This window comes from Musca autumnalis, unplaced genomic scaffold (genome assembly GCF_047663935.1).
Source record: "Musca autumnalis isolate F117 unplaced genomic scaffold, ASM4766393v1 scaffold_1, whole genome shotgun sequence".
NCBI classification, from domain to species: Eukaryota; Metazoa; Arthropoda; class Insecta; order Diptera; family Muscidae; genus Musca; species Musca autumnalis.
The window spans coordinates 108,425,635-108,557,000 of NW_027411644.1; the positions used below are offsets into that span (position 1 = coordinate 108,425,635).

Sequence of the window (131,366 nt, forward strand, 5' to 3'; positions counted from 1 at the left end):
TAGCCCCCATACAGCGGTACCTCCCTATTTTAGGTATTTTGTGGGTTTCATCTACATTTATTGATCGGACGACCTGTTATCTAACATTTGAGAATTCCTGTGGTCACAAAACTTCTCCAAAAATTGTCGGTATAGGTCCATGTATTGGTATAGCCGCCTTGTAATGTTGCCTCCCGATTTTAGGTATTTTGAAGATTTTAGCTAAATTTGTTAACTAAACTACCTTTATTTGACATTTGAGGTTCCCTGCAATGTCGAAATTTCTCCACAATGGTTGAGAAACGTCTCCACATAAAATTGTGGACAGGAAAGGAAACTACTTTTTCCATTTTAATCCAGAATATTTAATGGGAAATGGTATAAAACGTTCGGACCGCCCGAACTAAACCCTATTTTACATGTTTTTTTTTCCTACTAATTTAGCTACTTTGTCTCCGATTGTTATTGTCTTAATCATTTATTTTGTTATTTCAATCACGACAGTCCAAATATAAGAACATGTTTTCCAATAAACGCCTCCTCCAATCAGTAAAAATTATTGGTTATCTTTAGACATTTCTAAGTACTTTTCAAATTGTTTATCGTGCATTTGTGATCGGAAAAAGGTGATACTTATGCGAAAATTGATAATGACTAAAATATTACGAATGAACAAGTATCTAAATAAGTGCATATTGATATTTATGTATGTATGTTATGTCGAGGCATATCACATAACGCGTATTTATTTAGAACAATTCCAATTCACATGACCTAGAATTTCTTTATTTAGTTGACACTTTAAACAAAACACCAAAATATTTACACGTAAAATTTCTTTAAAATATTTAATGGACATTCAACCCACTTTTTAAACGCTTCATCTGCCTTCATGTTGCTTGCAAAAATAATAAAAAACCGGAATTTATTTCCAAAGCAAAGATTTTTGTGTGTAACACCGACTCAACACTTGTCGTTATTTCCCGCTTAAAAATTCTGTTACCTCCTTACGCCGTAAGACCACAACACAAACTGAGTATGCGGCGTTTGTCTGCTGCAGTGCACTTGTGAAGAGAATTGCAAAGGAACGTTGTTATAAACTTGTTGTGTGACCATTACCATCATCGTCATCAATAGAATTTGGTATCTTTTATTGGCCTGAGGTAAATCTAAGAAATCCGCAATGTCTAGGTGCAACCAAACTCTCTCTCAATGCTGTTGTTATTGTATTACCAGAATTTCTTGATTTACGTTGTGTTGGTGGAAATGTGCGTTTTATGATATTCAATAGATATGATCTTACAGTTAGGACACTAGCGTAGCTAGTCTTTTTATCTAGAGATAACTAACCTATGGGGGTGTCCATTTTGTAAACCTGCCGATTATTTTGTTGTGATGTTTTCTGGCATGAAAATCGTACTCGAGCCTATATATATGCCTTAGATTATAAAAAAAAAAAAACAATAATATGTCGGAGAAATTCCAGAGACATCATCACTGCTGCTGTGATACATAATGGAAGAATTTATAGACCCGATAGAATGCAGCCCTGAGAACTGCAAAAGATCTCGCCGGTATGTCGTCGCAACAAAATGTTGTCATCATTTTGTGAATAGTACGTGCCGCTAATGCCAGTCGGGATAGATCTTCATAACCTAGAGAGAGAGAGGAAAAATCCAAGGAGAACTCCTAAATCAGCATTTATATTGAGCAGGTTTGAATAGTATTCAAACGTTATAAGATCAAAGCCTATGAATATCATCTTTGGTCTAGGCCAGCGTCGCCCAACAGAATCCCATCAAACTGAAGCAAGTGTTTATGTATAGGTGAAAAAACAACAACACATACACTCTGAATGAGGGAGAATGGCAAAAGCAAAACAACTCAGTGGGCGCCCGGAGTATACAGATGCGCGACCCTGGTCTAGACCAAATCCATAATTTGTATGATTAACATTTTTGATTGTAACAAAATGTTTATACCACTTACATTTTTATTAAAAACTAGCACTACGCGGACCCAGGCGCGTAGCTGACCCGTCATATTGCGTTTTAATGACAACTTTTTATGGCGTTTATGCCTTACAATTCAAAAATATGTAATTTTTACCTCATTTCTTCGGGTCCATTGTCAAACCGAGTTATTCATTGAAGATTTTAAATTTATCAACTGGCTTTGTCGGATTTTTTCGTCCATTGATGTTGCTTAGGATTTATTATCGTCCTAAAGCGCTCTAATAAAAATAAATGTAAAAAAATGGTTAAGTCAAATTCTCCCGCTTATTGAGATATATATGTTTTTAGTTTTTCATGGCTGATGGACCGTTGAACTTCACCATATATGGAAATTTGTAAATATATCTTTATTCTTAATAGGGAGAAATGTGCCACCGTCAAAATGTATGCCTGCTTGTACCACGGCCAGTGTTGCCGACAGTTTTTCATCGGGAATCGTCAAAAAATTGGATAATCGTCAAAACGTCAATAAAATTTGGATAATCGTCAAAAATCGTCAACGTAGTCCAAAATTGGGTTTGTTATGATAGTGAGATGATATAGTTATGATAATGAGACTGACTACATAGGATATACAACCCATAGCAGTAAAGGTAAATTAATCTCACTCAAATACTACCATAAAAAGCTTTCCTCAGATGAGAGTTTTCCCTCTGGTTATCAAGTTTGCAAAAATGTACAGCCAGTTTTGAATGACAGCTTCGCTCAAATATCGCCATATTGACTGTGTGACCATCCACGTATTTCGGTCATGACTGACTAACTGCCGTCCTAAAGAGAGCAGAAAGCTGGACATGTTTCAAAACGGGATAGACGATGATCATTCATTAACAATCCTAAACGAAAATTCTCTACTGATATACATAATTCGAATGTGAGGCAAAAGGCTTAAACTCCCTGTATTCCAGATATGTACCTATATATACCCAATATGACTGGAAATTGCTAAGGACATTGAAAAAGCTCATAAAATTGTGTTTGAAACATTGTTTTCCTTAAATTCTTTCGTTAAATTTTGGTTAAAATATAGTTATCCTGTTTTATTTCACGGAATTTTAGATTACATGAAAAATCTCAAATCGTCATCTTCCAATTTTGGGCCAAAAAATCATCAAAATGACGATAAATCGTCAAATTCGGCAACACTGGCCACTGTTCATTCCATAAAATTTCGTGAAAATCGGTTCGCTAGTTTTCGAGATATAGCATACTTAAAAAGTGGCCGTGGTCGGGACTTCGGGCATCAAGAAAGAACATTTGATCGGGGTCGCAACCACCGTTATCTCGAAAATTAACTTGCAAACCGATGCATTCATAAGTTTAGCAAATATAGCGATTATAAAACAAGAGGCCCACGAAATTCATCAACAAATATAAGCATTTTGTACCACGGGTCATTCCTGAACATTTTCTGAAAATGTCATGTAATTGTGTTTAATAGTTTAAAAAAAAATATTGAAAAGAGTGGGTGTGGTCAACAGTTTTTCAACACATAAAATATTAAAAAAGTGGTCCGGTATTTTGGCTTCAAATAAGTACCTAAGATCGGAGACACAACCCCATTGTCTCCCAAAATTAATATTGAATCCGCTATAATCATAAGTTTGGCATATACATATAGCGTTTGAAAGAAATGCGTGGGAAGATACCCAACCTCCTCTGAAATTCATAAAGTACACATTGCAACGACAGACCTTGAGCATTTCCTGCAAATTTCATGGAAATCGGTTCAGTATTTTGAAGATATAACATATTTAAAAAAGTAGACGTGGTCAGGTCTTTAGGCCCAAAAGAATAACCTAGATTCTAGATTAATTCGTACATTTTCCAAACCGATACATTCGTAATTATTGTAAATATAGCGTTTTTTTAATATCAAACACATCCTTGAACATTTCAGTAAAATCGGTACGGTAGTTTTTTAGATGCAACATTTTTTAAAAAGTGGGCGTTGTCAAGTCTTTTGGTCTCAAGTAAGTACTTAAGGTTAGAGACACAACCACTATTGTCTCGTAAATTAATTTCCAAACCGATACCATCGTAATTCTTGTAAATATAACATTTTTTAAAAAATATAGGGTTTAGGGGAATTTCCCGTCCCTTCCGAAATTCATCAAAATACGTAGCCTTTTATCACCGGGGGCCACCCCTGTACATTCGATGACAATTTCAGGAAAATCAGTAAATTTGTAAAAAAGATTAAAATTGAAAAAAGTGGGCGTAAAACTGAGCGTGGTCAAATTTTCTTTGCATAAAAACCTAAGATGGATTTTGACGAACATTAAAAAAAAAATAATTATCCAAATAGGTCCAGCCGTTCTAAACTGATGCCATTACCAACGAACGACATTCGATTTTTATTTATATAGATATAGCGTTTTCAAATAAATAGGGTATAGGGGAAGTACCCCAACCCTTCCGAAATTCAACAAAATATGTAGCCCATTTTAACCGGGGGCAATCGCTGCACATTCCCTGACAATTTCAGGAAAATCAGTTCGTAATTATTGTAAATATAGCATTTTTTAAAAAAAAATATAGGGTATAGAGGAAGTTCCCGCCCCTTCCGAAATTCAAAAATACATATGTAGCCTATTATCACCGGGGGCCACCCCTGTACATTCAATGGGAATTTCAGGAAAATCAGTTCAGTAGTTTTTGTAAAAAATAATAAAATTGAAAATTAATAAAAGTGGGCGTAAAACTGGGCGTGGTCAAATTTTATTTGCATAAAAACCTAAGTTGGGTTATAACGAACATTTTAAAAAAGAGAATTATCCAAATCGGTCCAGCCGTTCTCAACTGATGTCATTACCAACGAACGACATTCGTATAATGTAAAAATCTGAACACTATTCATAAATTGAATGAATTTCTTTTTTCTGTGTAGTCATTTATATGCAAATAATATCGGCTCAGGAACTCAGTCAGGTAAGTTGTTATTGTAGGGTAACCATAATTAATCTAAAAGCCGCAGGTAATAGTTTAGGTCAAGGATGTAGAAAAGTTAATGCCAATGGCAATACTAAAATTTGTATAATATTTTTAGATTCACTGCTTTCTGCAGAATGGTTTGGTATAAAAGATTTACACGAAAAATCAATTATAAAAGATAACAGAAATAAATAGATAACAAAAGCGGAATGCATTCGTTGAGTCAACTTTTGCCACTATAGATAAAATTGACACCACATCTCTTGACATATTTCATGCCCTTCACGACGGTATGGCGATCTTTTTGATATTCGCGAAAATTGCAAAAAAACGTATAACCCTTAAGTATAAAATTGTGTTAACTCCTGAAAGGGAGTAATCAAATTGGTCCAAACTTGTCACATCATATTATTCCTTCCAAATATAGTCCGTGTTCGAATATGTCCTTTGGGTACCTCCCACACAAAATTTGGGAAAAGTGTAGTTTGAAGACTCGTCTTGGATCTGTTTGAAAATGTCCTTCTGATGTTATTTCCATGCATAAATGCTTCCAGACATCAGAATAATCTTTTCCACCATTTAAAATACTGGGACATTTTATTTTTATCGTTAATGCTGTGGACTGTAATAAATACATATGTATGTTGACACATTGAACGGTTTTTATAAGAACATTTTTCATAATTTGTAGAAGACTAATCCGGAAAAAAAACATAATTTTTTCAAACTTGCGTAGCATAAGTATACTAAGTGGTACACAATTTGTTGTTGGGTGAAATTATTTAGCTGGAATCTGTATTTTGTGCCAGTTAAGGCCTCGGCACATACGGTACGTTGTGAGTCGCGTCACGCGTAAGAAACAACAACCACATGAAACAAGTGTGACGCCAAGTTTGTTCTTGAAGGTTTCAAAAGTATTGAATATTGTACCATTGGTACCACATTGTGTAGGTGTGCGATACGGCCGATTTACTTTTTTTGGAAATACGAACCAGAGGGGTACGAACAGTACTTACATAAAATTAAATATCAATTAAAATATATATTAATACAACAATATAAAATATTAATTTTTTATTCTCTTTCAGCATAGCGGGCACTTTGCTAGTATTAGTATAAAATTGAATCAACTGTATACTGATTGACCAAACTTAAATAAAATATTGAAAAACAAGGAATTAAATTAAATTTTATGCAGGTTTGTGTTTGTTGAATTTTTCGAAATATTGAAAAAAGTCTTTGTTTCCGTAATTTCCTACTAGAACTAAATTTTATGTAAATATTTAGTTATGTTCCCCCTAACCAAATGTTTTTATTCTATTCAAAATATTGTCGGTTTTTTGCCTTTTCAAAGATGTTGCCAAAATACTAAGGATATCTTAGTGCCAACTTGGTCCATTTCGAATTAATAAAATATCAGACCTTCAAAATTCCTAACATTTCATTCTATGTGGGCCCTATCAAAACGTGGACAAATCCTGAAAATTTTCAGCAAGAAGCTTTTCTAATAGCCTAGACAGACGGCAGCCTTAATTTGCATTAAGAGCCTTAATTCAAATTAATTTGTACATTATCCCCATTTTTATTGTTGTTAACGCTCAAAATCAAACTGAATTTAGATATTTCAATATGGCAATGCTGTTAAAAATCAATAGGCTGTTGTCAAATATTCATGTTCATGAAAATAAATAACAATAAACAAGTAAGAACGGGGTTAGCTTTTTATACCCTTCACCACCATTGTATTGAAGACAATATGAACAATTAGTAACTACTACCTATGTTAAGTATAACTCCTTGGAAGAGAATAATATCTTAACTTAAGATAATTACGTTATTTTCGATTGCTTGAGTGGAGTATTCCCCCATTGGCTCAACTTCATTTATTACCCTCTGTTACAGAGAGTAATGTTTTTCAAAACGAACTGACAGTGTTGCAAAATTTTACTGAACGCTACTAATGTCATGATTTCATCCCGGCGAAGGGAATTATCAATTGGCTTCTCAGTTTTTGAAATGATGCCTTTTTTAGTGAAAAACCGAACTCTTTGAGTGTCTAGTATTCCCAAATGAATGAGAATCACACTCACTTTTCGGCTTTTCCAAAGAAACACCAAAATCAAAATATTCTGCAACATGTCAGCACGTATCAACTAAGAATTCTTCGAATTCTGTGAGTTGAAAATAACATCACCACAGTTGCCTGTGAGGTTGTTATTGGAATTTTGTTTTTAACAAAGCTCCATTCGCCCGTGCCTCGGCTGTTTTTTGTTTGTTTTGTTTATTGTTGAAGATTCAATCTCATTTTCGATTGCTTGAGTGGAGTATTCCCCCATTGGCCCAACTTCATTTATTACCCTCTATTTTTCAAAACGAACTGACTATTTTGATTTTGGTGTTTCTTTGGAAAAGCCGAAAATTGAGTGTGATTCTCATTCATTTGGGAATACTAGACACTTAAAGAGTTCGGTTTTTCACTAAAAAAGGCATCATTTCAAAAACTGAGAAGCCAATTGATAATTCCCTTCGCCGGGATGAAATCATGATATTGGTAGCGATCAGTAAAATTTTGCAACACTGTCAGTTCGTGTTGAAAAATATTACTCTCTGTAATAGAGGGTAATAAATGAAGTTGAGCCAATGGGGGAATACTCCACTCAAGCAATCGAAAATTAGATTGAATCTTCAACAATAAACAAAACAAACATAATTACGTTATACTTATAATTTCCTGTGTGGAGATTTTCTGCCCATTGATATTCCAAAATCCCACTTTACATGCACTTCAGAAGGCAAATGTTGCAACACTCTTTAGAAGAGCTCATCGTTGTTCTTTCTATCCTCTGACTAAACAGAATACCACATTACAGCAATCTCGGTCGAAAATTTGATTAAAAAACCCATTCGAAATACAAAAAATTGGCTACACCGGTCCATGTCCGATGGATAGTTTTTTTGCGAGTAAATTTTCTATCTTCTGGGAATAAAAAAATTCCAGTTAATAACTAGTTCGGAAGAAAAATGTGACTAAAATCTTTAAAAAATCTTAAATTGGGCGGTACATTTACATGGGACCAATATATGGACGTATTCTGTCTGATATTTTGCACGGAATGTTTTGTACCTGTTATAATGTTTTTTACCCCTGGCTAAAACTTTCAAAATATCGAAAATCCGTGAGTGCCGTTCTATGGGGGCTATATAAGGCCTATACCGACAAATTTCTGGTGGAAAGTTTTATATACCCAAAAAAATTCCAAAATTCAGCCATTTCAGCGGGATTTTTAGGCCACAATCTTCAAAATATCGAAAATCGGGAAGTACTGCTCTATTGGGACTATATGAAGACGTGAACCTATGACAACACATTTTGGGATGAAAGTGTTATACCCCCAAAGAAAACTATGTACCAAATTTAAGCCATATTGGGGGGATATTGAGGCCACAACCTTCAAAATAGCGAAAATCGGGAGGTACTGCTCTATGGGGACTATATGAAGACATGAAACTATGCCGACACATTTTGGTATGAAGTGTTATACCCCCTAAGAAGACTAGATATCAAATTTCAGCCATATCGGGGGGATATTGAGGACACAAAATTCAAAATACCGAAAATCGGGATATACCGCTCTATGGGGGCTATATCAAGACGTAGATCAATATCGACAAAATTCAGGTGGAAAGTTTCATACCCCCAAAATGTCTGCCATTTCAGCGGTATAATAACAGTTATTTTGTTACGATAATACATATAAAACTTTCACAATACTGAAAATCGGGAGGTACCGTCCTATGGGGGCCATATCCAAACGTGGACGTGTATAAACATTTTTTGGTACAAATGTTTTTAGCCTCTGGAAACACGAAATAACGTCGACTCGTAACGCGTTACATTGTATGGGGGCTATACCAAAACGTGGTCTTATATAGCCCGTTTTCAATACCAAAACGTTATCCATCTGCTTCAATCCGTTCGAACGCTAGAATGTGTTCCACATTGGGACAGACGGACGGACATCTCTATGTTGATGTAGATTTGCCAGCGCTCTGATCAGGAATATATATACTTTGTGGCGTCTAAAATGATTATTTCGAGAAGTTACGGACGGAATGACAAAATTAATATACCCTCCATAGCATGGTGGAAGGTATAAAAATGAAATTTCCTGATATTGTTATGTGATGGGAGGAACGAAATCGTGAGAAAGTCCGTGAAAGAGATATCCAGGATAAATTAGTTGAGGTCAAAAAGGAAGTATGTGGCCTGAAGAAACAAGTGGATGAGCTTACAGTCGAATTGGACAAGGAGCGGATGGAACACAATGCCGCGGTAGCAGCTATGAAATCATAAAAATGGAAGACGCCATGATAGCATAAAAAGAGAAAGAAGATGTCTCAAAACTTACCATGAAACTAAGAGAACAGCTCAATAATGATCTGCGTGATGCTAAAGAAACTAGGTCAGCCTATAAAGAAATACTTACTACCAACCAAGAAACGGAGCGAGAGGTCTAGACTTTGACAAAGTGAAGCTTAAGGAGTTCGGAGAAGGTCGGCCTTTTGGCTGAAACCGAACGAGATGAGATGGCGGCAGAAATATCGGCTAATACAAAAAGCAGTGTATCCAGATGACAAATGTTGCACAAATGTCGACCAAATGCAAATATCATAATATGGAGAATGTCAGAGCCTTATTGTAAATGTGGAAGAAGGATATCCTTGTGAGGCTGATTGCAATGAAAGGTAAGGAACCGAAGACACATAGAATGACAACTTTCATCGACCTGGGAAGGCGGCAGGTGGTGCCGGCAAAAGTGACTATTTAGTGTTGTCTTTTTTGTCAACAGAAGAAGCTGCCATTATAAAACGAGTCAATGAGACATCGATGGTAGAGGAATCAAAAGTCAATCAATTAATCTAAGTTCGACTTGTGTATCCTTACAGCAAAGATAACAAAATGGCAGCACCAACCGAGGTGACTGCCAAATTAAAATATGTTTGCTTACGATCGCGGTGCAGGTATAATTGTTCCACAAACATCCCAGATGGGGCAAGGGAGACTTTTCTCATATCAATGGGTGCACCCCGATTCATATTAGCTCAATGATATGCGACCTACAGTTTATCGCCGAGTCCGAACGGCGTGTCTTAAATCACCACTTGTAGAGAAGTTTTACATGGCTGAAATACTCAGGAAATGTCGCCAACATTACTGAGGGGTATTTTACCACCGTTGAAAATTGTTTGATGTTGCTTGGCCGGGGAATCGAACCCACGACCTTCAGCGTGCAAGGCGGGTGTGCATACCATTGCACCACGGTGGCAACCAGTCTTGCACCGTTAATTATTTCAAAACAATCTTCAAATTGCTGTCATTAATATGACTTATTCTGATGGAAGGCTAAGGTAATGGTAGAAAGTCATATGAGAAAAATGATAACGTCCGATGAGATGGGCGGATATGGTAGCAGTTTTGAAAGGTGTCGGCAATAGAGGATTAAAGAACACCCGCACAAAAACTAATTTGAATCTGCTTTGCGAAGAATATACACTTTCAGTGATACCTTCAACAACTCTTGGAATGTTTGAGCCATTTACAGTTGTTAATAGTTTGGCAAGGTCGTACATTGACTTATTCTGCACCTATTTTGAGCTAAACCATCTATAAGTTCTTATGAACATCCCACTGTTGACGCTTTCATAGCTTTCGTCGGCGGAATACGAGTTTCCCCAACAACAACACACGCAGCATCTAACACCACATGTTGTTGTTTGGCGCTCCGGAAATGCATCATTCCTGCAATTCAATTGCAATGTAAATGCAGAAACTATCGTCTGTCGGGTTGAAAAATTAATTAAAATTAAGGAATTTTTAATGCAAATTAACTCTGCCGTCTGTTTAGGGTATAAAACTAGAGAAGACCAACTGCCAAATTTCATTGAGTGATTATGGTCATGACCCTCATAATATCAGAAATCAGGGGGTACCGTTCTATGAGGGCTGTACCTAAAGTTGGGCCTATGTTAAATTAGCAAATTTAGCCTTTGATAGAAGCTGAAAAATTTCATCGAAAATATGTGTGTTTATAAACATTAAATGGTAAAATGTTGCGTAATGGACAATAAATGCGGCCTGTAGATCGATCAGGGGGTACGTGTTAACGTTAACCGAACATCATTAAATTCCATATTTAAGGTTTTTGGATCAAATGAAAAAAGTTTTGATGGTATGCATTTCAATAAAAAATTGAGTTTTATTGGGATAGTGTAGTGTCCATATACTTCTCTGAACGAGCTTCTCAATAAAAACACAACCCCTTGAATTTTCAAAATCAAGTATGAGAACACATGTTATTGCACTTGTAATCAATACACATTTTGTTGAATAACACTTGAAATAGGTATTTATCGAGGGTGAATTGTATGCACAAAATTGGACTCACATTCACTCGTAAAATTCAAGTAAATTGACACTGAGATAAAAAAGCTACACCTGTCAAGCTATAATTAATTCTTTTAGTATAATGCATACAAATGCATACTAAATCCGGATGATGTCGAATCGATCCTAATTTGAGATATTTCGACAATTTCCGATCAAATAAGCTGAATAAATGGTTTGAAAACTTTTCCACAAAGAATTTTGGACTGACATAGATGTAGATTTGATGACATTTGTTGTGGGCCTACGACGGTATTCCATTTTGGCATTAGGGGTTTTGCCATAAATTAAAATCGGTTGTTAATACGTGTTATCGAAATTGAAGGTAAATTGCCACTTAGTATAAAGCCTTACGACAAATTTTCAAAACTTTCGTGATGGTTTTATATACCTAGACTCGAACGAATTTAACGCATTTTGTACTTGTTTTAAGCTAACATCTTTTAAGCCATTACACTATGGTCTCAATCAGGAACTTTTTGGACAAAACTATTTTTTGAAGGTAAACAAATTTTACTTTTTCCGCGCAATATAATAAAACCACTTCAATTCAACAGGAAATAATTAGTGTTTGTTAATACCGATAGATATCGTTAGCTTCTGACTTGTCAATGTTGGCACTTTTTGCATAAAAATAAACAAGATTTTGTGTTGTAGAATATACTATTTTTTCTTGTGTTGTCTTCTTGCATAAATATACAGAAGTGAGACAAAAATGTATTATGAATTGGGAAGCTGTTGGTGAGTATTTTCATAATATTTAAAAAAGAACGAAGATAGTGGTAAAATTAGTGTAGTAAAATCAATGCTTTTATGTACAGTATAGTCTCGATAATCCGGACACCGCCAAAACATGTACCGAGTAGTTACGAAAAACAGATATTTTTGTGTTTAAATTATAAATCATGTTAATATGTATTCAATAAAACTTTTTAACATAAACGAATTAATACATAAATTAAATGCATACACGCAGACAAATAAATGCAGCAAACAAATAATAAGTTTGGGTGCAAACAAATAATATGTTTGGATCCAAACATACTTCTTGAGCAAACAGCCCAAAGAGTGTAAAAACCCCCTATGGCACCATATGTAGTGGCTGGAGATCCACTTCCATAACGGTCAATGTCGATCCATTCCTTTTAGTATCTCCTCCGCAAAACTTTTGATCTTTAATCCTAATCAACATTTTTGTCTGTTAAAACGCCCAAAATTTTTAAAACCCCCTAAATACATACGTATTTTGGGAAAAAATTGTTTCAATATACACAGGCTGAGGGTATATCTCTGTCGGCAAAGCCGACTGATACTTTTTTACTTGTCTTAAAAGACATGCATTTTCGGTTGAGGTGAAAAACACTCACTACCAAAAAGTTAAATTACGATATAATAAATGGTTCAAGCTCAATGAAATTTTACACAGAGTTAGCTGACAATATTGTTAAAACATTTTTAACATCATTTTCATATTTTGTTGTTGTAATTATGAGTTATTTGAATTCAAATACGTAAGGTGCCGACTACTGGTACATGCCGGAGATAGGAGCACTTACCCTACCTAATTTTCGAATGATTTTAAACGACAAGATTTGTTATCAAATATCATTTTTTTTTAAATTTTGGCGGTTTTTCGCATTTTTTTTATTTATTCTTTTTATTTGCAATCTATTTACAAGAAACATTCAGCAAATTTAATAATTACTACAATATAACAGAATTGTTAAACCCAATGGATTTAACAATAAATACATATTACAATTTTAATTTCAGATTACATATTTTATGAAACTCATTAAATAAATGGGTGGTCTAAAACATGTCTTCGTTTTAGTCTTCTAATTTCATCTGTGTCATCTAATAGATTAATTGCTAACACATTCGAATGGTTACTTAATCTGTTAAGATACGTAGTACTAATTTTTGTTTAATTTCATCTGTAATTTTATTTATGTTTAAATCTCTATGAATCGCGTTATTATTTAGAAACCAAGGAGCACCTGTAATCAATCTAAGCGTCTTTGATTGATATCGTTGAAGTATCTCAATAATAGAATTGCTGGCTGTTCCCCATAGTTGTACACCATATGTCCAAATAGGCTTAAGAATGGTCTTATACAGTAGTAATTTGTTATTCAGGTTCAGTTTTGATTTTGGACCAAGAAGCCAGAACATTCTTTTAGTCTTCAGATCTAGTTGCTGTCTCTTATGTGTTATATGATTTTTCCAGTTAAGTTTGCAGACCGAGATATTTAACACAATCTGGAGAAGGAATTGTAAGTCCATTCTATTTTGGAGAAGGACAGTTTCCTTTCCTTAAGGAAAATGTAACATGCACAGATTTTTCAGTATTGAATCCAATATTCCAGTTATTAAATCATTTCTCGATATCATTCAGATGTGTCTGGAGTAAGTCAGTAGCTGAAGAAGGATCATCGTTTATAGAAAGAACGGCAGTATCATCTGCATAAGTAGCAATCATAGTCTCATTTCTTACGGGCATATCTGCTGTATAAAGCGTATATAAAACAGGACCTAAAACACTACCTTGTGGCACACCAGCTTTAATGACGCCAAAATTAGATTCTTTATCATTGATGTGTACATAAAATGTTCTTCCATTCAGATATGAATTTAATAATAAATAAAAAGGAGCAGGTAATAACATTTTTAGTTTATATAACAAGCTTTGGTGCCAAACCCTATCAAACCCTGTCAAACATCCAGAAAGGCTGCAGAACAGAACTGCTTACATTCCAAACAATCTCTTATAACCTTCACCAGTCTATGACACTGCTCAGGTGTTCCGTGATTTTCTCTGAATCCAAACTGATGATATGGCATAACATTTGTATTATTTAAAATCGGAAAGTCGCTTTCGAAATAATTTTTCGAACAGTTTAGAAAATATGGACAATAAACTTATAGGCCTACGATGATAACAGGTTTTCAGATTTTCCAGGTTTTGGTATCATAATTATGTTAGCACATTTCCATAGCACTGGAAAATGGGACAGCCTCATAATAGAATTATAAATTGTTGTTAGGAACACTAAACCCTTCTTTGGAAGCATTCTTATGACTTTGTGATCAACTAAGTCTGACCCTGGTGTTTTTTTCTTTCGAATTTTAATTTCCTTACAAACTTTACTAAATGTAAAATGTTTAATAGGGCGGCTCATTTGGCATGGAACATCCAAAAAATCGGAAATTAATTTATTTTGTTGGGGACTACATAAATCAAAAGGTGTAAAGGAATTCTCCAAGTGGTCTTTAAACGCCTCAGCTTTGTCCTTGTTTGATCTACACCAATTTCCATTTGAATGTTTTATAGGCACATTTCTCTTTTGAGGTCTCTTAAGATATTTTGTTGCTCTCCATAAACTGTGCTCGTTACTTTCATCTGGGCTTAAATTACTTAAGAAGCTTCCAATTGATTGGTTTTTGTAGTCACTTAGAAGGGTTTTAAGCCGATTTGAAGCTCTGTTTAAATTTGTTTTGTCCATTGGGTGTCTCGAATTTTGCCAAATTCTGCGCAATCGTCTCTTTCCTCTTATCATTGATCGTATTTCAGCCCTAACATAAAAGTTTGTGGAATTTAGATCAATTTTATCGGGAGTATATAGATTTGTAGCATTGTGTATGACTTGTATTAAATGTTCTACAGCATATTCCAATTCCTTACCGGATTTAATCGGGATATTTAAATTTAGGTGTTGTTCAATGTGATGTTGTTGTACCATAGGTATGTTGGTTTTTGATTTAATTAATGTTTTATGTTTATGTTTATGAACATTTATTGTACTAAAGTTAAGAATAATTGGACTGTGATCTGAGTCTAAGTCATAACATGCATTTATACTTAGCATTGACTGGCATATTCCTGAGTAGATGAACAAATCTATGAGATCGGGAATTTTATTTGGGTCTGCAGGCCAATATGTAGGACTACCAGTTGACAAAACTTCGTAATGGTTTAAAGCGATGCATTTATACAGTTCTCTTCCTTTGGGGTTTGATAGGCGAGATCCCCTCCAAGTATGTTTGGCATTGAAATCGCCACCGACGATGAATTTGTTTCCAAGATTTTTGAAGAAATTTTCATATTGTATACATTTTAAATTAAATCGAGGAGGAATATAAACGGAGTAAATAGATACTTTTGAATTTTCGCATATTATATTAACACCAGCTGCCTGCATAAAAGATTCTAAGATTGGCTCCGCTTCTTCGTATATAATTTTAGATTTAATAATTATAGCTGCACCTCCATGGGCTCGGTTATTTGGATGATTCGCTGTTATAATGTCATAATCTTTTATTCTGAAGTATGATTTGCTTGTAAAATGAGTTTCAGAAATAAGTAGAATATCTATGAAATTTTTATGAAGAAGTAATTCTATTTCATTTCTATGATTTGAAATGCCATTGGCATTCCACTCAGCAATGATCAAATCTACTTGCATAATTTTGACATTAGCAATGTCATCATATTCATTAAAGAATTTGTCATTTCTATTTGTTTTGTTAGCAAAGATTCTATCTTGCTTAACAAATTTATTTCTCCCGTGCTTTGACCTTTTACGGCTTGGGCATATGACACAAAGTTATCTGAAGTCTGGTTGGGCATGGTGTTATCTTCATAAGCAATTTCGTTACGTTTAGAATACACGGGAGCAGACTTCTTTTGAACCAGTTTTTGGTAAATCGGGCATCCTTTGTAACTAGCTGTATGGGTGTTCAAGCAGTGCAAACATTTAGGTGCGGTATTTTCTGGTTTGTTACATTCTAATGTGGGATGACCTAAACCACATTTAACACACATAAAAGGTTTACGGCAGTATGATTTTGTGTGTCCAAATTCTTGACATCTAAAATATTGCACTAAGTCGTCAAATTTTCTTGGGGGTTCAATAGTAACAATGTTATTGAATATACCAGATCTTTATTGTTACTTTTGGGGTCCAAATCAACGAAGAACATGGGTAAAGGCTCCTTGGTTTTTCTGCTAATTATGTTACGTACGCTCCTTACATCGTGACCCTTGCTCATTAAAAAGGCTTTTATATCCGAAACATCGGTGGTGTAATGTAAATTTTTAATTACTACCCTGTAAGCTCTTTCCGTTTTCAGTTGATAAGTATGATATATATTGTTACTATCAAAGTGCTTAATTACTTTTCGGTACGAATCAACGTTTTTTATCATTAGACGAACCTTTTAGAAGAGATTTAAAATTAAAATCTTCAAATGAATAATTTTATTTATGCTATCCAACATTTTAGTAACATTCTTGACGTCCGGAATAAAAATTGGTGGCGGTTTTGGTACAGCTTGATTTGGTTCTGGTTGATTCGGTTCAGCTTGATCTGCTTCATCGATGTTGATTTCATTTTCCATAGTTGATTTTTTCGCAATTTTGACCGATAACTCGCAATAAATAGTGTTTTTTATGCATATATTATAAATAATAATTAATTTCAATACAAAATGGCCGTTGAAATAGTTTTGGCAGGAACATTTGGATTTGAGACCATAGTGCATTAACACGTGCGTCAATCAAAAAAAAAAAAAAACATTTTAATTCTACACAAACTTTTAGCGAATATTAATTACCCAATTATAGCATCTTTATCAGTAGGCCATTCGGTAAAAATTATCACCATACGTGGGGTTAAATGGTAATGCAAATAAAGCGGCACATTAAAGCTGCATTAAACGTTTAAACGAACTTAACACAAACAAATCAAGTTCAATTAACACATTATGAACAAGACGGATTTTAATGACATAATTAAACAAAGTCGATTAGGCTTCAATGGAACGGATGATAAATGCAGAGTCAAACTCTTAATATTAAGTCTAGATAGAGTCTAGCTTATACTTAATAGAAATTTCTGATGTCTTCATGCTAGTAACAAGTTAAAAGGTACGATATGTGTGTGTCAAATTTTGTCTAGATTGTTAATTAAGAGTAACAATAGGAAATTTAACAAGTAAACAAGGCGTTAGGTTTGGTCCAAAACATACCTTCAATAGTGAAATCTTTAAAGTTTGCTTTCAACCTACGAAAGTTCTCCGAATCGAAATAATGCACTTAATCGTCGTATAAATATATAATCATCTAAACCAAGCTTAGGGTGATGATGCTGTGATACTGTTACAACAACATAATTACACTGCACATTAACAATATATGTGACACACCAAGTACGTATATTGTTCATGTAAAGCGTAAGTATGTTGTTGTAACAGTACACAATTTTATTAATGGGGCGCTACGATGGGCAGTAACCACAGAGCTACGGGAGTTAGTTGAGTAGGTTTGGCGTGCGGGCCTGTACCGCATGCTGGCCAGATGTTTTGACCGTATAATCGATCCTTGCCCTATAGGAATTTAGACGGTTGCACAACTACTCTGGTTTGTCATGGCACATGACGCTCCTCAGCTGCGATAGATGGGGGATGTTCCCCGCTTTCATAGGATAGTTTTTTTACATCTGCGACTGCATCCGTGTGTATGCTATTAAAATCTGCTTTATATGCTTGTTGATCTAGGGGTTCTCTCTTGTAACGTTGGACCACTCTTTCTAGATCGTGAAGAAGGGATCTCTTTCTTGATCATGAAGGGACATGCCTGGGTGGGGTGTCCTATCCACTATATTGTGATTAGGGTGACTCTCACGGTGACACCGAGCAACTACTGCAACGAAAGCATGCCATTGTATTGCTGTACTCGAAGAATCTTTGTCACCTCATTTATATGGTCCACTGAAGATCCACTGTTGCAGATCCAAGGGTGACATTCTGACAGGTATGTATATTTTTCCGACGCGTTGCACTTATATTCGCGAACCGTATTGCCGCCGCATAGCTTACCATAGATCGACCTATCGCGTTGTATGTGGTCAACAAGGTTTCTTTATCTGCGCCCCAAGTGCTGCGGGCTAGGGACTTGAGGACCTTGTTCCCACATCTCAGCTTCTAGCAGATTTATATAGCTATTATATAGCAGATTATATAGTCGAATGTGACCCCTAGAATTTAAGGGTAGTTTGTGGACGGAATTATGCTACCATCGACCTTAAAATTAAACTCAGTTCTCACCTCTGCCGTCCACATGGCGAGCAGAGTGGTCGTAGATTTTGTAGCGCATAGTTGCATACTCCTCGCGTGGAAAATGTGTTAAGACCATTAATATAGGAGTATAGCCTTTTACAAATTACAGCAGGGTAGGTACCTGACGCTAAGATCGTCCGTATACGTTACGATTTCAATGGCGGAATACAGGAAAGGTAGGGGTTAAACAGTTCCGGAGATATCACCCCACCTTGGAGAACTCCCTGTTTTATACCCCAGACAGACGGCAGAGTTAATTTGCATTAAAAATGTCCTAATTTGAATTAATTTTTCACCCTGACAGACGATAGTATCTGCATTTATGAAACAGCTGTTTTTGTTGTTTGTTTGTACCCAGCAGACCATTTCATAAAGCTTTACAAAAGTTCGCCAAAATATGCGAAACAAATACACTTTCTACCTTTGATCTTTTCACCACGATGAAGCAAAAATAAATTTAATTTATTCGCGATATTTTTGAGTCTTTTTAATATTATTAAAATATTGCAAAACTTTAAAAAACATTTGAGGAAGATATAATTTTCGATAGAATTGGTATGGTGGGTAATGAAATTTTTTGTGAAAATAAAAATTTGAAAAAGAGATTTGTTAGAAGGCGTGAAAAACGATTCGCTGCTATTCTACTCGCGAAAGACAACTACTTATTTTGAAGAAACGCGAAAATTGCTGATTTGCTTTCCCTTTTTATTTTCTTAAACATGGAAATTTGACAAAAGACAATTAATTTTAAACAGCATTGCCATATTGAAATTGCTAAATTCAGTTTAAATTTCCTTTGATTTTGTGCATTAAGAATGTGGATAATGCACGAATTAATTTGAATTAAGACAGTTAATGCAAATTAACGCTGCCGTCTGTCTAGGGTATTACTTTACGGGGCTTGGACTTATTGTTCCTTAGTTCCACATACGACATATAATTCATTACCCATAGTTTCAAACTTGGCCGGAGGGTAGTCTGCAGTCCTCAAACAGCGTGGAGAGGTTGACAGTATCAAAGGCTTTTGATATGTCAAGCGCCAATATCACACGGCTTGCTCTGGTTGAGTCCTCGATTAATATGAGTGGAGATGGCGTGCAGCCATGTTGTGGTGCTGTGCTGCTTACGGAACCCATGATGAAGACCGAAAAACTGGATAGCTATTTCCTGCGCTGTGGACCACTAAAGCCTCAAGGTTCTTTACTATGGACGACAAATGCGAAATCGGTCTCTAAGATTCACTTTTGCTGGCATCCTTGCTTGGCTTCAGTAGCGGGAGCTCCCTGCCTATTTTCCTGACTTCGGGTCGATGTGGGTGGCTAGCGATAAGTTGAGAACTTTAGTGAGATACTCGACTCCCGGCACATCCATCTGTTTCAACATTACCATGGAGAAGAGATCTAATGCGACGTAGTACTCTTCTCTTCGACCTGTCACTCCCGGGGTGCTCGACAAACTGTCGATTGAAATAACTTACGCACCTCTTCGGATCAGTCAGCTTAACATCGCCAAATGTGACAGAGGTCCAATCTTCCTTATTTCCAGGGTTCGAGAGGTATCTAACCATTGCCCACAATTCACTCAACCTCATTCTGCTACCTATACATCAGAAGGATTGGGCAGATCTCTGGAGCAGTGATTAGTGAACTCCCTAAAACTAGGCCAATTAGCTTTCTCATGATTAATAAAAGTGTGGAAAGATGGTCTGATCCAAGAGAAACGGTGGGTTGTCTGGTAACGTCAATCGTCAGACCAGGGCCCTATTCCACGAAACAACTTATAGCTTTTCGCTGTGCACCTATCAAAAAGTAATTATTTTGAAAAGTGATTTTCTTTTTGTTCCACAAAATTACTTTTCAGTTTCTCTTTGTACTTAGCAAATTTTACTATCACTGTTCTTTTTCGCAAAGTTGTTGTGCTCTCTTGCTTCATCTTGACAAGTCTCTCCGTTATCTTGCAAAGTGTGGGTGCTATTTGTTCCACAGAACATTTGATCATTTTCGCATTATTTTCAACTTGGCAATGTATAATGATGGGGTGGTTCGGGGGTCGGAAGTTCGGAATGGGTTTGTTCGCAGGCTAGAAGGTCAGAAGGGTATGGTTCGCAGGGTGGAAGTTCTGAGGGCGATGATTCTTAGGGTGGAAGTTAGGAGAGGGGAGGTTCAGAGGGGGAGGTTCGGAGGGTGGAATTTCGGAAAAATTAATTCGATCCTAATAATTTCTTATCTTTATCGTGTTTTCAATTATTCCGAACAAAATCTGCCGTCGTTACATTTTAAAAACTTTACTTTTTTAACAATGTACATTGGCATAGAAGACGTTTACGCAAATTTTAGGCAAACATCAATATTTGGTCTGCAAAAAAAAAATGCTAAGTTTTCCGTGGAACAACACGCAGAGAAAAAAATATGTTTGATCCAACAATATTCCAAGAGCAAAATATGTATTGTTAACATATTGTTGGATTCCTTATGTAGTATTGTGAATCCAACAATTGTTTTTGTTAATTCCAAAAATAGTTTGTGTCAACTGAACAATATTTCTCTCTCTTCTACAAAATTTTTTTCTCTTCTCTCGCTATTCGATGCCGTGTTGAAAAAACAATTTTGGTGAGTTGTGGTGTTTGTATGACATGCTGCCTTTATCTTTGTTTTTGTGTGTATGTATACCAACAATGAGACTCTTGTTTTTATTTGTTTCTGTTTTATTTCATTCTTCTTCTTTATTTCATTCTTCTTTCCTTTTCATGTTTGTTATGGTGTTTAATTATTCCTTATGTTGTGCTGGATGCTTGTGGCTTTTTGTTTGTCTTTGTTGTCAGCTAAAGTAGCAAACCATGTATTGTGTTCATCAATGCTCGTAATATTATACGCGATATTTATATCAAAGTTGTGTGAAAAGTGTATATGAGAAGTATATACACTCAAATCAAAAAATTTAGTATCTGGTTTTCAGGGCTGACAATATGTTTTGTAAAAAATTTAGATTATGATTGTTCCTACAATCGGTGTTGTTAACAATTTTTACAATATTTCGGAAATTCGAAAGTTGTGTTTGTTTTCTATGTTCGGAACAAAAGATGGTATTTTTGGATTTGTATTACAATGTTTGTACAAAACAAACACATTTTTGGAACCAAAATAGATATTTTTGTTCCAACAAAACCGAAAAATATTTTTTCTCTGCGTCAAAAGAGCACAAATTTTTGCACAATCTTAGCAAAATAAACTTTGCAGTTACAACTTTTCACTTAGCAGAAGAGGACGTTTTGGAACAGAAATCAAAAAGAGAGCAACAATTTTTTGAAAACTTTAGCAACTTATCACTTATCAAAAATATTGCTAAGTGGAAAATGAAAAGTTCATAAGTTGTTTCGAGGAATTGGGCCCAGGTGACACGGTAGTTATGTCTTGGAAACTGTGACACTCTCCACTAATTCTGGTAGGTGCCCGTGCAAAACGTAGATCAAACAATCCGCTCAGCCAGCAGCTCTATTGGAGCGATTGGTTCTTACAGTGTACTGTTGCCACAAGTGGCAATATACTATCATTGAGCAAAAATATATAATGTGACTGTGCTCTTTAATGTGTTGAGAAGTGTTTCCTGTGTTTTAATATTTGGACCACAAACGTTCTCACTTTGACCATGGTACGTTGTCAATTCTCGAGACCGTTGACACCATCTCGTTGTCAAATTGACAACGGCGTGCTCATTTCGACCACAAACGGCGTAGATACACTATCAACAACGCATGCGGTCAGTTTGACCACGTATTGTGTTATTTTTTCTCTAGGTGTAGGCTTACATAAAACAAAAAAATCATCCACATTCGCAACATTTTTTTAATTAATTTATTTATTAAAATTCAACAAAATTAAATGCATTTACAAAAAAATGATATTGTCAATTTCTCTGCGTGCCGTTAAAACACATTCGAGAATTTCATATAAAATTATAATATTTTTTTAATTGATTGACTTTTAAGTAAAAATGAGACACACTTTTATTTTAACTTAATAAATAGTTATGTGTATGTTTTGTATGTATGTGTGTTTGTTTCTTGATCTAAGCTATTTTTGATTCTCTTACAAAAACAACAAAATTTACTTTTATTACTCGGTAATAGAAGACAAAAACAGATTACAAAATAAATTCTATATTTGGTGTTTTTTTAAGATTTAACATTCGCTTAAATGATATAACTTATTTGAAGAAGAAAAAATTGTATCATATGGCAACACTATTCTCAACGGAATAGCACTAAGAAATCGTCCTAATGATGATTATTCTGGTGATGACTGATGGTTGACTTATGACAATGGAACTTCTTCATAAGTGCGCAATTTGCTGTTGACTTCTTCTTTGACTTCACGTCTGAACACAATCTTGTAACCGAAGGCAGCAATTACGGCGGCGGGCATGGGACCCAACCAGTATACCCAGTGGTTGGCGAAGTTGTTGTGCCACAAGGCAGGGCCGAAGGAACGGGCAGGATTCATACTGGCACCGGTGAAGGGACCCTGTTAGAAGGTAAGAGACGGGGTAAATATGTGTCAAAGTAAATGTGTTTGTTGTTTTTTATACTTACAGCTGTAATGGCCAAACAGGCAATAGCCAAACCAAAACGAATTGGCACGGAATCATGGAACTTGGAGTTACGTGGATCCCAGACACCACAGCATACCAAAATCAAAATAGCAGTGATGATGAATTCAATGGTGCAACCTTGCAAGGGAGAAATTTCAGGATGGGGCAATGTTACACACAAACCGGTCGATGGTGTGTTGATGACGCTGTCGGGCAATACAACCTTCAACAAACCGTAGCCAATGAAACCACCCAACATTTGACCACAGAAATAGACAATAGCCATGGGTGCAGAAATCATTTCGTAGATATAGGCAGCCACAGTGACGGTGGGATTCAAATGGGAACCGGATACACAACCGAAACATTGAATAACAACCATGACAACCAAACCGAAATTCAAACACAATTGCAAGTGATTGTTGTGGAAGACGTCGGTGCTGACACAGCCCATGCAACCCAAGAACACCAACATGGCTGTACCCAAAAGTTCAGCCAAGAAAATACAGATTTTATCCAAAGTATCAGTCTTCATTTTGAGTTTTGCACCTAACTTATAGCAACTGGAAAGAGAGAAGAAAAAAACAGAAAATTAGCAAAAATGAGAAAAAATTAGAAAGGAGTTTTGAATCCTAAAAAGTTTTGCTGATATTGTATGACCTAAGATAAATTATTATCGAAATAATTAAGAGGGGTAATTGTGTTAGTTAGTAAGGCATTGACTCAATAGTGACTCATAGCATAATATATTGGTGACTAATAGAAAACTTCTGGCTAAGACCGGAGAGACTAAGAGGAAAAGTTGGGTCCTAGTTGTAATGATTGAATGCTCTATTTTTTGCATCCGAGTATGTTTTCGCCATAGGCAGGTAAATTCGAAGTTGGGCCACATCGGCCCACGTTTTGGACTACGGACCTACCCATAATTTGACACTTGAGGTTCCCAGTGGTCTCCACCCAAAATTGTCAACACAGGTCCATATTTTGGTGTAGCCTCTATAAGGTTTTAGCCACGTTTTTTTGACGGAACTCACCCTAATTGGATACTTGAGGTTCCCAGTAGTCACGAACATTTTTTACCATAAATTGTCAACATATGTCCATGTTTTGGTATAGCCTCCATATAACGGTATCTCCCGATTTTCCATATTTTGAGGGTTTTAGCTAAATTTGTTGTTGGACCTACCCGTAATTTGACACTTGAGATTTCTAGTAGTCATACTTCCCATACTTCTCCACGCAAAATTGTCAACACAGGTCCATGTTTTGGTATAGCTTACATATAAGGCTACCTTCCGATTTTCAGTATTTTAAGGGTTTCAGCTACATTCTTTGACTGAAATATCCATAAATTGGCACTTGAGGTTCCCGCAAGTCACAAAACTTCTCCACCAAAAATTGTCAACATAGGTTCCTATTTTGGTATAGTCTCCATATAACTGTACCTTCCGATTTTCGGTACTTTGAAGGTTTTTGCTACATTTTTTAACTGAATTATCCGAAATTTGACATTTAAGTTTCTCTGCAGTCGTGAAACTTATCCAACAAAAAATTTATATATAGGATAATGTTTTGGTATAGCACCCATATAACGGTACCGATTTTCGGTATTTTGAGGGTTTTAAGTACTTTTTGACTGAAATACTCGTTATTTGACATTTGCGGTTCTCAGTCATCGAAAAACGTCTCCGCCAAAAATTCAAAACACCGGTCCATTTTTTGGTATAGCCTCCATATAACGGCACATCCCGATTTTTGGTATATTCAGGGTTTTAGCTACAGTTTCTGACTGAACAACCCATAATTTGAGGTTCCCAGTGGTCACGAAACTACTCCACCAAAAATTCTCAACAAAGGTCCAACCTTGTCTACAGCCCCGCATAGAGCTACCGCACGATAGAAGACATTTTTAGATATGTATATTTTCTGGGCTAAATTAAACCTAATTTATGGTATACTTTGTCAAAAAACTTTTCCGACTAAAATTGTGAACAAGTTTAGTTAAAAACATTTCATGGTGGTAGGTATAAAAAGTTCGGCCAGGCGATTTGTTACTTCTCCTATTTGGCAAAGGTGAATGAGGCTCTCATACTCTCAAACAATTTTGTTTCGATCTCTTTGATGTATGACGATCATATATATAAACAAATCCAAACTCCACTATCGCATATCAATCTTTACGGCCACTATCACCCACACGCAGAGAAAAAAATATGTTTGATCCAACAATATTCCAAGAGCAAAATATGTATTGTTAACATATTGTTGGATTCCTCATGTAGTATTGTAAATCCAAAAATAGTTTGTGTCAACTGAACAATATTTCTCTCTTTTCTTCGAAAATTTGTTTCTCTTCTCTCGCTATTCGATGCCGTGTTGAAAAAACAATTTTGGTGAGTTGTGGTGTGTTTGTATGACATGCTGCCTTTACCTCTGTTTTTGTGTGTATGTACTTGTGAGACTCTTGTTTTTATTTGTTTCTGTTTTGTTTCATTCTTCTTTCCTTTTCATGTTTGTTATGGTGTTTAATTATTCCTTATGTTGTGGTGGGTTCGTGTGGCTTTTTGTTTGTCTTTGTTGTCAGCCAATGCAGCAAACCATGTATTGTGTTCATCAATGATTGCAATATTATACGCGACATTTATATCCAAGTTATGCGAAAAGTGTATATGAGAAGTATATGCACTCAAATCAAAAATTTCTGGACTGGTTTTCTGTATTGACAATACTTTTTGTAAACAAAATTAGATTATGATAGTTCCTACAATCGGTATTGTTAACGATTTTAACAATATTGCGGAAATTCGAAAGTTGTTTTTGTTTTCTATGTTTGGAACAAAAGATGGTATTTTTGGATTTGGATTACAATGTTTGAACAAAACAAATACATTTTTGGAACCAAAACATATATTTTTGTTCCAACAAAAGCGAAAAATATTTTTTCTCTGCGTGCACCTGTACCTGTAGCACTTACGTCACTTATTTACTTAGCAATTATTAATTACCCGATGGCTTCCTTGAGATTTGTAGTCTTCATGTATTTGCTTTCAATAAATATTTGAATAATATCTGAGTCAATATTGTCAATCGATCGATCGATTTTTTTACCCACACAAGCATTTTGATAAACAACGAAACGCCTTGCCAAATGATTATATAATCAAGCTCGATGATGACTACTTTCAAAGACAATACTACTTGAGGTTGAAGGTAATTACGTGCCACATGTAGTTTATAATTGAACGAATATTTGTTGGTAAATATTTATTTAGCAAAATGTTGCAACAAATTTTTTGTTTATACTCTGCTTATACCCTACAAAACAATGGGAAGAGGGTGTTATAAATAAGTTTGATTTGCCAAAAATATCATGTGTCACCTCGAAATATTGGTCCTACATCCACCTGGTATACTGATATTCATATATGTATATGTATATGCGTTGGTCTGTCCATAATAAACTCTAATCAAAATTAGGGTCGTAAAGGAGGGTTAAGGGAATGGGTTATGGACCAATTGTCTCAAAATGTTGAATGCTATCTGGGTTTCAACGAAAAGGGGTTTTACCTTTTTTACTTGTTTGACATACCCTTGCATAGCTCTGCAACTCCAATCTCCCTTTTAGAAAATGCCATTGACCCAACTGACAACAATTGATAGAATATTATCATCATTGCCATCGACATATGAATACTCAGATCAATTGACAATGTCAATTATTAAACTATTATTGACTGTAAATAATATGGATGTTTTTACTCAACTATCCAATCATCAATGGCACCTCATAAAGTGTCAACAAATAGAGAGGAGTTCTAGTTGTTCGCAAAAAACCACGATCGTCACCAATCGAAGTACCATGCAAAATTGATTGATGAAGCAAAGAGACATGGTGGGCACAACTTTAAGTGTGGTTGGCAAAATGTCAAATATTGATAAAAGAAAAACAATGTCTTAAAGTGCGTCAACAAGACAGGCAAATATTAAATGAAATCACCACAGAAAGCAACAACAATTGTATGAATAATTCTGGAAAAATACGCGCTATACGCACTTTAATAATTGTTAAAATAAAAGAAAACAAGCAGAAAATGAGGAATGAGGACAACAACAGTTGCAATTATTATTCAATTGCATGTGATAAGAATGCAAGATGCATTACGGTCACTAAACTTGCAATATTGCGCAGGGTTGAGGCTACGAACGCATTGCACAGTGTGTAAGTCAAATAGGTGACTGACTGAGTAAGACGGATAAAAAAAAAAACTGAAAAAGTGGGCCGAAAAGGGGGTGGCACTAAACTGTGATAATACCAAGTTTATGCCATCAGCAAGTACACTCGCACCATTAAATGAAATCCCAATAGGCTTTAAGAGTTCCTATTGAATACCTTAATGCAGAAAGCCGACAGTTTAGATGCACGTATAGGACCTACCATCAAACAAATTCTCAGGTGAACACTATAATCCCCAATTTTGCTTATCTGCAGTTATTAAACTGTTTTCGTATCATATTTTTTACCGCAGATAGTCCTCGCGTAAGTAGGATCATTAAATTGTTGATAATTCGTTCAGAAAGCGTGTGCTATACCACAACGTGAAACTATACCCAGAATTTTCGTTGGAAAAGTTTATTGGCCATTGAAAACCATAAATGCCAAATTGCATCCACATTAAGCGGAAAACATAGATAAAAATGTAAAAAATATCCGTACTGGGTTACCGGGTGGTACCGCTTATGGGGGCTTTTCAAAAACGTGGGCATATGTCCACAAAGTACAGTTATATGGGGACTATTCCAAAACATGGACCTATTTTCAAAAAGTTACCAAAGAAGTTTTCTAGTGACGGGGAGCCCCAACCTAGTATACAGTCCTCCAGATCCAGATTACAACGGAGTATTTTTTGGGAAAAACTTTAGTTTGTTTACAGAATTTTAGGCGAAGAGTCTTGTATCCGTCCATAGGTCAAAATAAATATTTTACTATCATAAACTGAGAATGTACTTATGTAGTCGAAAACGTCTGATACTTTCTCTCAAATTTATCTTATATAACACCCACTAAATCAAGCATGCATACATATAATGATTATCTTCTTGTGACACGACTTAAATATTATAAATTATCTCCCAAAATTTTGCAGCATTACATTCTGTGAGTATAGGAAATGACGCACTTCTATTCTATTCATGTTTCAAAATCACATTATAAAACAAAAGTTTTCATTATGTCCGCACATACATACTATGTATGTTTGTTTTAATCATTTATTAATATAAAGAAACGAAATTATTTCTTATCATTTGCAAGTCTTGACGGATGGATGAATTTTGTTTATTTAAGAACAAAATTTAATTTTAGTCTTAGTTATCATTTTTGTTACACCCAAGGAAAAATGTTCAGTGAAAACTGAATTTTTCAGAATCTGTGAATTATTAGAGTTATATGCGGCAGATTTTCTTTTGATATTTGGAATTCATATGCTTAGATCACTAAAATATAAACTCTAACAAATGATGAATTGATGGTAGATCTGTCATGTAGCCATAAAAGATGTAGTGTTTATCAGGCTGAGCACGAAAGCAGCAGAATTGGTTAAATGACTTCAAACCCGTCTCACAGGACCCGTGACTATATACATATCACTCATTTACTCAAGAAGTGACACATCTCAAAAAATTCAGTTGCGAGAAAAAAGCGTTTTAAGCTGGCTATTGAAATTGAACTTCCCAACTTTCATAAACTCAAAAACTTTTTTGTTGTATTATGCGAAACCCGTAGTAATTGAGCTGTAAATCGAGATATAAATGAAATTACACACAAAATAAAGTAGAAGTCATAGAAAAAACAGAAAGATACTTTTTTGTGTTATGCCACTCTTAGTATGGCATAGATCCTATTTAAATTTGCCAAAAACTTATACTGGCTTTGCAAAAACACATAAATACTCCATTTGTATACCCTCCACCATAGTATAGAGTTTGTTTTTTCTGTTTGTAGCACATCGAACTAATCATTTGCGACCCTATAAAATATATATGAGGCGCCCAGCGCCAAAACAGCCTAACCCACATACCCAAAAAAATCAAACAGTTTATAAATATCTAACCGGAACCTTTTGAAATAACTACTAAAAAATTCCATATTACATTGAATCTTCTAATATAATGCAATATGGAATTTTTATACCCTACACCACTATGTGGAGAGGGTATTATAAGTTGGTTTTGGGCAAAAAGTTTGTAACGCATCGAAATAATGGTCGTAGACCCATACTTATATATACCAAAATGAATGTCTCGACGAGCTGAGTCTATCTGGCTATGTGTGTCCGTCCGTCCGTCTGTCCATCTAAACCTTGTAATCACGCTACAGGTCGCAATTTTGATCGGATCGTCACGAAATTTTGGATGTTGATGGGGGTCCCGGAGGGGAAGAAGCCTATTGGTTTTGGTGATGGTCGGATAATATTTAGGGGTCGGAAAGGGCAAAAAACTTAGGTGGATAAAAAGACAACGTTTTTTTCCAAAGCGAATATCTCAGCTTCTGTATGGGGTATACCAAAAGCAAAACCTGACAATGAAAGTAGAAAATATCACCTTTCTAATGATGTAAAGTAGGTGCTCGTAGGTGATCAAACAACGAAGATATCACAATAGTAGCAAATAAAACCCCAATTTTCATTTTTGCGATTTTCATTATATTGACGAATATCACAGCTTTGGTTGAAAATTTTCCAAAAGCAAAGCCTGACTATGAAAGTAGAAGATCCCATCTTTTCAATGATGCAAACTAGGTCTGCGTAGGTAACCAAATAACGGAGATATCGCAATAGTTGGTAATACATCCCATTTTTCTATTTTTTGGAAATCACGCTACAGGTCGCAATTTTGATCGGAACGTCACGAAAATTTGAGGGTTAATGGGGGTCTCACAAATTAAGAAGCCTATTGATTTTGGTGATGGTCGGATAATATTTAGGGGTCGAAATGGGCAAACACTTATTTGGAGAAAAGACAACATTTTATTTTAAAGCCAATATCTCTATTTTTTTAAGAGGTATATCAAAAGAAAAACCTGGCAAGGAAAGTAGAAAATATCACCTTTACAACGATGTAAAGTAGGTTGTCGTAGGTGGTCAAATAGCAGAGATATGACAATAGTCAATAATGCATCCCATTTTCCGATTTTTTTGTAATCACGCCACAGGTCGCAATTTTGATCGGATCGTCACGAAATTTTGGGGGTTAATGGGGGTCCCAAAGAGAAAGAAGCCTATTGATTTTGATGATGGTCAATTAATATTCAGGGGTCGGAATGGGCAAACACTTATTTGGAGAACGGTCAACCTTTTTTTTCAAAGCAAATATCTCTTTTTCTTTAAGAGGTATATCAAAAGCAAAACCTGGCAAGGAAAGTAGAAAATATCACCTTTACAACGATGTAAAGTAGGTTGTCGTAGGTGGTCAAATAGCAGAGATATGCAAATAGTCGATAATGCATCCCATTTCCGATTTTTTTGTAATCACGCCACAGGTCGCAATTTTGATCGGATCGTCAGGAAATTTTAGGGGTTAATGGGGGTCCCACAGAGGAAGAAGCCTACTGATTTTAATGATGGTCGGATAATATTCAGGTGTCGGAATGGGCAAAAACTCATTTGGAGACAAATTCAAAGTTTTATTCTTTGTGTAGGGGTATTCTAGTAGGGGTATTCCAACGGCAAAGCCTGTCAATGGAAGAAGAAAATATTACCTTTACATTGGTGTAAAGCAGGTTGGCGAATGTGGTCAAACAAGGGAGATACCACAATAGTCGGTAATGCATCCAATTCTTCCATTTTTTGCAATCAAGCTACAGGTCGTAATTTTGATCGGATGGTCACGAAATTTTGGTTGCTTATGGGGGTCCCAGAGAGAAAGAGACATATTATTTTCGGTGGTAGTCGGATTATATTCCCTAAAAAAAATGTTTACCAGTGGAAAGCTTATGCACAGGGGTAGTGGTGTAGGGTATCACATGGTCGGCCCCGTCCCGACTATAGCCTTTGCTCACTTGTTTAGAATTAATTTCAAAATTTTTCCGTTATATCTTTACAGTCAGTTTGATTTTTTGGGCATGTTGGTTAGGCCGTTTTGGCGCGGAGCGCCTCATATATTCTTGATCAGGATAAAATGCTAAGACTATCTAGCCATGTCCATATGTCTGTCCGTCTGTTGTAATCACACTAGCGTCCGCAATAATTGAGATAGAACGCTAAAATTTTGCACCCGAGAGTCTTTATTCCATAGGCAGATAAAGTTTTAATATGAGTTATATACTAGGTCCACGTTTTGGCATAGCCCCCATATAAGGGTACCTCCCGATTTAAGGTATTTCAGCTACATTTTCCTCCCAAATTGGCTCCAATTTGGCTCTTGGAGTTTCAAGAGATCAAAAAATTTCTGCACCAAAAATGGTAAAGATAGGTCCACGTTTTGGTATAGGTCCTCCTCCGGTACATCCCACTTAAACGTATTTTGAGGCTTTTAGATCTAGTTTTGACCGAAATAGCTGAAATTTGACATTTGAGGTTCCCAATGACCAAAAAACTTCTCTAGCAAAAATTGCCAGGATAGGTCCATGTTTTGGTATAGCCCCCATATAACCGTACCTCCCGACTTAAAGCATTTTGATTTGACATTTGAGGTTCTCAATGATTACGAAACATCTTCACTAAAAATTGGTATAGCCCCATATAACGGTACCGCCCGATTTCAAGTATTTTGACGTTTTTAGCTACATTTGCAGACCGAATTAGCTATAATTTGTCATTTAGGTTTCCCAGTAATCAAGAAACTTCTCCAACAAACATTATGGACATAGGTCCACGTATTATTGTAGCTCCCATATAAGGATACCGAGCGACCGATCTGAGTATTTCATAGTGGAGGGTATAAAAAGTTCGGCCCAGCCTAACCTACCGCTTTTTTACTTGTTTCTTCTCTCTCCCTCTCTCTCTCTTTATCAGTACAAACCGTAGGCCCAGTCGAGCTTTTTTACTTGTTTCGTCTCTCCCCCTCTCTCTCTCTGTCTCACTCTATCAGTACAAACCGTAGATCAACAACCGGGATGTGCCAACTGTTCCGAGGTAAAAATCGCCACAGACAAGTTGTGGTAGAAACCACCACAAATCTCTAGAGTTTTTGAGAGAGAGCGGGGTGATAATTGCTCCTCAATACTCTTTCCTACCCCCTATTGACCAAAAACTCAATTTTCTTTCCCGAGTATTTTGTGCGTGTAAACTTCCTTTGTGCGTGTAAACTACCTTTGTGCGTGTAAACTCCCTTTTCCATTTAAAGTTGGTTCAGGCGCACCGTGTAAAGTAATTCGGTAAAAAAAAAAAAACTCCGACACTAAATGATTTTTTTATCAGCACGTTGGACAATTTTTTGAAGTCACTCACTGTGAGCAGACATATATCTGAAAACAAGGTTTAGAGCCTGAGATATGGGTCCCGAAATGGCCCGATATTCATTTGTTGTAGACTGTGAACTATTTACGCCCACCACACAAACAAAATGTACGCTGGAAAATGCTATTTATTTTCATTACATATTATGGATCTGTTCCATTTAAGACAATGATGTTTTTAGACTATTGTTCGTTACGAAGTTTTTCGGCAATTCACACACATATGACCCGAATGAAATGAAAAACGTACGCAAGGGAACAAATGTTTTCATTTATTTTTGTTTTTGTTTTTTTTTTTTTTTTTTTTTTTTTTTTTTTTTGTCGTATCTATGAACATTGTAGTTTCAGAATCCGCAAAAACTTCTCAGGTGTAAGGACCTTCCAAATTTAAATGGTTCGGACGCACCGTTCCCACTGTCATAGATAGATTGACAATAATTTGTATACATTCACATTTTAATCTAACCTCTTCTTGTTCGACGCTGATTTAGGTCCACCATTCCTGTTGTTGTTCTTTTGTACAGTCGCAGCCTGAAGTAACTTAGCTGTTAGCAAGGTCAAAATCGTGAAGATCAAATTTATTTTATAAGTTTTCCTTGCTTTTGGTCTATTAATACATAGACCAAAAACCGACCAAAATCAAACAAACAACCAATTTCAAAATTTATCCAAGATCTCAGTCGTGGCACAATTACCCAGGTAGTGGCATCACACCAGCTCATCGAATATAAAAAGTCAAATCCCTTTAAAACAAGTAAAAAAGTGTCAGTCGGCTTTGCCGACAGATATATACCCTATTTAAGGTCTCTTCTGAATTTTGTGGCCCTTTTTGGAAATCTGGACTTGCCGACAAAAATGTGGATTAGGAATTAACTGCACTAAGACACAAATGTTGAACTCTTGTGGGGGAGGTACCCTTAGGGAGGACCGATATGGGCTATTTTAGAAGTTAAACTAAATTTTGGCAAAATATTAGAAGGTCCAAAGTTTGGACCAAATTGGTTGCCCCATTCAAGTGAAATCGTCCTAGCATTTTAGTGACATTTTTTAAATATTGGGGAGAAGTACCGGAAGTTGTGGACTGGTATTGCCCCATGAAACTAAGTTTGGATATAATATGACGAAGACCAAATGTTGGACCAAACCGGTTGAACAGTTCGAGAGTTATCCTTCTTTCCGAGAGCCACATATGGTGACATAGGGGTTTTTTACACCTTTCGGGCTGTTTTACCGTCTAATGGAGGTAGCAAATGCAAATCGCTTCAACACAAATCAAAGTAATTCGAGAGTAGGTCTTAAAGTGAACTTATCCGAAATTTTGTGTGGGAGGTACCAAAAGGAGGAGACAAATATAGTCCATTTTCGAACCTGATCTATATCTGGAAGATATATTAGTATGTGCGAAGTATGGATTACATCGGTCAATCCCTTCAAAAGTTATCGTGCGCAAAATTTTTCCGAACATGTTTAAACTTTTGTGGGGGAGGTACCTGAAGGAGTTTACCGATATGGCTTATCTTCGAATTTAAACTATGTTTGGACAAAATATTACGAAGGCCAAATTTTGGAACGAATCTGCAGATCCTTTCGAGTGTTATCATGCTCTCCAAACACTACACTCGGTGTCATAGGGGCTCTTTGCATCTTTTAGGCTATTTTCTCAGGAAGTATGGGCTTGCCCCTAATGAAACTTGTACCGTCGTATGGGGGGCAGTGAATAAAAGTTGTTGCAAGAAAAAGCGAAGCGATTCGAGAGCAAGTGCTAAACTGAACTTTTCCGAAATTTTGTGTGGGAGGTACCCGAATGCGTGGACCGATTGGGTCCATATTGGAACCTCATCTAAGTTTGGTAGAAATATCACGATGTGCTAAGTATGGACCTAGTCGGTTATTCCCTTCAAGAGTTATGGTGCGCACAAATTTTCCAAACATTTACGAACTTTCGTGGGGGAGGTACCGGAAGGAGTGGATCTATATAACCCATCTTCGTACTTAAACTAAGTTAAGACAAAATATTGCGATAGCCAACTTTTGGACCAAATCGGTTCATCCGTTCGAGAGTTATCGTGCGCACCAGCCAGCCAGACAGACAGACGGACAGACAGACGAACGGACAGACGAACGGACAGACGAACGGACATTGCTTAATCGACTCCAAATTGTCTGAAACACATTTCGTCCAAACATACTTGGGGTCTAAAACCATTATTTCGATGAGGCACATTTTGCCCGTATGAAAGTGTATATACCCTCGTTAGCATAGATGCTGAGGGTATAAAAAATTATTTTTGTTGTAATTTGCCCAACAACATAAAGAAAATTTTGACATAACATATTCAAAATTTTACGATGCTACTACCTGGGTAATTGTGCCATAATCTCAGTAAACAAAATTTCGAAAAAATATAAAAGAAATTTGATCTTGAAGATTTTGACCTTGGAGTCTCTACGGTTTGAAAATATGATCGTGAAAAAATTAAAATTTTTTTCATCTAGGCCTCAAATCTTTGGGACCCATAACCACGAAAGTGATGGGGAAAACGCCGAGACTCATGTAGGGTTAAATTATTTGGACGACTAAATCAGTTGAGCGTTTGCATTTTTCGAATTGAGAATATTATTGATCTAAAATATAAATAAGAAGTTGATATGCTTAGTTTTTTCTTGGGTTACCTAAGGATCACATGTTCATAGTGAGGGATATAAATATATGTATGTATTGCAATTTTAACAATTATAGGATTTATTTTTAGCATTTTTGTTACAGTACTTATTGAAAATTTTCCCACGAATTATTTATAAAACAAAATAATGATAAACATTTTCTAATATGTATTTGCAATCAGCTGATATGTAACTTGAGCATCAACATACAAATGCCATAATTGCAATTAACCACATTTCCACAACATATTAAAAACCACAATAGGGAGAGGCATTAATATTTCTAGCGGGTTTCATGTACGTAGTATGTATGTTTGTATTTTTTCTTTAGAATGCGGAATCTGTCAGGTATTTCAAAGATTTCAGTTGTGTTGATATTTGTGCATAGTAAAAATGTAAAACTATTGTTTTTTCATTTGGGAAGAAAACAGTAAAAATTGTAAAAGTTTCAAAGTTGAACTGCTCTCAAAGCAATTGTTCTGGCTTTTGGTGTATGTAATCGTTACTCTAGTAAAACAGTATCAAAACTTGGATATTCTTTGAAGCAAAGGAACAGAGTGATCATATCATTGCCATGAAGCAATTAAAAGCAACATAGTTCTATTTGAATTATAATTAATAGACTTAATTTCTTTAAATTTTTGTAGCCCCAAAAACACTGTGCATCATTATTGTTGTTCGTTGCGTTTGATGCTTGATCAAGTAAACAAAATTAACCACATATTAAACTCGAAGTGTTTTATGTGGGAAAACAGTTTGCATTTCAATGTAAACAAGTGAAATGAAATAACTTCTGTGTAGGCTTTTGAGGGAAAATATCTATAGGAAACTGATGGTGGCGGCGACGTACTTGGCAAGGTCACTTGTATCGAGAAAAATAAATCATGGAAATACTTATGTATGCAAAGCAATAAAAATCATGAAAGCAGATACTAAGAGATAAATATGTGGTCAACAGAATTTTGTTTTGCGACCATTACATGCAGGGTAACAAGGGGCAGATTCACCACTGGTGCGCCTTCGCCGATGTTATTGATTCAATATCGTCAAAGAGAAGGGTTGTAGATCTTCGATAAACTTACAATTTTCTCTTGGACGATCTTTATGTAGCATAAATAATAACGGCGCTGGCGAAGGCCCACCATTCTGTTATGGGCATCCTTTTGGCAATGGGCGAGCTCTTTGGCTGCCCAGGACCTCTCAGGGTAAGTCCCAACCTGCTCCACACCAGTCCAGATACCAAACATAAAAAAGTGTGTATCACTACCAACATAAAAGACCTCTTCCCACACCACGTATTCAAAATAGATTTTCAAACTTTTTGATTTTAAAAATGTACTTTATTTTAAAAACAAAACATTAATATCTGGACAATGGCCGAACAACTCAACTTTCTTCAACCAGTTAATCAATAAAATTTAATTGTTATTTTCTTGTTGTTTTCAAAGCAAAATTTTCATTTTTAATTTTATATTTTTTGAAATTTACTTTAAATTTATAGCGTACTATAAAAACCTTTGACCAAACAAAAAAACGTGTTTAATTTTCGTTATCTTTCGAGTATTTGCAATCGATTAATTTTATAAATAGCCAATAAATAATTGTATTCTAATCTGTTTTAATGCAAACGAATTACCAATATAAATTTATAGAAAAAACAATTCAGTTAATTATTCATTTAACAGTAACAATATATGAATTTAATATATTGTACAGTCTCGTTTTCTGTGAGATAAGGAATGTCTATTTAAATAGAATTTATTTCAAGTAGAATTAAATAAATTATTTGTTACACAGATTGCACAGGTCAATATACCGTAGGGTTGTCAAGGAGATTAAAATGTTAAAAAAATTAAAATTCTAAAACCGCAACTCAAATGAATTTCTAAACCACAAAGTTAAGTTGAGTATTTGCTATAGTACGATTATTTAACGAGTTGTACAAGGGGCTCATGACATTTATCAATAGATGGAAAATTGCATTTATTCACAAAACATTGGTAAGTAGCGAAAGGATCCGCTGATTTTTCAAACGGCGTAAATATATCAATTGCTAATTCGCTAAATAAGCCCCAACCGACCAGTATTGCTAAGTTTTATGTCAAAATATAAATTAAAATGCTTCGTCTTGTTTTTTACAGATTTCAGTAATTAACGATAAAAATATATCAGACTATCTATCACTACAGCATAATTTCCGAAATTAACGAACATTTTCGGAAAATTACCTACCAAAATAAAGTTGTCCTTTACCGGCATCGCAAGTGTTGCCAATGTTTATTTAATCTTCTCATTCGTAATTTCTAGTTAGTATGCGATGAAAATACTGCAAAGCACTGCTAATCGAACTAATAACAAAAGATTTTGTCTATCAATCGTATGATTAGTCAGCTTTTGGTTCACTTAAGTTCAACTGTAGCAAATAATCAGATGATTTACGCAAAACACTTTCAATTATACGAATATAAAATGTTCACAAAGTTAACTGATAACGTTAATATTTTATGGGTGTGAATGAGATAGATATTTAATGCAATTTTAACATTATTTGAAACAGATGTCTCAATAATATTAAAAACATCTTATCTCTGTAACTAAACTTAAGTTTAGAATGGCATGAAATGAAACAGTGATAATGAGCGGAATTCTCTTTTTCATTCACAAATAGAAAAATCTAGAAATATGTATGATGGATGTTTTTTTATTTACTTCACGTGCTTTCCTACTGTCATATCATACCAGCAAAAATTTGATATGCACATACCATTACTTCATGCATTACCGAGTAAAGAGAGCTCATTACTCTCCGCATTATCAGGCGGTATATTTATAATGGCTTACACATAACTACTTACTTTACTCATTATGAAGGAGTTACTAAGTAATGAGTACGGCGACACAGAGCTTGTGTATCCGACTACAAATCCTAGGGTTGTGTGTTCAAAGCTCAACGTCGGCATGGGAGTTTTTTGTTTACAAAATTGCGAAGATATGTTGATGTACATGCATGTGTTTAAACAACCCTAACTGTTCGTACGAGTCGCCTAATGTGGTTGGCTACAAATCAGAAGTTCGTGGGTTCAAAACAAACAAAAAAAATTAAAAACACGAAGAATGAGGAGTGTTGAATTCGAACTAAATTCACCTCAATTGTTCTAAAAATAGAACGTATGTTTTTTAGTTGTTTACTGTCGGTATGTGGTTAAATATGTACTTAAAAACATAATTAAGGAAGTACTTCCTTCCTATGAAATCCCCATGGAAATAAAGTAGTTTTACGGCCAATATGTAAGAATTTACTACTGCCAAAATTCACAGAATAAAGTCATTATTTGGCAATGATAATATTTGGTAATGATAAAGTAATTTTTCTGCGATAATACTCAATTTTTAAAATATGTATAAATCGGGTATTTTAACAATTTCAGAATTTCTTGAGACGTTTTATTGCCTACTCAAACTAATTATCCATAACATTTTACCTGCGAATATTTTGGGATACCCATTTTATAGGTGTATGTTAAGCGGACTAATGCAAAAAAGGACTATGAAAAGGTGACAATATCGATAAGTTGTCAATGAGAGTCGTATCTAAACGACTGAGCGAAATTTTTGCAAAACATTTCGAAGCTGAAAAACGACATCTTATGGTACTTTTACAGCTGTTCTTAAAATAAAGAACGAAAAGGACATTGAAGGAAGCGAGTTAGAAGGTCGAAATGCTCTGCGAAAAAATCCTTCATTCGATTTGACTGAAGACATGTCATCTCATAAATATGCTAAAACAACAGTTAACACAGATATAACGCTAATTTCAGATGCCTTACAGGGTCTTCTGCAGAAACTTCATCACGCCATAACTCGGAAGTTCGACTCACGGCGGATCTGTCCTTCGGGATTCTTAATATACTCACCAAGGGCTTTCATGCCCAGAAGGACATATCTCTGCCCCAAAATTTAGGTTCACAGTGTTATTTGTATCTCATCGAAATAATGGTTTTGAGACAATTTGCCCTCGAACAGATCAATCGAGTAGTTCAATTGTGCCTCTCGTGATATTATTTCAAACTTAGATTAGAATTTCAAAGATGGGTCATATCGGTCCACTCTTTCTTGTACATATCCTACAATAGTTCAACCAATCTCACGGCAGTGGGTTCTTTTTACCGGATTGACCTGAAACCAAAAGCGTTTTGGTCAGCGGCCTCCAACCGAGCATCAAAACTATGTTGCTACAACGACAACAATACGAGTAGTTCATCACTGTTCCCTAAAATGATGTGTACGATAGCTCTTGAAGAGAGTTAAAAAGCTTTACAGATTTCTTCCAGGCATGGATCGTGTTCGAATCCATACTATATAGCTTAAGGACATGTCTCGGACCGTTTTGAGGTTTTTTTTTTGCAGCGGGTTGCCCTCGCGGCCCCTATTACAACGGTACAATTTTTTCGGAGACATACAAAATCTCCTAAAAAAAAACTTTGGCGGCACAAAAAATGATTGGGAAAGTGTTTTTTACCCTTCAGGCTAACGATAATACTTTCAATGGTTGATACAGATAGCACACTATGCACCAAAACACATTTCAGTTGCCCCTTTGCACACAAAATGCCTCGTTCGACTACCAAACAACGCAACATTGCCACTTTCAGCAGTAGCAAAACTCAGCGTAATGATGACTTCCCTACATCTGCGCTGTGCGGATTCGGCCTTCAGAAGGATACTCAACATTACTTGGCTTCAAATATAATTTGCTTGTGCTCATTTATTCGAGAGATATCTCCTCTTGGCCCTCCAGCAAAAAAATAATAATTTACAGTAAGTGCAAAACGTCCAGTAGATCTGCACTGACATGTAGGGTGTCATAATATAGCAATTTTTAGGATGGCATACACCTCTGTATCTTCTGTTCTTTGATTTCAAGAAAGCCTTGGAGACCATGTAGGGAGTCCTTTGTCACCTCCTTTGTTTACAATTGTCATGGATGCAATAATGAATGAAAGACTACCTCAGAGAAAAGACATAACTTAGATTATGCAGATAATATCTGCATTATTTCTCACAAGATATCCAGTCAAAAGTAGAAGTCCTGGAGGTACTGGCTCGCAATGTTGTACATGAGCTAACCATCAAGAGTAACGCCAGGATGTCCTTTGTTATTCCTACTGTTCACAATTGACGTGGATGAAATAATGAATAAAGTCTGCTCTCAGAGAAGAGGCATAACATGGAGTCTCTTACAACAACTCGAAGACATATATTATGCAGATGATATATGTCTTCTTTCTCACAAAATATTCAGCATACAGTCAAAAGCAAACTGGCTCGCAATGTTGGACCTGAGATAAATATCAAGAAGACTAAGGTCATGGCAAATAACAACGCCAGTACAGAAAACATCATGTTACAACGCCAAGTAATTGCAAATGTCGATAGTTTCTGCTAGCGCTAGAGTTGTGTCGTTCATCAACGAATATGTTCAAAAGAACGATTCCCTGAAATGAACGCATGGAACCATATCCACCTCATTCGTGTATATAGATCAGTGTTCACCAGCAACAACAAATTCAACCGCTGCGTTTGTGTTGGGCACACCCTAGAGATTATCTATCCCTCTCTGGATAAACATCGTGTGCGTTAATTCATTGCTAAAACAAAGAAGATGGTCGGTGGTGAGAGCAACTTTCAAACTCACCACAATTGAGATTGTGTGTGTTCACACAGACACGGCTCGCGAGCCCTGTGGTAATTAACACTGATATAGATAATTTACCTTATCTCTTTCATTTAGCTCCTCGTGTTCATATACATAGCTCTTCTTGTTTATTAGGTTGAAATAATATATATTGAACGAAAATGAGCCAACGAACAAAATGAACGACCTGGTTCCTTTTGGGTGAAAGGTGAGACATATCGATCGATCCAGCAATGTCACAACGAGTTGTATTGCAGAAGCATACAAAATCAATAGGCCAAACAAAGTGAAAGCAGCATTCGAACGATTGAAAGTTGTATACAGAAGCTTGCAAATATCCAGGAAAAAGAAGCTTTAAACATTCGAAGCATGTAAAAAATCGATTCTGCTATACAGTAGTGAAATCTGCCTTGTAACAACTAACATAGAGCTGTGGAACTTAACAAAAAAAGGAGCCCATTCAAAAGCAGATAAAACGATGAACATGGATTCGGTACACATTAAGAAAATAATATTCATAGCGTAATCTAGTACTGAAAAAGAATCTAAACGATGAGAGAGGAGCTCTTAAACTTCACTTTATCCGAATTTTGTGTGGGAACTACCCGAAGGAGTGGACCATAGCCCATATTCCAACCTGATACATGACTACATGAAATAATATGATGTGCAAAGTCTTCATCAATCAGAAACTCCCTGCAAGAATTATCTTGCGGATTTGCCATTTTGTGTGATGCCGTCAAGGTTTCTTGGAACATTTTTCCCAATATCTCAGGAAATATGGACTTGCAAGACAAAAATTGTACCGTCGTAATGGAGCCGCATGGACAACCTGCTGAAAAAAAATTTCAAGACGATCTGAGAGAAGCTGTTAAAGTTCACTTTAATCGAATTTTGTGTGGAAGGTACCCGAAGGAGTGGACCAATACAGTTCATATTCGAACCCAATCTATATTTGGAACTCCCTTCGAAAGTTATCGTTCACACCATTTTAAAGACAAATTGTGAACTTTTGTGGGCGAGGTACCCAAAGGAGTGGACCGATAAGGCCCATGGTATAACACGGTGCTCTTAAATCACCCGGGAAGTTTTTGCTGATTCACAACTTTTACCGTTATAAAACAATAAAACGAAGTGACCCAAACGAACCTAAATATTTTCGTTGTCCATGGACCCCAACACGATAGAAAGTTTGCATCAGAACTCTTAAATATTTTTCTGGTAAACTAGCACAGTGTCAGTTAATGATATTTTCCGAAAAATTGCGCAGTCTCAAGGCCAAAACTTCCTGTAGGAGCGTTCCAATGCTCTTGGGATGTGCTAGAGAGTTTTTAATTATTGTCTTAGCTACACTTTCCGTCTTAGTGTTGGTTTAGCAGTTGTATGCCAAAATATTCAAAATCGTGGATGAAAAACTTCAAGTCAAAATCGGGAGGCTCGATTTTTAGGGTAGGCATATGATTTAATAGTTTTTTTTTTTTGCTCCGTCCATACAATTCGACCCGGCCTAATATGTATACATCAATACTCCAAAGAATTCATTACCACACGCAGAGAAGGAATATTGGAGAATCACGCTTATTCTAAGAGTAAAATAGTATATTGTAAATATCTAAAAATATATATTGTTGAAACAAACATATATTTGTGTCATTATGGTGCTCGACACACAATATATGGTTGCTGCAACAATATAATTTTTTTAATTATTTATAATACCCTATTTTGGTCTCAGAAGAATGGTTCTCTGTGCACAACCGAGGTTTCCAACCGTGGTCACAGTATATAGCAGATTATTTAAACGACATGTAAAGGTTAAGGAATTTAGGAAACATTACACAAAACAACATATCGCGCCTGTTGAACAAAAGAGGATAGTAACTCAAAATTTTATATTTTTCACTAGAGACAAAAAGCTGCTGATAAGTAATCACCCAAAAAAGTGAAAATTTCAAAATTTTGAGTTAATAACCTTTTGCTGAACATGTGCGATATGTTATTTGTCAATGAAAGTGGGTGGCATCGACGATGTGTGTTGAACACTATAACATTGAATAATAATAAAATTAACATCACCAAGCCTCAACATCTAAAATGATTGATGAGTGGCGAACGCGTAAACAAAAATTATGTTGCCTAGTGTAAGTAGCGTCAGTGGCGCCAAAACTAGCAACGTGCTGTCTACTGTCGACACTTTAACATTTGCTTTATAATATTACGTCAAAAAATCACTTAAAACATTGTTTCTATGTCACCATTCAAAGAGCTCTCCAGTGAATAGATAAGAAGGATAATCTTAATTTTTTGTAGATTTGATTAATTACTTTTTAGTTTTCATCAAACATTTTCACATTGTTTAGAATGTCAACGTTGCACAATAAATACATGTGTTCAAGCCTTTGGCTATTTTTTTTTCAGTGGTGGGTAAATCGATCAGTGAAATTTTGGCTTGCGTTTTCAGAGTGTTTAACTCCTCCATATTCGATATGACACATTAAACTAACTAAAGGATCGTTTTGATAATACTAAAACAAAATAAGTCTCCACTTGTCTCTTTAGAAATATTTTGGAAAACATATTTTTTTCATATCAAATCAATATCTATTTTAAATGGAAAAAATTTTGTTTTGATATATTTTAAAACTTATTTCACATTCGGATTTTTACGAGCTTTTTCCTTACTGCCATATATCTGAAGGAAAGCATTCACTGGTAAGATTGTTTTGCGAATTTGGAGTCTTCTTCCTGAACTACTTAAGTTACGAAAAGGTATGGGAGTTTCACATTGAACGAAAATAATAAATAAATTTCAAAACGTTTTGAAGCAATATGTGGGAATTAATTTTAAATTATAAATACGTTATTTATAATTTGTTTAACAATTTCAATATTATGTTCCATCTTTCCAAATTATTCCATTACTTTCTGTTGCCTGTTGAACTTTTGAATGAAATTTCTTTGTTGACGTTATCTCCCATCAAACAATGTTCATTAATTTTAAAATATAAACAAAGTCCATTTTTTATATTTTTGTAATTAGGTTTGTTCTTACTATATTTCGAAAAATATTTATTTTTTTAATATTATGTTTTATTTATTAGGTTTTAAAGTCATGCCACTTTCTTTAGTATATTGTGTCTTTTATATATTTTTGTTGTAAACTTTAGTGAAATAAATTATTCCAATATTATTTACTCTTGCATTTGGACTTTACTCACAAGTAATGAACGAATAAAAATAATAAATATATTCAAAAAATAGTCGACGTTAATTTATATTTTATTTTCTTATATATGGTGGAGATATAGCAACACGACAAATTTATGTTACCGGCGGCGTCAACGACAACTTGATGTGCCAACCAACGACAACGACGACTGTAAAAACTAAACTGAATACAATCATTTTAAGGGAACTGACCATATAGACCTAGTTCAGTTCATACAGAACAACAAAATTTACGAACAACACCACACAACACACTCACAATCAAATATCAGTTGCAGCAAAACCAACAACAGTACCGCACCAGTCCGCACATACATACATACGCACTAATTTTTGGTATATGGGAAATTTCAGACCAGATAAGAAGAACCACTGGAACGTGTTTCATTAATTAATATTTAATTGACTCTAAAAATATATCTTTTTTTGGGGGGGATATTGAGAATTGAAGTTATTAAAAGGTGTTAATTGAAAAAGCGTGGTTATATGGCAAAAAAGTCATGAGGTTAATCAAGATCGTAGACCCATACTTATATATAAATGAATGTCTCGACGAGCTGAGTGGATCTGGCTATGTGAGTCCGTCCGTCCGTCTGTCCATCTAAACCTTGTAATCACGCTACAGGTCGCAATTTTGATCGGATCGTCACGAAAATTTGGATGTTGATGAGGGTCCCGGAGGGGAAGAAGCCTATTTTGGTGATGGTCGGATAATATTTAGGGGTCGGAATGGGCAAAAAACTTATGTGGATAAAAAGACAACGTTTTTTTAAAGCGAATATCTCAGCTTCTGTATGAGGTATACCAAAACCAAAACCTGACAATGAAAGTAGAAAATATCACCTTTCTAATGGTGTTAAGTAGGTGATCAAACAACGAAGATATCACAATAGTCGCAAATAAAACCCAACTTTTCATTTTTGCGATTTTAATTAAAATGAAGAATATCACAGCTTTGGTTGAGGACTTTCCAAAAGCAAAGTCTGACTATGAAAATAGAAGATCCCATCAATACAATGATGCAAACTAGGTCGGCGTAGGTGACCAAATAACGGAGATATCGCAATAGTCGGTAATACATCCCATTTTTTTATAAAAAGACAAAATTTTTTCGAAAACAAATATATCAGCGTCTATAAGGAGTATATAAAAAGCAAAACCTGGCAAGGAAAGTAGAAAATATCACCTTTACAACGAAGTTGTGGTAGGTGATCAAACAACGAAAATATCGCAATAGTCGCTAATAGAACCCAACTTGCAGTTTTCAAGCTAAATCCTGAATACTTAAGAAAAAAACTGAAAGTTTGATCTTAACCTCTATTTCTCAAAAATGGTAAAAGCTAGGAAAATATCAATCAGCCAGTCTTGTACAGAATTTTCACTGCAACAACATTTTCTTTAGTGCCATTTCGATAAAAATCTAAAAAATCCGAAAAACGTGAATTTTGATCGCGATTTATTAAAAAATCCATCCGGCGATTTTTTTTTTGTTTTTGGATGTTTCTCATCTATAAATATTGCTGTTTTAGAATCCCCAAAAAATTCCCTGGTGTAAGCGGTTTTCCTTAAAGTTAGTTAAGGTCACTTTGCGTAACATTTTAATATAGGGAGGCGATACAGTAAATCCATTGTCCTAATTTGAACTTCTATATCTCAATAACGGTAAAACTACGAAGATATCATAGGAGTCAATCTTGTAGAGAATTTTCATAGATACAACATTCTTTTTAGTCCCATTTCCATAGGACTTGCGGTTTCCAAGCAAAATCGTGAAAACCTAAAAAACCCTTAAAAATGCCAACTTGAATCGCGATTTATTTAAAATGCGCTCCGGCGATTTTTTTGTTTTTCGATTTTTATCATCTATGAAAATTGTAGTTTCAGAATCCGCAAAAACTTCCCAGGTGTAAGCAACTTCTATTTAAATTTGGTTCAAGAGCACCGTGTTAAGAATTTGGTATCCGTGGTCAAAAAACTTCTCCACCTATTTTATGGTAAAGGGTATAATAAGTTCGGCCCGGCCAAACTTAACAATTTTTTAATTGCTTTTTTTTTGGTTTTCAAAAAAACGCCAAGTTCTCCCTTATCTGAGATTTTTGTTGGTTTGAAGATGGTTCTCCTTGCATTCGTTAAGTCTAACACATTGTCTCGGTCAGAAATGTGCCTTATTGAAATAATGTCCGTTGCGGACAATTTGAAGTTGATCTTGCCCTATCTATCTGGCTGGTTGATTACACGATAACTTTATCGGGTACCTTCCTCACAAAAGTTAAACACGATGTCACGGAGACAGGGTCTATGGGTAGAATTGACCCGGAGGAATCTTAAACTCAGGGACGTCAGCTCAACAATTATGAGTTCGTGTATTTTTTCAACATGGGATCGGTAATATATCCTTGAATACCTGCCACCAGCTCTTTTGGTCAGTGACGGGATAGAGAAGAACCATGGGTCATGTTCCCTTTGCCAGATCTACATTCACCCCATGTCAACATCGGTAAGATGCAACGGATGTAAAGAATAGTACTACTTCCGAGACTGTTCTGGTATTGCCCCAACTAGGAGTTATGTTCCAAGTTGCTGCGCCAGCGCATCTCCAAATTGATTGTCGGAATACAAGACACCTGCACAGTCTCCCCAACAACAATAAATGCAGCATCTTACACCACATGTTGTTGTTCAGCGACCCGGTTTCATCAACAAACTCATCGAGATTATATATTCTACTTTGCGACGGTAACAATGTTTGGCGAAAAGATCGTGTACGAAACGAAGGAGAAGGAAGTGTGTTCCTTATACACCAATCAGTCCAGTACAGACCTATCTTGCTTGAGCTTGACTTTAGCGACCCACGCGGGAAATGTGTGGAGGTATCAGTAGAGTGTGGGATTTCCGAGGTAGAGTTGCTTAATGTGTACATTAGTTATGTTCCAAGTTGCTGCGCCAGCCCATCTCCATGTTGATTGTCGGAATACGAGACATCCTCGCTGTCTCCCCAACAACAATAAATGCAAAATCTTACACCACATGCTGTTTTTCAGCGCCCCGGTTTCCTCAACAAATTCATCAAGATTTTAGACTCTACTTTGCGATGGTAACAATGTCTGGCGCAAGGATCGTGTACGAAACGAAGGAGAAGGAAGTGTGTTCCTTATACACCAATCCGTCCAGTACAGACCTATCTCGCTTGAGCTTGACTCTAGCGACCCACGCGGGAAAGAGTTGATTAATGTGTACATTAGGGTTATAACCAAAAAAATACCACGGCAGTACTTACTTACTTAGTTGGCCCATTACAGAACATTTGTTCCATAGACCGAACTAAGAAAAGATCTCCATTCCTCTCTGTTTTTCGCTTGACTTTTTGGAATACCGCGCCTTTCCATTTCTTCATCCACTTGTGTGCTCCATCGAAGCTTAGGCCTGCCGATTCTGCGTGCACCGCCATGTGGCATGTATTCATACGCCTTTTTAGCGGGTTCATCATCGCTCATTCTCATGATATGGCCTAGCCAACGCAATCGTTGCATCTCGATACGTTTAACTATATGCATGTCTTTGTATAGCTTATATAGCTCGTGGTTCATACGACGTAGATATTCACCGTCAACGCAAATCGGCCCGTAGATCTTTCGAAGAATTTTCCTCTCAAACACACCAAGCACTGCCTTATCTGCTTGCGCAAGTACCCATGCTTCGGAGCCATACATTAGCACGGGTAGTATCAGCGTTTTGTATAGTGTTATTTTTGTTTGACGAGATGTGGCTTTGTTTTTAAATTGCTTACTTAATCCATAGTAGCATCTGTTGGCCAATACAATTCTTCTTCTTATTTCACAACTGATGTTGTTTGTTGTGTTTATGGCAGTGCCGAGGTAGACGAAGTCTTTAACTACCTCAAAATTATAGGTACCAACTTCTACGGTTGGTCCGAGCTCTATGGACGCTTTGCGCGTCGACACCATCAATTTGGTCTTTTCGCCGTTTACCGCCAGACCCACTTTCGCAGATTCTGCTTCGACCTTCCTAAAGGTATCAGTTACTTCCTTTACTGATCGTCCCATGATGTCTATGTCATCAGCATAGGCAAGTAATATGTGGCTATTGGTGTAAATTGTGCCATTTCTTTTGACATTTGCATCTCGTATTACCTTTTCCAGCAAAATGTTGAATAGGTCACACGAAAGGCTGTCTCCTTGTCTGAAACCTCTTTTGGTACAAAATTCTTCGGAGAGGTTCTTTCCAATTTTGACTGAGGACCTAGTATCAGTTAGAGTCATCTTACAAAGCCGGATGAGCTTTGCGGGAATACCAAATTCAGACATTGCATGGAATACCTTTGATCGGAGGGGACTGTCGAATGCTGCTTTATAATCGACAAAAAGGTGAAATGTGTCGATCTGCATCTCTTGGGTCTTCTCTAGGATTTGCCGCAGGGTAAATATCTGGTCAATGGTGGACTTGCCAGGTCTAAAGCCACATTGGTATGGTCCAATTATCCCGTTGACCATAGGCTTTATTCGTTCGCACAGTATCCCTGACACTATCTTATAGGCAATAGGGAGTAGACTTATGCCCCTATAGTTGGAGCATACAGTCTTATCTCCTTTCTTGTGGACGGGACATAGGATGCTCAGGTTCCAATCGTCGGGTACGCGTTCTTCCTGCCAGATGGTGCTAACTAGCTGATGCATACACCTTATCAGCGCGTCGCCTCCGGTTTTAAACAGCTCGGCTGGTAAGCCATCGGCACCTGCTGCTTTATTATTCTTCAGCCGGTTGATTGCTGTTTTTACCTCATCTTGGCCGGGTGGTATACATTCTATACCATCTTCTGGGATTGGATCTGCGGTATCATCGTCTTCGCCACTATTGGATACCAGCAGATTGGAGAAATGTTCCTTCCATATCCTGAGCACGCTATCTGTATCTGTTACCAGATTACCTTGCTGGTCTCTACAGGAGGATGTGCCTGTACCAAAGCCATCTGTTTGATGTTTCACTCTTTGGTAGAATTTTCGGACTTCATTCTGGCTCCTGTACATCTCGATTTTTTCACACTCCCGCTTTTCCATTTCTCTCTTTTTCTTGCGGAAAAGACGTTTCTCTTCTCTCCTTTTCTCCCGATATCTCTCTCGTGCGCTACGCGTTGCTACTGATTGTAAAGTAGCTCTATATGCCGCATTTTTATCTTCGGTAGCAGCACGACACTCCTGGTCATACCATGAATTCCTTTGTGGAGGTCTCTGGAATCCAAGTATGGATTTTGCGGCTGTTTGCATGGAGTGGGCAATATTTTGCCATTGTGTTGTTATGTTATCGGGACAAGGAGTGCTCGCGTTAAGCAATTGGGCTAGTTGAGTGGAATATGCTGTGGCTATCTGTTGTGTTTGCAGCCTATCGATGTCCAACTTCCGCGTTGTGTCTGTTCGTGCCTTATTTGCAACGTTTAGACGGGTACGTACCTTTGCTGCAACAAGATAGTGGTCCGAATCAATGTTTGCGCCTCGGAACACGCTGGATGAATGTCTTCCATCTATCACAACATGATCAATTTGATTACTTGTTCTTTGATCTGGGGACAGCCAGGTGCCCTTATGAATATCGAGATGATTAAATCTGGTACTGCTAACTACCATGTTTTTTGCAGCTGCAAAGTCTATCAGCCTCATACCATTGTCAGATGTTTCACTGTGGAGACTGAATTTCCCGACTGTTGGGCCAAAGATATTCTCCTTTCCAATTTTGGCATTAAAATCGCCTAGAATGATTTTAATGTCATGGGCAGGGCAACGGTCATATGTTTCTTCTAAGCGCTCGTAAAATATATCTTTGGTCTGTTCGTCCTTTTCTTCAGTGGGAGCATGAGCGCAAATAAAGCTGATGTTGAAGAATTTAGCTTTTATTCGAATTGCAGCAAGTCTTTATATTCACTGGGGTGAAGCTGGATACCAGATGTTTTAGTCTCCGACTAACTACGAATCCGCAACCAAACTCATGCTTTACGTCATGGCAGCTATAATACAGTGCGTCACCTTTAGGTGTTGTTGTGACGCCTTTCCCAATCCATCGTATTTCCTGTATGGCAGTAATATCGGCCTTGTACTTTTCAAGTACGTCTGCCAATGCGAAGACTGCACCTTCTCTATAAAGAGTGCGAACATTCCAGGTGCAGATTCGCAGATCATGGTCCTTAAAACGTTTGCGGGGTTCGTCAACTTTAGAGAGGTTTGTTTTTCTTTTCTTTCGTTTTTTCATAGTAGGCTGTTTTTTCTAGGGGAGGGTTACTAACCCGACGCCCAAACCCAAGTTTTTAACGTTCTTATGGGTGAACGCGCGGCACATGTTAGCTCACTACCTTTAACGGGTGTTAAAGGCAGTTCCCCAGGTGACACCACGGGGAGGTCAGTGTCCACTTGAGATGAAAGAGGGACCAAGATAAATCCTGGGCTTTGCCATGTTAAAACCGGTCAGGACCGTTCCTTGGTATCTTCCATCCCCTACGTCACCCACCACGGCAGTACAGTGCGTGGAATTTTGCCCTGATAACAAAAATGCGTTCGATTGGGCCAAAAAAGTTCCCGCATCGAAAGCGAAATTACCATCTGGTGATAGGGGACCCCAAACTGTTCATTATAAGCTTTGCCATTCATCCTAGGCAACGATAAATATAGTGTCTTGGCTAGCAGTAATTTCGCATGGCTCAGACCACCTTCCTATCATTGTCGTCGTTAACCGTCACCACCCGACATCATTAACTCTAACCCAATCCCACGGCAGCGGGTTCTTTCATACCGGATTGACCCGAAACCATAGTGTTTCGGCCATCGGCTGCCAACCTAGCATCAAAACCTACGCTTCTACGTAGGTTTCTATGCTGCTACAACACCATTACCTCTAACCGCCGTACTTTTCCGAACCATGGAAAAACTGATTGGCAAGGCTTGAGAAAATTTACCAATCACAGCTTCAGAAAGCTGCCCAGATTCTCGGGTAGCTAATAACTTTTTCCGGAGCAGTATCACAGCTTCAAAACTGCACGCTACGTACTTGTTGCGTTCGTATACCCGATATTTGACCGAATTTCACAACAGAGGCGACGGTACTAATAAATGAGACCCACCAGTTAGGCAACTTACTTTTGAAGTCAACAGGCTAATAGGCAAACACAAATGGAAAAAGTGCTGAGACCACCTGAAGCAATGCAACATTCATCCGGAAAAGAAGGATGAGAAAAAGGCTTTAGAAAGGCGAAGCGTTAGGCCCAAACGGAATTCCAATTGTGATGCTTAAGCAACTGTATGAACCCAGAGTTGAGTATTTGACAAGTGTTCTCAATGTATCCTTAGCCAACCACATTGTACGAGAAACCTGGAAAGTTGCCAGGGTGATCCTGTACAAACCGTACAGACCGATTTCCCTCCTGTCGCAAGTAGCGAAGGTTCTAGAGAAGATTCCTCCCCATGATGAGGAGCTTTTTCCAAGTTGCCCAACATCTGTATAGATTCTGGAAAACGGAACGTGGGACCAAACAGTCATGGAGCATTTGGTGTGCCGACAAAGAAGCCTTGTCGACCTCTTAGAAAACTATTGGCAGGTCTGTGGTAATCTATGTGGCACCAGTGTGGGTTGAAAATATTAGCGCTACGGAGTTGAAGAATATTTAAACTCGTCAGAATGCCGCCCTAGGGACAGCAATAAGGTGCCTCCACCAACAGTCAAAAGAAGACCTTTGGAGGTTTTCTAAAGCCAATATAAGACCTTTGGATGTCATCTAAAGACAGCCGAAGACATTTGGTCTTTTATAGACAGCAGAAGACCTTTGGGAGTCTAATATAGACAACAGAAGATATCTTGAGGTATTCTAAAGAAAACAGAAGACCTATTGAAGTCTCCTAAAGACAACAGAAGACGTTTGAAGGTCTTCTAAATGCAACTAAGACCTTTGGAGGTCTTCTAAAGCCAACAGAAGTCTTTTGGGGGCCTTCTAAAGTCAACAGAAGACCTTTGGAGGTTTTCTAAAGCCAACAAAGTACTTTTGGAGGTCTTCTATATACAGCAGAAGACCTTTGGAGGTCTTTTAATAGACAACAGAATACCTTTGGAGGTAGTCTAAAGCCAACAAAAGACTTTTGGAGGTCTTCTTAAGACAACAGAAGACCTTTGGAGGTCTTCTAAACCCAACAGAAACCTTTGGATGTCTTCTTAAGATAACAGAAGACCTTTGGAGGTCTTCTTAAGGCAACAGAAGACCTTTGGGGATCTTCTAAAGACAACAGAAGATCTTTGGAGGTCTTCTAAAGACAACAGAAGACCTTTGGAGATCTTCTCAAGACAACAGAAGACCTTTTGAGGTCTTCTTAAGACAACAGAAGACCTTTGGATGTCTTCCTAAGATAACAGAAGACCATTGGAGTTCTTCTAAAGCCAACAGAAGACCTTTGGAGGTCTCCTAAAGCCAACAGAAGACTTTTGGGGATCCTTCAAAGATAACAGAAGATCTTTGGAGGTCTTCTAAAGACAACAGAAGACCTTTGGAGATCTTCTAAAGACAACAGAAGACCTTTTGAGGTCTTCTTAAGACAACAGAAGACCTTTGGATGACTTCTTAAGATAACAGAAGACCTTTGGAGGTCTTCTCAAGGCAACAGAAGACCTTTGGAGGTCTTCTAAAGACAACAGAATATCTTTGGAGGGGTTCTAAAGACAACAAAAGAACTTTGGGGATCTTCTAAAGACAACTGAAAATATTTGGAGGTCTTCTAAAGACAACAGAAGACCTTTGGATGTCTTCTAAATACAACAGAAGACATTTGGAGGTCTTCTTAAGACAACAGAAGACATTTGGAGGTCTTCTAAAGCCAACAGAAGACCTTTGGAGGTCTTCTTAAGACAACATAAGAACGTTGGAGGTATTCTGAAGACAACAGAAAAAGCTCTAGATAAGACCTCTATGTCCAACAGACGACCTTTGGAAGTTTTCTAAAGGCACAAGAACAAATGTTTCCGCTAGGCTTTGTTCATTTCATTGGATTACCTATGTATTCACATGTTCACATGTATTTGTAAAACAAACCAAAAATAAGGCACATAGAATACGCCCAATGAAAATAGAGGACAAAAAATAGAGCACAGATACCTAAAATAGATTACTGTACTCTATAATACCGTACGATTGGTCAAAGTATCTTTTTATCGAAGTTATACTTTGAGATCCTGTTTACTGATTTTCGTGGGCCCACACTTCCTAACCAATGGCCCGAAAGCTCTAAAATCCTACGATGACCAACTTAAATGGCTGGTGGGTAGAAAATTACCGAAAGAAGTAATTCCCAGATTTAGATCAACTCCACTATGGGAAATGTCGCGCTTGATTACACTTTAAGAACACTTCGAGGGTTGTGTTGAAATTTTGATATCAGGTAGTTCTTCTGATCACTACTATAACAGTATAATTTTTTTCTAGGTATGTCAATACTTCCCCGGAATGTACCAACAATATTAAAAGCAAGTGCTTCATACACCTTCCGCACAAATCTTCAGTTATGACCAGGTTATTACTGATCCAAAGGCTTTAAAATATAGTATGAAATTGTACGTTGGGAATTTCCAAAATCTGAACCCAAAGGAATACACAAAAAATTCGAAAACGATTCCAGACCAGACCTTTAATTGTTTCCGCGCGCAAATTGCTGTTGTTTTTGAGAGAGCTGTATGAAAACTGAAACTTATCTGGTGCACCCGCCAGGACTGGCTAAATCGACTCCAAATTATCTGAAAATGATTTGGTTAAAAACGTAATAACGATTTGTACTTTCTTAATCTAATCAAAATGTATATATCCGCTTTAGCCATAAGGATTATGCTGATATTTTACTCTAAACGGAAAGCTCAACACTTCGATGGTAAGCTACAGTGAAGGACACAGGAGCAGACAGTGACGCCATATGTCAAACTTAAGTTCGGGTAAACGAACAAAAGTTATGTATTAGCTGATTTCAAAATATCCACATTTAAGTACCCGCAATACTCCATTATTTTTGGCAATAATAGGCAATAGTTCATTAATTCTCGCTACAGGAAGTCATTTTTGAGAAAAAACGTCAAAAAGTCATAACCCTAATGCATATGTCACTAATTTTTTCTTTGAGTGTATTGTCAATCACCAACTAAAGAACAGTAAAACATTCGCCACAATTCATACCTCCTATGAATAACAATTAACTAAATTCCAATTGGAATATCTCATATGTGTTTATGAAAAAATAATTATCCCCCCTCCGAAAAAAAATTAGGGAATAACTTCTAAGCAAAATTAATACAAAGTCGAGCAGCACTGATAAGAAGCGGTGGTGAACATGTTGTGCATTATTCAAACGCTAAAAATCAATGGCAAAGAAGAAAACACACAACAACAAAAATAACAATAAAACATATTTACCATTTCTGTGGTGGAATTTATTTTGCATTTAAATAAATATGTCTGTATATATTATGGATAATAGCAAAACAAAACAAAAAGGTAATAGGAATTAATCAAATAAGAGCAGAAAGCAATAAAATCAATGACAACAACAACAAGCGGAGAAACTGATCGTCGTAATGAATGAATTTCGACTTCCGACATAAAAGGTAATAAGACGTGGGTCATGTTTGTAATTAATTATCGATAAATTTAAATTAGATGACGTACGATATCTGTGTGTATGTTTGAACTATTTTGTGTGCGCGAGTGGTTAACCTGTTTCCATTTGTTGACCCCCTAAAAAACTGTCACACATTATGAGAATGCATATTCATAGCACAGGTGAGCGTAGCGTCACAGTGATTTTGTGGGGAAATTTTGGTTGTTTATTGTTTGCGACAGCTAGTAAGTAAACTTAACCCTACGACTGTACAAACAAGTAAAAAACGTGTTAAGTTTGGCCGGCCTGAACTTTTTATACGCTCTACCTTGACATGAACTAAAATAAAATAATTAGGAAGTTTTCTGGCCGCTGGAATCCTAATTACCAATTACAGCAAATCTGGGCCAAACATGTAAAACTTAAAAATACCTGAAATCGGGTGGAGCGGTTTTATGTGGGCTATATCCTATGTCCAAAATTTTACGTTAAGACGTTTTTCGACCACTGGAAATCTAAAATACCGAGCAATATAGCTATTGCTTGGTATTTGGTATCGGTAGGAAAAATTAAAAAAAAAAACGAGATGGAGAGGCACTGCTAAACCTAACTGTCAAATTACAGCCAATTCACACTGTACATATGATACCTGAATATTATAATACCTAAATATTAAAATGTAAACCTGTGCCCACAATTTTTGGCGGAGAAGTGTTTCAACCACTAGGAATCCTAAATGCCAAATTCAGTTCATTCGGTCTGAAAATTTAGCTAAAATCAGCAAAATTAAAAAAATCTGAACGTAACAATTTTTTGTGAAAAACTTTTGTGACTGCAGGGAACATCAAATGTCGAACTACAGCTAGTTGGGTTAAAAATTGTAGCTAAAATTCTCAAAATACCGAAAATCAAGGGCTACAGATATGGGGGGGGGGGGGGGGCTATACATAAACATGGTGATGAAGTGTTGTGACACCTAATTGTAGCGAAAATCCTCAAAATACCGAAAATCGTATGTACCGTAGTATGAGGGCTATACCAAAACATGGTCTGATGTAGAGTTGTGTCGTTCGTGAACGACCCGGCTAATATGAACGACTCCGTGAAAAGAACGAACGGATCATTCGTTTATATCGTTCATTCATTCGTTTATATCGTTCATTTATATCACTAAATGGCCATTCGGCTTCAGCAAAAACAAAAACTACCACCATTAGCTTTGCGCATAAACAAGCAACACAAATGCATTGGGTTGCAGAATTGTGTCGTTCATGAACGAACTTTTTCAAAAGAACGAACGGAGCCATATTGAGCACATTCTTTTACATCGTTCTTTTAGATTATGTTATTCAGCTCATCTCATTCAGTTGGTTCCTCTCGTTCTGTTTGCTTCACTCGTTCTTATAGCTCTTGTTTGTCTAGTTTATTAAGTTGAACGAGTGTTAACTTTCGCCCTATCTCCCTATTATGATGAAAACATTAAACATTGATGAATTAACAAAACAAATATATTGTGTGTCGAGTGTAGTAATTTTTTAATTTATAGTATAAATTAAAAATATTTAAAATTATTTTCAAAAAAAAAATGAATGGAAATAGGATATACGAACACTTTTTGTCTATCTTTAAGACTGATAAAACGACTACCACAAGAAAATGATAGACTAAATGTTTTATTGAACGAAAAAGAGCCAAAGAACGAAGTGGAGGATCCGGATCCTTTTGGTGAACGGAATGAAAAAGGTCGATCCGCTCAACGAACGAGATTGCCCAACTCTAGTCTGATGTAGCCATCTTCGAAGTTGACCTGAAAAATTATACTCAGATGCAAAAATATATAGCCATCTTCGAAGTTGACCTGAAAAATTATACTCAGCTGCAAAAATTTAGCGCTTTAGTTAAATTTTTGTGGACTCTAGAGTGATTACAACAGACGGACAGAAAGGCGGAAGTTATCGTGCTCACAGTTGTTGTTGTAGCAGCTACTACATATGCAGTTATTGATTCGGCTCCTCTTCTAACTCTAAGTTCAGAAACGACGCCACCTGAATAGGATTTGTCCATAATGCAGACCATCCAGCATGCAAGGACAGATGTTCTGTGTTACGCCATCAATCTTGCCAGATCCAGTAAGAATTTAAGCGGCTGCCTCAACCGATGGTGGGTGAACTCCGAAGTATTGATACGATAGGCTCATACAGCCTACGCCACTGCATCAGTATGAATGCTACTCAAACCTGTTTGATATGTATGTTGATCTGAAGGTTATCTTCTGTTTCCTTGGACCTCTCATGAAAATCTTTCCTGAACTGCCTGGGCGGAGGGTACCTATCCGCTAGATAGTGATTTGGACGGTTTCACCTATAACACACAAGCAGACAACATCTTGTTGTGCCGAGACACACAGCCGCAAGATCTTAGCATATTCATGCCATTGGTCGATAGAACATTTGAGGAGACACGCTGTTACAATTCTCATGGCCCAGGGCTACATTCTAGCAAGATTGCAAGTTCTTCCATTGCGTATCACAAACGTTGGCAAAGCAAACCGGCGCCGCATAGCTTACCACAAGCCGTTTATCCTTTACCTGCATATTCAGTGGGAGCTTCATCTCCGTAGTATCGAACAATGTGGCTGTTGACTTAATGGTGGATATTTTCATATTTCTAGCGTGGAAGAACTCAGTTTGATCAAAGAGATAGGAACACATATTTTCAAGGTGGGACCTAACGCCATGAGCGTAGAATCCTGCACCTACGTAATTATCTGAATGCTGTCGTGAGGACATGGAATTGCATAAATTTAGAGATTAAATAATTTCAGATATATCACACCTCCTTCGGGGACTCGTGCATCTGAATTCCTCGCATCACTGACAACCCAACGTCTTAATTCAGGCCGAAGGGTAGTGTTTTCGACATCCTCCAACAGTTTAACATGACTGACGGTATCAAATGCTTAAGTCAGGTCTAATGCTACCTACCATCCTGCTGTGGTTGAGCCCTCGGCTAATATGTGTGGTAATGCTGTGACGTAATGTTGTGTTTCCGGGACCAAAGTTATCGGTCCGCAACTGTATAGCACGCTCTGATGCTGGGAAGGAGTAACGTCTCAATAACCTTTGCTACTGGTGACAAAAATGCCAAAGTCCTTGCCTCAGTAGCTGGACCACCCTGTTTGTTATCAGTCTTCGAGATTTGTTAGTGTGGTAATTCAGCCATGTAAAACTTGTGTCCTACGACACGCCGTTCGAACTCGCATATAATAAGTAGGTCCAAGATTGATATGACAAAAATCCCCATGTCCCTTCGAAAATGTTCGTGGCAGCATATTTACGCATACATGGAAAAACACTCACGCGCATCTTCGGAAGTTCCCGAGTGTCTTCTTTCCATATGCAGATCAAGATCGAAGATGGACTATACCGGCCCACGAGAAAACTCGATTATCAGTATTCTGAGAATTTTACCTTAATTTTTACTGAACTATCAGTAATATGATAATTGGGAATATTAATGGTCCATGCTTTGTGGGGCTACCCATATAACCGTACCTCCCTATTTTCGGTATTTTGAGGATTTTAGTTTAAGTTTTAATCAATCTAGCTGTAATTTGACATTAAAATTTTGTGAGTATTTAGATACATTTTTTGACTGACTTTGACATTTGAGTTACACTACACTGACGAAACTTCTGCACAAAAAATTTTTAACATAGGCCCCCATATAACGAAACCTCCGATTTTCGGTACTTTGAGAATTTAACTACAATTTATGCCGTAATAGGGGTAACTTGAAATTTGAGGTTCCCTGCAATCATGAAACTTTTCCATCAAATATTTTATAGTTAGTTCCATGTTTTGCTATAGGTCCTTAGTGGTCACAACACTTCTCTATCAAAAATTTTCAATATAGGTCCATTGTTTTAGCATAGGCTTTCTATAACGGTTACTCCCGATTTTCAGTTTTGTGAGTGTTTAGATACATTTTTTGACTGAACTGCCCATTATTTGACATTTGAGTTACACTGCTCTGACGAAACTTCTGCACAACAAATTCTTAACATAGGCCCCCATATAACGGTACCTCCGATTTTCGGTACTTTGAGAATTTAACTACAATTTATACCGTAATCATGAAAGGTACCGTGCAATCATGAAACCTCTCCATTAAAACTTGTATAGTTAGTTCCATGTTTTGGTATAGGCCCATATAACGGTATCTCCAGATTATCGGTATTTTGTGAATTTTAGCTACATTTTTATACCCTCCAACATAATATGGAAGGTATAATTAAATTTGTCATTCCGTTTGTAACACATCGAAATATTCATCAGAGACCCTATAAATTAGTCTGTCCGTCCATCTGTTGAAATCATGATACAGCTCACAATTTTTAAGATAGAGCTTTGTAATTTGGTTTCCATTACTCCTAGTATGTTTGGTATTGCAAACGGGCTATATCGGTCCACGTTTTGATATAGCCCCCATATAAGGGTACCACCCGATTTTCGGTATTTTTAAGGTTTTAGCTTCATTATCACAACGAAATGACTGAAATTTGGTTTTTAGTCTTCGCTGGTGGAATAAAACTTTCCCCCAGAATTTTGTCGGTATAGATCCACGTCTTCAAATAGCCTCCATAGAACGGTATCTCCCGATTTTCGGTATTTTGAATGTTGTGGCCTCAATATTCCTCCGAAATGGCTAAATTTTGGTATTTAGTCTTCGCTGGGGTATAAAACTTCCCCCAGAATTTTGTCGGTATAGGTCAACGAGTTTATATAGCCCCCATAGAACGGTACCCCCGATTTTCCATATTTTGAAGATTTTGGCCTCAATATTCCTCCGAAATGGCTGAAATTCAGTACTTAGTCTTTGTAGTTGGTAAAAAACTTTTCCCCAGAAATTTGTTGGAACACGCCTTAATATAGAGTAAAGCATAAAGTAAATGTAGTCCCATTTACATAAGAAAAATATTTATTTGCAAATTACCTGTTTTTATGGCACGCGTAACAAATTAATAAACAAGTGACGTATATCAACAAATGTATTAACAAAACATCATGTGAACAAAATTAATACATATTTATTGATTATACGAATTTCCGTGATGAATGTGCAAATTATTTTCTAATTTCTTATATTAAACAAAACTATTTATAAATTTATTTCCAGATTTCCCTTCGATCATACAAATTTGGCTAATTAATAGAACACGGGACAAGCCATCGAATGTCGTGAAATTAAAATTTACATCTAACTAGAAAAACTATTAATTTTCAAATCATGCGTTCATTAAATGTCATCAATGTACGTAACATTTCCTCTTTGACTTTTATAACGCCTTTTTTGGACAACACTCCGATAAAGTGGTCAATGTGAATGGGCATTGAATTATTAATAAAAAGTAATAATAGAATTTAATTTCATATCATTATGCCATAAAGCACCTAATTAGTTCTTTGATATCATTTTTTTTATCGAAATCGAATTTAGAATTCCCAATATAAATATAAATTTCTAGACATCCAGTTGCCTACCACGGTACTATAGTAATAAAACCGTTCATTGAGATATTTATCGCATTTCAAAATAGTTTTCATTTTTGTTTTAGATAAAGTCCATTCATGGTAAAGGTTTTATATAATTTCTGACCGCATGCAAAAGTCATTGAAACTGATAGTGATCAAAACTAAGGAAAACGCGGCTTGTATTTGGCGCTATATCTTTCCAACTTCCTCTATAGTCCGGTCAAAATAGACATGCGTATAAGGGGGAAATAGCAAAAATTCCCACAAAGCTGAATTTTGGTGGAGAGCTAGGGTTAGCCATTAAAAGCAACGTCCTAAAAGTCCCCATCGATCCCATGTGTGCAAAACAAGTTATTCGGGGTCAAAGGTCATTTTTGGAGGCATTATTCAGTTTTTTTAATTTTTCTCAAAAACGGTAAGCCGGCTAAAGCAAAAAGCCGGCTAAAGTAAAAGTTGTAGATTCAATAATTGTCTACAAGAGTGGTCTTTATGATACTTAAAAAATACTTACCATTTTCGAGATATCGCGATCTAAAGGTCAAATAAAAAATTAGCCGCGCAAGTACATTATGAGGCGAACCGGTTAAAGTAACGACACTATGTGGTAGATACTTCCGTAAGCTTTCAGACGATATCCACTTTGCAGGAATCGGATCAGTAGATCCGGGTCTAACCCGGCTTTTAAATTTGGCCTTTCGGGTCGAATAACCGGCGAACCGGATCCGCAGCCGTTGAAAATTATACATTTCCGTAATCAGCGCAACAAACCTTACCTTCGGACAAAACTTGAAAAAAATCGGAGAGTTTTCGTTGGGGTCGTTCCCTTTGGGCTTTCGATTACACATGTGGGTTAAATGGGCTATTTTTGCATAAAATGACTCTAACATTGAATAACTCTACTAAACAAGCTCCGATTTTGTTGGAATTTTTTTAGAAGATAGCTATAATCTCGCTCTTCAAGAAAATATATATATTTTGGGGGGACAGACCCGATTACTTCGCTTATTTTAGCCGGTTCGTCTGAATATGTGCATATTTCCCTTATAAGTGCATAAAAATCATGTGTTTTTTAGAACAGCTATATCTCAAGAATGGTTCCTTGTAAGAGAAAAATTATAAAGGTCAAACTTGTAGATAATTTTTCTGTCTACAATATTTACTTTAATCACTTTTTGATTAGATCAACCGTTTTCAAAAAATAAATCCGAAAACCAAAAAACCCTTAAAATTTGACCTTTGACCCCGAATAATTTTTTTTGCACACATGGGATCGATGGGGACTTTTAGGACGTTGCTTCTAATGGCAAACTCTAGCTCTCCACCAAAATTCAGCTTTGTGGGAATTTTTGCTATTTCAATGTCTATTTTGACCGGACTACTACTGCTATTGATCTGGGTGGCCTGTATACCCTTGAAACCATCGCGATATTCGGTTGTTTGAAATGTTCCAAACGAAATGAAATAAAAAACCAGAGCTTTGATTTGCTTTCGAGTACTTCGAATACTCGAAGATTACTGGTTGTAGCCTCCACCATAAGGTGGAGGGTATAATTAAATTTGCCATTCTGTTTGTAACACATCGAAATATTCGTCGAACACCCTATAAAATATATACGTATAAATTTTGATCAACATAAATTCGTAGCCGATATAACCATGTCCTTCCGTCTGTTGAAATCAAGATACAGCACGGAATTTTTAAAATAGAGCTATATAATTTGGTATAGAAGTTTATATTACTCCCAGCAGTTTCTATACGCAGAAAATATATGTTAGAAATATGTTGGATACAAACAAATATATGTGGTTGCAAACAAATATATGTTTGTAACATATCTCAATTTTATTCGTTTGGATACCGAAATATTTTATATGTTAGAACATATTTTTTTTGAGAGAGGATTTTTGTCAAATATCATAACAACAACAGGGCTCTCGCTTAATTCATAATAAAGAGCTGTGTGTATGGTGCAATACACCTTTTTCAGATGTAATTCGAAACATTTTAGTTGTAATTCGTAACATTTCATTTGTAATTCGAATTATTCCATTTGTAATTCGAATTATTCTATTTGTAATTCGAATTATTCTATTTGTAATTCGAATTATTCTACTTAAAATTCGAATTGTTCCATTTGTAATTCGAAATATTCCATTTGAAATTCGAATTATTTTATTTGAAATTAAAAATAAAACCATTCGAATTATAAATGGAATAAATTGAAGTACAAATAGAATATTTCGAATTTCAAATGAAATAATTCGAATTACAAATGAAATATTTCGAATTACAAATGGAATAATTCGAATTACAAATGGAATAATTCAAATAACAAATGGAATAATCCGAATTACAAATGATATAATTCGAATTAAATTAAAATTAATAAATAAATAATTCGAATATACAATTTTCCAATTAATTAAAATACCGATTTTCGGTAATTTGAAGAATTCAGCGTTCAATTTGACACTTTGTCTTCGTAGCATGTAAAAACTTTCTACCCGAAATTGGTCGCTAAAGGACCACGTCTTAATATAACCACCACGAAGGGCATTTTCCAATTTTCGGCATTTTAAAGGTTTCAGCGTCATTATCAAACAGAAATTGATGACATTTGTATTTGGTCTTCGATTCAGTTATAGAATATTCTAGAAGAGAATTGTCGGTTCAGGTCCACGTTTTCATACAGCCCTCATAGTCGAAAGAGTACATCCCGATTTTCGTGGGGTGTAAAAACGTTCTACCCGGAATTTGCCATGTCTTTAAATATCCCCCAAAGAGGGGTACCTCCCGATTTTTGGTATTTTGAAGGTTTTAGCGTCATTATCAGATCAAAATGTTGTATTTAGTCTTCGATGGGGTATAAAATATTCCAGAAGAGAATTATCAGAATAGGCCCACGTTTTCATATAGACCCCACAGAAGAGTACCTCCTGATTTGCGGAATTTTGAGGGTTGTGGAGTCAATAACGCACCAATATGGCTGATATTTGATAATAAGTCTTCGTTGGGAGTATACAACTTTCCAAAAACAATATGTCTATATAAGCATACGTCTTCATATAGCCCCCATGAAACGGTACCCCCGATTTTCGGTATTTTAAAAGTTTTATCCGCAATAATTAACCGCAACGAGTTAAATTTGGTATTTAATCTTCACAAGGGGCACAAAACATTATAACAGATAGAAAACATCCCTTGAAAAAAATCAGTCAGTAAAGGTCCACGTTTTGGTATAGCCCCCATATAAGGGTGCCAACAGATTTAAGCCTTTTTGAAGATTTTATTGGCATGCTCCTAACGAATTGGTTGTTAATTGGAATTGTGTGTATATCCAGACAATACAGGCTACTTATTGAAAAATAAGAATCAGAGCCAACTGTTCGAAATAGAGTAAGAGTTTACTCTTGTAGCCATCTAATAATATAGTGACTGCTACGCACGGAGACCTTTAAGTTTCTTTTAAATGATTGACATTTTTAACCCATCCCAAAAGTAAGTAAGTAAAAATTCTTATTGTCAAAAAGCTTTTGTTTTCGGTATCCTAATGTCAGCGTGAGAGATTAGTGTTATTAATGTGACCTCATACACACGTCATTCCATCATCCCAACAACAGGTAGAACATTTCGAACTGTTCAAACATTTGCCAGTTAGACATATCTGATGACACACCTGACAGTTGTTCTCTTGATCGAGTTCACATTGTTTAACTTTGTGGTTGCGTCAGCATGGCTTGATTGGTCTTGAATATTTCGTTGAGTTGATTTATTTAACTTGTTGGCTGCGTTGACACAGAACGACTAAAATTGACTTTTTGTTTCAAAGCTAAATAAAAATGAAGTTGATAGCTCTGAAAATGCCAGTACTAACTTATCTAAAAATCCACGTTGATATATTTTAAGGGACAGTATAATCTCGATAATCCGGACAGCAAAAACAAATTATTATCTATGATTGAGGCACTCGGATTGTCAGGATTAACAAATGTCCAACGGACAGCATTTGATGTTTAGTGAGTAAAATATAAAAAATGTCCTAAAAATTACCATTACGGGGAGGGCGACCGGCCCCCGGGCTCCCCCCTGGCTACGTTGGTGGAAGGGAGTAACCGATTTGATCCACACATCGTATTACTTCTTCCAAACATAGATCAAACATGAATATGGATTATATCGGTCCACTCCTTGGGCAATCTTCCGCACAAATTTCTAAATTGTTCGCACTCTAAAAAAACCCGCCGGCAAAAAAAACTCGCCAAGGTCAAATTTCTTTTAAAAATTTGAAGCAAACAACCAACTACAAAAATGTACCTCAGATCCCAATAAACATCTTTCTAGAACATAAGATCTCTGTATAGACGGTTCTTAAAGGTCAAAATAACAAAGCAAATGGAATTTTTATTATGTTTTGTCTAGTTCTGGTCCACAGATACTAAACCGTTCAATATTCAAGAAAACAACCAACTGCAATAATGTAGCAAAGACATCAATGAACAACTTTCTGAAACATGCAAAATGTCTATGAACGGTTCTTAAAGGTGAAAATAACAAAAAAAACTTTTGAAAATATTAAATTTTTACACTTTTTTCTCCGATTCTGGTCCAAAGATACCCAACCGCTCAAAAATTAATGATACCGTCAACTACAAAAATGTACCTAAGATTCCAATAAACAACTTTCTAGAACATATGAAGATTCTAGGAACCAAGATGAGGTAAAGACAGCAATAAACCCTAAGAAAAATAATAATGCAGCAAAAACGAAGGAAAACTGGAGCCGACACCTTGATAAGGTGTATACATCAGGTAATTAGCACCATCCGGCAGGAAGAACACGTACCAGATGATTGGAGCGAGAGCATCCTGCGTCCCAAGATAAGACACCGTACTAAACTTCAAGGGCATAAGTCCCTATTGCCTACAAGATAGTGCCAGGAATATTGTGCGAATGACTAAAGTCTATGGTCAACGAAATAGTTGGGCCATACCAATGCGGCTTTAGATCTGGCAAATCCACCATTGACATATTCACCTTGCAGTAAGTCCTAAAGACCCAAGAGATACAGATTAACACCAATCCACCATCTTTTTGTCGATTATAGATCAGCTTTCGACAGCCCCTTACGCTCAAAGTTATTTAAAGCCATGCTGTATCTGCTATACAACGACTTCAGTATAATTAAAAATATCGAGATACGATTGCGTTGGCTAGGCCATGTCATAAGAATGAGAGATGATGAACCTGATGATGAAAACTGCTTATAAATAAGGGCAACATGGCGGTACACGCAGAGCTGGAAGGCTAAGGCAAATTGAGAGTAATGGAAATCTTTTCTTAGTTCGGCTTATACGACAAATGTTCTGTAACAAGTTAGAAAGTATCAGTCAGCTTTGCTGACGGAGATATAACCTCAGCATCTGGCCAAAGCTATACCAAGTCATTGATATATATATACCAAAATTTTTAACTAGGTAAACTTCTGACTCATATTAAACTCGAAATCTTAAATAACGTTAAAATAAATTTGGAAAATTTTTTAAATTTTCTTGACACTAGCAATTTTAGTATATACTGGCAGGGTTTTTTTTAATCTTTTTGGACATAATTTCACGAAGTATGGACTTACTCCGGAAAAGGGTTCCCCCAGGAAAAAAAAAATAAAAACGATCCGAGAGGAGCTCTGAAATGTCACGGAGTGTAATGATATAGTCCATATTCCACCCTGTTACATGACTAGATGAAATAATACGATGTGCAAAGCTTGGCCCAATCAGAATCTCCCTACGAGAGTTGTCTTGCAGATTTGCCATTTAGTTGGTTCCGTCTGGGTTTCTTGAAGCTTCTAGACTATTATTTCAGCAAGGACAGCCTGCTGAAAAAATTTCAAGACGATCCGAGAGTAGCTCCACTTTTTCCGATTTTTTTGTGAGAGGTGCACGAAGGAGTGAAACGATATAGTCTATACTCGAATCCGATATATATCTGGAAGGAATAATAAGATGTGCAACGTTTGGACCAAATCGATGGCTCCCTTCGAGAGCTATCGTTCACATTCGTTTTCCGAATACGAACCGAATTCGTTGCGAAACTCTAATGTTTTGTTAGAATTTTCTTAGAAAATTCTTTCCGAATTCGGTGGACACGTCCATACAACATTTGTACCGAATTCTGAAAGAAAATGTTAGCTGGGAACACTAAACGTATCTGCCAGTTCTTTACAAATATCAAGAGTAGGTGCTATATTTGTATGCCTCTTTAATTATTCTCTCCTTTTAGTGATGTGCATAATTTAAAGTAAGTCTAAAATTAGCTGAAGACATCCTTCCAAATACCCTTTCTTTATTTGAAGTTATCTCCGATTTAGGTCAGTATGGATCTCAATGTACATTAGGCCTGTTATCCATTCCTACCAAATTTGCTTTCAAAAGTTTTAATATGGCAAAACAATAACATCATCGAAATAAAACACACAACAACAACAAACTTTAAAATAAAATATATTTTGCGACAAAAAATTATTTTTACTTATCAAGAACAAAATTAGCTAGAGGTCAGTCGGCCGGTATGTATAACAGCAGCGACGACAACAACAATCTGTTATAAATATGGACAAATATAAAGTCAATTTGATTTGATAATAATTAGCCGACAGTCCAGGCCAGCGGCATCTGTGCTTGATAATTCACTCAATGTCAGAGAGAAGAAAAATATTTGTTTTTTTCGTAGCAGGTTGAAAATTAGCGTCAGAGACAAAATTCTAAAATTGAGAACAAATTCTGTTACAATATTGATCACTTATTTAAAAAGGTGGTCACCCAGCAAACCAAATGTCTGATGTCCCACACGTCTGAACAATTTCGGAAGCAAAGTCGTTCAGATATCGTTGAGATTTGTAAACGATTTTTCGGAGAGGAAATAGTTCAGATTTTATAGCGATTTCGGAACGAATGTCGGAAAGAAATTTCCTTACCGAATTTCCCAAGGATTTTCTTCAGATTTTGTTACGAAATCGGAACGAAATCGATCCGATGTAGCTCCGACATTTCGTTCCGAAATTATGTCAACCACTTCATACAACTTCCTTTAAGTTATCGTTACGATTTCGGATCAGATATCGGACGTATCGTCCGAATTTTGTTCCGATTTCGTTACGATGTCGGTACGATTTGTTTGCTGGGCACCTATATGCTCTCTTCTACAAGTGTACTAGTGTAAATATCCCTCTCCTCAACACTCCATTGGTGTAATTGATAAGATATGTCTGTATGTCGTTGGTCTCTGTCACTTACATACCTACTTGACATTGATGTTGAATACTTTATTTACCATTTTGACATGAAAAGTCTTATAGCAAAATTATATTCTGGCGACCTCGAATTTGGAGCAGATAAACAAACTTTGGTAGGCTCCACTGGAAGCAAAAATCCACACATAGCCTACATAGTGTTGGTTGTTTGCTGAGTTTATCATCAGAAACAGCTTAAATATAAACTTAACGATCTTATCTGTCTCTTGATTCTCGTACACCAACAACCCCAGTTATCAACTAGCTCACCTACAACAGCAGCGCAGCAATGGGTAGCTGGGATTACAATTGCCATTAATGGTATTTACTTGACAATAAAAGCAAATCACTACCAAAAATATGTGAATTATTAAATAAAGTATTTTTGTTTTATTTTTATTGTCATAATTGTTGTTTTTTTATGTTCCACCCGTGCTACCAGTTGAGTGAAGATAGCGAAATGTCTCAGATAAGAAATGATTGGTAAGCAATGCTTTTTTGTAGCATTCCACAACAGATCCCGCAGATCAACAAGACATAATAAAACGTTTGCTTTGTAATGGCAAAGGAATCTAATTAAAGCTAAAGAGTAATAGCATTAGGTATGATCGACTACTTGATACGCTACAATGATAACCCAAAGATTTGTAAATAAATATAAATGCATTAAGAACAGGGTACCGATTTTTTCTTTTTCATTGAAATACACCTCTCACTCTTTGCAAAACATTACATGAACTGCATGGTAATGACAACTCATTATCCTCAGCATTATTATAGAGTTCATAAAAACTAGTTTGGACCTCTATGACGCTGTAGTGTCAGAATAGGTTATTATTTTCTGACACCGCAGCTTTTCAACGTCAAATTTTGTCTATAATTTTTCTCTGGTGGCTATTTAGGGCATGAAGAGGGTGTCAATTTTAGTTTTCATAATTAAATTATTAGTTTTATTATTATTACCCTATCCGAAGAATAAATATGGCGATGTTTGTAATTTTGAAGGGTGTGTGCATTTAAACCAATTTCACAGTCATTGTGAAATCTTAATATAATCTCGAAAACTTATAACTTACACGTGATGACATTTTCTTACCTGAAATAAAAAAAAAATTCTGTTAGTTTAATATAAAACAAGAAAGAGATTAACACCTTATTAAATAAACAACAGTTTCGTATACAACAACTACTTTTTTTTTAATAGCAACCATTAGTTGCATTATTTCAATTTCTATAAATTTGTCATTTTTATAAAGCGTTCTATATAACGTATGAAGTTTATAAATCACAGAGCTTTCAGATTTAAGATTTTCAAAGAATCTTGACAATTTCTATTACAAACACTTTTTTCACCTGTGGCTTTTTTAATTGCCACCACATTCGTTATTATTTTAATTAAATGTTCATTAAAATTACAAATGTTCACGAGAATGTTATTACTGCATAAAAAGGCAATTTAACGTTACCGTAATAATTGTACAATGTCTAGGAAAATACGTGATTTGAGTTTTTTGCGGAATTATATTACATCAGTGATGAAAATTATATAAATTCTTGTTTCACATTGGAATTTCTATAATTTCCATTACTGACGTAATATCATTCGGAAAATAACAACGATAAGTTCGGCCTTCATATACTCCACCTAGAGCTGTATTGAAGTAAAATGGAAAAAACTAGTATCCTATTCGTTATGAAAGTACCATGATCTTTCGTCGCGTCATGGCTTTTTCCTAGGAGAAGTGACACACTAACTGTAGAGTATCACTTTCTTTTATACAAGATATTATGAGAAATCGATGTTTTCTATCCACTGAGAATCCGAAATACCAAGTTGGAGTAGAAAGAATGTTGTATATTCCAAAGGTAGACAGGACGGAATTTTAACTATTTCTGTAGGATAATGCGACTAAAACCATAAGAATGTCCTGAATCGCTCTGTGGGGGCTAGATCAAAACGTGGACGTGTACGGTCAAATTCCAAGGAGAAAATTTTGTATCTCCAAAGAAGACTAAATACCAAATTTCAGCCATTTCGGTGTGATAATGAGGCTAAAATGAGGTTTTACCTAAGATTAGATAAAAACTTAATTATAAGGTGATTCGATAAAAAAGCTCACGCACAAAAAGCTTTTAAAGTTTTTATATATGAACTGTTTTTGAAAAATGTTTGGAGTCATTTTATGCACACATATAACTCAAAACAAGCTTTAAAGCCACACCAATTTTTCACCAATTTTGTCGGTGTATCATTACGTACATATATACCATTTTGTATCATATATAACTTTATTAAATATATCATATTAATTGAACGTGGTTTGTGCGTAACCTTTTTAAATATTTAAATGGAATAAAGGTTATTTCAGTTATTAATAAGCAAGAGGCCATTCATTTGTGTAACAGGAAATATTTTGTTAAGACTTTTTTTATTTCATAGTATTTTTTCAAAGTGGTTGGTGCATGACCTTTTTATACCCTCCACCATAGTATGGAGGGTATATTAAGTTTGTCATTTCTTTTGTAACACATCGAACTAATCATTTGCGACCCTAAAAAGTATATATATTCTTGATCAGGATAAAATTCTAAGACGATCTAGCCATGTCCGTCTGTCCGTCTGTCTGTCCGTCTGTTGTAATCACTCTAGCGTCCGCAATAATTGAGATAGAGTGCTGAAATTTTGCACCCGAGGGTCTTTTTTCCATAGGCAGGTCAAGTTCGAAGATGGGCTATAATGGTCCACTCTTTGCTATAGCCCCCATATAACGGTACCTCCGGATTTGAGGTATTTTGACGTTCTTCGCCACATTTGCAGACCTAATTAGCTATAATATGGCACTTAGGGTTCCTAGTGATCAACAAACTTATATCCCAAAGGATATGGGCATAGGCCCATGTTTTGGTATAGCCCCCATATATCGGTACCTCCCGATTTTCGGTATTTTGAGAATTTTAGCTACAAGTTTTAACAGAACTAGCTGTAATTTGCCATTTAAGGTTCTCAGTGGTCGCATAATATCTCCACCAAACATCGTCAACATAGGTCCATGTTTTGGTATAGCCCCCATATAACGGTACCTCCCGATTTTCGGTATTTTGAGAATTTTAGCCACAATTTGCGACCGAACTATCTGCAATTTGACATTTGAGGTTCTCAGTGGTCATGAAACATCTCCACCAAACATCGTCAACATAGGTCCATGTTTTGGTATAACTCCCTTATAACCGTACCTCCCGATTTTTGGTATTTTGAGCATTTTAGTTAAAATTTTTAACCGAATTAGTTGTAATTTGACATTTGAGGTTCTCAGTGGTCATGAAACATCTCCACGAAACATCGTCAACATAGGTCCATGTTTTGGTATAGCCCCCATATATCGGTACCTCCCGATTTTCGGTATTTTGAGAATTTTAGCTACAATTTTTAACCGAACTAGCTGTAATTTGCCATTTAAGGTTCTCAGTGGTCATGAAATATCTCCACCAAACATCGTCAACATAGGTCTATGTTTTGGTATAGCCCCCTTATAACCGTACCTCCCGATTTTCGGTATTTTGAAAATTTTAGCTGCAATTTTTAACCGAACTAGCTGCAATTTGACATTTAAAGTTCTCAGTGGTCATAAAACATCTCAAAAAGAAAATCGTCCACATAGGTCCATGTTTTGGTATAGCCCCCATATAACGGTATCTCCCGATGTTCGGTATTTTGAGAATTTTAGCTGCAATTTTTAACCGAACTAGCTGTAATGATCGGAATTTTGAGAATTTTAGCTACAATTTTGTATATTCAAAAATAATCGTCAATATAGAGGCATGTTGTGGTATATCCCCCATATAACAGTACCTCCCGATTTTCGGGAATTTTCAGTGGTCACGAAATTTCTTCACTAAAATTCGTCAACATGGGTCCATTTTTGAGGGTCTACATTGTTTTGATGAAACTACCCTCAATTTGACTCTTGAAGTTCCCTACAGCTATAAAACTTTTCCGCCAAAAAATTTAAAGATAGGTTGACTCTTTGATATAGCCCCGTTGGTGGTACCTTTCACCTAGCTGAACACATTTTTTTAGATTAGATTAGATAACACTGTGCAACAAAATGGAGGTGAAAGTCTGGAGCACGGAAAATTCCTCTTGGTGAAAAAAGACCTTGGTGAGTATATTATGAACCCCGAAGGACAGATCCGCGGTGAGTCGAACTTCCGCGTTATGGCGTGATGAAATTTTTGTTAGAGACCCTGTGGGCCATCAGGAATTAGCGTTATATCTTTGTTCACTGTTGCTTAAGTGCTCTACAAAAACAACAAACAAAGATATAATGCTTCAAAAACTTCATCACGCCACAACGCGGAAGTTCGACTCACGGCGCATCTGTCCTTCGGGGATTTTCTGTCACCAAGGGCTTTCATCTCCAAAGGAATTATCTCTGCCCCAACATTTGTGTTCACAGTGTAATTTAAGCAATAGTGGGAGGCAGTAGGATTCTATCAATTGTCGAAAAGTTGTTCCACCTTAAATTGTGAAAGGGTCCTAATTATTCCATTTTATTTAAGACTATTTTATGGTGGAGGGTATAAAAAGTTCGGCCCGGCCGAACTTAACGACTTTTTACTTGTTTAATAATTAATTGGAATGAACATTTTTTGCATTAATAGGCAAAGGTTCATTCATTCTCGCTACAGGAAACCATTTTTGAGAAAAAATCTCAAAAATTCATAACCCTAATTGGAGATATGTGAAAACGTGGACCTATACCGACACATTTCTTGGGGTAAGGTTTTATACCTGTAACTCGACCACTACAATTAACCCGTCCACCTCTTCATCCCTCCACATTGATTTTCTTTAATTTCCCACGGCTTAATTGCCACTTTAATGCACATCATCCTATGAGTCACGCTATTTATGAATTTACCATTGGTCATACATACCCTGCTATCGCGGTTTCTTTACGAGGGCAGTTCGGAAACTTCTTATCCTAGCACAAAAAGCGCGGTATAAACAGAAAAAAGTAAAGTGTTTTGGAAACTTCCACCTCTGTTATGAACACATGTTAAATTTTGTTTCGATCTGGCAACTCCTTCATATAGAAACAGGTGTTCAAAAAAGACACATCCGCAATTTTTTTACAATGGAAAAATTAGAAATGCGTGCTGTCATTAAATATTTACATAAAAAAGTTTTATCGGGACAAGAAATTCATAATGAGATGGTGAATGTGTTAGGTGAAAGTGCTCCTTCATATGCAACAGGAAAAAATTGGGTCGCTGAATTTAAACGTGGTCGTACAAGCATTGAAGATGAACCACGTAGTGGACGTCCAAAAACAGCAACAACAACAGAAATTGTAGCCATAGTGCATGATATGGTATTAAATGATAGACGAATAAAAGTGCGTGAAATTGCTAATATCATGGGTATCTCAAATGATCGAGTCCATTTAATTTTGCATGAAGAACTACAGATGAAAAAGCTTTCTGCAAGATGGGTGCCGCATTTGTTAACAGTCGATCAAAATGCATAAGAATGAACAATTCTCAAGCTTGTTTGGATCGTTTTAAGCGAAATAACTGTTGATGAGACATGGATCCACCACTATACTCCAGAGACAAAAGAACAATCCAAACAATGGACTGAAGCTGGAGGAAGTGCCCCAAAGAAGGCAAAAACGATTCAATCGGCTGGTAAGGTTATGGCAACGGTTTTTTGGGACTTCAAAGGTATTTTATTGATTGACTATATGCAAAAGGGTAAAACAATAAATTCAGAGTACTATTGCAACCTTTTGGATCAATTAAATGTACAAATTCGAGAAAAAGGTCCTGTCTTACAACACAAAAAAATAATTTTTCATCAAGAAAACGCACCAGCGCACAAGAGTGTTTTAACAATGGCTAAAATCAACGAATTAAAGTACGAGTTGCTTGACCACCCACCTTATTCTCCTGATTTAGCTCCCAGTGACTTTTACTTGTTCCCAAATCTAAAAAAGTTCCTTGCTGGCAAGCGTTTTACCTCAAATGAAGATGCAATTACAGTTGTAAACCACTATTTTGAAGACCTTGAGGAAAACTATTTTATTCAAGGGATAGAATTGCTAGAAAAGCGTAGGACTAAGTGTATTGAAGTTTCAGGAGATTATATTAAAAAATGAACATATTTTTGAAAAACTAACTATTCTCTTGCATTGATAGGCGAAGAATTTTCCGAACCGCCCTCGTAAAGGAACACCACAACAATAAACGTGGATTTTATTTTTTTATATATTATATTATATATTATATTTTTTTAAGGACACCACCCACTTAACTTAGATTTTTCAAAGAATATTTTTCATTCAAATATTTTTCATTTATTTATTTTTATCATAAAAGAGATTTTTTAAAGAATAAGGGCCTGTTTATGTATGTCGATAAGAAACTGAATGCGTAAGAAAAACTACCAAATTTGAGTGTGTTTTTCAAATTTGATTTTTTGTTTTGAAGCAAAAGCAAAGGATATATTTTTCAAAAACTAAAGTTTGGGTGTGTTTCATGCGCACACATTTTCGTTTCGAAATACATAAACAGGGGGTAATTTTCCCAAGAACACCACCCCAACAAAAGTGGATTTTTTAAAGAACAATTTTTCAAGGAACACCACCCCAATAAAATTGGATTTTTTAAAGAATAATTTTTCAAAGAACACCACCCCAACAAAAGTGAATTTAAAAAAAAAACTAATTTTTCAAGGAACACCTCCTCACTTAGATTTTTTAATGAATATTTTTCAAGGAATTACACCCCAACAAACGTGGAGTTTTTAAAAAATATTTTTTCAAGGAACACCGACCCAATACACGTAGATTTTTAAATTTTTTAATTTTTTAAGGAACACCACCCCAATAAAAGTGACTATTTTATAGAATAATTTTTCAAGGAAAAACACCCCAATAAACGTTGATTTTTTTAAAGAATATTTTTCTCAATATGTTCCCTCAGACAAATACCCTTGAAGGGACAAGGATGACTTGAAATACTCGGCAAATGTCGTCAAATGTTAAATTTTGATGTTGCCTGGCCTGGGAATTCATCCGGGCGACCTGGGAATTCATCCGCGGTGGCAAACGCTGTTTCTTAAATTGTTTGTTTGCCTGGGTCCCTGCGGTTCCTTGATGCAGTTCCTGAGAACAACATGTTAATTGTTGGTGATACCGTATTGCATTTCTTTACTGTTGATTCGTTGGGGTCACCATTCTCGGACTGTTTGGAGTCTAACTAGTAATAGGCTATGCCTGACTGTGGTTTAGACCTAAATCGCGGTTAGAGTTTCGGAATGCATTATCAACCGGGTGCTCAAGCCATAGAAAGGCTCGAATATCAGATAGGTCCCACTTCTCATCATGAAGACGATAACGTGCAAATGCGAGTGGGCGAATTAGATTAAGCGCCACAGTGCAGTGGCATTGGACAGTGGATGGGCCCAACGACAAAAATCAAAAAAATCATGTCGTCATTTTAACAATTTAAAGATGCAAATCGCTTCAACACATTCGAAATTTTTCGAAACACAATTTATTTTTTCCATTTTTCGCGGTTCTTAAGGAGAAAAAGCCTCACAAACATGACTAATTTTGAAGAAAAGAATGTATTTAAAAATGAGAAAAAATAGTTATATTCTAAGCGAATTTATGAAACAAAGGACTATTTTTAACGCCTTAACTTAAGTTGAATCAGTTAGTAAATTGCTTTTCTTCATTTTTCTAGTTATGAAAATTTTTCTAAATTGCAAGGGTTGCCAAATATTTTGGTTACAATATTGGTAAAAATTAAATTATTTAACATAGTTGTATGGATTTCCTTAAAGTTGTAGTCATTTTCCAAAAATTCGCAAGAATGGCCACTAGTACCACTAGGCTTAGCGTCTGTAGATTTCAAAACTGTATAGAGTTTTTGCGGAAATTTACGGTGTTGGCAGTTATGACCAAAAGTTTAACTCCCTTTTTTAGTTGCTGAATTAATATTTTTTGAATTTTTAAAATTATTTTTATTATCTTTTCTTACATTTATGTTCAATATAATGTTTTTGTGCTATTTGTGATTTATTTTATCATGGTAACTTGGAGCCGCACTGAAAACTCGCGATTGAAAAATATTGTTTGGGACACCCTAATGTTGCAACACGTCAAAACGTGGAAGTTTTCCCCGCACTGACAACCAAAAATACGTTATTACAGGTAGTTCTGCAGAAAAAAGGTGATTAAATGTTATAAAGTACAGAAAAATATATGGTAACCCTATGGAGGCTGTGGCCAAAAGCGGACCAATGTCACATTTATTTAAAAAATCCTGTTCTAAACTCTAGTTCACTATTAAAGCCTAATCCGTTTAGAATTTGTTAAATATCTCTAAAATACATTAAATCGAGATAGAAATCATATATGGGGGCATAGCAAATCATGGACCAATATTGACAGTTTCTAGCGGGGAGGTTTACTATGCAATAACAGCTTCTAGTACCGGATTACAGCGAATTCGGTTAAACAATATGTTGGCAACAGTAAAATACTTCAATTCTGAATGATTCGTTACATGGGAACCACTCGAAATTTTGGACCTAGGGCTCCAATATTTTTGTTGGAGAGTTTTTAGCCTCCGAGGACCAATTGATAAAAATTTCAGTTCGATATATCATTTAGAAGTATTTTTGCCACACCTTCCCATGTAAGTACCACCACTGAGCATTGGTAGACGGAAGCACTGCATTGACACGGTATTAAGAGCACTGTGAGATGGACTGTACGACTTCAAAAACGACTTCATCCAAAATACTTAGTTCAAAAGCCAACTATTGGCATTTGCCGAAATTTTTCATTACACTTTTACATACAAAAAATAAATTAATACTGCTCACTAATTGACCTGAACTGTATATACAAAAAATTAAAAATTCTTCATGGCATCGCTGTTATTGTTGATTGTTTACATCTATCAATATTATCAGAATTATTATTTTTCTAAGCCAAGTTTGATACAATCACTCAGCCAGTTAGTAGACTTAATTTATTCCACTCATGTCGATGATAGTCAACAAAAAGCTACAATCACAGCAACAACAAAAAACAACAGCATAATTTACATACAAAATATTTGCAAATAAATTATAGAATATCAGCAACAACAACAAGAAGAAAAAATAATTTAATACTTCATTTAATCGCACGGGGGAAGCTGAGAATTTCTGTCTGTCTGTTCGTCGGCCTGTCACCAAAGAATTTTAAAATTGAAAGTAAAATATTGTCGCGCCGATACCCATTGACTTGTTGGCGGGTTGGATGAATGGATAAATAAACCACTGCTGCTGTCCCAACCCCTCTCTGATAAGTAAAAAATTATAAATAATAAATGTTGAGAACCAATAATTAAGCAATTCAGACAAATTAGTTGCTAACAGTAAGTGATAGCGATGATGGCATGGCAATAAATTTTAAATGTAATTAATTTATACCGGTGGGCATTTAATTGGATTAGAAGCTTTTGGGCCATTTAAAACTGTTTTTAACCTGGTTATTAGATGTTTGTTGTATTGGGATGGAATTTAAAAATGATCGATTGTTTGGTGGCGAGCCTAACAATTTGTTTATATACAGGGTGTTCCATAATTTAGGACTTTATTGAATAAGAAAATAAAACATATATAAATATTAAAGTAGATGCCCTATTAAATAGGTTCATATGATCCCACACGGTGAACCGGAAGCTCAAGATGCAACACCTTTTAATATACATGAATGTTATAATTGGGTGAGCAAGTGCCTATAGCCCCATAAGCCACCTAAATAACAGTAATTACATTAGTTAATACTTCAAATTATATTACAAACACTTTCATTACCAACTTCATTGGAATTTTATCGCACGTATTCATAATCGTGTAAAAATAATTACCACTTTAATGGCTTTCAGTTTGGTGGCGGCATAACAACAAGCCGCCAAAAACAAAAAAACGACCATATTGTCACAACATATTTATGACATCTAAGCCAATTTGTTTTTATTTCGTTGGAATCGATTCTCCGTCTGATAACAATAATCCAATCTAAATAAAAATTACAACATAATAGGAGAAGTCGTGGGTGGGATGTCATTGTCAAATTTTCAAAACTTTATAAATTGGCATTCATACTTATTTATGATTAGCATAATTTGTTGATAGAGTTAAAGACTGTTTTTATTTTCGCTATGCTTTTCAGCAATCCACATTAATCACTTTTTATTAAGTGTTGGTGGTATTTTGTTTTATTTTGACAAACCACTTGAATTAGCTATATTAAATTGTCACTTGCCAATAGAGCTTATCTTTATTTTTTTCGCAAAAAATAATACAAAACTTGCTGCTGCCGATTTGTTATTTATTATCAAAATAAAGAAATAAAACGAATAGTTAATTGTGATTTTGTTATTGGCCGTAGTTTTATTGACAGCTAATTTATTATTACTTGGCTGGCATATATTTTGAAATATAGTAATAAATGTATTCCCACTTTAAAACTAACTTCCGATTAAGAATTTTCAGAGGAATTAGCAATATTTCCCAACGGAATAAGTTGCCGTATGCTCTTAGGGAACAAAAGAATAAGACTTCTGCAAAGCGTATTAAGTAAATTTGGTAACTGTAACCGAAAATATACCGGGTGTAAAGTCAATGATTTTAGTTGCTAGTCATTCTTCATATATACATAAATTTGATTGTAATTTAGGATTATAATAAATTTTTCAATTCATAAGTCAATTAGAATGCTATCACTAGTGGTTACTAAGGAATTTGGAGCGAAGGTCTACCTTTTGTTACACCCGTTTTTCCGTTTGCAACACATTGAAATAATCACTTGCGACCATATAAAGTATATATGGGGAATTTTCAGTGAAATCGGACACTTTTTAAAAAAGCGGGTTTTATGTTATTTATTTTTTGCTGCATTGATGCTGCCCTTCAGCAAAACATTTCAGTATATTTTCAGATTTTTTTTTTTTTTTTTTTTTTTTGACTAACGGCTCCAGAGATATCGAACCTTGAAAAAGTCATAACTTTTCTATTTGGACCAATATTAACAAAATCGTTTTTTTGTATTTTTTGTTTTTTATCAGCTATCTAATAAAAAATTGAACTCTTCGATATTAAACTACGTCACGGTGCTCTTGAATCAAATTTAAATGGAAGGTGCTTACACCTGGGAAGTTTTTGCGGATTCTGAAACTACAATGTTCATAGATGAGAAAATTCAAAAAACAAAAAAATCGCCGGAGCGCTTTTTAAATAAATCGCGATTTAACCCTTTCGGTGATTCTATGCCATATGGCATAATCAGTTTTTGAAGCCCGTTTTAAGGCAAAATACTTATGGGCACTCTTTTTTTAATAATTTTGTATTTTTCCCTGAAGTGTTATCTAAAAATAATTCGACAAAAATTTTTGATTGGTGGACTCTATACATTGTTATGTCTCAAAGAGCAAGCGCTCATCGTTCGATTTAAAATTTGCATGAAAATACCATCTTATAATTTTATATATTTTATTAACAAATATTTTTTTTTTTGTTAACTTTTTGTATTTAATTTAGTAGATAATCATTGCCTTAATAATTAAAACGAAAAAAAGATCCGAAATATAGTTCAATGGAGCTGCCAGATTTTTTATATTTCATACTATGCCATATGGCATAGATTTTTCCCAACGGAAATGTTTCACTTTGTTTGACTCCCAGATCTTCTATTGTAAAACCCCTAGATCTTCTATAAGAAGACCTCCATATCTTGTATAAACAGATCTTGTATAAGTACACCTCCAGGTCTTCTATACGAAGACTTCCAGGTCTTTTTTAAGGAAACCTCCAGATCCACCATAGGAAAACCTCCAGATGATGTATAACAATTCTTGCAGATTTTCTAAAATAACTCCTCCAGATATTACATAAAATGGCCCCACGTCTTCTACAAGCTGACCTCCAGCCCTTCTATAGGATGACATTCAGGTGTTCTATAAGAAGTCCTTCAGATCTGCTATATGAAGACATTCAGGTGTTCTATAAGAAGTCCTCCAGTTTTTCTATAAGAAGTCCTCAAATCTTCCATAAGAAGAACCTAGGATTTCTATAAGAAGACCCTAGCTTTTCTATAAGAAGACCCTAGGTTTTCTATAAGAAGACCCTAGGTCTATGTGAAGACCCCCAAATCTTCTAATAGTAGACCTCCAGATATTCTATGACTAACCTTCATGTCTTCTATAAGTAGACCTCCTGGTCTTCAATGAGAAGATCTTATGCTTTTCTATAAGAAGGGCCCCTGCTCTTCTATGAGAAGACCTCCTGCTCTTATATAAGAAGACCTCCTTCTCTTCTATAAGAATACCTCCTGCTCTTCTATATGCAAACGTCCTTCTCTTCTACGAGAAGACGTCCTGCTCTTCTATGAGCAGACCTCCTGCTCTTGTATAAGAAGACCTCCTTCTCTTATATAAGAATACCTCACGCCTTCTATATGTAAACGTCCTGCTCTTCTATGAGCAGACTTCCTGCTTTTGTATAAGAAGACCTCCTTCTCTTCTATAAGAATACCTCCCGCCTTCTATATGCAAACGTCCTGCTCTTCTATGAAAAGACGTCCTGCTCTTCTATGAGCAGACCTCCTGCTCTTATATAAGAAGACCTCCTTCTCTTCTATAAGAATACCTCCTGCCCTTCTATATGCAAACGTCCTTCTCTTCTACGAGAAGACGCCCTGCTCTTCTATGAGCAGACCTCCTGCTCTTGTATAAGAAGTCCTCCTTCCCTTCTATAAGAAGACCTCCTGCCCTTCTATATGCAAACGTCCTGCTCTTATATGAAAAGACGTCCTGCTCTTCTATCAGAAGACGTCCTGTCCTTCTATATGCAAACGTCCTGCTCTTCTATGAAAAGACGTCCTGCTCTTCAAGAAGAGGACCTTCTGCTCTTCAAGGAGAGGACCTCCTGCTCTTCTATAAGAAGACCTCTTGCTCTACTATAAGAAGACCTCCTGCTTTTCTATAAGAAGACCTCCTGCCCTTCTATATGCAAACGTCCTGCTCTTCTATGTGAAAACATCCTGTCCTTCTATGAGACGACCTTTTGCTTTTCCAGGAGAAGACATCCTGCCCTTCTATGAGAGGACCTTCTGCTCTTTTATGAGAAGACGTCCTGCTCTTCTAAAAGAAGACCTCTTCCTCGTCTATAAGGCCTCCAGGTCTTCTGAAAGATGAAATTTAATTAAAAACTTGAATATTTTAGTTTTGTTTTTTTTTTTTTTTTATATATACATTCTATGCCATATGGCATAGTGTCCAAAAACCACTTTTCCAAACAAAATGTTAAAAAATTAGTTTTGATTATTCATATAGTGGGCTAAAGTATATATAAAATTGGAAAAATATATTTTTCAGATCAAAAACAAAAAAGGAGCACCGAAAGGGTTAAGTTGACATTTTTAGTGGTTGTTTATGTTTTCCCGATTTTACTTAGATACCGCAAGTCCTATCAAAATGGGACTAAAGAAAATGTTGTAGCTATGAAAATTCTCTACAAGATTGACCTTTACGCTGTTTTCGTAGGTTTTACCACTTTTGAGATATTGAAGTTCAATTTGGGACAATACACTGACTGTATCGCCCCCTTATAAAACAATGTCATGAAGGGTTGCGCCTTCACTAACTTTTAATGAAAACCACTTACACAGGGGAAGTTTTTGTTAATTCTGATACAGCAATGTTCATAGATGAGAAAAATCCAAAAACAAGAAAAAATCGCTGTAGGGATTTTTAAATAAATCGCGGTCAAAATTCACATTTTTAGGTGTTTTTTAGGTTTTCACGATTTTGCTTGGAAACCATAAGACCAATCGAAATGAGACTGAAGAAAATGTTGTAGCTGTGAAAATTCTCTACAGGATTGACGTTTATGATTTGTTCTCAGGCTGTACCATTTTTGAGATAAAGAAGCTCAGTTTACATTTTTAGGTTTTTTTGTTAGGGTTTCGCGATTTTGCTTGAATATGGCAAGTCTTATCGGCATGGGACCTGAGGAAATCTTATAGCTATGAAAATTCTCTACAATACTGGCTTATGTAATTTTTCTTAGGTTATGCCATTTTTTTAGATATATAAGTTTATGTTGGGAAATTGCAGTCATGGCATTGTTTTATAAGGGGACTATACAGAATTGAATTGAATTTGAATTGTCCCAATTTGGCCACAAAGGTCAATCTTGTAGAGAACTTTCATAGCTACAACATTTTCTTTAGTCCCATTTTGATAGGACTTGCGGTATCTAAGTAAAATCGGGAAAACCTAAACAACCCCGGCGATTTTTTTTTGTTTTTTGATTTTTCTCATACATAACCGCTAAAACTTCCGAGGTGTAAGCACCTTCCATTTAAAATTGTTTCAAGAGCACCGTGACGTTCCTAAATAAAACAACAAAACACATCTTACTAAATGTATTTTTTTAATTTGGTCCAAACTTTGGATATCGAAATATTTTGTCCAAACTTAGGTCATGTTCAAATTTGGGCCTTATCGGTCCAATCCTTGGGATACCAACCACACAAATGTCCGTTCGAGAATCCTCTGGATATGTTTACCGGGGGGTTTCCTAGTGACCCTGTTTACAGCGATATTATGTTTTTCGTAGGCTAGTATGGTACAAAAGCTCTATCTATCGATATCTCCGGAAATTTTTGAGCTTTAATCCAATCCATAATTTTGTCGGTTCATACGCCCAAAATTTTGAAAACCCCCCAAAATATATATGCTTTTTTTGAAAAAAAAAGTATTTCAATCCACACAGTCTGAGAGTATATCTCTGCCGACAGATACTTTTTTACTTGTTAGTATTTTAGGTACATTTTGTTTTATCGAACTACACGTAATTTGACATTTGAGATCCCCAGTGGTCCCAAATCTTCTTCACTAAAAATTGTCCACAAATGTCCCCATATAACGATATTTGAGGCTCCCAGGATTAATTTATACTACACTTTATATATTAAGGCATAGTCTGTAAGGAATACTGTTATAATATTCGGAACTATTCTGAACTGAAATAAATGAATAAATAAATAAATATATAAATAAATAAATAAATAAATACATAAATAAATAAATAAATTAATTATTTAATAAATAAATAAATATATATATATATTTATATATATATATATATATATATATATATATATATATATATATATATATATATATAAACAAATCAATAAATAAATAAATAAATCAATAAATCAACAAATAAATAAATAAATACATAAATAAATAAAATAAGGCGGACGGACGGATGTTAAATAGAAAATTCGTTTTAGAAAGATTATTTTGTGTGAGAATTTACACTTGTGCCTTAAAAACAACTTCATTACAGAGAAGCTTTTGTTATAGGGATTTTTGTTTTAGAAAAGTTCCACGGTAATTCTTTTTGACAATTGCTTATTCATTTTCACAACAGTCAATTCTGTCCTCCAATTATTCTCTCTCAGTGAAATAGCATGCCATCGATTTGTTTAGTATTTTGTTCAAATTATCAGAATTAAAATAAAATTCAATACAAAACCCTATAATTAGGTATTCTGGGAAAAGAATTCATGTAATCTTCAATGAATATTCATTACTATACTAACATCTCGGAACACACAACAAAACTAACGCCTTTTTAGAATACAAATTAATGTTAGCGTTGCCACTTCAGATTAATGTAAAAAAACGGTTAAATAAGAATAACTTGATTACCAGATGAAACTAATGTTTCAATTACGAATTACTGCGCACAAAAAGGTAAAGAAAATATTATTTGATAATGTGGTCTAAAAACAGAAAAATCCATTATCAAATTTTGTTTAAAACAAAAACCTGGGCGGTGGCATCATCCAGATAGCTAGCCAATCCTAAAAAAACAACACAACAACTATAAGATTTCCACACAAGTAATATTCTGACTCTAGATCGCTGTCACGCTTGCAGTGTTGGAATATTTTAAATGAGAAAATGGACAGAATGACTGACTGACTGACTGATAAACGGACAAACAGACAAGTTATAAAAATAAATACGCACAGAAAAATGAACACTTTTAAATATAAAATAAAATATGTTAAAGATATGGGGGGGATCGTTTTGTATATACACATGTACATGTATGAACGGACGGTTTCTTTTTATTTCTTTAGAATAAAAAACAAATGTTTTTAGCACACATGCCGTGGTAGCCTCGTGCCGCACACCTTATTGTTATCATTGAAGAGGGGGCGGTGATAGTATTTGTTTCGTTGTATTTTTTTATCCAAAATATGCTGCTACTGAACTTCTCAAAAGTAAATATTTTGATTTTTATGGTTTTATTATGCCCAAAAAAATGTGAGATGTGTGACACTAAAATAACAAAACTATTTTTGAAATATAAAAATTTAAAATTTAGAATGGCCTTCAAATGAGAAAGGGCAAGTTTATAGTGTCGGTCATTAACATTTTGTTTAATGGCAATGTAATGATCAAAATTAGGCAGGTAGTTACCGAATGTCTTCGCTGAATGTGATGTCTAAAATGTCACTAAGTATTTCAGGAAGTAGATTAATGGCAGTTAACATTGTTATCAGCAAACCAATAGGAAACTCCCAGGACTTTAAGAAGGAAGAAATTTAATATTGAGATCCTATTTACAAATTTTAATATCGCAGAAGGAAATTAATTTTGCAAAAACAGGTAAAAACCTAAATACGTCGGGGCTGGCAAAATTTTATTTTCAATTTTGTCCATTATGGCGAAAACAATTTTGAAATTAGTTTTTATAAATTTATCTTTCGAGTTGAAATAAATTATCGAAGATATTTTTGCTGCAAAAACACACTATCTTTGAAAAATTATAATTTCGAAGGCAACAAACGTCTGTTGATAACCATATTTCACAATTTCAATTGGTCTGCTCATTTACATTTTAAAATGGCTAAAGATGCAAAAAAAGGTACAAGTTTTGAATTGTTCTTATATAAATGGTACGCTTTTTAACTAAAGGAATACTTTTGGCGTAAAAAGTGGAAAGACTCTGGTATCTAAGGGAACAGAGCTAATATGACAATAACATCGTTATATTATTACAACTTTCGAATCATTTCCAGAGAAGCCAATTTCTCAGCCGATAGGATTGCTTTCTTTTCATTTAAAAGACAAGTAAGAGCGTCGCACAGTGATTCAGAAATTTTCCTGGCCAAAAATCCAATTTTTGTCGTCACCGATTTTTAATTTCTATATTTGAATCGATAGTAATAATATTGAAACTAAGGAAAAATTACGTCAAAATATTACAGAGTGTGGGTGTGGCGTGTTACTAAAAACTAAAATTTTTTACACTTTCATATGGGCAAAATGTGGGTCATCGAAATAATGGTTTTAGACACCATGTATGTTTGGACGAAAACAGTTTCAGACAATTTGGAGTTTATTTAGCAATGTCTATCCGTCTGTCTGGCTGGTTGGAGTGCACGATAACTCTCGAAAGGATCAACTGATTCGGACCAAAATTAGGCTTTCTCAATATTTTGTCCAAACTTAGTTTATGTTCGAAGATGGGTTATATCGGTCCTCTCCTTCCGGTACCTCCCCCACAAAAGTTCGAAAATTTTCGGATAAGTTGTGCGCACGATAACTCTTGAACAGATTAACCGATTCGGTCCATATTTTGCTTATCGTGAAATTTCTACCAGATTTAGATGTGGACTCAATCGGTCCACTCCTGCGGGTACCTCCCACACAAAATTTCGAAAAAGTTCAGTTAAGGAGCTGCGCTCGAATCGAGTGGCAAAAAACCCCTATGACACAGTGAACGGATCAACTTATTCAGTCCAAAATTTTGCCTTCGTAATATTTTGTCCAAACTTAGTTTAAGTTCGAAGATAAGCCATTTCGGTCCACTCCTTCAGGTACCTCCCCACAAAAGTTCGAAAATGTTCGGAAAAATTGTGCACACGATAACTCTTGAAGGGAGGGACCGATTTACACATCCTAATATATCTACCAGATATACATAGATATGGTTCGAATATGGACTATATTTGTCTACTCCTTCGGGTACCTCCCACATAAAATTTCGGATAAGTTCACTTTAAGACCTCTCTCGAATCACTTTGATTTTTGTTGAAGCAACTTGAACTCGCTGCCTCAATTACGACGGTATAAGTTCTTTCGCCCCTGAAAACAGCCCGGAAGGTGCAAAAAAACCCTATGGCACCATATGTAGTGGCTGGAGAGCACGATAACTCTCGAAATGATCAACCGATTTGGTCCAAAATTTGGCATTCGTCATATTTTGCCCAAACTTAGTTTCAGTTCGAAGATGGACAATACCGGCCACAAGTTCCGGTACTTCCCCCAAATATTTAAAAAATGTCACTAAAATGGTATGCACGATATCTCTTGAACGGGGCAACCAATTCGGTACAAACTTTGGATCTCCTAAGATTTGTCCAACTTTAGTTTTACTTCTAAAATGGCCCATATCGGTCCTCTCCTTAAGGTACCTCCCCCACAAAACAATATTTGTGTCTAAGTGCGTTTAGGGTCTGTTCGAAGATCCTTTGGAAATGTATGTCGGTCCATTCCTTCAAGTACCTCCTCCGCAAAAGCCGACTGATACTTTTTTACTTGTTTCCATACCGTTTCCTATATTACACGACTGGGCATTTTTTAATTAATAAGTTTTCTAAAACCCCAAGGAGTTTTTTTTTTAATTTTTGAATTAATTTTAAATTTTTAGAAAAAAAAATTAATTTAATTTTTGGTATCTTTATGGTTTGTTTGTTGGTGTTTGACCTTCTTTAGATGTTGGAAAATATGAAAAACTAAAAAATACTCATATTTTAATGCAAAATATGAAAAAAAAACTCAAATTTTTAAGTTTGAATTCCTCTACAATTAATTTGATCGTATTTGATGCATCGGAGAGCTGATTGTGTCATCTGTCGAACAAAACATTATAAAAATATACGTTCAAAAGTTACAGAGTTTTGACAAGGAAAAAACGATCGGTCGGGCCGAACTTAAGATACCCTCCACCACGAACTGTATTGAAGAAAATAGGATCAATTAATTTCCTTTCGTTTATAAAAAATAAAGCTCCTTCTATACGTTAAGTCTTATTAATGGGGTGCGCAGAATATCTCAACTGTTGATAATCACTTTATTTTGATCACTTTCTGCCTGGAGGTTTTCTACCCTTTGCGATTCCAAAATAATAAGTTACATCTACTTCAGAAGGAGAATGTAGCAAGACCCTTTAAAAGAGCTCACATGAGGCGGCATCGTTGTTCTTTCCAAAACATGCACCAATATTAACAACTTTCCGAATTGAGCTTTTCTGACCCTCGAAATCTTTATAAATAAAAACCAAAAATCCAAGCCACTGCCAATCTATCAAACTTCCGAATGCCTTCCAGATTACAATTCATGAAGGAAATCCCCTTCGATTGGACATGTGTATGTGTAATGATTCTAGACAAGACACTAGGTTGACTTGATAAAAATGCTTCAAAAATACTTCATATCTGCAAATTTGAAATAATGTCCATTCAAATGCGATGTGCCTGATGAGCTGAATTAAACCACCAACGAAACGTTCGTAGCATATTGGTTGGGTGTGTGGGACTTCGCTAGAATTCACTTTTTCAATACAAACTCCTTTGGTCATGTGAGCTCGATTAATTTAATTACTTAAAAACTTCCATAAATAATGACCTTCGTCCTAATAACACAACAATAAATAAAAAATCAAATGTTTTTCGTTGGTAATTGCATCAGCTGAGAACTGCTGGACCGATTTGCATAATAAACTTATGATATGTTCGTCGCCACCGAAAAAGTGGGCACGCCCTCTTTTCAGGGACGTAGCCAGGATTTCATTTCGGGGGGGGGGCCCACCTGTTTTTACTGATGAAAAAAATTTAATTACTGTTTTTTAATATAAATGGCGTAAGACTTCTTGGCAAGTTTTATCTTGTTTTTAGAACTTTTTTGACAATATGTCAGAGTTTATATATGGTCAAAACAATGAATATGTTAATATTCCCATATATTTTTGGGCGTATCAATTACCAAATAATTCCCAACTACAGTGAATTTTATGAAATTCAGTGATATCACTTCGGTAAGACCAAAAGAAAGAGAATACAATCGGAAACCCTTATGCCATGTTCATACCAGCATTTGAATCATGTCGTTCGTGGTACACAATTCATAGCAATATGATTCATATTTTCATAGTTTTTGTTTACTGATTTTAAAGAAAGTTTCAGCCAAAAGACGAGTAAAATGAATTGATATGAACTGAAAAACTATTTGTCCTTCTTACAGATATCTATTCAATATTAAATTATTGCTCTGTTCCAGAACCTGCAAGAAGCTACTATTTTTTACTACGATAACATTTTTTCCTTTATGTTATCGGAAAAAATAGTAAAAATTAGTAGATTCTTGCAGTACTGGAACAGACCATATATTATTATCATTCATGTTTTCTATTTTTTCTCAAAATTTTGGTGTTTTCAGTATATTTTTAAATTTTTCTATTTTAAAAATTAACGAGAGAGAGACCTGCCAAAATAACTTTTTGGTATACAGACAGACTCTCCGGCAGACATTTGATTTTTGTTTCTAAATTTGTGGGCGAATTTGAAACGATGGACAAGAAATGTAACTGCAATGAAAAAGCAAAATTTGCTAGTATTATCTGAATGTATACTAGTCGTTAAACCGTTTACTTTTCGTTCATATTTTGCAGTTTTTGTAAAAAGATTTGAATTTTTAATACATTTTTAATTTTTTTTTATTTTTCCTGTCATAATTAATTTATTTCGACAAATTCTCTCATTTGTTAGAGATGGGACACATTTTATTGTCGTTCTGAGAGTAATTTAAATTGAACAATGTTGTTCGTTTTGTATGGGAAATGAAGTAATTATATCGTAATTTGGGTTCTAACAACGAATATAGAGCGAATTGGCCTTTGTATGAACAAGGCATTAGAAATATCATAACATTGAATTTTAAAATATCTTAACATTATAATTTTCAAAAATATGCAAAAATCCGATGTCTACATATCACAAAGAATTTCTGAAGGCCGAGAACTAATGCTAGTTAGTCTATCCATCAAGAAATTCTGGCACCTAATCGCGGTTATGTAAATGACAAATTCTGTCGCCAATCTATTGACAGCTTTTAGTCAAAATGTGCCTCATCGAAATAATTGCTTTAGGGCCAACGTGTGTTTGGAAGAAATCTGTTTCAGAAAACTTGGAGTCGACTTAGCTATGTCCGTTCGTCAGGGTAGATGCTTGGAGAGCACGATAATTCATTCTCAAACAGATCAACCGATTCGGTCCAAAATTTGGCCTTCGTGATATTTTGTCCAAATTTTGATCAACTTCGAAGATGAGCCATATCGATCTACTCTTTCGGCAAGCTTTTGCCGAGTATTTCAAAATTTTTTCAACGAAGTGCAGTTTAAGACATCTGTGGATAAGCTGTGTAAGCTTAAGACCTCAATGGTCATGGCTTCACTTCCTTTATGCTAATAATTTAGTTATAAGTAAAATATGAATTAAATAAATTAATAAATAAAAAAAACTCTCCGGAAACGGTTTGCTGTTTTGCAACAAGTGTTTTCGGGGCACCTATTACTGCAGTACAAGTTTTTCAGAGGCAAGTCTATACTTCCAGAGAAAATGGCCCGAAAGCTGTAAAGAACACCTAAGGCAATCATGTGTAGTGGCTAGTGCACACGACAACTTTCGAACCGGATACTGCGTTGGTCCAAACTTTGTTTATCGCAATATTTCAACGTGCCTCAAATTTCAAGAATTTTAGCTAAAGTGGTATGCGCGAGTTTTCTTGAACGGAGCAACAGATTTGGTCCAAACTTTGGATTTAGTAATATTTTTCCAAATTTAGTTTTTGGCGAACTGAAATGACTGGTGAGCGCAATATCTTTTAAAAGGAATGACTCCCGAAATAAGATCTACTCCCAAAATGAACTATGTCGGTTCGGTCCATTTCTCCATACCTCCTCCGCAACATTTGTGATTAATGATACAAATCAATATTTTATTTGCAAGTTCATACGTCCGAAAATGGCAACAAATTTCTAAAAATCTCTTAATTTCATTAAAGGATTTTGGCTGTGTAGCTGCTATTCGATCTCTGATTAGATAAAAAAGGCTCAGGGTATATTCCTGTTCGCAAAGCCGATTGGTACTTGCTGAGATTTTGTCGAAGAAGAACCTGTTTCCGATCAGTTTTTAGATTTCGATTGTCGTCACAAAGTCCTTTACCGAAGGAGGAAAAATTAATATTTCTAGAAATGTGCATCCATTGACAGTACTTCCCAAAATACAATTGCTGCGGGTTTCTATGACGTTTTCTTCTGGTTTTATTCAAAAAGTAATCGACAGAAAAATCCCTGAAGATGAAATTCATTGTAACTTTGAAATATTGGAAATAATATGCGATAAATAAAATATAAACATTGACCTCAAGCTCAATAATCTTAATTTTATTAACATTCGAAAGGTCGAACAAAACATAAAAATTCTACAGAAAAGTACTTTTGTATAATAGACATTTACTAATTTGTAGCAAGGGACCAGTTTCAAATAATCTCAACGGACGACACTTCGGTGGAACAGAAATTATATCATAGAAATGGTTGATACAGTTTTTTTATTGCAAATTTCAAACATAATAAAGAATTTGTAATTGTTGTGAATTTCAAAATAGTTCATTGCAAAAACGTATTAGAGGAAATATACAAACACTTAAAACCACAAGGATTAAGCAACGATTATACTTTTATTGTTAAATTGCTCTTATAAAAATTTTAAAAACAAAATATCACAAAAATGTTTTTTCTGGATGTTGTTTATAAGCCAAAGTATTGGACGTAATATGTTACAAAAGTTCAATAAATACAAATAAACGTATTGTTCTGAACTCAGTAACACTTACAGTCAGCCCAAAATTCCGAATAAACGCTTAAACAACACCTTAAAACTTAACAACAACTATGGATAAAATTGCTCAAAAAGCCTAACTTGTTCATTATTTTTATATTTTCAAATATGTTGGACAATAAGTATACCATTTTAGTTAAATAATTCTCTGTCATACTTCGAACTACTTTACATATTTCTTGAAAATTTAAAACAGTTTAAAATTTTACTCAAAAATAAAAAAAATGTGTAACATAAGCCAATATCCTATGGGAACTAAAATCATTTCGGGGGGGGCCCGGGCCCCCCGGGCCCCCCCCTGGCTACGTCGGTGCCTCTTTTTTAAATTGTTACATCTACAAAACTACTGAACCGATTTTCCTTAAGTTTTTCAGGGTATGTACAAGTTTGTCCCTCGGTGAAAATAGGCTACATATTTTGTAGAATTTCGGAATGGGCGGGGAATCTTCCCTATGCCCTACTACTTAAGGGATTTCATGAAGTTTACAGACGGTGTTCAAAGTTGTCCCATGGTGATAAAATATATATTTTGATGAATTTCGAAGTGGGTGCCCCACCCTGTGTCATATTTATACCATACACCACACAGTGATAAGGGGTATTATGTCTTTGTACATTAATTTGTAACATGCCAAAGGAAATGAGATAAACTCACAGTGCCATTTTAGGAATGTACATAGAATCTTCACCAATAGCAACAGGTTACTTGCTTATGCTGATGATATAGACATCATGGGACGATCAGTAAAAGAAGTTAGTGATACCTTTATGAAGGTCGAAGCAGAATATGCCAAAGTGGGTCTAGCGGTAAATGGCGCGAAGACCAAGTTGATGGTGTCGACGCGAATTCGTCCATAGAGTTCGGACCAAATGTTGAAGTTGGTTCCTATAATTTTGTGGTAGTAAAAGACTTCGTCTACCTCGGCACCGTCGTACACACAACAAACAACATCAGTTGTGAAATATGAAGAAGAATTGCATTGGCCAACAGATGCTACTTTGGCTACTTCGTCAAACAAAAATAACGCTTTACAAAACACTGATACTACCCGTGCTGATGTATGGGTCCGAAGCCTGGGTGTGTTTGAGAGAAAAATTCTTCGAAAGATCTACGGACCAATCTGTGTTGACGGTGAATATCGATGTCGTATGAACCACGAGCTGTATCTGCTATACAACGACATCAATATAGATAAACGAATATTGAATGGTGGTGGTGCAGGGTATTATATAAACGGCGCCGCCCGACTTTGATCCTTTCCTTACTGGGTTTTAAAGCATGAAACAATTTTGGGCTCATCGCCTTGAAAATTAATTTGCAAAAATATTTTATTTACTAATTGTATGTAAGTCAAGCTTAACCTCATATTTGTTGCTTTCAAATTTAAAAACAACAGGTTTAAAGTGGGATGTAGTTAAAATTGGTTACTTTAGGGGATGGCAGAGAAGACTAGTTTCGTCCAACGCCACTTGGACTCATCAGTTCTCTTAGTTCTTTGTATTGAAACAAAGAACCCTTCCCCAATTTTATAACGACTCGAGCTCAAGAATAAATGTGACTGATGAATTCGTTTAAATGCGAATTCAACCGAAACACCTAAAAACTCTAGTAGCCACATATGTAAACCAAATTAACTACTCCCACTGTCGTTTTTGGTTTACATATGCGGCTACGAGAGTTTTTAGGTTTTTCGGTTGAATTCGCATTTAAACGAATTCATCAGACACTGATACATGAAATCATATGATGTGACGGCAGGATTTCTTGAATCTTTTACTCCATTATCTCAGCAAGTATAGACTTGCCCCCGAAAAAAATGTAGCGTCGTAAAGGTGCCGCAGAAAAAAATGCAAAATGATTAAACTCCACTTTTTCCGAATTTTGTGTAGGAAGTACCCGAAGGAGTGGAGGAATTACTACCCTATCTTATTTTAAGTTTGAAGATGAGCTATATCGGTCCACTCTTTCAGGTACCTCCCCCACAAAAGTTCGAAAATGTTCGGAAAATTTGTGCGCAAGATAACCTTTAAAGGATGTTATCAATATAGTCGATAATTTTTACGTCGTGAAATTTCTAACAGACATAGGTGAGGTTCCAATATGGACTCTATTGTTCCACTCCTTCGGGTGCCTTGCACACAAAATTTCGGAAAAGTTCCGTTTAGGACCTCCTATCGATGTTTGTTGTAGCAACTTGTATTCGCCGCCCAAGTCCGTACTTCCTGAGAAAATACCCCGAAAGGGTAAAAATCCCCTGTGGTACCATATGTTGTGGTTGGAGCGCACGATAGCTCTCGAGCGGATCTGCCGATTCGGTGCAAAATTTGGCCGTTGTAATATTTTTTCTGAACTTAGTTTAAGTCTGAAGATGAGCCATATAAGTCCATTCCTTTAGATACCTCCCCCACAAAAGTTCATTACTTTTCACAAAAATAGTGCGCACTATAACTCGCGATGGCAGTAACCGATTTGGCCCATACTTTGCAAATCGTCTCTACGAGACATATGTCAGGTTCGAATGTGGACTTAATATGTCAATTCCTTCAGGTACCTCCCCACACACAATTTCCGGAAAATGCAGTTTAAGGCCTGCTTTCGAATCGCTTTGATCTTTAATGTAACAACTTGTCTTCGCTGATCCGATTACGATGGTACAAGTTTTTTCTGGGGCAAGTTCATATTTCCAGAGAAATTGGCCCGAAAGCTGGAAAAAAAAACGGATCGCCGATTCGTCCAAAATTTGGCCTTCGCAATATTTTGTCCAAACTTATTTTAATTTTGAATATGAGCACTATCAGTGCGCATATACCGGTAATTTATACCGATAAGCGATATTACGTTTTTCGTGGGCAATTCGATGCTTCCTGATATAGTGGTCCAAACCAACTGAAATGACAGCTGGGTACCATATCTTTCGAAAGTAATGACTTCCAAGATAAGATCCATTTCCAAAATGGACTATGTCGGTCTATTCTTTCAAGTACATCCTCCGAAACAATTTTGAGCTCCAAACCAAATATATTTTTTGTCAGCAAGTTCATACTTCCAAAAAGGGCCACAAGATCTGCGTAGCCGGTATTAGATTCGATATTCTCTGTAGATGAAAGTTTCATTTCTCACAGGCTGAGGGTATATCTCTGTCGGCAAAGCCGACTGATACTTTTTTACTTGTTCAAAGACAATTAACGGAACAAGATAAGATATTTTTTTGCTATCATTCTTCAGTGAATGGCTTTTGTGGATGGCGATTTTAAATTATCTGCAACTTGCATTGTTTCTGTTAAGGGTAATGTTTCTATGCATTGTTTCATAAACATTTCTTTGTTGCATGCACTATGTCTAGTCTTATTTCTTCTATGTCTTTGCTTGTTACTTGTGCCAGCTTGCTACTTTTTGTATTTTCTAGCAACATGTTGCAAAAAACAGAGTTGTATACGAGGATTTATGCCGGATTTAAAACAAATCCACTCAATATAAGAATTTATTTTGGTATGGGAAATCTGGTAGATAAAATCCGGCTAATGAGGTAATATCTAAATGGCCTATTACAAAAAGTTAGTTTCATTTCATTGCCATTCTAAATACACATTTTGTTAAAGCTGTTTATCGGAAAAGTTGATTTAAAAAGAGTCACTTATATTTAAAGGTTTTTTTGATATCGGTTTAATAAATGGGATGACGTTAATTGTGCACTAAAGTCCCATTTTATAGACCATAAACTAAAACCTGAACTTGACATTAGTAAATACATAACTAAAGGATTTTTTATTTACAGTAATTGATCATTAATTTGGGGTCTATTTTAAATTTCACTTTCTGCAATAACACTTATAGACCCTTTGGTTATACTTCCGCGATCACTTAATTATAATTTTCTTTTTATCACTCTGACGATGGAGATCTTACCTCATTTTTAATGATGGTTTGCAATTTACGATCAATAAACGCTAAGAAAAATGTTTAACACGCAGAATATACCACAAAATTTTGGCAACCGTACTGACCGAGTGTCGACAGACTTCTCATTGATTTGTCTTTGAGGAAAATGTGTGTTCAGTGGAGATGGTAGTTTTTTTTATTTCACGCATATATTTTCTCTTATTTGAGTTGAGAGAAAGAAAATCAAAAAGAATTGGTCCAATTTTCACATATTCTTCTTGTTTATTTTTTCCATTTTCTTCTTTAATTTTCAGACTCTTTATTTGTATGCCTATTGGTGTGTCCAGCCAGACATTGTCATCCGCGACCAACATTGACTAAGGTCATTCATTTGGTACAAACAACAAAAATAAATACAGATAAAAGAAATATTCAGCACAGTTTACTTTTTGCCAAGATTTGTTTGAACAAACAAATATTATAATAAAAAATACATAAATATCTATTTTTATTAAAACTAAAATAATTTGCAATCCTTTGATTTATGGGTTTAATAGAAAACCATAAATAAAAAGTTGAAGTTTTCATTATTGCGCTATATCAGACGTCAAAGTGTTAATACCGCTTTTATTACAAATAACCCTTTTATGATCTACCTGCATACGTCGATCTATAATTTTTCGTAGCACTATTTTGGGTCAATAGGGATTAATCAGAATGATGTATGGTATGAATTGTATTACAAAAACCTTGTTATGTCATTCATGTTGTTGTTATTTGATTCACACAGGCATACGACAACAATGTCCGTTTGACCCATGTGTGTCATCCAACACAGCAAAAATTTGGGACACTAATAAACCATTATAAAGTAATGTAAGCTTTGTCAGTATACATTACCAATAGGCTAAAAAATAACGGGGTATTCTGTCTCGAAAATTATACAAAGTAGAAAAACTAATTTTACTTATTACTGAGTAATGAGTAACAGTGGCATATAGTTAGTGCGTCCGATTACAAAAAAGATAGTTGTGAGTTTTACATCACAAAAGTTGACAAAAACACAAAGAGTTCTTGATGTTCATGTAAGCTTTTTAACCACCTCTAATCATCGTAGGTATGGAACAGTGTTTAGTTACAAATCAAAAGTTCGCATGTTTAATCCCAACAGCGGAAAATAGCAATGTGGAGTGTGGTGAAACTAAACGTGATTTAACTTGAATTTGTTCTATAACACTGTACAACACAAAAAATAATTACAAGATAATTCGGCCAGATTATGAAAGAGAACCGAAAAAAAAATTACGTGTACCGGCGTTTTGAAAGTTTACGTCGAGAAGTAACCTAAATAGGCGTGGCAAGTTCCGCCCATTTCTACAGGTTTTGAAATATTAGACATCCGATTTCTTTGGAATCCTTGCATTTTAGGTATAAAGTGTCTTTGGCAATATTACTGACAACAATGCGAGGTATCTTCTTATGAAAAAATAATAAAATAAAAATAATAATTTTGTCAGAGCAGGAGTAGCTCCCACCATTATTGTACTTAGGACCATGCCAAAATCATGGATGTTAGGACTCGTATGTTAGATATAATCACTGGAGATTAGCCGTAGACTATCCCCGCATTTTCACATATAATATCAGGAACCTATGACTTATCCTGGTGACGTTATTTTAGTTTATAGTACTAAAATACGTAATTTTTCAAAGTCTTATCTGGGTTATCAATATTTTCCCTATATATATTCACCATAGATATTTTAAAAACAGTTTTGATCGAGCACACATAATCTTCTGAACGAATTTATTATGAAAAAACATCAATAAAATATATTTTGTGACCGCAGATAACGAAAATGTGAATAAAAACGGTAGAATATGGTCCTAAATCATATATGAAAAGCTAAAGCTACTGGAAATGTTAAATATTATAGCTACTAATTTCTTTTGTTCAGAGAGTCATAATGAACTTTGATTTGGAACATTTCTGCTTTTGACACAATCCCCAAAAAGTGAAGTACTTTAGGAGATGTTGACTAAGTATGGAATAAATTTCAATTAAGATTCTACAAGTTTAACAAATAATTTCTACCTATAATATCTAATTTTGTAACGTAATTTTCTTAACAAAGTATTTTAGTTAGATATATAGTTTGTTCTGGGACTTATAGTGAAATTTTGTGTAGAATATTTCTTATTCTAACAGCTTTCGTCTAAAACTAAATTTCATGTTGCTTTCATGCATCAACCCGAAAAAAGAACAGAACAAATTTATTCAAAAAATATTTTGGTGTTTTGTTGGCAAATTTGATGTATATATTTTCTTGATATATATTGTAAATACATATTTCATTTATTTAGCGACTTATATTGAAATTTGATGGAGAATATTTTTGTCTTTGAGCTTTTCCATCTAGAATGAAGTTTTGCGGGACAAAACGTAATAAAGTCATATAAAGTACAACATTAACCCTAAAATGTGATTTTACTTTTGGCAGATTCCTGGCGTTTAGGTACGATTTAGAGTTTTGGTGTATTTGGGGACTTATAGTAAAATTTTATAACAAATAATTTTGTAGAATATTTTGATTTGATACGATCTCTTTTTAAAGGAGTTTCTAAACTTTTTTGAAAAAATGGACCAAAAAGACCCCTTTAGTGACTTGCATGAGGGTTAATTTTTTTCATAAAAAATACCCCGCATTGTTGTCAGTAATATTGCCAAAGACACTTTATACCTAAAATGCAAGGACTCCAAGGAATCTGATGTCGAGTATTTCAAAACCTGTAGAAATGGGCGGAACTTGGCACGCCTATTCAGGTTACTTCCCGACGTAAACTTTCAAAACGCCGATACACGTGTCTTCTTTTTTCGGTCCTCTTTCATAATCTGTTCCGGGTTTCTTGTAATTTTAAAAAAAGTTCAATTTTGTTGTACAGTGTAATTAGAACCAGGGTTTCGGAGCCGGAGTCTACAAGTCGGAATCGAGCAATTTTGCTGGAGTCGGTATATTACGCTAAGTTAGGGGCCGATTCCCAGGATATGTTCTATCCTCTGAAGTCTAGTCTTTTCATCTATTTTTTGTCACTTTGTTTTTTATGAGGAGTCATCCTTGTCTTCTATTAAAGGACCTGTTGGACATTGTGGTCTCTATGGGAAATCGTTCTGATTACGCTGTGACACAAAATGGAAGTCAAGGTATGGTGGCGGAAAATTCCATTTGGGAATGAAAGCCCCTATTGAGTATATTTAAAACCCCAAAAGATCCTATTGCTGAAGTTTCTGATTTATCACGTAATGAATTTTTTGATTGACCCCCAAATATTGTTTCATTATTTTGAGATGACATACTTTCAGTTAAATATAATGAGGAGTTTTTCTGTCGAATGTTTTGCCCTTCTAGCTTAGTTCCTTCCATGTCCTTTTTGTTCTTGTACTGAAAAAGTAACACAAGTAGCAAAAAGTCTACAAAAATTTTAATCGGAAAATTTTATGTACCCGTTCCTTTCTCAAAAAACGTATATATGTACATATGTATGTGTATTTCGGTACATTTCGTATAAGCTATTTACTACTATGTACGAAATTCGGATGGTTACACTTCTTAATTAGGGCATGATAAAATCGTTGTTGGTGAGTGTGAATTAACGACTTCTTTACAACAGATTCATGACCCTTTATTCAGAAGTGTGTCAAACTGCGATTCTTTATTCCTGGATTCATTATATACTCAAAGAGGGCTTTACATGCAGATATTCAAATAACCAGAGCTGTCCGCCAGAAACAGATATATTTTATGTGTATCCGAGTTTCCTACACAATCAATAGTTTATACACTTATACTCGTACTTATACACTTTCTGGGTAATGAGATTTGGAGTCGGTCTCATTAATAGTATTTATTATGCGATTTAAAGATATTTAAATTTATATCAGCATATAAATTAAAACGGTTTATTTTAACTTTATTTCCATTTCAGAAGCCTAAAGATTTATCTTAACAACCTCTTTATCTCCCTCAATTGAAACTCTTTTGGTCTGTTTCGAACTACTATCAATCATCTGTTTTCTTTTCAAAAATATTAGCTTCATTTGTGTTTTCAATCAAACCAAAATGTTTGAATTCGAATCGTCCTAGAGAACACACCATTTTACATGAATGTAGATAATGCAAAATCAGCCCATATTCCTGGGAGACTCAATGAAAATTAAAGAAGTACATCTAAAGATTTTTTTTCAACATTTTTAAGTAAAGAATGCATGTGAAAAAATATGTTTTTAGATCAAAAAAGAATTACTTAAATACAATCTTAATTTGGCTATAACATTCAAACTATTTTTTTCAATATTTATACACGGAGGAAAAACACGGCCTCTCTAAGATGTCTAACATGCCCCAAACATATTTTGAAGCAAACATATATATGAAGAAAAGACAAAATTTTTTAGTTTTCCATAAAAAAAAAATTAAAAATTTTTTTTTTAAGCTACATGAAAGATTTTTGGTACATAGATTGGGAAAAAAATGCCATTCTTAAATCTGTTCGTGATACTAATTGTGGTTATTGCTCGCAAAAGTTATGGCGGTTTCAATTCTGATAAAAAGAAAAAAATCTTTAAAAGACTCTAATCATTATATTGAGAAACTCTCTTAATTAGGGGCTCCCTACATACTATATGTTTACTGAGGTCCCATAACTTTAGTGAAAAAGTTGTGCATTTTCGCTGAAATTAGGAAAGAATTCCAAACAATTGGTAGTTTGCAACTTGTTTTAATAAAATTCAACCAGATTATGCCTCTGAAAAATATATAAAAAATATGTACGTAATCTATACATCGCGAAGATTCAAATGAAACCAAAACTATACAAATCCGTTTAGTGGTTTTCATATTATAGCGAAAACAAAAAAATATATTGAGGAAATTTATAAAATTTTTGTAAGAGAAAATATTTATTAAAATTTATTTTGTGAGTTAGTTGAACAAAATGTAAGAAAAATAGGTTGGAGTTTTTCTTCTACTTTAGTTAAATTTTCACGCAATAAATCTCATTTTTTATTCTAATCACTTCTCGAAAACACGCTAACATCTAGCAGAAGATATGGATATCTTTCAAATAAATGTTGGGTTCCTTTAAATGGGGTATAATCTTGAAATAAAATTGTATCGGGTAATGTTCATTTTGAAATGCGTGTAAATCGCGAATTCCTCAAAATCACTTGATGCGCATGCGGTTTACCAATACAGCGAATTCTTCTCTTTTAATTTGTACACATTTGCCAGGATTTACTTTGGCCGCTAAGATGTAGCATCGTCTGCAGTTTAATGTGCAACAAACTGTATAACGCTTATATTTTGCACAAAGTGCATACACTTTTTATGCGCATCCGATTTCACTATCAACCGTGAAAAAATACATCGATCTAAACATATTTCAATAAAATCCATCAAGAACCGTGGATGTAGCATCACACAGTATTTTTTGGATAAATCGGATACAGCTCCCACGCCACTAAATTTTTCAAACCGCTGTTTTCGCACAAACGCGAGTGATGATTCACTTTATTCATTGAAATGGAAACGATCCACATAAAACGCGAATTAGTCAGCGATATTTTGAAAAATATTTTTCGCAAATTTTTCAATTTTTGCAGTAGCCTTTCCCGCCGTTCTAGTAGATGGATTTTTATGATCTGTGATTCATATGATCCGGATCGTCGAAAAACTAAAATATCGCGGGGTACCAGCACACTCAAAACGATATTGTAAATACTGTACCCAAAAAATAGGTTTTTTAGAAAAAATATCACACTAAATTTTGGCCTTTGGCAGTAGATTATTCAGCTGCTGTGTGGGCTACATACTCAATATACATATCAGATTATGCGAAATCGCGAGTTCTTTAATCCTATAATTGGTTTTTCGAAATATCCGAATGCGCGTCCCAGTTACATAAAAAATACGAAAAACACCTGAAATCCGGCTTCAAAGTGTCAGCATCCATAAAAGGTGGATGCAGTGGAAATTTTGGAAAGTGATACATTAGAAGTGTAATCTTCATTTTGTATTCTCCTAGTTTTACTTTGGACAGATGTCCGTCATTTGAATGGTTTAATCAGAAATCGAATAGCAATGTAAAAAACCTGTTTAGCTTCAACGTGTTTTTACCTATGTTTTTTCCTTTACGCGGTCGTAACTACCACGTAAATTAAATTTTTTTGCTAAATTTTTGAGCTTTGTACAAAAACATCTAAAATAATCCAGCAGTAGTCATAGTTACTGGTAATCTACAATAGTTCGCGTATTATAATAGTGCAAACCTTGACTTCATGGAAACTAAAAAATTTTGACTTTTCCTCATATGTTTGCAACAGTCCCAAAAATAACATATGCTTGGATCCTGCAAACAAATATATGTTTGGGTGCAAATGGTGGTGGTTTTTCTTTTATTAGAACTGCGAAAAACAAACGGAAAAAAGGACAATTAGGTACATACAAAATTCCAAATACAAGAAATATTGTCACACTTTTAGAAAGACAATTAAATAAAAACATGTAATAGAGGGTTATAGTCGGACAGGGCCATGTGATACCCTACTCCACTACATCTGGGCACTATTTTCCAATGAATTTCTTTTATATAATTACCACATATTTTAGCCGCCCGATCATACATACATAAGTTGATATGCATACATGGTAACATGCCAGAGATATAGAACATACATACATATGGTAATATTCAAAAAAGTTTTACAATCGTTGAAGTTGAGGTTCACCATTTAATAAGTCGCGAACTGTTAATATATTTTATAAAATATGAATATATTTATATTAATTGAAGTGTTTTAGCCACGATCTCATAATATGGACCATAACAAATAATTTTCGTGGAAGCTGCGTTGGTGGTAATATAAAAATGGGAAAAATGTGTTGAAGTAAACAAGTTTTTTTTGTGTTCTTTCTTGATTTCTGGCCAAAACACGCAAAACTCAAACCTATGCTCAAAGAGAGAACTAAAGAATACCCCTTGGGCAACATGGTATGACTTTTCGATATATACACTGCATCCCCCTAAAATCGATGCTGACATGTTGAAGTTTTGATTTCAGTGTTTTTCGAATTTTTCTTATAATTCGAGGGTGCAACTAGATAATAATCGAAACTAGTTTATAGGATTGTAGAACTCGCGATTCCACGTCGTTCGATGTATATCTCATGAGTGTGCTCCGTACAGCTTCCTAGTAATAGGAGTCCAAAGGCGAAAATTTGGAAAATCTGAAAAAACCTATTTTTTGGCTTTAAAATTTACAACTGTCGTACAGGTACCCCTGAACCCCGCGTGATTTTAGTTTTTTTACGTGCCGGATCTAATAAGCCCTTCCGCGTTCGAATCCATCCACTAAAACGCCGGATATAGATACCTTGAAAGTAGGAAAATCAGCAAAAATATATTTTAACAATTCCGCGAATTGAACCGCGATTTTCTTTGACTATTTTTACATAAATGTAATCATTTACACGCGATTATTATATTTGCCAAAAAGGTGTGTCACAAATTACAAAGATTCGGGAGTAATATCCCTATTTATCCCAAAATAGAATGTGGTGGCACATCCGCAGTTCTTGACGAATCTGTCTAAAATAATTTATATTGACGTATTTTTAATAGGCGGCCATTGAAATCGGACGCATATGCACATCGCGTAATTTTTGCCCACTTGAAGGTTTTTTGAATAGTAAGATGCAACTGATGGCACACTTTGGCCCCTGAATAAAACATGGGAAAATCCATGCATATTGATAGACATGGACTCCCTGTATCCGAAAAGCACATGCACCTCAACTAATTTAAACGGATTCGCGAATTACACGCTTTTTTAATTTTTGTGTTTTTTCTTTGGTTGTAATTTCATTATTACTCTCTACTACTTATTTCTATTGCTTATCGCAAAAAGCAAATCGTCTGCTCCGTCGGAAAAGGTCGTAAGTCCACTTTTTTTGGAAATCGCGTTTTTGTTACAGGATGATAGTACAAGTCAAAACACGTCGTATGATACAAAGAACATGGTGATATGTGGCGTTTTTCTATATGTTTTGCCCTTGTCGGAAAAGGTCGTAAGTCCACAAAACGTACAAATTTGAGTACGAAAAAGTCGTAAGTCCACAGGGAAATGTATACTTTAAAAGAATACTACAGATAATGTAGTTTAGATATAATGTTTAAGGTCATCCATGGTTGGGGTACAATGTAAAGAACTAGCCTACACCTTTGGATGATAATCGGATGATATTTGGCGGAGCCTGTGGACCAAACTTTTAAACAAAAATGTGATAATTTTTATATTGCAACGAAAATTTACATTTGAAATCTTTTTCCCCTATAAGCGAACTGATTATGAAAGATGGACTTCTGGCCTTTTCATTGATACAAATTGGGAAGCTGTATGTGTTCAAATACCTCATATATTGAAAAATTAAAAAAAAATCAAAATTTTTACTGTTTTTACTGTCATATATCTTACTTAACTTTATCAAATGGTAATTTGTGGTTTCTCTAGGGACATTTATTCACATAACGAGATTAGTTTGTATTCTAAATTCAATAAAGTAATACCTTCTAACGGACGGGTAAGTGCAATGTTTATATTATTAAATGATTCTAAAATAATAATTGATTGAAATGATATTAAACTAAGAAGGCATCATGACTTTGCTAACAAAGAGCAGTATGAATTTGGAATGGAATTAGACGATGGTGTCATGGGTCTAGTTAAGTTAAGTTAAGGGTGATTCTGAAAGCTCTGATGACGTCAATACCAAACATCCTAGAAGTAATAGAAACTTCTATACCAAATCACGAAGATCTATCTTAAAAATTGCGAGCTGTATCTTAATTTCAAAAGACGGACAGACGGTCATGGTTATACCGACTTAGAATTTTACTCTGGTCGGGTCTTATTGCTTAAATATGTACCTAGGATTGGGGAAACGGAATCGTTCGTAAGTTTTATATATAGCGCATTTAAAAAATAGGGCACAGGTGTAACCCGCTCCTCCGAAATGCAACAAAATACATATATAGCCTACTTAAACCAAGGGACATCCCCGTGCATAATCTGAAAATTACATGGAATAAGTACTTAGGGTTGGAGATTCAACAACCTTTGCCTCGCAAATTAATTTTCTGACCGATACTTTCATAACTTTTACAAAAAAAGCGTTTTTTGAAAAATAGGACCTGCCCCCGCCCCCTCTTTTTCACCTCGTTTGTTTCTTGTATATTCTCAGAAATTTTCAAAAAAATTGGTTCAGCCGTTTTTGAGTCTATGCGGAACATACAAACATACACACATTGTCTTTTATATATAAGATTTCACAAAAAAGTTTTGGTCCATTAAACCCGCTAATAATTTGTCTTAAACTCAAATCATTCTTAAAATTTCGCTCCGATCGGAATATTACTGCGATCTACAGGACAGCTACAAAGTCGGGTAAAAATTGTGGGTTTGGTTTATTTCAAACCTTTCGATCATAACCAACATCTAATGGGGTCACTTCTGGTCGGAACCCGACCTCTCCACAAAATTTCGTGGCGATCGGTCCAAACTTGAGGCTTGTAGTTTTATTACAATTGTTAATGGATGGACGGACACACATAGCTAGATCGCTTTATCTCGTCAAGATATGAACAAATGGCAAGGGGAGGGGGTCTACGAGGAATACTTCGCGATGTTACACGAATATTGGGCAAAACAAACTTATAATACCCTTTCCACATTGTTTTGTAAAGTATAAATATTTTATTTTAAAATCGTCCGTAAATTGTACGAACAGGTCGTAAGTACCTACAAAAATACAAAACTGTACAAGGAAAAGGTCGTAAGTCCAAAGACATCCAATTACCTCTCAAACGCGACGGAATTTTATCAAACAAAGTACCACCATAATAAAATCTTTAATACAGAAAGCGCTGGAATGTTTTTTCTTCCTCCTGAAAAATTTATTGAAAGGGACTTACGACCTTTTCCGACGGAGCAGACGAAATATACTTTCACGATGACAAATTATTTTCCTTGTAATAGTTTTAGCAAAATACTTCATAGTCCGGTCAAAATAGACATTGAAATAGCAAAAATTCCCACAAAGCTGAATTTTGGTGGAGAGCTAGAGTTTGCCATTAGAAGCAACCTCCTAAAAGTCCCCATCGATCTCATGTGTGCAAAAAAAATTATTCGGTGTCAAAGGTCAAATTTTAAGGGTTTTTTGGTTTTCGGATTTATTTTTTGATAACGGTTGATCTAATCAAAAAGTGACTAAAGTAAATATTGTAGACAGAAAAATTATCTACAAGTTTGACCTTTTGCAATTTTTTTCCTAGAAGGAACCATTCTTCAGATATAGCTGTTCTAAAAAACACATGATTTTTATGCACTTATAAGGGAAATATGCACATATTCAGACGAACCGGCTAAAATAAGCGAAGTAATCGGGTCTGACCCCCAAATATATATATATTTTCTTGAAGAGCGAGATTATAGCTATCTTCTAAAAAAAATTTTAACAAAATCGGAGGGTGTTTAGTAGAGTTATTCAATGTTAGAGTCATTTTATGCAAAAATAGCCCATTTAACCCACATGTATAATCGAAAGCCCAACGGGAACGACCCCAACGAAAACTCTCCGATTTTTTTTCAAGTTTTGTCCGAAGGTAGGGTTTGTTGCGCTGATTACGGAAGTGTATAATTTTCAACGGTTGCGGATCCGGTTCGCCGGTTCTTCGACCCGAAAGGCCAAATTTAAAAACCGGGATAGACCCGGTTCTACTGAACCGATTACTGCAAAATTGGTATCGTTTGAAAGCTTACGGAAGTATCTAACACATAGTGTCGTTACTTTAACCGGCTCGTCTCATAATGTACTTACGCGGCTAATTTTTTATTTGACCTTTAGATCGCGATATCTCGAAAATGGTAAGTATTTTTTATGCGCTTATACGCATGTCTATTTTGACCGGACTATTCAGGCTTTGTATGGAAAATTAGCGAAATAGTAGAATAACTCCCAAAAATGTTTCTCCAATTTTTCGCATTAAACCAAAATATATATATTTGAAATAAATTTCAACAATAAGTTTTCGTCTTTTTCACAAACCGCGGATGTGCTCGCAAAAAAATTAAATTTTTTTCAATGGTATTGAAAAGGAAATTTGAAATTTACCATATACATATACGCCGACATTACTGGAAACGCAAGGTATTATTTTCCGTATTTTATAAGGACCAATCGGGGCTTTTTCGCTATACATTATTTAAACAAGTTAGAAAGTATCAGTCAGCTGTGCCGACGGAGATATACCCTCAGCATCGGACACTAAGCAAATAAATAAACACAATACTTATAACGTCTCTATGGTTTTTTTTCAATTTTTGGGTCAATTTGCCCAGAAGAATGGACTTTGACCCCAAAAAATTGTACCGTCGTAACAAGGGCCTCAAAGACAAAAAAAAAAAATGCAAAAAACAAATTTAAACAATCCGAGATGAGTTCTTAAACGGTGCTGTTTTAGAAATTTGTGTGGGAGGCATCCGAAGGAGTGTTCCGATGTAGTCCATATTCGGGCGTAATTGAATTCACTAAGAAATAATACGATGTACAAAATAAGGACCAAACCGGTTCTTCCTTCGATGGTTATCTAGTCTAGTCAGTCAGTTTAGTTGGCGTCGTCTCAGGAAGTATGGACTTGCCCCAAAAAAATTGCAACGTCGTAAAAGAGACCTCAAGGTGAACATGTTTCAAACAAATTCAAAACGGTTCAAAAAGAGTTGTTAAACTATACTTTGCCCAAAGGAGTGGCCGATATAGTCCACATTCGAACCTGATATATGCATGGAAGTAATATTTCCACATCCCTAGTTTGGAAGAATTCGGTTAGTCCCTTCTGGAACTATCGTGCGAATAATCTTAGCGAAAAATTGTGAACTTTTGTGGGGGTATTTAACGGAAGTGGTAGACCGATATGGTCCATCTTCAAGCTTAAACTAAGTTTGGACAAAATTTACGTAACCTGTAGTGCGATTCTGTAACTCCTTAACGACAGAATTAACGACGAATGTCGTTAGTTAACGATAATTTTCGGTAAGTGCTATTCTGTATACCAATTTTAACGATTTTTGTCGGTAAATTTTGTCGTTAATTACCGAAAATTATTGTTAAGTTAACAACCAAAAAAAAGTTGTTGTTAAGTCTTAACGACAGTACATTATTGCAATATTTTGCTGATTTCTTTTAAAAACGGCGTTTTTATATGAGCATATGTTATGTTAATGAGGAGGGCACACAAGGTAAATTCTGCCTTATTGAGAAAAATCTTATTAAAGCGTTTGCAAAAGGGTTAACTATGTAAGATAACATGGGTCAGCTTCGACACTGTTGTGCTTTCGCCAGACCAGATTTTATTGAAGCTGCATAAAGACCACCAAAGAGAAAGTTGTAGAACTTCGATTAACTCATAACTTTCCCTGTCTTATTTATTATAGAGGTAAATCGTAAGCTAACGCTTCAAAAGAACACATGTGTGGTACTGTTATGTAAGATTTATATTATTTCCGTTAACACTATCTTTCTAAGATGCGTTTGTTGGCTTTAATGTCGTATTGAAGCCAAAATGCTACAAGTTCGGATTTCCGAACTATAGGTCATGAGAAGTTCCATTTAATATGGGCGTGAAATGAATAAATTACTCAAATGGCGGTAACGTGGATCCACGAACGTCACCGAAGGGGCTTAATTATGTGAAACCTCAAAGTTCAATTTTTTCCTTTTTTTGCGCTGTTCAGAATTTTCGCACAAAGCACCACAACCCAAAATATGACCCTACCTTTGTAGTTAGAAAAAATAAAACAGCGGTTCACATACATATAGGAGGGATTTTACCAAATTTATAATTTTTAAATCATGCATGTATAAAATACAATTCACTATAATAGGAAGTGACCTTTTGACCAATGATCCTTACATAAATCTGTTAAATATTTTTTGTCAGTAATACGTTTAATATATGAATGTGTGGTAGACATAAATAATGCAGCTTCTCTTGCTTCACCAAAGACGGTGTAGATGCACACTAGGGTTATGACTTTTTGACATTTTTCCTCAAAAATGATTTCCTGTAGCAGGGATGAATGAACTTTTGCCTATTAATCACTATGCTATCGTTTATTCCATTGAAATATAAAAAAAGTTCACGCACAAATCGATTTAAAAAAAAAATAATTTTTTGAAAAAATATATGAAATGAAAATTTTTTTTTTCAAAAAATTATTTTTTGTTGCACGAATGAATAAATATAAGCCTACTAATAACTATAATAACGTTTATTTCATTCAAATATTACAAAAGTCGCGAAAAAAAATCACTTTGAAAAAATTTTAATTTTTTTGTTTTTGTTAAAAAATTATATTTTTGAATAAAAGCGTTTACGCCATTTTTACGATTCTCAGAATTGAAGAAAAATAGTGAGAAATAAATTTTATGTCATTTTAATTATCTCATGTGGCTCTAAAGTTTATTTTCAATTATATATCTGTTTTCAGTGACTTCAAAAAATTGTCCATAATTTTGATAAATTCAAATTTTAAAATCATTTTGTGCGTGAGGTTTTTTCACCAAATCACCTTATAATTAAGATTTTATGTAATCTTATGGCAAAACTCATCACGCTATGATACAGGGATATGAGGTTGTAAAAAAGTCATAACCCTAATGCACACGCATATTGTTTTGGTCTAAAAGACAAGTTCTTGTCCACTTCAAAACCATAAATTGGGGATATTCTATAATTTGTCTCGCCGAACTATTACGGTGGAGGCTAATGATATATTTCTTCATATCCTGGAATAAAACCACCAAAATCTATGAGAATCATGCATTGTTCCTGAGTACTTCTAGCTCAAATACAGACTTGACGTTTTTGAAGTTGAAGTTACTCCTGGGTTTCGCATTGTTGGGATACTTGTAGACACTTATTGTATGCACCTTCCTTCCAAAACAAGATATTTTTCCTCCTTTGCGCGTTTTATATTCTGCATTTCGAAGAAATAATGTTTTTAATTTAAAAATACATTAATAAATATTAAAATATATTATTTGACAATTTGTCTTTCCATCGATATTCGTCGGTATGTGCTAACGATTTCTACAATCGGTAACATAAAGTTACAGAATAGCACATTCGTTAACTCAACCGAATATTTTCGTTAACTACCGATGTCGGTTCGTTATTAAAAAAAAGTTACAGAAATGCACTACTGAAATTTGAATCAAATATGTTGATTCTTCGAGAGTTATCATGCGCACCAGCCAGACAGACGGACGGACATGAGTAAATCGACTACAAATTGTCTGAAATGGATTTCGTCCAAACATACATGGGGTCTAAATCATTATTTCGATAATCTTGATGGCCTAAATGTTGAGGGTATAAACAAATATTAAAAGAATTTTAGAAATAGTTTTCCATGATTTGTAACGAATCGATCAATGAAAAAATACCAATATTTCGAGTTACTATTACATTACATTTTACCAAAGGTATCACAAAAACTTCAAGACCCCGTACAGCATTGTAATTTGGAACAATTTAAAAAACTGGGAATCCTTTTTTCATGATTTGAAAACTTTTCTATCATGATTTCCACCTTTTGTAACATGGAATGTAAATGTAGTTCTATGTAAAAAAATCCCAAAATTAAAAAATACTTATATGTTAGGCAATAGTTCAGTTATCTAAGTCCCGGTCCACACTAACGTGAATTTCATTAAAAGGTTTCATGAAAGTAGCTTTTCTTAAATCAAATTCCCACTACAGGAATTTTATGATTTTACTCTGCTATGGAGGTCGATCTGGAGACACATGCAATTCTTTCAATGAAATCACTCTAGTGTGGCCCGGGACTAACCGCTATATTCATGTTGGGCTTCAAGTTTATTTTCGTAGATTGCCGAAATATGTCTCCTAGAAATAAAATATAGACCAAAAATTGAATTTGGATATTTTTTCCCACAAAAGTTTAACCGCTAAGAACAATCCGTTCATTATCCAAAATTGTTGGCATCTTCCATGACCAAAATTTGTCAGTATTAAACTATAACTGCGAACTCTAACGTGGTTATAGATACTATACACACAATTAAACCTGTGAAATTTCTGTATATACTACAACATAATTGGCATCTATGGAAAGATCGAGAAATCATCTTTAAAAAATAACTCACATGGACAGAATGCGTTTACTAGGAATAAAGATATTAGATATATGTATATTATATTTTTTCCAATTTACACATCAAGGTTTCGGTCCATTTCACCCGCTAAAAACTATCTGATAATCATGTAAAATTGCAAGTTTCTTTTCAGCCATAAGCACCCACCTTATTTAAAATTTCGCGCTGATCGGACTATGATTGCGACCTACAGAACAGATACAACAGATACATTCGGATAAAAATTTTGTTTTGGTCCAGTTCACCCCCTAAATATTGCTCTATCATCACCTATAACAATTGCGATCTATTCTGATGTGAAACCGATCTCCATACCAAATTTCGTGACGGTCGGTCCATATTGAGGCCTGAAGTTTGATTACAATTTATAATGGACAGACGGACACACGGACGGACGCACACACATCGCTATTTCGCTTTATCTCGTTGAGATATGACAAATGGTATGTAACATTGGGGGGTCTACGACGAATATTTCGCTGTGTTACATGCATTTTTAGCAAAACAAACTTTTAATACCCTTCCCACAATGAGGAATAGGGTATAAAAAGCAAATGGGAATTTTATACAAACTACATAACATTATTTTTAAAAACAAAGAAATTTCCAAAGCAAAAAATGTTTCTCCAAATAACTGTTCTTCTTGTGAAGAAAAAACATTTGCCATTTGTTCGAAAATTATATCGTTTCGAACATTTGGCAAACAAAAGAAAAACACAAAAAAAGCATTTGCCAAATGTTCGAAAATGATATCGTTTTCGAAACTTGTGGCGAACATTCGAAAAATATCAGCAACTGGTATGGTGGGTATGTTTAAAATATTTTTTTCATTTTTTCAAAACAATACACACGTATACAAATTTAGATGAAAGAACAAAAGATCCAAATGAAAAAATTGGTATCAGCTGTTTGCTATGCCTTACCTTGTAGTGATTACACCATGCTGTTTACCGGAAAATTCACTCAAATACTTGTACCTTTCAATGTTACACACAACTAATAGGTGTTTTAAATTTACATTTATATTCGATGAAACCTTCTATATTTGCCCCCGCTTCACCAACATGAACTTGGTTTCAATGAATACGTACACCTTCAAATAAACTTGTTTCAAAAGCAAAACAAACCACTGAGCGTTCACTTGACAATATTTAACACATTATTTAAAGAAACACAGATGGATGGAAAAGAACATTACAGCTGAATAAACCTCACAGTACGTACGCCAAGTATGTTTTTAATTTCCATTCAAAGACAGAAAATTAAAATTATACAAATAAAAGTACATTTGTATGTCCCTCATTTCGAAATGTTGAGTATGTAAATTACAAGTTTACTATTTGCAAGTCTATTAGTGGTTTGTATAATACTTAAAGGTTTTTTATATGAACTAGAATTTTTCAGAACTAAAGTATACAGGTAGATGACGTCTAACAGACCAAATTTTTTTACAACTACGATAATAATTTCCCATACCACTCCAAATATAACAAGTAAGAACGGCGCACAGTGGTTCAGAAATCGATTTTCCTGGCTAAAACCCACATTTTTTTGTTGTCACCGATTGTTAATTTAAATATGGGATTCGAAGGTAAACATATTGAAACTAAGAAAAGCAAAAAATTCGATCGAAATATTGGAAGTTGTGTGTGTGGCGTGCTCCTAAAGACGAAAAATGTTTCCTAATTTTGGAAAATACGTAATTTTTGCAAATTTCTGAAAGTAACAGCTATTTCTCAAAAACTATAACAGACTATGTTAGGTAGGTAGGATTGTTTCCTTTGAGAGTCGTTTAAATAAATTACCGTAGCGTTTACACGAAGTGAGCTATTTTATTTTTCCTCATGTACTAAATTTTAGTGAAATTCCAAGTTGAGTGGACTAGAACTTTTAGGGAACAGCTTGGAACAAAGTTCCGTTTTCACAGAATGATACCAGAGAGTGTCCTCTTTCAGCACATATATACTTTTGTAAAAATCGCGTTCTGTCCGTTCAATACTTTTTTAAAATTTTTGAAATTACATAGGTAAAAATATGTTTTTTTCCATACCGTTTCCTATATAAATTATAGCTTTTTCATACAAATTGCAAGTTTAGTGGACTAGAACTTTTAGGGAACAGCTTGGAACAGAATGATACCCGAGACTGTCCTCTTTCAGCCCATATATACTTTTGTACCCGTCATGTTCCGTCCGTTCAACACTTTTTTAATGTTTTTAAGATTACATGGGAAAAATTGTGTGTAATTTAATTTTCGTTTCCAATATAAATTACAGCTAAATGAATTTTTTTAATATATGAGGTTTTATAAGAGTTTTTGGAAACTTAAGGAGTATTTTTTTTCAATTTTTTTTTTCATTTCATGTTGATATCTCTAAAACTCAACGAGTTACAGCTTGTTTTCTAGGAGTTTGGCATAAATCAACAAAAGAGTTGTTTGAGGTTACGAAGCACTAAATATATAGTTGTTTTATTTTTTGTGTAATAACCTTATTAAGTTGGGAAGTCAAATTTTATTCCGCAACTTAAAACGCGTTTTTCTCAAAACTTAATTTTTTGAAATGTGTCACTCTTTGAGTAAATGAGCGATATGAAAAACTCAAAACCACTCACTAGAGTTGTACAATCTAGTTCATTTGAAAGATCTAGTTCAATAGCTCAGCTCTTTAAACTGAACTAGGTCAGTAATCTAGTTCATAGTTCTCTGTCCAGTTCAATCATTCGGATAAAAATCGTTCACCGGCTCTTAATCGGTCGTTTGATGAAAACGCATACATACGCCAAATACAAACAAACAAAAGACTAATATAATTTAACTAGTCCATAACAAAAATATTACATTTACATAGTTTTATTGCATTCTTAAAGAAAGATTAATCAATTTTAGAAAAAGCATCCTTCATTTAGGTGGCTGGCAAAAAATCTTATGTTGTGTGTAGAAATTGTCACTGTGCGTGTGTGTTTCTTTTTATGTTTTCCCTTTTTTCTATCCGAAAAGGCAGATTCATTAGGTAATCGATTCGACATATTGTAATATGTTATGTCTCTATGTTTTTGTAGAAATCTTCATTTTCGGACAGCTATTCCATGTACCTTGATCCAAAACATAAACAAACTGATCCCATTACGAAGGCATCCCTTAACGTAGACGACGCCGTCACTTTATGTATTTGTGAACGACATGTTGAACTAGATTGTGAATCATTCGTTGATCGTACGGTCACCGACTGATTATAGTTCAGTGAACTATAATGAACTATATCGACTGATCTGGTTCATACGCTCTTTTCAATGAATCGTTCAATTGAACTAGTTCGTTCCTGAACTATACAATTCTACCACTCACATGTTGATGCAAAATGTGAAAAAGTCAAATTTTAAACACTGACCTTGAATTCCTTTGCAACCGAATTTGGTGGCTTTTAGAATGTCGGAAAGCTGATAGTTTTATCTGTCCAACAGAAAAGGTATTATGAAAATATCTCTATCCGTTCAAAAGTGGCAGATTTTTGACCAGGAAAAAACGATTCTGCACCACTGCGCGGCGTTAACTTCGGTGAAATGAAGTGAATAAGAACAATTAGTTTTCTTTCGTTTATGAAAGTACTAAGCTCTTCCTCTTATTGCAGGAGTAGTATATCTCTCAACCGATAATACTCCCTTCAAAAAAGCTCATATGGGGCGTCATCGAAGTTCTCTCCAAAACATGCATCAAAAAAACAAACCCTCGATATACATAACATTGAGCAATACCGGCTAGACTTAAACCTGGATATATATGGATAGTTTGTTTGTGAGTAAGTTTTCTATCTTCTGGGAACACAAAAATCCAATTAACGACCAATTCGTTTGAAAAACGTGTCTAAAATCTTAAAAAAAACTTAAATGGTGGCTACACTTGTATGGGGGCTATACCAAAACGTGACCATATATTGTCTGACGTTTTGCAAAGGATGTTTTGCACCTGAATAAATGTCTTGTACCTTTAGCGAAGACTACATACCAAATTTCAGTTATTCCGTTTGAGGCTATATGAAGACGTGGGCCTATACCGAAAAATTTCATTTAGACACTTGTATACCCCCAACGAAGACTAAATACCAAATTTCAGCCATTTCGGTGGGATATGAGGTCACAACATTAAAACTACCGAAAACCGGGAGGTACTGTTCTATGGAAGCTATATGAAAACGTGAACCTATACCAACAAATTTCCGGTGGAAAGTTTTATACCCTCAACGAAGACTAAATACCAAATTTCAGGAGTATGTGGAGGAAACTATCTTCAAAATACCGAAAATAGAACGGTACCTCTATGTGGGCTATATGAAGACATGGACCTTTACCGACAAATTTCAGAAGAAAAGTTTTATAGCCCAATGAAGACTAAATACCAAAGTTCAGGCATTTCGGTGGGATAATGAGGTTAAAACCTTCAAAATACCGAAAATCGGGAGGAACCGTTCTATTGGAGCTATGTGAAGACCTATACCGGCAAATGTCAGGTGAAAAGTTGTATTCCCCCAGCGAACACTAAATATCTAATTTCAGCCATTTCGGAGTGATAATGAGGGTAAATACCGAAAATCTGGAGGTACTGTTCTATGAGGGCTTCATGAAGTTGTGGGCCTATACCGACAAACTTCAAGTGGAAGTTTTATATACCCAACAAAGACTAAATATCTAATTTCAGGCATTTCAGAGGGATATTGAGGCCACAACAAATACCGAAATCCGGAGACACTGTTCTATGGGGGCTATATGGAAACGTGAACCTATACCTACAAATTTCAGGTGGAAAGTTTTATACACCGAACGAAGACTAAATATCAAATTTGACGCATTTCATAAGTGCATTTTGATAACACATATACATAGGTACCGAAAACAGAACGGTTGCTCTATGAGGGCTTCATGAAGGTGTGGGCCTATACTAACAAATTTCAAGTGGACGGTTTTATATACCCAACGAAGACAAAATACCAAATTTCAGCCATTTCGGTATGGTAATGAGGTTAAAACTTTCAAAATACCGAAAATCGGGAGGTACTGCTCTATGAGAGCTTTATGAAGGTGTGGGCCTATACTGACAAATTTAAAGTGGAAAGTTACGGTGTGGTAAGGAGGTTAAAATTTTCAAAATACCGAAAATCGGGAGGTACCGCTCTATGGTGGCTATATAAAATACCAAACATCCTAGATGTAATAGAAACTTCTATACCAAATTTTATAGTTTTATCTTAAAAATTGCACGCTGTATCTTGATTTCAACAGACGGACGGCTTAGAATTGTGATATAGGGTTTCCAACGAATATTTTGATGTGTTAAAAACGGAATAAAAATTTAATTTTACCTCCATATTATGATAGATGGGCGCCTTCTGCTGTCGGTGTGTGTCAATTTGCTCACTCACACAATTAAAAAAGAGACTTTTATTTTTGAAATGACAATTTTCAATACATATTTTTTCTATGGCGAAAGACCACCCAGCATACTAAAATTACTTGAGATAATATTACAAAAAGTTTTAAACTGCATGTATAACAACTAGAAAATGATCTAAACGGTATCCCATGGAAAATATTTAATATGTACGCTTATTGTAGCCTTCTCCTGTAGAAGCAGAACATTTTTCTAAATATGTTTTGTTTTGGTATTTCATAAAATGACACAAAATGCTATGTTGGGTTACTATGGGAAATATTTGTATTTTCAAACAAACACAATCTCAAAATATGTTTGTAGTTGTGTGCACAGGCCTATATTAAATGTAATAGTTTTTAGAAATGGTGCCCTACAGAGCCTTTGTACGTCCTCAGTTACTGGAACAAGATCGTTATTTCAATATTTTAAATATCGCTGTTGATTGTTTCAACAATATAAATAAATCATTCATCGTTTATGGTTTCATACCTTAGAATTCAAATCACAATAACTTTCGAAGGCCTTTATTTTTTTATTATGTGCACCAAACAACTTTAAAAATATTCACAAATTCTTTAATATTTATATGTTTAATTTATTTCATTTAGTTAACAACATGAGATACACAAAACACTTTATTTCACATCAACAGAAATTGCCGAAAAAAATATCGACAATCACAAAAACCATGTGTCGCGTTAAAACTTTTCACGGAATTAAGCCGCTTGTCTTTAACACACAACTTTCTCGTTGAACGGTTAAACACCTTGTGCAGATAATGAAAAACAGATACAATGTGAATACCCTTTTGTCAATCACCTGTGTGGATTATTCTCTCACCATCAACAACAAAAACATTCATTCAATGTTATTTTTAATGCAACAAATTAATAGTTGACGAATTAATTATCTCGCAACCTAACTGATAGTTTGTAATAATTTTATCATAAACTTAGATTTAAAATGAACGGAGTAGATATCGAAAAACATACTACAAATGCTTAGAAAAGTTAATATGTAGTAAGAAGTTAAATGAAATGAAATTTCACAAACTATTTATGGGTTAAATATTATGACAATATACATATGTCATGTTATAAAGAAAATACGTCAAATTTTTGTTTTATTTTTTTTTTTTGTATTTTTATGGTTTTTTTATTGGGGTTTGACCTTTTTTAAATAGAAAAACTCAAAAACACTTAACTTCTGTGAAGTGAATAAGAACAATTAGTTTAATTTCTTTTGTGAAAGTACTAAGCTCTTCCTCTTATTGCAAGAGTAGTATATCCCAACTGATAATACTCCCTTCAGAAGAGCTCATATGGGGCGTCATCATAGTTCTTTCCAAATCGAGCTTTTGTACTCCTGACAATATACACAATATTAAATTATATCAATCTCTGTTCGAAAATTTGACAAAAAAAAAACAAACCCTCGAACTACATAAAATTGAGCAATACCGGCTAGACGTAAACCTGAATATACATATATGGACAGTTTGTTTGCGAGTAAGTTTTCTATCTTCTGGGAACACAAAAATCCAATTAACGACCAATTCGGTTGAAAAATGTATCCAAAATCTTAAAAAAACCTTAAATGGTGGCTACACTTGTATGGGGGTTATACCAAAACGTGACCCTATACTGTCTGTTTTTTGGAAGGGATGTTTTGTACCTGTATAGCGAACACTAAACATCAAATTTCAGTTATTCCGTTTGAGGGCTATATGAAGACGTGGGCCTATACCGAAAAAATTCATTTGGAAACTTGCATACCCACAACGAAGACTTGCATACCCACAACGAAGACTAAATACCAAATTTCAGCCATTTCGGTGGGATATGAGGTCACAACCTTTTAAATACCGAAAACCGGGAGGTACTGTTCTATGGAAGCTATATAAAAACGTGAACCTATACCAACAAATTTCAGGTGGAAAGTTTTGTACCGTCAACGAAGACTAAATACCAAATTTCTGGAGTATGTTGAGGAAACAATCTTCAAAATACCGAAAATAGAACGGTACCTCTATGTGGGCTATATGAAGACATGGACCTATACCGACAAATTTCAGAAGAAAAGTTTTATAGCCCAACGAAGACTAAATACCAAATTTCAGGCATTTCGGTGGGAAATGACATTTCACAAACTATTTATGGGTTAAATATTATGGCATATGTCATGTTATGAAGACCATACATCGACCAGTTCTATGCACCGGATTAACTCGGAAGAATCTTCGTCCTGTATTTTTTTAACTGTAACAGCAGCAAAAGAGCGAAGTGTTAAAAATGAGTTCAGCCTAAAAATGTGTAATAAAAGTATGGGAAAGTAAAACTGGTAGAAACGTCAAAAAATCTTTAAGAAATTCAAAATCAACCAGCAATCATGTTTGCCACATACATACCTTTTTACTCGCCCAAATTTGTCTTGTAAAAAGTTCCTAAGGAACACTTTTTAGCGCAATTTTGTTTAAAACGAAGTGTAAGTTTTGCTAGTTTTTAGAGCACAGAAACGTGGTTCTCATGTATTGTTTTAGAGCCTTCCTATCATCGTCACCGTTAACAGACCACCCGACTTCATAACCGCTGACCGCCGAACTTTTCTGAAACACGGAAAAGCTGATTGGCAAGGGTACGGAGAACTTACCAATCAGAGCTTTAGAGAGCTGTCCTGCCGCCCAGATACTCATGCATCTGAGATAATTTAACATCATCAAAGCTGGAACCGCTCCTTACATAGCTACTGATCAAATGCCCAAAATAAGACCAAATTTCCCAGCAAAGACGAAGGCACTAGCAAATGAGCGTGATGAGCTTCATCGTACGGACCCTTAAGACCAATATGTTAGGGAACTTATTTTTGAAATTAACGGTCTATTAGGCGTGCACAAGTGAAAAAAGAGCCTAAACCACCTGAAACAATGCAACAGGTATGGTTATATCACTCTGGAAGTCGGGGAAGAAGGATAATAGACGGTTGTTAATTTTAAACGACAGTTAATAGAGCACCGCTAGACCGACATGGCAAAAAGGAATAGACTAGGCCGACTTTAACAAATATAGACAAGGACAACTTATCCCTAACTACTGTCGTCAGCAGCATGGAACAAAAGGGGACTGTAGTTATGGGTGGGGACTACATCCCGGAACTCGGCAACTTAAATGGCAATTTAAACCGGTTGGTGCTACTCCACCTTAACGGGGAAAATCTTCCCCAAAATTCCGAACAAAATTCGGAATAAAATATCGTTGGCGGGAGAGGATGAAGCTATGGACAAAACAGTGATCCTTGTCTCCACACCCAATCGGGATACTTCGCCCCAAATTGTCGTAAATGTTCTTGAACCAACCTATTCTATTGGATCGGACTTGATAGCCATTACTTATTGCGCAGAAAGCATTAATGGAGAAAATTGGTATATGAGAATCGTCAGGCTGGTGATTTTCCGGTACTTCAGCTGATAAGAACACATTTCAAGTTAGCTATGTGCAGGAGTGGCCTTTATCGAGACCCCTATGTAGGTTGCAACTGTGGGAACCTCCCATTAATATGGTAGTACGGCCTTGGCAAATTCGGAACAGGAGAAGGTTAAGGGAGTATCAAAGCCCTAGGCTATCCCATTCACCTCAAAGGGGAATCCAAAGGTGGTAACTCAGTCTCAATTTGTGATGACTGAGAAAGTGTTGAGATCTCAAGATCCCTCACTAACTGCAATAGCCAAGTCGGCTAAGTCACAGTCTTTCAAGAAAAAGTCATAAACTCTCTGCATCGGTGACCATAAAGGTTAATGAAAAGATAAGTACTGGAAACACCAAAACCTCTGCAGCCGATGCTTCTTCTCGGCAATTGAAGCAGAGTAAGGTCAATCCAGCTCTTCGCAGGAACCTTGCTCGTCTAACCCGAAGCATATTGGCAAAACTGTGCGACGAATGATCTGAGGGTTACAATCATTGAAAACCACTGATAAAACCAATGGATGCATCAGTGATAGTCATCAAAGGACATCCTCATCTCAGACGATGTGGATAGGAACAACCAGTCAGGCAGACAGTAACGTGGCGGCTGTACCTGTTGGTGCGTTTCCGAGCGGTAGTATAATCCAGAATGCGTACCTCTCCCTTCTATGGATCCAGACAGGATATCAACGTTTGTCGAGAGGCAGAATACCGGTCTTCGGATGGAATGTTGGGGCGATTCTAGATTCCTCTCCGAAGAATGGCGGACTAGTCACAAAGTTTGATACTGTTACACAATAACTAAAGACTATAGACCAGTTTGTCTTTGCTCCTTTCTTCAATCTCTGGATATTCTGGCCCAGTTCCACGTGGTGAGTATGGCTTGTAGACTTACTTTTTAGAGTCAGGAACGTAGCGAATTTCGCAGATTGCACACGCGAAGGTATCATTAATAGTTACCTTGAATCGAGAGGTAGTAACGCACAAACCATTATATGGTCATCTCTTTCAATTTTTACTCACCCTCAGTAACTATTCCAAGCAGAGACTTTCGGGCTAAAGGTAATTCCCCTCTGGACGGTCTGACAGTAAAGTAGAGCTGGTTAGGATACTTAAAACCAGTCTTAAAGGATTCGTACCCGCTGCGTACAAGGCATAGTATACAATGCGAAACGAATTAGCTGATAAACTATCTGGGGAGGCTATACGTCGAATACTTTGCCAATTGATGAATCTGTTAAGCATTGCAGGGTCAGGTAAAGTGCTCTGTTTTACTCTCATTGGACAATAAAATTTACGCTCATTTAGAGCAAAATGCGCTCATTGCTTGACTCTGTTATATGGAGATGCAGAAACGATCAAGCATTAACTTTGTTGTTGTAGCAGCCTAGAAACCTTCGTGAAGCACAGGTTTGATGCTGGGTTGGCAACCGCTGGCCGAAACACTATGGTTACAGGTCAATCCGGTACGAAAGAACCCGCTGCCGTGGGATGGTAGCTGTCCCTTCTTGCGGACAAGAATACAGGATAGATGAAAGATAGACACCCTCACCATCTCTCTTTTTATGACGTTTTGTGTTAACAGACAACTCCAGCAACAATTGGTACAAATTGTTACAAGTTTTAGGGTAAACAGGCAAACCTATAGTGACTTGGCTTGAACCATAGAACAAAAACACAGCTATATATTTCTTTATCTTCACTCTCAATATCAACAAGCTATAATGATAGAATCCTGTCTTTATCATATTCAAACTTATCAAGGATAAACACAATGGACCAACAGTCTCCGAGTGAAGCGGTCACTGGTTATTAGGTGGCAGCGCTTAAGTCTGAACCTGCCCATCATCAGCATTGATTCCGAAAAATGCATAGTACCAGGACAACATTACTAGCTGCCATCTTCCCATTAACATTTTAAATTGTTGCCAACATCCTTAACACTTTCTTCCACAAACATCAAGTCATTGTCTCAATTTAACCCTTTTCTTGTCCTTGACAAGCACAATTTAAACAATTAATTAATGCAGTTAAATGGTTGTATTCACACTCAACACCAAGCATCACTTCATTTCAACACTTTAAAATTTTACCCAATGTACAACTTTTGCCACATTAACAGCTTTGTAATAAATAGTCTGACTTTGGAAGCCAATGAACGACTTCCGTTTCCTTCCTTTTAAAATGAAACTTTTATGAAGCCGCAAAGAAAATAATGCCTAATCATGTTGTCGGATGTTTAAATATTTTCGAAAACCTATGTCAATGACGAACAAAGGAAGAAATTTATAGAAATTGAAAATTGTTTCAAACCTTAAAACGACTTGATGACTTTTTAAATTGTCCTTAAAACAATTAGAGTTTAAAAGTTTCCAAAGAGCTTTAAAGAGAATGATTTGTTGATTTGTTAACTTTTTGACATATTTAATTTCTATATTTATTGCAGCGCTATTAATTTTAAAGAAAATATAAAAACAACGCATTATCCTGCTTTCGGGACATAAATAGTCATAAAGTAACGAAAATTCCACTGTTTGTGAAGCTTTTGAGCAATTTAAAGTTAATTGCCAGAATGAAAAACAAAAACAATCAACAAACAAAAATTAAAATAAATTAATAATGAATACTCGTATTAAAAATGTTATTTTTAGTTTTCCAAATCAAGTGAGCCGGTGAATATTTGTTCTGAAATTCTTCCCAAAACAACAGCTGACCAAAGTCGATGTAAATGAGAGCATCATATATTTTTAGTCGAAATACTATAAATTACGTACATATGTAAATGAGACTTAACTGTAAGGATGATGTTACATACCCACGGTTTTCAAAAAAAAATATTTTAATATCTTGGAGCTGAATTTTAATTTGAATTATCATTTGACCCATAAAGTAAATAATAACAAGTAAAAAGTCGTTATGTTCGGCCAGGCCGAACTTTTTATACCCTCCACCCTAAAATAATCTTAACAAACATTTAATAATTAATTTCCTTTCCTATTCACAATTTTAGGTGCAACCGTTTTTCGACCACGTATACCCCAAATGTCCAAATTATGTAATCTAATCTAAAAAAAATTATTCTGGTCATCAAAGTGTGACGTATCCTCGCAATGTTTGGTGGAAAAGTTTTGTATCTGCAAGGAACTTAAAGTGTAAAATTACGGGAAGTGCCGTCAAACAATGTTGCTCAAAATACCGAAAGTCTGGAGGTACCACTGAGAACCTCAAATGTCAAATTACAGTAGTTCGGTTAAACATTTTAGCTAAAACCCCCAAAATACCGAAAATGGCGAAGTACCGTTATATGAGGGCTATAACAAAACATTTCGGGAGGTACCACTGAGAACTTCAAATGCCAAATTACAGTAGTTCGGTTAAAAATTTTAGATAAAATCTTCAAAATAGCGAAAATCGGGAGGTACCTTTATATGAGGGCTATAACGAACTTATATTAACCATTTTTGGTGGAGACGTCTCGTGACCACTGAGAACCTCTAAAAACGAGAAAATTAATAAAAATCATTAAAAATGATCTTCGCCCTAACAGGCAAAATTTCAAAAAATAAAAAACAGGCTGAGCCCGGCTGGGATTTGAACCTTCGTCCTTGAAAACATATGGAAAACACATGTTGTCACGGCGTGCTAGCGTTCAAATCAAAACTCATAACTTCAAAGGCAGCGCAAAAAAGCGTTTGTCATAAAGAAATACAATTCAACGGCCAAATATCCGTGGATGTATAAAAATACATTTGCATTTGAAAAACCAAAAGTTCTAGGACAGAGAAGCTATCCCACAGTCGATACGTCTGAAGAGCTGCTCAACTAACAGCGAAACCAGGTCATGTAATTTCGTCGGTGTCATGCTTAAGTGTTCCATACGCCATTTTTGACATTTTGAGATAAAGGTACCTTACAAGGTTTTGAACCATGCTCTTTCAGATTTTTTGGTCGGGTTTTCTCTATCTCCTATAGTTTCTGAGATATTCAGATGCCAGTATGTTCCATATCCGCTTTGTGACCCAAAAAATCTTGTCGTGTTGTTCCATATCCGTAAAGCCTGGCGTATGGAACAAAACAACTTTGAACATTTTAGTTCCATATCCATGTCGTTTGTCGTATGGAACAAAAAAAGACAAAAACGAATTGTTCCGCACCAAAAATGATGGCGTTTGGAACAAAAAATTGCCCATTTTGCCCAAGTAACGGAAAAGTGTGGCGTATGGAACAAATTGTTTTAAAGGACTTGGTTTAAAAATTCAAAATCCAAATATTTTTGAATATTGTATTGTTACATGAAAACGAAAATTTACCAATCGTTTAAACAAATAATCCCTAGTTTAAAGACAAAATTTTGATGTAAGTCCACAAAAATATACGCAAAAACGTTCATTCGACTTGAAGCTAACCGACTACAAAAATGGTATTATAAGAAAATCGCGTTTAAATGTTTTATGTTACCTTAGAAATGCAAAATACCAATCCGTTTTGTCCGATCGAAATTTTGACCACAAAAAAGTAGTGATAATTGGAGGCAATCCCTTAAATAAGTCTTAAGGAAACCTTAAATTATGGTCCTTATTGTATTTATATGGGAAAAATAAATGTTTAATTTAAAGTCCTGATTTTTAAACTCCACAGTAGCACTTCATATAAGGGAGGTGGAACACGATTGATAAAAAGTGTTTTGGTTGAAATGTGACAAAATGTGTTCCATGTGACACAAACTGCCAAAAACACGAAAAAAAGATTCCATGAAACAATTCAGCAACTTTTTGCAATTATAAAAATTGACCATAACTTCTAGACTATCACAGATATCTGACTAAAATAAACTACTGATATATTCTATGAGTTTAGTTAAGTAGAACTGAGCTCTTAAAGAATTGGATTATTGCACCATTTTTATCCTGTATGGCCTTAAACATTAACTTGAGTTTTTCTCGAATCAGGCAAATGGCGTATGGAACACTTAAGCATGACACCGACGATTTGGTGACTATGTGGGTTCGAGTCTTTGGCTTTCCTTTTTCACTTGCAAACAATTTTCGAGCATCAAGCTTAACTCTAAACGAGAAAATTAATAAAAATCATTAAGAATGATATTCGCCCTAACTGGCAAAATTTCAAAAAATACGTTTCAGACAATTTGGAGTTGATTTAGCCATGTCCGTCCGTCTGTCTGTCTGGCTGGAGCGCACGATAACTCTCGAACGGATCCACCGATTCGGTTGGATTTCGTAGTATTTTGTCCAAACTTCGTTTAAGTTCGAAGATGGGTTATATCGGTCAACTCCTTCCAGTACCTCCCCCACAAAAGTTCGAAAATGTTCGGAAAATATGTGCGCACGATAAATCTGGAAGGGTGTAACCGATTTGGGTTCATACTTTGCACATCGAGAAATTTCTACTAGACTTAGATCAGGTTCAAATATGGACTGAATCGAATAACTTTTTTTTTTGAAGCAACTTGCATTAACTGCCTCCATTACGACTTTAAAAGTTTTTTCAGGGGCAAGTCCATACTTCTTGAGAAAACAACCAGAAAGGTGTAAAAAACGGCTATGGCATCATATGTAGTGGCTGGAGAGCACGATAACTCTCGATCTGATCAACCGATGCACACTGGTCCCAACCTGCGACAAAAATCGAAAAATCGATATCAGCAAATCTCTGCGACAATTCAGCAAATTGTCTCTAAACATATCATATTTTACTATTCCAGCACTGTTTTTGTAATTTATAACGGTATTTAACAAATCAAAACAGAAGAAGTTGACATTTACGTATGATCTCTTAAAAACTTTAAAAACAGCAGTAAGGTAGTGACTTCTTACAAGGCAAGAAACTCAAAATTGAAAGGGTAAAATTATTTTTTTTTTTTTCGAAATGGAAGTTATAGTACAATGTTTTCTAATTACTTTTACATAAAAATTTGTACACATTATTCACATAAAATGTGCTGGAAATCACATTTGTATAACACTTTTTTGTGGATTTTTTTCCAAGTCCTAAAAATTAAAGTTGAGTTTTACTAACTTCGCCATCCTTCCAAAATTTTGGAAGAATGTTCGAAATATTGTCAAGTTTACAACAAATTTGGATCCAGCTGCATATATTTGCATTTCCGTGTGTGACATTAAAAATACTGACGATGCCTCTGGTCGTTTCAGTGAATATGCCGTATTATTGTTTCTTCTTGTTTTGTGTTGTATTGTTGTATGAGTGTATTTTTTGCATATGTATGTTTTTGATATATGTATTACATTTAATATGAATATAATATGAAAAACAAGTAAAAATGTTATGTTCGGTCGCACCGAACTTTATTATATCTCCCACCATGAATTATTCTGACCTCAAATGGAATAATTTGTGTCCTTTCCTGTCACCGATACCAGTCAGAGACGTTTTTTGACCACTAAGAACTCTAAATAGGAAAATTCAATCAATTCGAACTGAAAATGTAGACAGAAACTTCAAAATACCTGAAATAGGAAGGTACCGTAATATGACGGCTATACGAAACCTGAACGCAGAAGGTTCTTGATCATTGATAACTCTAAATGGCAAATTGCAACCAATTCGGGCCGAAAATGTTGATAAAATCTTCAAAATACCTGAAATCAGGAGGTACCGTAATATGGGGGCTATTCCGAAACCTGGACCTAAGACCATAATTTTTGGCGCAGAACGTTTTTGACCATTGGGAACCCCAAATACCAAAGTACAGCCAATTAGAGCCGAAAATGTAGATAAAAGCTTCAAAATACCTGAAATCGGGTGGTATCGCTACATGGGGGCTATACACGCAGAAAAATTTATGTTAAAAATATGTTTGGATCCAAACAAATATATGTTTGGGACCGGTTGCAAACAATCTCAATTTGATATGTTTGGGTAAAACATATTTTTTATGTTAGAACATTGTTTTCATGGGTGGAGAGAGGATGTTTGTCAACGAGAGTAATAACAGTGCTCTCGCGGCTGTGGGTATTGTATAATAGAAGACGTAGAAGCGAAGAAGGGGGCTTTGGTGGCATGTATGCGTCAAACTCGTGTGTTTCTTGTTTTGTTGTTGTTAACCAACTTAGCTGGCGAAGAAGAAAAGTAGAAATGATATGAATTATATTTTTTTTCTTTCTTCAGTGTTTTAGTTGCCTTTGTAGAGTCAAGACGGTAAAGTGAGTGAATAAATCAGTGTTTTGTGTTTTCTTAAAGAAATTGTGCATTTTAGTAAATTAAATGCCCAATACATTTTATAATTGGAAATTTTATAATTGAATCAATAAGGTGAATGGAAATATTTTATTGGACAAGGAAGAAATCGCATTCAATATTGGTAATTACATACATACTTATGTATATTTGAAATATGGCATATCCATATTTATTTATTACATTACATAATCATTTGATATTTTGTTTTTTCAAATTAGTCTGGCTTAATCCCATTGTTGTTGTTTTAATATTTTAAAAACAACTATTTTATTATTGGAAAAGATTTGGCATTGTTCGCCAAGGGGTAAGGCAGGGAATACTATAGTTTCGATCCACGCCACTGGATCTCATCAGTTCCCTTGTTTCTTGTTTGTGGATATTCTCCACCGAAGTTATTTTTCAATAACTTCTTCAACAAGAAACTTTTTATACCCAAACATCAATCGTCAGCTCGAAGTATAAAGGTAAGCAAAGAAAAAAGTTCAATGAGAAGTTTTTCCTTGGCAACCTCATACAACTCCGACGAAAGTGTCTGCGAAAACAATTCAAACCTCTTCCACTTGTATGTGTCGTCGAGTTTCGGCGAATGCACACACCGAAATTTGGTTGGTCTGTTATTGAAAAACAAGTAAGAACGGCGTTATGTTCGGCCGTGCCGAACTTGTTATACCCTCCACCACAAGTTGTATTGAAGTAAAATGGAATAATTAGTTTCCTTTCGTGTATGAAAATTTCAGCAATTTCGGTAAAACAATGTGAGGCACCATTCTATGGGGGCTATTTCAAAACGTCGATATATACCGACAAATTTCTGACGGACAGTTTTTAGGCTCAAAGAAGACTAAATACCAAATTTCCTATAGAGAATGTTGCGAAAACTAAAAAAATACCGAAAATCAAGAAGTACGCTTCTATGGGGATATAGGAAGGCGTGGACCTATACTGATAATACTCTTCTGGAATATTTTATAACTCTTGGAAGACGAAATAACGAATTTCAGCCATTTCGGTTGGATATTGACGTCACAATCTTCAGTATTACGAAAATCGGGAGGTACCGTTCTATGGGGGCTAATCGAAACGTGGACCGATACCGACGAATTTTAGTCAGAAATGGGGCAATATTAAAGCGTGGACCTGTACAGACATATTTCTGGCGAACAGTTTTATATCATATTGAAGACTAAATACCAAATTTCAGCCATTTTGGTGGAATATTGAAGACACAACCTTCAAAATACGAAAAATCGGGAGGTGCCTTTCCATGGGGGCTATATGAATGCGTGGACCTATACCGACAAATTTAAAGGGGAAGTTTGAGTGCCCCAATGAAGTCTAAATACCAAATTTCAGCCATTTCGGTGGAATATTGAGGCCACAACATTCAAAATACCGAAAATCGAGAGGTACCGTTCTATGGGGGCTATATGAAGGCATGGACCGATACCGACAAAATTCTTGGGGAAAGTTTTATACCACCAACGTAGACTAAGTACCAAATTTCAGCCATTTCGGTGTGATAATGAATCTAGAACCTTCAAAATACCGAAAATCGGGAGGTACCGTTCTATGGGGGCTATATGAAGGTGTGAACCGATACCGACAAAATGCTGGGGGAAAGTTTTATACCCCTACAGAAGACTACGTACCAAATTTCAGCCATTTTGGTAGCATAATGAGGCTAAAACCTTAAATATACCGAAAATCGGGAGGTACCGTTCTATGGGGGCTATATGAAGGTGTGGACCGATACCGACAAAATTCTGGAGGAAAGTTTTATACCCCTAAAGAAGACTACGTACCAAATTTCCGCCATTTTGGTAGGATAATGAAGCTAAAACCTTAAAAATACCGAAAATCGGGAGGTACCGTTCTATGGGGGCTATATCAAAACGTGGACCGATATATCCCATTTTCAATACCAACCATCCTGCAAGTAATAAAAACTTCTGTACCAAATTTTGACTCTCTATCTTTAAAATTGCGAGCTGTATCCTGATTTCAACAGACGGCCGGACTGACGGACGGACGGACAGACGGACATGGCCAAATCGACATAGAATTTTATGCTGATCAATAATATATATACTTTATAGGGTCTCCGACGAATATTTCGATGTGTTACAAACGGAATGACAAATTTAATTATACCCTCCATATGGTAATAATAATAATAATTGTTCCACAAACATCCCAGACGGGACAGGGGAGACTTCTCTCATATACACTGTACGTGAGAGAGAGAAGCAAATGCAAAAACAACTCAGTGGGCGCCCTTACTATATGATCTAAGCGAAGAAGCTCGACCCTGGCTTAGATCGTATAGTGAGGGCGCCCACTGAGTTGTTTTTGCATTTGCTTCTCTCTCTCACGTACAGTGTAAATGAATGAAAACAAACAAAAACATAATGTGGTTGTTGCTTTTTGAACTCATACGTTCATACATGTCTTCGCTTTGGTTGTATTTCTGTGGTCGTCGCTGCTATAGAGATAGCCAGTGAGTTCTTACTGAGAGCAAGTGAGCACACATTTTAAAGTGTTTTACATTGAATTTTACGCTCCCTTGCTCTCAGTAAGCGCCCACTGGTGCATGTGTTTGTTTTTTTTTTGTGCCTTTTGGGTTCGTATTTTTTTGCACCCTTTGCACCCAAACATATATATGTTTGCACCCAAACATATATTTGTTTCCACCCAAACATATATTTGTTTGCAGACCCAAACATATATTATGTTTGGGACTGTTGCAAACATATATATGTTTGCTGCAAAATATGTTTGGGACATATGTTAGAGAGGCCGTTTTTTTTGCGTGTAGGAAAAACCGGACCCCATATTGATGATTTTTTGGCTAAAGTATTTTTTACTTATTTTTAGCATATACTGAAAAAATCAAATTGATCCGACGATTATAAATATTTTTGTCGCACCTTCCTAAATTTAGTCATCGTCATATTTTATCCAAATTTAGTTTCAGTTCAGCCGACTGATACTTTTTAACTTGTTAAATCTCTGTTTCCTCAAAAACGAAGATGCTGCACTAGTTTTTTCAGTGGAAAAGACCAGCAGAAAACGCGATAAAATACGCGATATATTCAAAAACAACTTTAGGTGATTTTCATACTTTGGAATTTCTCGCGTTTAGAAGATGGTTTTTCGCTGGGAATAATTTATTAGATCCGAAACGTAAAAAACTAAAATGTGCAATAGAGTACGAGATAATCGAATGACAATTGCAAATATGAGACCCAAAAAATATGATTTTTATAAAAACGTTCGCACAAAATTTCCTCATTTGTAAGCAAAATGTCATCATCATTTAATGATAGAAGCAGATTAAATTTTGAAAAGTAATATATTAGTGTGCTCACCCTTACTTAGTTTGCGTCTACTTTCACTTTGACGGGAAACTCGGGAAAAGTGCGGTTTACTCACAAAAAAGACAAGTTGGCTTCAACCCACTTTTACCCATTTTTTAACATAATATAGCAACAGCTTCATCGAAAATTATCTTTTAAGGCCAATATTTTTTGGCAAGTCCAAAAATATTTATTTTGTATAATATATAATCACAAGTCGCTTGTTCTAAAAGGGTAAACCTTGGCTTCAGCTATGTTAAATTTTCAAAAATATTGGTGATATACTTTATAGGGTCGCAAGTCATTATTTCAATGTGTTACAAACGGAAAAACAAACTTAATATACCCTCCATACTATGGTGGAGGATATAAAAATATTTCTGTTCAGAGGCGTACAGTTTAACGGTGGTCGATATTGAATGTAAACAGCGGCCATAAATGCATACAATGCAACTTGAAACATTGGTCGTTTAAATTATAGCTTTACACGGTGCTCTTGAACAAACTTTAAATGAAAGGAGCTTACACCTGGGAAGTTTTTGGGGATACTGAAACTACAATGTTCATAGGTGAGAAAAATTAAAAAAAAAACAAAAAAAATTTGATCAGGACTACCTTTGGTAAAACTTTCAAAGCTAACAATTCGCAGCCAACATTTTGAAAGAGTTGTTCGATATAATCCATCTTAAAAATTGATTTAAGCTGGAGAGAAATCTGAAGATTTTAAGAGTTTCAGCAAAACGTTTTTAAGCTTTTGTGGATACCTCCATCTGTGAACATAAACTATGTTCAAAAGAAATATTACTATGCCCAAAGTCTGAACCAAATCGGTTACAACCTTCGATAGTAATCATATCATAGCCAGACAGGCAGAGCGACTGACGGACACAGATGGATCTACTCAAAATTATCTGAAATGGGAATGGTCACAATGTTATTTCCATAAGGCATATATATTTCTGATCGCGTCGAAGTGCATATAAATTTTGTAGCCGTAAGTCTATCCTTAGACACACAGAAAAATATATGTTAAAAATATGTTTGGATCCAAACAAACATATGTTTGGGACTGGTTGCAATCAAATATGTGTTTGGGTCCAAACAAATATATGTTTGCAACATTTTGTAACATATCTCAATCTTATTTGTTTGGGTACCAACATATATATTATGTTGTGACATATTTTTCTATGGATGGAGAGAGGGCAAAAGAGCGTAGCAACAGGACTCTCGCTTATTTTATAATAAAGTGCTGGGTGTATGGTGCAATAGAAGACGCAGAAGCGACAACGGGAGGGTGTAATAGTTTGTTGATGTGTACGCGGTATGCGACCAAACGCTTATGTTTCGTTCTGTGTCGTTGTTGTTGCTATTTATTCTTCCACAAGGAGTCATTTTTTCTGTAACTCAAAGTTAACCAACCTAGTAAGAGAAGAGTAAAAGAAAAGGAAATGGTATGAATTATTTTTGTTCTTTTTGCGAGAAAAACAGAGAGTAAAGACGGTAAAGTGAGCGAATATAATAATAATAATTGTACCACAAACATCCCAGACGGTACAATGAGTGCACCCCGATTCATATTAGCTCAACGATATGGCACCTACTGTTTATCGTCGAGCCCGAACGGCGTGTCTTAAGACACCACTTGTAGAGAAGTTTCACAAAACTGAAATACTCAGGAAATGTCACCAACATTACAGAGAGGTACTTTGCCACCGTTGAAAATTTTATGTTGCCTGGCCGGGGAATCGAATCGACGACCTTCAGCGTGCAAGGCGGGTGTGCAATGGTATCACCACGGTGAGAGAATAAATCAGTGTTTTGTGTTTTCATAAAGAAAATTAAGTGCCCAATACATTTTATAATTGGAAGTTTCCATTCGCCTTTTTGATTCAATTATAAAAGGCGAATGGAAATATTTTATTGGACAAAGAAGAAATCGCATTTAATATTGGTAATAACATTACTACATTTTTCATATACATACATGCATATATTTGAAATATGTATGTACCTATTTATTACATTATATAATCATTTAAGTTCAGATACCGCTTTTCCGTTGATGATTTCAATTTTGAGGAGAATGTATTTTCTTTCACAACTAACGAGAAGC

General features: G+C 35.4%; 1 protein-coding gene and 1 pseudogene across 2 annotated transcripts; both read right to left on the minus strand.

The window, feature by feature from the left end:
- LOC141390741 (aquaporin-like) overlaps positions 1 to 990 on the minus strand; it is a 434,687-nt pseudogene extending 433,697 nt beyond the window's left edge.
- A 21,554-nt stretch (positions 991 to 22,544) lies between these two features.
- On the minus strand, positions 22,545 to 115,991 carry LOC141404208 (aquaporin AQPcic-like). Of its 2 annotated transcripts, none has more exons than XM_073987586.1 (3): positions 115,708 to 115,991; positions 23,081 to 23,642; positions 22,545 to 23,012 (listed from the first exon to the last, which is right to left on the minus strand). In XM_073987586.1, the coding sequence occupies exons 2-3, from the start codon at positions 23,612 to 23,614 to the stop codon at positions 22,803 to 22,805; spliced, it is 744 nt and encodes a 247-aa protein (XP_073843687.1). In that variant the 5' UTR covers positions 23,615 to 23,642; positions 115,708 to 115,991; the 3' UTR covers positions 22,545 to 22,802. The 2 variants fall into 2 exon arrangements, with proteins under 2 accessions (XP_073843687.1, XP_073843679.1); XM_073987578.1 differs by lacking the exon at positions 115,708 to 115,991 and adding an exon at positions 44,111 to 44,291.
- Between the last annotated feature and the right edge of the window lie 15,375 nt (positions 115,992 to 131,366).

Bases quoted from the DNA above. Each gene is read 5' to 3' on its own strand.
- LOC141404208 (XM_073987586.1), bottom strand. From the start codon at position 23,614: ATGAAGACTGATACTTTGGATAAAATCTGTATTTTCTTGGCTGAACTT. The intron at 23,013-23,080 runs GTAAGTATAAAA...ACCTTCTAACAG, and splicing joins CCTGTTTGGCCATTACAGCT to GGTCCCTTCACCGGTGCCAG.